Source organism: Amblyomma maculatum, unplaced genomic scaffold, assembly GCF_055883805.1.
Source record: "Amblyomma maculatum isolate TAMU_Amacu unplaced genomic scaffold, ASM5588380v1 scaffold_48, whole genome shotgun sequence".
Lineage (NCBI taxonomy): Eukaryota > Metazoa > Arthropoda > Arachnida > Ixodida > Ixodidae > Amblyomma > Amblyomma maculatum.
Genome location: NW_028146773.1, coordinates 47,140 through 182,090, shown reverse-complemented (window position 1 = coordinate 182,090; position 134,951 = coordinate 47,140). Strand labels below are relative to the sequence as shown.

The 134,951-nt window shown below is 44.9% G+C and overlaps 1 protein-coding gene across 1 annotated transcript; it reads right to left on the bottom strand.

Annotated features, from left to right (window-relative positions):
• Nucleotides 1-14,192: 14,192 nt before the first annotated feature.
• LOC146170776 (uncharacterized) lies at nucleotides 14,193-104,800 on the bottom strand. Its single transcript, XM_084586785.1, has 7 exons — nucleotides 104,654-104,800; nucleotides 64,694-64,836; nucleotides 55,402-55,416; nucleotides 44,079-44,158; nucleotides 20,078-20,188; nucleotides 15,345-15,428; nucleotides 14,193-14,471 (listed from the first exon to the last, which is right to left on the bottom strand). Exons 1-7 carry the CDS (start codon nucleotides 104,780-104,782, stop codon nucleotides 14,293-14,295), a joined length of 741 nt encoding a protein of 246 aa, XP_084442911.1. The 5' UTR covers nucleotides 104,783-104,800; the 3' UTR covers nucleotides 14,193-14,292.
• Nucleotides 104,801-134,951: the final 30,151 nt, after the last annotated feature.

The window sequence follows — 134,951 nt, the reverse complement described above, 5'->3', positions numbered from 1 at the left end:
GGATCGTAATGCCACGTAGTGCCGCGAGAAGCATAACCCAATTAATTTTAAGAACACCGTCCAATAGCTCTTGCTTCATATACCTCCTGCTGTCATGGACATTTTATTGCGTCAATTGAATTCAGCGGGATGAAACCCAACCATGGCTCTTTAAATTTCACTGGGCCTCTACCATGCTAAGAAAGCGACCACTGAGGAGGCAATTTTACAGAACAGTTTTTCTTCCGGAAAGTGTTCAAACGTCATAGTTTAGCGCAGCCGATCAGTGCGCATTTTTTACAGCATATCTAATCGCTCTCGATGTGCGTTGTACACAGTCGTGTGGTTTAACTTGAATCTACTTCAAATGGATGCGCACTGCTATTCTATTGACCCTATAAGTTATTCAGAGAGGAGACACAATTTGACTAATGCTCTCAGGCAACCCTCCAAAATTTGGTTGCTAATCACGATATTGCACTTTGAGCGATTCGGAAATTGGAATTTAAAACTCGAGGCTGTAGTCATGAAAACCGGGCTCGCCACTTAGCCTAATTCAAATTTGCTATGGGCCATCTATCAAAACTAAGTTTAAAATTCCCTAACTCTCGATGCACAGTCGAGGATTTGATCCTTTTATCATGGCACTATATTAGTTTTCGTAGTCTGATCGTCATTCTGTTTTTTAGGTGTGGATTAAAGTTGAAATACTCGTTATTGTTGGGACCTCTTTATGGCTGCCATTGACTAGCCCCTATCGGCGCAGCGGTATATTTCTTAACAGCTTTCAAGCAACTGGAAGCATTAGCGTGCAAGGGTGAAGGAACGGTCTAGTTGGAAAATCATCTTGGAAAGCAAAACAGCGCACTTCAAAACAAAGACACAGAAAGGGAACGACAACTCGAGTGTTTTGAAGTGCGCCGTTTTGCTTTCCAAGCATTAGCGTGTTGCTGGGCTTCTTGGTTCCTATTGCTTACAAATGTGAAACCATGGAAGCAGATGCTTGACAAGACAAATGAGGCAGAGCATCTGCCTGCGCACGTACAAGAGTTTTTTCTTTGAGTGGTCTTCAGAGTAGGCGAGTTGTACGGCCAGCGATATTGTGTCTATTCCTCGTCTGCTTGTCCTCTACCATCAGTGGTTCCATCTTTCCAACCCTGCTCTCACCCAGCCGAATGCTACTTCAGGTTCAGCGGCTGGCTTCAGGACGGGCGGTGATGAATGACAGAATGCCAAATGAAATGGTGAACCAGTGAGCCCATGTGCCTTTCGCCTACCTTAATTCAAGTTCATATATCTATTGGCAATATTTACTCTCAAGCCTTATGTTCATTGACGTATGACCAAATCACCACGGCTTTGCTTTATGCGCCACATGAAACATTCACTGGATTCAAATTTGTTATTTTCCCCCTCGCTTCAAGAATTTAGAAATTGCATCTGCTTCAGAGGAACACGGGGCAGTGGAATGAGTCTATGAAGCAGGGTACAAAGTTTATGTGTCAATGATGACGCCAGCAATTCCGACCTTTGTGGCCAAAGCGGTGCTGAGAAAATAACGCTCATTAAATATCAATTCTATGAACAATGAAGGGATGAAAATAAATATATGCCAACCATGACAGGGTTCATATCTCCGCGAATAACAGAGGCGTTCTTTTGCTGCTGGCTCAATAGTAAAATCTTGTTTTCGCGAAACGTGTGGCAATACCTAACGCAGCAGCTGCTAAGACGTACTTGCAGAACAGATAGCACTTTAGTATATCTGCAGTATTTATTTATTTATTTCAAAATACTGCAGGCCTTATGGTCCAAGCAGGAGGGGCATACCAGGTAACAATCACACACAGAAAAACAAAAAATACAATACACACTAAAATTCGGCAAGAAGAAAGGAATCATAATAGTTATAGTAATTATTAAAAATTTGACAGTATAACAAATGAAAATAGACAACAACACACACCATAATGCGGCATGAACAAAGGAAACAGATGTAAAGTACAAAAAACTTGAGCAGCCTAACCAAACAAATGACCTTGCAGTGCATTGTTAAAATTACTGCTTTGGAAAACAAATTCTGGAAGCAACTTCCAATCAGAGATGGTCCGGGGGAAAAAACTACTTAAATGAATTTGTTCGGGCAAAGACAGGTTGCAGTATGTGTTCCCTAGTGTGTCGTGTTCGTGTGGCAGTAGAAGGTTGGACAAAGTTAGGTAACGGAATATTAACTTCCTGTAACAGAATCTTACGAAGAAACAAAATTCTGTTCATTTTGCGGCGGACTGAAAGGAGCGGGATGTCATTTTCATCTATTAGCTGTGTGGGAGAATTAGATCTGCTGTATTTGTGGAAAATAAACCTGATTGCTTTCCTTTGTATCATTTCAAGAGCAGTTATGTTCTTTTTTGTGTGAGGCTCCCAAATGATACAGGCGTACTCGAGCTTAGTCCGGATGCATGCGTTGTAGGCCAAACGCTTTACATTAGAGGGGGCGCGATTAATTTTTCGTTTTAGGCAGCAGTGTCGAGAATGCCGCAGAACAAATTTGTGAGATATGCGGTGACCAGTCGAATTGATTGGTATGTGTCAACACTAAATACTTATGGCTTGTATGTATGTATGTATGTATGTATGTATGTATGTATGTATGTATGTATGTATGTATGTATGTATGTATGTATGTATGTATGTATGTATGTATGTATGTATGTATGTATGTATGTATGTATGTATGTATGTATGTATGTATGTATGTATGTATGTATGTATGTATGTATGTATGTATGTATGTATGTATGTATGTATGTATGTATGTATGTATGTATGTATGTATAACTTTATTAGGGAGCCGGCAAACAACGGGTTAAAGCGTCGTAACGCTGGCCAAGCGTCTACCCGGGGTTAAGCCCTACTCTGCACTACCTCATTTGGCCCGTTTGTGGTGGGTTGTAAGGCTTGTGCTTTTCGAGCGCACCCCAGGCCTGCTGGACGGCCCATAGTTGCATGTCCTTTTCTGTATTGTGCACAGCACTTTGAAGTTCCGGCGGGTATATCCTGGATGCAGCTTCGGTCGGGAACCTGGCACAGTCCCACATGATGTGCCATTGGTCCGCCGGACCCACTTGACATACACTGCATATATCACTCGTGTAGATGTCTAGGTGGCGGACGTGTAGCACTGCCGGGGCTAGGAGTGACCCGGTTTGCATTTGCCTTAGGATGGCCGCCTCCTCCGGACTAAGTGCCGGGTGAGGCGGCGGTATTGTCTGCCGAGCTAGGCGGTAAAAAGTTTCTCACTTACTCGTAACTAGTCATTCGGTCTTTTGTTTCGAACCACCATTCGGAACGGTCCCTCTCGGGGGCGCGGAAGGTAAGCGCTCGCGCCGCCGAATGGGCCGTCTCGTTGTGATGCGGTGAGGATGCACAATCTCCCGCGTGGGCCGGGAACTACTTGATGCGGATAGTATTGCCGCGGCCTTGAAGCTGGAGCTTACTGACGATGGCGGTCGCCGGCGCGCACACTCGCCCCTTGGCAAAGTTGCGCACAGCGTTCCTCGAGTCGCTAAGCACGATGCGACACTCGGCCTCCGAGATAGCCACAGCGATGGCAACCTCCTCGGTGTCTGTGGCGTCCGTGCACCGCACGCTTTCTGCCGTTGTTTTGACGCCGGAAGCTGCCGAAACGGCTGCTACTAATACCACGAATCCTTTTTGCTTGTATTCCGCAGCGTCCATCAACCGGGCGTGCGGGTCCTGGGCGTGTTGCTCGACGAGGGCTTTGGCCCGCACCTGCCGCCGTTCGTGGTTGTACTCGGGGTGCATGTTTTTCTTTTCGGGATGGGGTCCACGGAGATGTGGGCCCATGCCTCATCGCTGATCTCGCACGATTGCCGACTGGGAGCTCGGGGATTGTAACCCAGGAACGTCAGTATACTGCAGCCTGTCTTGGTGGTAGAAAGGCGCTCTATTTGTGCAGTGATCTGCGCCTCGGCTATTTCTTTTGAGGTGTTATGGACGCCGAGCTGCAGAAGCCGAGCCGTGCTCGAGGTCCCCAATAATCCCAGCGCCGTCTTGTAAACCCGTCTGATCAGCTTGTTTATCTTTGTCCGGTCAGTGGCCTGCCAGTTGAGGTAGGCCGCAACGTAGGCGATGTGACTGATCACGAACGACTGGACGAAGCGCAGAAGATTGTCTTCACGCATGCCTGCACGTCGTGTCGAGACTCAGTGTATGATCCGGATAGCGTCCATTGCCTTGGTGGTAATCTGTTGATGGTCTCGTCGTTGCGGCCGTGTTTGTTTAGTAGCAGACCTAGGAACCTGATCTTGCGAACTTCGGGGATGCGCTGCCCCGATGCAGCCACGATCTTTATGTGATTACACTCTCGAGGGGGAGCGCGTTTCCGTCCCCGTTGTAATGGTGTGTTGACGAACAGCTCGGATTTGGCGGGCGAGCACACAAGGCCTGTGCCGTTAAGGTGTTGTTCGATGGCAGTAGCAGCCTCTTGGAGCTGCTGCTCAATGCTGGCGTTGGTGCCGCCTGCCGCCCACAGGGTAATGTCATCGGCGTAGATCGTATGCCGGACGCCGGTCCCTTCTACTGTCCTCGCTACCCCGATCATGACAAGGTTGAAGAGCAACGGCGAGATGACTGAACATTGCGGGGTACCCGTGCTTCCGAGCTTGTGTTCGGGGAACTTAACGTCTGCGGCGTGCATTTCCACCGTGCGGTTGGTCAAGAAGTCTTGGATGTAATTGTAGCTCTCTACCCCCATGTTGAGTGCCGATACTTGTGCTAATATGGCTGAGTGTTTGACTTGGTCGAATGCGCTTTGTAAATCAAGTCCCAGAATTAGTTTGCTGTCTTGTGTCTTGTTGTCGATTATTTCTTGTTTGAGTTGTAGCATGGCGTCTTGTGTGCTGAGTCTGCGCCTGAAGCCGATCATCCTATCCGGATAAAAGTCTTCCTTTTCCACGTACTCCTGCCACCGGTTGGCAAGCACGTGCTCTAGCACCTGGCCCAGGCAGGACGTGAGCGAGATGGGACGCAAGTTGCCGATGTCCGTTGGCTTGCCCGGTTTCGGGATTAGGATTGTTCTTGCCGTTTTCCATTGTCGGGGGAGCTTGCCCGAACGCCAGCATTCGTTGTAGTAGCGGGTTAGGGCCTCGATCGATGCATAGTCGAGGTTGCGTAGCGTCTTGTTGTTAATAAGATCGGGGCCTGCTGCTGAGCGGGTGTTGAGCTCGTGCAGCGCTACCCGTACCTCTGACATGATAATGTCTCGGTCGAGCCACGCGTTCGGCAGCCCCCCGTATGGGGGGTGGGTTTCCGTTGGCGTGTGTGGCAGATACTTGGCTTCCAGGGCCTTGATAACGACGTCTTTTCTTTGTTGTTGTGTGGCGGTGTGTATGAGGCAGGCCAGGCGATCGCGCTGGTGTGACTTGGTCTTAGTTTTGTTTAGGAGGTGCCGAAATAGATTCCATGTGCAACCACGATGTAGTTGCCCGTCCTACTTCTTTAATATCGGAGCCTTGTAGGAAATAAGTGAGTGTGCTAAAGTGTGTTTTCCTTCTTACACATAGGAGTACACTTTTCTTGATATTAAGTTTCATGCTGCATTCCACACACAATTTGTCAATACCTGTCATAGAGGCTTGAAGAATACCATGATCAGACGTTTCCCTTATCTGCTTGAACACTATGCAATCATCTGCAAATAATCGTATGGATACAGAATTTGGAATAACATCAGGCAAATCATTTATACATATAAGAAACAGTAATGGACCCAACACGCTTCCCTTCGGTACACCCGAAGTGACACACAGTGATTTGGAAACGGCACCATTCACCTCAACAGACTCCTCGTTTCCAAGTACGCATATATCCATTTATCTATATATTGTGGAAGACATATTAGCTCCAATTTCTGAATAAGTTTATTGTGTGGGACCATATTGGAGGCCTTTGCAAAATCCAAGAACAATATGTCCACTTGGCCGGAATTGTCAAGAGCAGAGGATAATTCATGAATAATTGACACAAGTTAGATAACTGTTGACATTCCTTTTCGGAATCCATGTTAAAAAGGTGACAAAATGTTTTTGACATTGAGAAAATCCCTAACGATACCCGCCAGAATGTGTTCTATAATTTTGCAACAGTTGCTAGTTATTATTACAGGACGTTAATTGGATAGTATTGATCGATCACCTGATTTGTGAATAGGCACTACACGTGCTGCTTTCCAAGCAAAAGGTAAATCGCTTGCATGGAAGGAAACTGCAAATGTGTTGGCTAAATGCTCAGCAATCTGTGAAGCATAGCGTTTTAAAAAAGTGTTTGGAATGCCGTCCACTCCACAGCCTGTCTTTGTCTCAAGCTGGCGTAGCAAAGATAATACGCCTTCTGTTAAGCTGGAAAGAATACTACTAGGCTGTATACATTGTTTCCGCTTAGTAAGGACAGGCTTCAATGTGAAAACACTTTGAAAGTAATGATTAAAACACTCCGTTATGGCTATCAAGTAACACGGTTTCATCTGTTTTCACTCTATCTATCACTTCATTTCTCTTACTTAGATGCCACCGAAATCTGCTAGGATTAGTATTTAAATATGAAGAAAGAATAATTTTGTCGTAATGGTTCTTTGCCATCATTAACGTTCGTGCTAATGCGTGGTTTAATTCTTGAAAGGTTGCAATAGGAGCTTTAAGTTGCCTACGATGTCGTTTTATTTTGCATTTCAGGTGTACAATTTCCCGGGTGACCCAAGGGTTCCTTCGATATGGTTTTATTTTTCTCAGAGGAACAAAAGTTTCATTTGCAGAAAGTATTGATTTTTTAAACCTATTCCATAAAACGTGAATATCATCGCTCTCGTTAGTAACTAAAGAAGTTTCTAGGTAGTTTATTATGGCAGTGTCGTCTGATCGATTAAAGTCTCGAATACGCACAGCTGGTAAATTCTCGGACAACCGCTCATAGTTACAAGACCAACAAAACGATAACAAGTCATGATCTGAAATGCCACGCTCAACACTCAAAAAGCCATTGGAAAAAAGTTCACTGACAAACACAAATCAAGAAGGGCACTGTCACTGGTGGGTTCTCTAAATATTTCATCTAAATTCAAAGCTAACATGATATCCAAGATAGTATTATCCAGCTCTAAGGTCAGTCTGTGGAAGACGTCCCTGTCGCCCTTCTTTTTCTAGCCAATTTTTGCGGCAATGGAAGCGACAGTGTGGCCGATGGCATGAGATACCAGGTCTCGTGGCACTAGCAGCTGGATTCAAGACTCGCTCTGAAGAAGTGGTTGACAGTTGCTCATGAAAACAAAATGGTGGAGAAGCAGCTAGCCGAGATTCAGTTTAATGTAACACAGGCAGGCGCTCTTGACACGTGTCCGGCGAGGCGGAAAATCAGAAGCAAGCAACTATACTACATGTAATCTCTTTCCTTAAACAAGAGCCTCTCGGCATCGTCGCGTAACTCCGCAACAACTCCGCAAAGAAGTAGTGGAAAAGTTCCCCAGAGAGCCGTAGAATCTACAATGCAGACATGCGCCAGCCTGAGCGTTGCTGGAGCATACGGTGCATCAAGTTTGCTCTTTTTTTTATTACCAACTGAATAAACTGTCATTATAATTGTCAATTACATCATTGACATTACCACTACTGGCACCGTCATTGTGTTCGCTACTGTGATCCTTCCTGTAGAAAAGCAGAATTATTATGTGTTTCCGATTCCTGGCGTGGATTAGTTGATTAAAGTGCTCGGCTAGGGGAACCGAGAGATAAAGGGTCAATTCCCGTTGTAAGCAGCATTTATTTATTCATTTTTAACTATTACCCTCACGCAGACAAGGAGGATTGTGATGTGCGCTTCACGATGCCGAGAGTGGCGTAGTTGGTTATGGCGCGTGGCTGGGAATCCGAGGAATAAAGGTTCGATTCCCGGTGAAGACAGGATTTCTATTTTTCTGATAACGTTAATATTGGTTTTGGGTAATGGCGCCATTTGGTTGATAACGATAGTGCGACCGGATGAACGAACGCCGAGAGTATGAGAAATTAAAATATTTCGCATTAAAATTGCGGCTGGTGCGTTCAAAGCACTCCTGCGTCTAAATGCTGGCCCGCCAGAAACTTGTCGGGCCTTCGAAAAATAACACACTACGCTTTGGTATGCGATTTGTTCGGGAGTTGTGAAGCATCGTCAAGCAGCCAGATTTCGTCGCATTATGACCTATCTGTCAACGATTGTGTGGCCATTCCAGTGTGCTTCGAATCTCAGTACTTGATGATTAAGGTATAGATGAGTGTTAGTCAGACAGTTTTATGCAAACGGGTAATTTCTGCGCTTCTAGAGCGTCGTATTTGTGAAGACAAAGCTCTGCTTCGACAGGCGTGATAGGTAAAGGCTAAGAACATTCCTACCCGCAAGTATGAACTTGGGTAATGGTTCACAATGGACTGAATATTTTATGTTCTCCCTAAAGTGCGGTCGTGTCTCCTCGGCAGATGAGCGATCAGCCACTTCCACTTGTTACGTGCTGCTGGTTTCGTTTCTTCTCGGATATCTTCAGAGTCCTGTGGAAACTACACGACATCATGCTCCTACTAATGTGATGACCATTTGCGCTGTCACCCCTTCGTCGCGTTCATTTACCGCTCTCCGACAAGAAATGAAGAATCGCGAACAAATCAAGGAAACCGCTGTTATCACTGTGGTCATAGAACCAAGATATGATGCGTACTATTGTTGGTTATGCTGAAAGCTTCGGAAGCATTGCGAATTTTTCTGGGCTTGACAGGGTTTAACAAGTCTGTGCTTCAAGAAAGGCTCATCACTGATGTATTCGAGAACGCTTTGGAAAGGCTGGAAGAGGAAGTTTGACTTTCAAATTCATGGCAACTCTATTTGGAAGATTCAACTCAGCTAGGATAGCAAAAAATTGGCAACTTGTATAATATTATTCAGCTGACTGTTTTTAAATGTGTGCAATTTGTGTTTATCTGGGCGCCTCAACATTTTCCGCCAACCTGTGTCCAGCTTCTGCAAGAGCTGCAGTCATCTGCCATATTGATGATATTCTTATTTAGGAATCTACAAGACGACTAACGGCTGTAGGCTATTCAAGAACTCGTTAGAAAAAAGATAATTCTGAAGAAAAAAAAAGTGTCCTTTCGAATACTCTAACATATCATTCTTTGGCCGCATATTTGAAGTTGGCTGAATATAGCATGGTAAAGACAAATAACAAAAACCCTGCACAGATTTAAAATCCGAACTTCGACTTCTAATATGGACAGATGCTGATACTTTGGGTCACGTCATGCCAAACATGGCAGAATTACTACGCCAACTCTACAGTATGCTCTCCACCAAGCAGGACTTCATCTGAGAAGCTCCGCAAGAGAGTGTGTTCTCTAACTAGAATAAAATATCATTATCGGAAGCCATGTTAAACTTGTATATCGCAAACTGAGACAGGTCTGATGGCTGTCACCTCATCCTAAGAATGCTGTGCAGGGACACTGCAAGCGCAAGAAGATGACGCTTTTCAATAGCTGACTATGCTTCGAGGGTAATAACGGAGTCATAAGAAAAAGGGGGTCTCGCTCAGATCTGCGCATGACTCCAGTTTAATAGCTATTTCCGCGGGTGGTTGGTTTAGCGAGAAACATCTCGCTAGCCACCAGAAGACTCATTTTTATAAAGCCAATCCCATATCTGCGGCTACACTTAAAAGGATGCGTTTGCGCGTCATATGGTATTCATATGACAGCGCCTATATATTAAGCAAGACATGTACAGCTACAGAAGCTATCACGAGGTTTCCTCTGAGTATTACAGGATAATACGAGGTTGCTGCTAAGGTCGACGTCTACATCTGCAAAACCGAGTCAGCCCTTCCTGTCTCAAGCTTGTCGTTGCAGCTGATTTGACAAGAACAAGAGGCGAATGAATTCCTGAAACTCTGGAAACTCGCAAGTACTTCTTGATCGGCGCGTCGCGACGTCTCTTTGAGGCTGATTGAATGCTGCAAACTACGACTGCGTCATAGACACAAATGACACAATGACGCGCAGCTGGCGCTTCATCGTTCCCGCAAAACTACGTTTTTTTTATGGGACGCATTATCAACGAGGAGTACTTTGACATCGTAAAGGGCAGCTGTGGAGGAATATACTCAGTATGGTGACCATTCATTACTTCATTGATTTTAAATATAAAAAAACGTGCGAGGCATGTATAGCACAGCATCTGTTTCCTAGCTAAAAGCTGGTAGGGATTCTTGTACTCTTTCTTGTACTCTGTAGGCAGTGATATATCACTTCAGCGTTTTGCATAACGCTCTCACAAAAATGCCTAATTAGAGCAATACCTCTAGCAATTACAGTTGTGTAAAACTATATACAGAAAAGCAAACAACAGACAAATTTAATTCCCCCAATTGCCTTTGTAAGCGGGTGAAAATTAACAAAATAGAACACACCAACAGAAACGCCTTCTTTACCATCATGCTTGAAATGCTCCTTCAACGCACAAGAAAATTATTGCTTTCCTTATTGTATTTGGCTAACGCATCAAAAATTTAGTTCCAGAATAAACTATAGTCCATTCATTATAAAAACGTTTAGTCGTGTGGGAATGGAAATTTGTAGTTAATGCACTGCGATTACTTCTTGGCGGCATAATGGACAGAGGCAGTAATCTGGTTTTGAGGTATATGCGTATTCTGTCAATAGAGTGCTCTATTGAAATATAAGTGCAATTGGTAGTATACCGATCTATTTAAAAACGATACTATGTGAGCGTTATAACCGAACTCTGTAGTAAATGTAATTGCCCTTATTGCATTACCCTAAATGTCTTCCAATACAACTGCTAAGTATTGATGCATGATTGAATGCATTGTCAACTGAACTTGAGAAATTGAAAAAAGATTGTTCGAATTGTTTTATTAAAATCTGCTGATTACATTATTCGACGAAAAACAAGCTGCACGTAATGCTTTACGAAGTACTTCAACGTAGGGCTTCCAATTCAAATTCTCTTTCACAATTCTTCCGGGGTGAACAATGTCAACTACAATTCAACAGGTTTGCCAAGCCACTGCACAGGAGGCAGATATGACGGTACATTTTTCTCGGGCTCTTAAAAGGATGTATAATTTTAATATTATTTCTAGTAAGTCTGTCAGAGGAAACGTGAGAGCACAAAGTTTCTATTTCCCCTTTGGCAATACTTAAAAAACCATCTGCATTGTCATTAGCATAAAACAGGCCAGTGTCCTCAGCATTCATTAAAATGAAATAGTGGTTGGTGAAGTGCGGCAAATCATTGATATAAACAGAGATGTACAAAATCGGACCTAGAACTCAGCACCTGAGACACGCTCAAAGAGACTGTTTCAAAATGAGACCTTATAAAATTAAGTTGCACCACTTGGCGCTTATTATTGAGGAAACATGTAAAGAATTGTAAGCTAGCACCTCTTAATTTCATATTAAACTAGATTTTTGAGTAAGCTTTTGTGATCTGCGGTGTCAAACGTTTTCTTGATGTGTAAAACTATTCCAAGTACTGTTTTATTAGCATTTAGGAAAGACTTTATTGCATATTTTGCGGATACAAGAATCGTTGATGGCAACTCGTACGCTAGATAGCTCGAGACATAAATACGGACAAGGTAGATGCTTGGGCATGTTGATTAAACATTATCGGTGCAGCGCATATACGACGAAGACGAAAGCAGACAAAGACACAGCGCTGAAATTACGACTTACGTTTAGGCTCGGGCCCTTTTTAAATACAGTGGTGGACAGAGTCAAAAAAGAAAAGAAAATACACACACAAAATATAAAAAGCATGACCGGAACTTTGCACATGGTGACAGTGGCACGTGGCAAGCCATGAGCAATTCCTTATCGATGGCTAAGAAAACGCATTTTATTTTCACATAGAGCATTATTGCTTTTGGTGCTTTTTTTAAATTTCAGAGGCCTCTATGATTTCTTGAGTTATCTTAACGCGGCTATCAGTGAGGACTTCGCACAGGCTGAAAATGGGGAGCATGGTTCTTTCTTTTACTTCTTTCTTTCTTCTGAGAAGTCCTTGCAGTTAATTCCAAGATGACCGTAAATACTGTTTCCTACTTTTTTCTAGGGCTCCCGTAACCGGTCGTGTGACATCTACCTGTCTGTCCGGCATAGTGCTTACCAGAAGAAAGCGAAAGCCTGTACATGACATTGTCGGCGCACTCTACAAATCCAATGCGCTTTCTAAGTTTTGTCACTTGGTGAACTCTGGCAACACAAGCAGCGTGGGCTTTTGGATGCCTAAAAGACCCCATATAATCAGTGGCATCTGTGTTCACGACAAGTGGTGTAAAGTCAGTGTTGAGGGGATAGTGCATGCCTGGCACTAAAGCTGAGCTCGCACAGGGTCCTTTGCAGAGTGTATATTTGTGGAGTGCAGCTGTCGTACATACTAAAACACACTTATAAAAGAGACAACTACTATGAAAAGGAGTATCTCGTGATCGCAACTTCAACAGCACTTTAGGTAAAGACATGCTTTGGGTTGGAAAGTTCGAAGGCGATCACGGGTCGTTCTGGTGTAATATATCTTTTAGAGAACAAATTTTGACGTGCATTGCTTTCTGTCTTAATAATTTCTTTGTGCAAGACTGGGAAAATTCGGGAAATAATTATCACCTGAGGTTCTTTAACCTGCATATACGAATTCATATTTGCATTTATTTTATTGTACAGCCCGAGCGCCAGATTGAATATTATATGCCTAAGTAATCAATAACCGATCTAAACAATCGCTGAGCATTACAGGCGAGGTCACGAAGGCGCCACTGAGACTTGATAATCTACCCTTTGCAAAACTCCGCAAATCAGGTTTTCTGAATAGGAGAACCCTTGTTACTATGCAGCGCATACTAATCTTATATAAATTATCATGTCATCGACGAGCCTCGTGAGCAGCCTTTCTTTGCTTTTTAAAATCGAGAAGGGCTTGAATGACGCCCGCCAGGCAGTGGCGCTGTTAATGTCTAACGCGGTAACAACACACGTCATAAGGGGGCAGGAAAGCAACGTGGCGATTACTGTAACAAGAGCGGTCACTGGCGCTGCACCCTCTTTGGGCCCTAAAAACGTTTTCGCCGTTATGGTGAATGGGTTTTCAATTGTCAGAAAAGGTGACTGTTCGAGTTTTCACAATGGTTCATGAGAAGTCCATCCGGCTGAGCTAGACTAAATGGTCATAAGACCATGAACAGAGCGCGATGGTCATCAAATGAGTGTGCAGGATAATCTTGCGGATTATATCACATACACAACAAACGTTTACCGTTGACTGCGTGTTCCTTCTATAGCTGTAGCGTTGAAAAAGCAGGACGAACTGATTGCAATTGATACATTCTGGACAGGGAGAGAGACAGCATTCGCGTCTCGGGTCTAGAGCGGAGGCAGACTCAGCAATGGGGCAGCGCCGATGTGGCAGTAATTCGTTCCGCCATCGGACAACAATAAGTCCGCCTTGCGCGGCAACAGCCCATTATGTGGCCCTTTTCCCAAGCATTTCACCCCAGAAGAGCCGAGCACCAGGCCGGAGGAAAGCTTGTACCCATTTAAAAACCGGTGGGTAAGCGGCGGCACCAGGGATCGAGCCCGGTACCTCCCGAATGCGAGGCGGATGCTCTACCACATGGCCACGGCTATGGCCCACGGGGGGGCTGAAACAAACATCGTTGCAAACAAGCGCGCGGCTCCTTCAAACGGGCGACAGCGCGGAGTGCTTGAACCGTCGTTCCAGTTCGGTTTTTTTGTAGACGTTATGTGCAGCTACTTTCAAATTACCTTAAGAACGTTGCTTACGTGATCCAGAAAGGATTAGGTATTGCCTAGATGTCTGGCGTGTTTCATGCCTTTGCATTTTGGTGCATTCTTCGGTAAGTCAATGGATAATTGTGGGTACAAAGCAACGCTCAATATTGTCCCTGCCGTCAGTGTTCTGTAGTTTGAATTGCGTCAAAGTTCTTTACATGGTCACCTGCGCTGAGCGTGCAGTAATGTGTGAGAAGTGAGCAATTTACATGCACGAAATCAGCTTGAAATCCGACAAAGTACAAGAACAGCAAACACAGTTTATAAAAGAAGTTCTTTAGTTTATTGAAGTCCAAAATATTTTAAACCAAGGGCGGAAAACCTAGCATGCCAAAAGTACGAAGTCACCTCCAGTTTGGATAAACCTTGCAAAAAAGGGATTCTTGTTTTAATGAAATCTCTATACTGGTATAGGAAAGGGTACCTTTAATTGCTTTCCAAGGTCCCTGCATAGTTCCCATTCACTAGTAAAAGCGTTATAAACCACTGAACCGCACAGTAGAAGCATTGTAGCGAGGCAGGCAGGAGGAGGGTTCTTGATGCTAGATAATTTCAACCAAAGTGTGCAATCCCCGGTCCCTAGAAAGGCCAAGGAAAGGTGACACATAAAAACGGCAATAAATTATTCGGCACAATGCATCGCAACATCTGGTCGAGCTCTTAGGTATATATGCTATGTGATAAAGCTAAGTCGGCGACTGCATTTACATTCTGATGTATGCGGTCACCTCGCAAAGAATGCAAGTCAACATGACATTTTAGAGTCTTAGCAATTTTGGTCTATACCGGATTATAATCTCATCAGTCCTGTAGCCTTGAATTGCAGTCTTGAAGGAAAATGCGTACTGCAAAACCCATGCAATAGTTAAAGTAAGACACATAAAATGATAGCAAAAAACAAAATCTGCCTTAAATGATGCATTCTCGATTACCAATTTCTCCAAACAAGGGTACATTACAACAAAGATAGTTGTCTATGCTGTGCAAGAATGCAGGTAAACAGCTGTGAGCGTAGATAGCGGTCGGCAACGAAGTGCACATCAACGAATAAATAGTTGCCACTGCTTCTAGCAAGAATAGGCTTCTAGCGATATTTAGTTATGAATGAGGTAGGCTAGAGCACTACATTTTTAGGATGATTCTGTAGCCAGGGCAGTGCCATACTTTGAAGTTAGACTATTGGTAGCAGCTTATTTCAAAGGCACCTTCATGTACACAGCTAAAATTAATGAAAGACCCAATAATGTTAGTATACCTATAGTCGTGCAAGAAAAAACATATATTGGGGACATCATTCCAGCGCTATTTTTTGTCTTAGGCTTTTTTCCAAGTATTTTACTTTAGGCAAGGAGAGCCATGCGGGAAGCCGATCCGAACGTAAGTCGGGTGCAAACGTCTTTAATGTGCTTCGCCAAAAAAGGTAGCCAACACTCAAGGAAGTTGAGACTTTACCATGCGCATGTTTTCCCAGAAGGATGCAATGCTCATTAGCGTAGATCACATTCAGAATGTTGACGCCGGGCAAGTACAGCTGTCCTGTATCAGGGGGGGGGGGGGGAAGGGTGAAAGGAAATACACTCTATTGTATTAGGTGCAAGCAAATCCGCAGAAAACTACATGCGTGTACAAGGAGTGAAATCCTTTTTGTTTCGCTGTCCAAAACTCAATTTCAGGCTTGAAATCTTTAAGTGTATTGAGCGTATAATAAATTCATTGGTAGTATTAAAGGTATGCTAGCTGCCCCAACATACACAAGCTGCTACTTAAACAACAAAGTTTATCCTTGTAAACACTACAGCAAGGAGATTGAAAGCATACAGGCTATACTGACTCTCAACTAGCTCGGCACTTTTCAGTCATTTGTGGTAGTCTCAGGCAGTATAATCCAGTTTTCGCATTGTCGCACAATTAGAACTCACGGTTTTCGCAGATAAGGTTGAGAATAATCTGAAAGTAGACCCAGAAATGTGGAGTGATTTTTCGATCTTTGGGAGATGAATCTCTTGCGTTTAGTGTGTATTTGCGTTGCCAAATTAGAAACCAGGGCAGACACTATTTGCACACCATTGGAAGGTATTTATAGCAGCCCAGTGAAACATTGGCTTCCGAAGGAAAAAGGTAAAATTTGTGACGTCGAAAATGAGCACTAGCCGTGGTGACCGATTCACGGTAGGTTTTAAAATTAATAGTGCCTAATATAAAGATGATCCAATAAAGTCGCCTGTAGTGAGGAAAAGGTCATTTTCAAGCATTTTGGAGACACAGAACAACGGAGAAACAAGGACAACACCAAGAAACCCAACACCGTTCTGTTGCTCTGTTACGTGTTCACCTCATTGCGCCGCTGTTCTCTGTTTCATGCAGCAACTCGCCCCACAAGCTGTTATTTAGACACAAAGATTTTGCAACTGGCTCATTTGTACTCTAAGTAAATCTAGAAATTGTTGTCCACAAATAGAGTAAAGAAGTATGACTTATTGTTTTAAAATAAGACATGAAAAAAGAGGGGCACCTTTCACGCACAGTGCTTGGCTTCAGCTTTGTAACTGAGAGCGGGGAGAAATGGCAACAATGCAAAGCATTACTTTGTATTTCGCTGCGCAAGAGGTCTGTTGCAAAAGTTCGTTTATTATTCCATTTCTATGAGCCCGTCCTAATTATCCAAGTGTACATTTACAAACAGTTAAAGATAATTTGAAAGATTTTGATTTACAACGAGCTTTCTGACTAGCCCAATACGTTGTTGCGGCATGAGAGACAGAAATTATTTCACATTAGGAGTAATTTATAAAAGCAGACTGCAGCCTTTAATGTCGATGCGGATATTTAGGACCGTAACTGCTCATAACAGCGGATCACGGGGTTGAGAATGCTGCGCGCACTGAAAAGTGTCTGTTACGAAACTTCAAGATTATTGGAACAGAAGATTCGTTTATCATTTATTTTAACTGTGCTTTAAAAATAACAATAAAGGTAAATACTCTTGAAGTAATTTTTTTTCCTGAATTAAAACAGTTCGCTGCTCTCTGAGCAACAGGAATTGTAAGCTTCTGGTATTTGTACTTTATTGCATTACCCGATACTTGTGGATCCTTGGTGTAAAATATTTAAATTATATTTCTCAAGCATTTGGTTTTATTTTTTTGCGAGACGAAAACATAATTCCAATTTTTCATTCGTTACTTCCATGTTAATTGCTCCAAAGGAAAAGCGGAAGGACCTTCTAAAGGCAACCCGGGAACACCATATTTCTTCCAACAATCCAATGAGAGTTCAATTCAGTCGTGTCCGACTCTTCGTGGCCCTATGGCCCATGTCACGCCACGCTTTCCGTCTCTAACTATCTTCCTAACATCACATAACTTCATCTGCTGTGCCTCGAAGATGCCATCTAACCATCGCGTTCGCTGCCTACCCCTTCTCCGGCGACCTCAACCTTTCCCAACATCAAATCTTTCTCCAGCGACTCCTCTCTTCTCATCAGATGACCAAAGTAGCTGAGCTTTAACTTTAGAATTTAAACCTCCAATGAACCGTCAGGGTTTATGGTCGACAATATCGACTGATTTCATCTTTTGGCAGTCCAAGGAACTTTCAAGAGTCTTCGCCAGCACCACAATTCGAACTTGTCAATTCTTCGGCGGTAAGCCTTTTTTAAAGTCCAACTCTCGCATCCATACATCACAACTGGAAAGACCATACCACGAGTTATACGGATCTTGGTTGGCAGACTAATGTCTCTGCCCTTTACTGGGCAGCCAAGGCTAAACATTTCTCTCTTTCCCAGAAGGAGGCGTCTCCTAATTTCATGGCTGCAGTCTCCTTCCGAGGTAATCTTGGGGCCCAAGAAGTGAAAATCTGTCACAGCTTCCACTTCTTGTCCCTTGATGCTCCAGGACTTGATAGGGCAAGACGCCATGATCATTGTATTTTTAATGTTCAGTTTAAGCCCAAACTTCTCACTCTCTTCGTGTACACGCATCAGAAGTCTCTTGAGTTCCACTTCACTTTCTGCCATTAAAGTGGTATCATCCGCATATCTAAGGTTGTTGATACGTTTTCCAGCAATCTTGGCTCCAGCTGAAGACTCGTCCAGACCGGCCTTCCTCATGATGCACTCAGCATATAGGTTAAATAGGCAGGGCGACAGTAGGCAGCCATGCCTCACTCCTTTCACAATAGGAAATCAATCAGTAAAACCATGCCCAGTTCTAACTGTGGCCTCTTGCCCTTCATACAGGTTCCTGGGGAGACAGATGAGGTGAATTGGAACTCCCATTTCTTGGAAAGCTTGTCACAATCTGCTGTGATCTACGCAGTCAAACGCTTTCGCATAATCAATAAGGCAGAAGTAGATGGGTTTTTAGAACTCTCTTTCTTTTTCCATGATCCAGCGAAGGTTGGCAATTTGGCCTCTAGTTCCTCTGGACTTGCGAAACCCAGCTTGCACGTCCGGAAGCTTCCGAACCATTTACTGCTGCAGCCTACATTGGACGATTTTCAACATCACCTTGCTAGCATACGAAATAAGCGAGATCGTGTGGTAGTTGGAACAATCTTTTTTACTGCCTTTCTTTGGAATGGGGATGTAAATTGACCTCCTCCAATCCTGTGGCCACTGCAGGATTGTCCAAATCTTCTGACAACGTATGCAGAATATTAACAGCGTCATGGTTGAGGTTTTGAAGCAGCTCAGCTGGAATGCTATCAATTCCGCTAGCTTTGTTCTTAGCAAGGCTAGCTAAGGCCCATTCAACTTCACTCTTCAGGATGCCCGGTTCGAGATCAGTAATCACAACCGTCTTATGTTGGGTTTGCACATTCGGGTCCTTCTTGTATAGTTCTTCTGTGTATTCCTGCCACCTCTTCTTTATCTCTGAGGCTTCAGTGAGGTCCTTGCCTCGTTTGTCCTTTATCACGCCCAGCTTAGCACAGAAGCTTCCTTTGATATCTTTGATTGTCTTATACAGAGCTCCAGTGTTCCTTAATTGGCGGCTGTCCTCAAATGCTTGGCACTGTATGTTCAGGAAGGCATTCTTATCTCTCCTTGCTATTTTCTGAAAATCCGCATTGAGAACCTTGTATCTTTCTCTTTCCCTCATAACTTTTGCCATCCTCCTTTCCTCAGCTATTTGCAAAGCCTCTTCAGATAACCAGTTTGCTTTCTTGCATTTCTTTTGCTTTGGAACTACCTTAGTAGCAACTTCTTGTATTATATCCCGAACATCAGTCCACATCTCTTCGGGCTCTTTGTCTTCTAGATCTGATTCTTGAAATCTATTCCTCACTTCCACAGCATATTCTAATGGAATTTTATCCAGATCATACCTGAAAGGCATTCTATTTTTCTGTATTTTCCTCAATCGAAGCTTAATTTTGCCAACAAGAAGCTGATGATCGGCGCCACAATCGGCCCCAGGCCTTGTTTTTACTGCTTGTATAGCGCTTCTCCATCTCTGCCGGCAAAGAATATGATCGATCTGATTCCTGTACAGACCGTCCGGTGAAGTCCATGTGTACAGGCGCCTCTTGTGCTGTTAAAAATGAGTATTCGCTATGGTCAGGTTGTTTTCTTGACAAAACTCTACTTGCCTCTTCCCAGCTTCATTTGGCTCACCAAGACCGAACTTGCCTGTAATTCCGGATATTTCTTCCAGTCTCCTCTGAGAAAAACGCATTCCGGTCTCCTCTGAGAAAAACGACGTCTGATGATGGGGTGCGGTCTAAAAGGCATTGAGGTCCGCATAAAATCTCTCAACGTCAGCTTCTTCAGCAGCAGTGGTCGGTGCATAGACTTGGATAACTGTTTTGTTGAAAGGCTGACATTGGATCCTAAGTGAAATCATTCGGTCGTTTATGGGGTTGTACCCTAGCACTGCTTCGCCCATTCTTCTGTTTACTATGAGAGTGACCCCATTCCTTCTCTTGTATTCGTGCCCACAATAAAAGACAATGGTCGCCGGAGTTAAATTATCCCATTCCGGCCTACTTGAGCTCGCTGATACCCAAGATATCAATGTTCAATCTGTTCATTTATCGTTGGCGACATCCAGTTTACCTTGCGTCATAGATTCCATGTTGCTATGTATGGTAGTTCTAGTACATTTGCTAGTATAATAAATTGTACCCGTACTAGTAAACTTTTTCGTTCAATGGAGGAAAAATGTTACTTTCTGCATACACACCTTTGGCGCCCGAATAGCTTTGTCCTGCAAATTCATTCTGTTCCTTTGTCTTGCTTCTTATTGGTTTCTTCCTGTCATTACCATTCAGCATCGCAGGAAATACAGCGTTTTCTGCGCAAAAGATTTGTCATGCGTAATAAAATGTGAAATAAAGCATAGCATCAGAGCAAGCGAAGTGCTCTTAAGCGCTATCTTCAGTGCGCGAAAATAAATCTTCTTAATAAATATGTTGACTGGTACACGCTAATTGGGAAAAGGGAAGAAGGAAAACAATTTTGGCGCAAAAATGACGATGTACATCAAATGCGCTGAGACAGAAAAAGATCACAAACAGTTTGCCGTGAGATTATGCTCCTGAGTTGAGGGCACGCCGCTTAATGAGGCGCGCCTGCAACTTCTTTTGGATATCCTCATTGGCGTATATCTACTTTGTACCATTGTATTTAATTCGCAATCGTAATTCTTCAGATTATCAAAACCTCTGGAGCTTGGAGGTAGAAATAATTCTGCCTGACGGGCCTTGGGACGATAGGAAGACAAGACCAGTACAAGTAGACGTTATGAGGAGCAATACTCAGGCAGTGTTATAAGAAACAGGCATCAGTACAAAGCACCATGCCAATGCTTATATGGAAGCATGTTAAGGACGCATCACCTGCTTCCGATATATAATTCATCCAGCAAGTTGGGATTAATGAAATAGCATTTATTACAAACAGTTGAAAGCGGGTAGGCTAATAGCGATCTGAAATGAGTGAGCAACTTCATAATTTGCGAGATCAGATGTTGATCAATTGGAGACTGAAGAAGCATAAGAGGTCATTGGTATACCGTAATTAGTCCTAATAAGATGACCAACGTAAAAAAAAACTATATATATATATATATATATATATATATATATATATTCGAAGAAGTATGAATCATGCTTAAATATAATGTATTGAAACAATTCGGTTCATTTGATCTGTTTTTACAAATTACGGCAGGTTTAAGTCAAATTAAGCCTTCCTAACAAAGTATTTTTGATTTGACAAAATAAGGTAATGTGTGAGCTTGGGCTCTTAAGCAATATATGGCGCGAATCGCCTTTCCTCTTCTGTGAACATTAAGGTAAGGGTTTGTTTTGACTCGTTACACAGGACAGCAAACAATACTGCCGTCGAGATTGTATTAGTGAAGAGTATAGCTGTGTTTCATACCAAGATTGCTATATTTGTTAATCATGCCTTGGGCCCTAGAAAATTAAATGTTCGCTACTTCTGCTTTCTAGCATAAATGCTCATAGAAAATAACACCCAGGAATCTTTTGCGACTATTTTAATTACTAGAAAGTGCCTAAAATGTTTGCAGCTGAATCTATGCTGAATTTGATTACTTCCCAGTGGATATGAAACTACCATTTTTTTAAATACATTTAGCAGTATTTGAGTTGCGTTTACCCAATCACATATTTCGACAAGCAAAGTAATACAATTTCTTTTACGGCGTTCACTATTTTCGGCAGATATAGATACATTAGCATCGTCCACTTTATGCATAGCCTCTTGTGTAAGGCGAACTTTAACATAATCACGAATATGTAGCACAAAGGAGCAGGACCAGTATAGAACCTTGCCATACTCTGCCTTTAGTCATTCCTGAAGAGTGTAATGTACCATTAACTTTTCTAGAGTGAAGGCATTTGTGCAGGTATGTCCTAAGTTGCAGGTACATGCCTCTAATTCAGTATATTTTCACTGTTTTCAGCAGGATTTCATGCTTAATATAATTGAAATCCTTTCTGATCTGGAGAAATGGCTACGCCTAATTTTCGCTCTTCTTAGCCCACGGAGATCGCATCTCTCATCGAGAAATATGCGTCGTCGTTAGAGATTTTGTGTTTTCTTAGAACCGTACTGGATGTTATCGCCATATTATGTTTCTAATTATATTTCACCGTCTGTTGAAAATAACCTCTCCATCTACCTTAGAGAAAATCGGAATAAGTGATATTGGGCAGTAATTATTGCAGTTGTTTATTGTTACGACTATGTGCATATAGGTATCTCGTGCTTTTTCCTTGTTTTTTGGGAAAACAGCAGATACTAGAATGCGGTTACATACCAGTATATCCGCTAATGGGCTACCTATAGCTCTTGAAGCAACCATAATTGCCCTAAAACTTATGTTGTCGTAGCCAAGTGAGTGTCTAGATTTGAACTACGTCTATACCTTCAGGACATTTTAAGCAGAACAAGGTTCTGGATATTGACGATCTCAAAGGTATGTTGCGCACAGCGCTGAAATTTAGCATTGCTGCTATCTTAGGAAAAGCGCCATAATGGTGCAATTTTTAATGACATTTCGAATTTCGAAGTTTGTCCTCTGCAAACCTACCCCACATTCAATATCAACTAGTTATTGACGAGAGCGCCCCCCATATATATTTAATAACGTCATCACTACATAAGCTACTCAGACATGCCTCCACGGTCTATGAGTGCCTTATTTCATAAAGACTGGAAGTTCTGACTCCTATTTCACCCACCAATCTCATCAGTATAAGCCAGAGTTCGCTGCCCTTGCCGTGTCTTATTTCTTTAGACATCCACAGTGCACATGTCAGCAAGCAGCAGACCATGTCACCTTTGATCTACAACTTGCAAAAATGCCTGTGGTTTTTGAAGCGAAATCTTCACTACTCCGTTTAAAGCAAAGGTCGCCGTATGGAGATGGAGCCTCAACTTCGCATAAGCCGTAATCACGGCAAGTGTTCCGCTGCTACGCTTACTACAGGGAGGAGGAGGGGGACAGCTGACAGATGCGCACGCCGGCGCGGAGAGGAGAATGGTAGTTTCCGCACTTTCCATTCGCGCACCGCCACGGAGAGCTGACCGATTCGAGCAAGAACGCGTGTGCCGCATCGGATGAGCAGGCCATGAAAGTGGATTCTGCCCAGAAGGCCGGTGAACATTGATGCGTTCAATGGTCTTGTGTTCGATGCGATGCTCCGACAACCGCAGTCAGCGGTTTTGCTCGCCATTGCGTTCAACAGCGTCGAACACTAATTTTATCACCCATAATACCTGAAATGGTAATCGTGAAGCAGTTTTCCTTTAACGCCATTATGTAAATATGTCATTCCTCCACCGAGGTATATAAAACATCTACTGTGGTCTGCCTTTTAAATGCAGGCTAACTATTATGTGTCACTTAGCATAGGGTAAATTTGCGCATCGGAAATAAGCCAGGGTTTCTGACTTCAAACATTGGAATTAAAATTTCAGATAGGTTTTATTAGGCATATCTCCGTAGGAGAACGGAAAGTTGGACGAGTTGCTTGACATGCATACTGAAAAGTTCGAGCGAAATTATGGAAGCCTTTCGTATACACGATCACAGCTAAGTGCGCAAGTCAGACTTTCGTCTGCCTTTCTGACAGGGAATTTTTTTTCTTGCACAAATCACCAAGATACCATTTGTAACACGCGATTTAGTTCAATATTATTTTGTTTTTGTTGCTTCGTCCTATTCATTTGGACTTGTGTCTTGAATAAACTTCAGTTGTGAGTTAGCGCTTATCCTTGTTTTCCTCATTTGTCATTCTACGCAAACATTTCAATATGAATATCTGCGTCCTGACCTTCTAAAAAAGATGAAACGAATAATAATTCGCTATTACTGCACAGTAGAATTCGGCGTCTAAGGTCTGTCTATAAGATAGCTTTCAGCGCCATCGAAGAATTTTTAATACGAAAGCAATACTAAGCCAGGTCTAACCACTCGTCTTTGCGTGCCATGTCTGTGTCAATATTTAAGACGAAGAAGAAAAGGAGAATTATATTCGGTCACCCACAGCTAATGCTGTTGCTTCATATTCGGTTCAGCAGCGTAGAACCATTCTAAAGTTTTGGTCTAGAATACTCTCCGAGGTCTGACGGCAGTATTGAGAAACGAAAGGTAATGATTGGTGGAAAGGAAGCACTGCCCTGACCTGACCTCCGCAGGCAAATAAAAATTCCGGTTCTTGGCACAACCACTTCAATAATTCTCCATGATCGTCAATGTAAATAATGTATGCCACTATTTGTGGACACAATTAAGAGCTGATAACTGCATTAGCAATACAAAATACCTCGCAGATATAATACAGAACAAACTTGATTATGCCACTCACAGTTATTATGATGATAGATATTTTCCCGCACTAAACTGTTGTAATTGCGCTTTAATATTGTTGACAGTGCGTTCAAGGTGCGCCTCAATGCACGAATGTGAAGACGCTTCGAGAGATGTTATCTGTGATGATGCTTCATTTGCAAGACTCTCAACCTCCTGCTTAAAAAGGCCCACTTTTGAAAGACGGAGAGATCGCACCAGCCCGTGTGTCTTGAAGTACGCTGCTGCAGCGTGCTGAAATATTTCGTCTCAATGAAGGAAATTATTAAATTTCCTTAGCTACCACTGCGATTGGAGTAGACGTTTAGTACGTTGTCCTACCTGGACAGGTATCATAGAGTGGTCGCAAAAAATATCGACCTCACCCAGTATCAATGCAATGTAGGTAATATTCAAGCCGAAACGTATATCTTGTCAAGTCTGGCATTTGAGACGATTGTAAGGGCATAAAATGTATATTATCGCATTTTTAGTCGGACAATATTGTCACCCGTTAGTATTTAAAGGTTATTAACGATGCACTACTGATGGTGCGCACACTATCAGGCACACTTAGAGTGAGTGAGAGAGGATAGCTGTCCCGGTGGCGTATTGGCAAACCATATCCCGTAGGAGCGCTGGAGTAGACGATGCTTTGAGCGAGTTAAATGACGTGTCGTGGTAAGGTCTCTCTGAACGCAACCTAAGGTAACATACACTCATTGAAAACGGCCATTGTTGCTGAAAGATGTCTCTGAACGCAACCTAAAGGTAACATACACTACCTGAAGGCAGAAAATGATTACGGTGAAGGTAATTCCTTAATGTAACTATTGTTATACCGATTGTTGCTGGAAGGTATCTCTGAACGCAACCTAAAGATATCATACACTTACTCAAGGCAGGAAATGGTTACTGTGAAGGTAGTTACCTTGGGTAACCGTTGCCATACCATTACCTCGTGGCTCTGTTCATGGCTGGTGTTGGTTATATTAGCCCTTACGGAAATTTCATATCTGCTCCAGATATGGAACATATGCTGCCAGATACAAATATATAAGGCAGCAAATAGGACCTTATCTGGGCAAATCAAATCGAAAATCAGGCCAGATAAGGACATATATGTGCAAAATGCTGCCCTTATATATCTCAGATTTGTACATATCATGCACCATATAATCCATATCTGAACGGGTAACGGTACTTTATGTGGCTTGATCAGGGGCATATATGTTATCCTCGCAACCTTATGTGGCCTGATAAAGGGCATATATGGCGTCTTCATGACCTTATATAGACAGACCAGGGCCATATGCCTGCCCAAGTAGCACGCCTTCAATGGACCGCCATCAGCCCAATATTGGGGCCAATAGTGGTGTTTCATTGGGGCGCTACCCATGCCAAGATTGAATCCAATCTAGTAGATTGGCTTTTCAGCAATGGCCACCAATGGCAGACTAGGTTATTTGTTGCTATCCAGCTAGGCTCATCGGTTGCCCAACATCGCCCGCCCAAGCTTGTCCACTGGCTTTGCATAATTGGCATCCAGGCAATCCCAGTTTTGTTAATGCTGTTTTTGTGACTATTTTTTGATTTGATGGGTGTTACAGCACAGAGGCAGCTAAGGCCATCATGCACCAAACACAAGGTTGTTTGTTTTTTGCAGGTATTTTACATGCAGCTAATAATATATATACAGCATCCTGAAGTATACATGCATTCACACAGAAAAGCCAGAATTGTTCGGTTCATGGATATTTATTAGGTGCGCATGTGGTACATACTAAAACAATCTATAAGCAGAATTCTTTCAGACCTCCAGGACTTCACCTCTGGTTAGGTCCATTGACAAGGTGTCGCCAGATCCCAGGTTATAGGAAGATGCAGCATTACAGGCAGCTTCATGTGTCTGCCAAGCCAGCATCTCTAGCATGAGCCTTTTGCTTTTGGTTATCAGGACAACAGCTTTCAGCAGCCCTTCCCGATGTATGCTCCAGCAGCTTGGATGTCACTATCTTCTATTCGTACACACATCTGCCAGCGAAAGCAAAATTAAGACACAATACTGTGCAGAATTGTTTTGTTTCTGTACAGCTTGGGCAAACTTTTCATGAGCACTAAAATTTGCCACTGCTACAAAGTTAGTTTGTCCAAGTCAGTGTCATATTTTCTGTTTGGTGCAATACAGTTAAAGCAAAAGCTTTTCTTACCCTTACATAAGCAGCTGATAAGCACATTCTGATAATATTATTTATCAAGTGCCAATGACTGACAAGATGATTATTTCCAGTTAATACGCCGCACTGTATAAAAAATTGATATCTTACCAATTGTCCAGCACAGCTTGCATGCAGCGTCAACCGAAGCAGCCCAAGAGGGAACTGGCACGCATAGGTCCGTCCTAGTAATCCCGAGTCTTTCCTTCCGCAGGGAAGTGTAGCAGTATGCGAGGCAAATAAAGCAACAAAGGCTCCCAAAAACCTATTCCGTTATGAACATATATCTTAAAATAAAGGGTCAGTGGTACTCACACTTAGCTACAGACAGTTCCGTGAGACGAGACGAGGCATGTCGTGTTTCTATTCTTTATTTTCCGAACGCGAGCGGAGCTGCAGCAGACAACCCGCGATACGCGCACCTGCGCTGCGAGAGAGTAATGAAGTTCGAAGAGAGAGCGCGGCGGCACCAGTCGTGCTATCGCGGCAGCGCTGTCCGCATGGTTTCATATGACATCACAAGTTGGAATACCGCCGGGGTTCAATGGACACTGCTCAGACGTGGGAACGAAAATGCGTACACTGCTATGGCGAAGGCTGGCGCCGCTGCGTCTCAAATAGCCGTCTGTCTAACTCTGCTAAAAAGAACATACCGTCTTTGCCAAAAGAAACCAGGCTTCCCGATTTGCTCCTAAGCCCGGTAGTTAAGCGTTTTCAAGGACATGCCAAATTATTATTTACCTGTGCGGAAAAAAAGCCCATCACTCTTATATCTAAAGACCATTTTTTGCCTTTTTAAATAGATCAAGGGCTCCGAACACTGTTGGAAAGGAAACCCAGCAGCCAGGTTTCTTTGGCTGCTAAACTGTTACTAAACTGTTAGAGCGAACGTACGTAATTTCAAGATTGAAATATCCTCGGTCGGGTAGCAATTTGTTTTTATAATTTCCCTAAAAAGCATAGAGAATTTTCCCAGAATAAGAACAAGAATTTAAACGCGTGATGGTAAGCAGACATTCCAAAACTATTCGAAGGCAGGTCATGAGAGTTAAACACGCGCTTATACAGCTTTCGGACAAAAATAATTTCCTTGAAGAGCAGCATGGCTACGCACCAATAATATCTGTGACAAATGTTTCGGTGATGAGCACGCATTCATGTTTTTTTTGTTTCTGTAAAACAAAAAAATTCAGTTACACTTATTGCCAGTCTCAAATTGTGGGGATTCCATGCTTCAATCATGTTCAATATTTTCTCTTTTAAGTGTTTACCAGGAAAGGTTAAGTGCAAACTAGTAAACAGCTGACACAGCAAGTACACAGATTGTAGTAAAAAGCTGGCAGCGTGCAATGCTTTTGAATTTAAATACACTTCATTCCAGAACATATGAGAAAGCTAGGTTTATTTCTCTGCCAGGCCAAGGTAGAGAACGTATAGAAAACAATGCTTTTATTTTTTTATGGGGGGATCTACCCTTTGACTATAAGCTTACTTCATCAACAGCCTAAAGGGTTTGTTCATCATTGGACTCTTGCTGAAGCACTCAAAGCAGAGCAGGCCGGCATATAGAAATCAAGTGCAAGTTTATGGCTGATGCAAATTACAACACAAAATATGCTGCAGCTAGCCCGCTTTCTGTGCTTTCAAGACCATCTACTGCGGAATACAGTCGGTGCTGGCGCCTCGTTGAGGAGTCAGCTAGCGTACATGACTAAATGGTGAAGCATTTTCCTTCACTAGCACAATCTCTTCGACCTCTGTTTTCCAGCATTTGATATTTTCCTTCATCGCGCAAATGAAATAGTGCATAAATAAAGTATTTATGTGTCTATTTTCAGTCATGGACAAAAGGGTTTAGGATGTGTATGTAAAACCTCATCGCTATGAATTAAGCTGGCCTGGCAGCCTATAGTATATGTTGTTTTGAAGGTGCTATGTCTTACTGGCCTACTGCACAGATTGCAGAAGTGTATATGCTTGTATTCTGCGCCGTATTGTCATTCTATACATAGGCAGCGACCGTTGTCAGCTTAAAAAAATTATGCGTCTGTTTTGCTGCGATTTTGTCGAGGAAGGTGAAGAAGTATTCTTAAAATTTTGACGTATGAATGACCTCACGCATCCCGCTCAAGATGTATAGAAGCAATGGTAGGGCTTGCAACTGCTGCGCGTTCCACTTCTGTACTAAACTTCTTCACAGTTGAGAACAGCGCAACTGTCGGGCATTTCTAAGCGCTTCGTAGACGGCATAAGCTACGCGTCCGACTCGACGGCAACACTGCACAAAGCATGCCCTGCTTGCATGCGTAGTGCCACTCAATCATTCATTGCGGGCTTTGTAAATGTTTTGCCTAAGGAATCTCTACCTTTATCTCATGACATTTGTTTGTCAAGAAAATGAAGCCTGGCGCCGGCAAGGGTTAGGCCACTGCAGCAATGGGGGAGGACGCTATACCAACTGTGCCCTTATCGCCTAAGGCATGTTTCTTTAATAAGTGTTCCCTACTACTTTTACTATATCTTTGAGGATGTATAAAACATACTCGAAAGCCATCGCGAAGGACACGAAAGTATTGGTCGGGACGTTAAAAATATATCAGGATATACAGATTGAGAATGGATTGTTAATATCTGCAAGTCAATTCCGGCCAACACATGTAATGTTATGTGCAATGTTTTTCCTGCCTTGAAAACTCAGTGGACAATATCGACCGCTATAACCCAGTCATATTCATTGCTGTAAAGTATCCAAAACTGGCGGGGCCACACCGCCCACAATATGCCAAAATGTATCCAATGTAGATAAGCCAGCTATACTTACAAGATCATATCAATCAATGCATACAGTGATGCGTGGAATGTTGGCGAGCCATTGCCGCTGCCCATAAAATATCGACCATTATACTCCATGATTGATAAAATATTGGGAAACCATCTCAACTAGCAGTAAAATATTGACCATCGTATGACAGTAAATATTTCGTGTTGACAGGCCATCAATGATGGCAAGAGAATATTGATTAACTTATGTAAAGATGTATGGTATTTTGGCAAGCCATTACACTTCGTCAGGCAACATCGACCACTGTAATTGTGGATGTACAATGCTGGGAAGCCAAGACGAATGGAAGGAGGATATTGACCAATGTATGCAGAGATACATTCGATGCTGACAAGCAATCAATACTGGCATTGAAATATTCACCAATGTTTGCCATGACAGGTGCAATGCTGGCCAGTCGCCACAGCTGATTGGGCAATATTGCCCTCTAGAACCAACAAGTGTACATTGCTGGGAAGCCCCTAAGACTAATGGGATAACATTAACCAATTTATGCCAATATATATTAAATGTCAGCAAGCCATCTATACTGGCAGGACAATATTTACCAGTGTATGCCATCGTCGACCATTTTATCTGCAGATATAGACAATGTTGACAAGCGGTCACGATTGGCAGGGGGATATTGACCAATGTATGCGAAGATATATTCGATGTTAACAAGCCGCTAATACTGGCTGGACAATATTTACCAGTGCATGCCATCTTATGTTCAATTCAGGCCAGTGGCCACCATTCTTTGGACAATATTGGCCACTCGAACTGAAGATGCATACACTGTTGGCAAGCCACTAAGACTGGCGTGATGATATTGACCAATGAATGCCAAGCTATATTCAATGTCGACAAGCAATATATACTGACAACAAAATATTTACCATTGTATGCCATGATTCGCAAATTATGGGTAAGACATTGGCAAAGACTGGGTAATATTGGCCATCATATATCATTTGTGTATACAATATTGGCAAGCAATTCTATATGCAAGGTCCTTATTGCCCGTTGATAGCCTATGAATGCCAATCATGGGGGGAACATATAATTCACTGGTCAGAGTTATCGCATCGCGATGTTATCGCGATGTTATCGCGTGGCTGTACGATTATTGGTAGCGCACTGGCAACCCTGGGGCGTTGGTGGACCAGACGTCACCAATCAATTTACAATATCGGGCCGGTCGCATGTGATACCTGGGTGGCATCAACAGGACTTTATACAGCCGCATAGATGCCTTAATTATGTAGGTGCCATAGTGACTGTATATTAGCAATATATGGCATTCGTCTACCTTCTGCAAGTATCCAATATTGACATCATGTGGCCGAGCTTCAATTTTTCTACACTCAGCATGGCCTGCATGCTAAGTTTAGACATAATGGTATGAAAGTTGAAAAATAGCTACAACTTCTATATTTTAATTGTTCTGCTGATTTTGCTGCACTATAATTATTATACCCTGTGTTCCTTAATCCAGGAGTGCGCAGGGTTATGGCTACGTGCTCCTCTGTCTGCCTACTAACTCGCATTTTCATTTCAAAAGTGGCGGCAGTCCGGTGCACAAAACCTGGTCGGTTCAGTTGAGCGATTCAAAATATCAAGAAAATGATGGCAGTTCCCTATACGGCCCCCTCAGCAATGTTTAGATGGTGACTCAACCTCAGAGATAGCTGGCGGTCGCTGCATCGCTAGGCCGTGACGTGACTCAAACAGTGACTCATCCTCTCTGGCGTTCCCCTCTTCCCTTTCAGACAGTTGTGTCATGGCTCGCATTTCATCTCTCCTCGTAGCTGCAGCCATGCTCTACCTCAGAGGCTTTGAGCTCTCCGTTTTGTGTGTTTCCTTTTTTTCCCTCCCCCTTACAACTCCGTGCGCGTCAGAACTTCTTTGTGTCTCGTTCCTTTTCGGTGGCAGACATCGGAGTTCGATGCGGCGGGCGGGCGTGCTGCATGTTGTGTATACGCTGGGGTATGTGTATGTGCCAGCGCGTGTTCGCTATTAGCTGTGTGCATGTAACAAAAATGCGACAGCAAACCTACACGAGCTTCAGTCTGACCGCCGGCACAAAGGAAATTACTCTGTCCCCCTGCGGGTGTGAGCTGCCTCCCCAACCTTGGCAGCGAACCTGATGGTCGTTTCAGCTTGTCGGGGCTTCTACCCTGGGTGGCCCCGGCCAAATCTTCCCCATTGTCTAGAAACTGCCAGCGGATCGCACCATAATCATGTCGCTTCATCTTTACGCCACATCACCAAAAAAGTGAGCATGAGACTTCTTGTCGAGAACTAGCACTTTCCAGTCTCAGAATATTGTTCATTTTATTATTTTGATAGAAAATTAGTTTTCCAATCAGTGAATTGGATGGTAACTGCCAGAATGTGATATTTTTCCGTACTTCGTGTTGCTAACTTATCTTTCGCTGCAGCAATTTTGACAAATTTCTGTGGGTGGATAGGGTCCTTCGTTGTTTATTATTATTATTATTTTCACCACCTAAGATGCTTCAAGCTTGATTTGGTTTAGGGGCAGAGAGGTCCCTGTCATGACAAACGCCACCGGACATGTTTTTTTTCTTTCTTTTCTCTCTTAATTTGAAAAGCAACCACGAGTTAGGCGCGTTCGCTCATTTTGCACTGCAGTCTCTGCTTAAGGTAACACCAGTGCTTCCTGGCAGCCTATATGTACTTTGCTAATGTTTAGGTATTAGCAGCAGTCCCAGCAGTGCGTGGTTTATCGCCACACGGTTTATCGGTATCTTTTCCGGGTATCGACAAACCTTTAAATTCGATTTCAAGTCTAGTTAGATAATCAATAACCGTTCTCTAATTATTTTCTTTAGCTTCGCAAGTAAACCAGCTCGAACTAAAAGCATTTACTGGTTAAAGATCTGTGTGTAAAAGAGTAGAATAATAATGCAATATCTAATTTAAAGGGTAACGTCTTTTTCGATTTCAAGTCTAGTTAGATAATCAATAACCGTTCTCTAATTATTTTCTTTAGCTTCGCAAGTAAACCAGCTCGAACTAAAAGCATTTACTGGATAAAGATCTGTGTGTAAAAGAGTATACTGGTTAAAGATCTGTGTGTAAAAGAGTAGAGTAATAATGCAATATCTAATTTAAAGGGTAACATCTTTCACTTTAGTTTCTCGTTTAGACAGGCAGGCCCATTATTCTGTTCTCATTAGTTTTTTATAGTATCACGCGTAAATGAATAGTCTCAATATTTACTAACGGATGAGCATGTCTTTGACCCTCAGTACCCACGTAATTCAGGCCCGTCTTTGAGCGTTTCCATATAGGCAGGGAAAAAAGAAAACCTGTGGTTTCAAAGTTGCTTTCCTGTAAGGTTTAAAACAGAAGGGGATATTCAGGCTTCCCTTGGCAAACTTGATTTAGCGTGCTGGTTGTTTAGCTGGAATACTGAAATTGTCTTGTGTATGGTGTAATAAAGTATTATGTTGATATTAAGATATATAAATCTATAGTTAAAAACCTACATACCATGCGGGCTAGATCTTTAAATCAAGAATTGGGTAGATAAGGCATATCTGACCAGATATGCCTTATCTGGTACTCCAAATCAGGAATTGGGCTGATATGCCATATCTGCCCCAGATCTGATTTAATATACCATATCTGCCCGATCCCTGATATACCTGATCTGGATTTTTTTATATGTCCAGCTATGGCATTTCCGTAAGGGAGGAACCAAAAACATCACATAATACAACCTAAATCAGAACGCTCCCCAAGAAAGTTGTTGGTGGCTTACTTAATGTTGTGGGTTAAAAAAACATTAAGAAAAAAATTGCAATAAGGGAGTCGAATAGTTGTTCTTGGTGGCTTACTTAATGCTGTGGGTTAAAAAAACATTAAGAAAAAAATTGCAATAAGGGAGTCGAATAGTTGTTCCAGTGGAATCATTGCTTAGATGAGCAGTGTTAATCTACTGCGGCATTTCCTGCCGCCAAGCCGCGCGTCGTCATTGCTTAGGCGCGGCTGCGGCTTCTAGAGAAGACTGTCATTTTCCGGCCGGATCAGACTGCATCGCCGCCGAGCGATGAGAAGGCAGGTGTGACGCCGATACGTGAAAGACTACGGTCTCTCGTCGCGTAGAGAAAGATGTTTCTGGAATTTGGTGGAACGTTCGACGCAATCGCTGTGCGGGCTTCCTTTGTGTCATGCTGGTGTAACAACAATTTCCGCCGATTTCATGACAACTGTCAAGAAGTTTATGCTCACATACTTAATCAGTGAGTTCAGCAGCACTGGTGTCCTAACGTTCGCGATTTGCTGATGGATCCTCACTGTTAGACACAGAATTGATATAACCAAGCAGTTAACTTTCCCGATCTGTGGCTGGAGCTTTACCAACGAGAAAAAACATTTTCCTATCATGATGCTTAACAGCCGCATACACACAATCAATTCACCAGTGCTCACTCAAAATGCAGATGTCACAACATATGAGCCACCCCTCATCGTCAGTGCTATATGACAAGTTAGTCATATCTGGTGTATTGATCAGAAACAGCATATATCCTCCAGACAAGCCTTTGAATGCCCGACGATAATTTTTTTTCGTGACTTAAACACCTCAAGAGCAGTTTGTGTATCCTCGTTCGTAGCCAGTTTATTTTCCTGAAATGCAGTTGCGCTCTCGCGACCGCTTTCAAACTGTTTCTTTAACTGGCCCTGGCGACATTAATTCCGCAAGCCTCTAAATTAAAGGGACACTAAAGCTGTTGCATCGGTGGCGTAGCGGTAGAACATCCGCCTCGCATGCAAGAGGACCGGGGCTCAAATCCCGGTGCCGCGCAATTCTCCACCGGATGAAAAAAAATATTTGCGTGTCGATGGAATTGCATAAACAGGCTTGGGGTGCGACCTGATGCCGGTGAACACCTCCGGCAACGCACTCCCTCATCAGAACAGGAGTTGGCCACCCTATGTGCAGTAATTGGCCGCAACCTCCTATGATAAGCTCTATAAAACCCCGGCCCTCAGTCACCAGCGGCTGCGGAACAACTGACCACGGCGGCGGTCAGACTTGTGACGCAGCAGGGGGTGCTAAGAACTTCTGGCTCCGCTGGAGAGGCCACCATTGGAAACTGACCCTGGCAACGTTTAAAGTTAGAACCCTAGCTAGTGAAGCTAGTTTAGCAGTACTGTTATAGGAACTAGAAGGTACGAAATAGGATGTAATAGGGCTTAGCGAGGTTAGGAGGCCAAATGAGGCATATACTGCACTGAAGGATGGGCATGTACTGTGTTATCGAGGCTTACCGGAGAGGCGGCAACTAGGAGTAGTGTTCCTTGTCAATAAGTATATAGCGGGTAATATAGATGAATTCTATAGTATTAATGAGAGGGTGGCAGTCATCGTAATTAGGCCTAATAAGCGGTATAAACTGAAGGTTGTACGGGCCTATGGACCTACATGTAGTTATGAAGATCAGGCAGTCGAAAGCTTCTACGAAGCTGTAAAATCGGCAATGCGAAAAGTAAAGGCACAGTATATTGTAATAATGGGCGACTTCACCCAGGTAGCACAGAATATGGGACCCCAGTAGGTCCGATGTAGGCAAGTGGGGCTGGGGCAACCATCATAAAACCTACATCGGTCATCGCTGGGGCAAAAGTGGGCATGCCCCATTTGGGCTTGCCCCTGCTCCTCCCGCATGGGTCCCATAGCGGCGTTCCTTGGGCTAATGCAGAGCACATTCCTGCATCCAGACCACATGGGTCCCTTGCGGATATTTGAGGGCAATCCAACCCAAATGTGGGCTTTTTATGGGAAAGCCCTCATAGATCCGAAATGAGGCCGCCCCCATAAATCTTTGTGGTATCAACATCGGCTGTAGTGGGGCAAGAAATCGGACATACCCACATGCTGCCCCAGTCGGCCCCTTGTAGGTTACTTGAGGGTAGGTGAATTATGAATAAGGTCTCAATTTGGGCAAGCCCTCGTGAAGTCCAAATGAGGCAGCCTTAGCTAAACCGCTTTAGGTCCCACATAGGCTGTAATGGGGCTGGAAGGCGGGCGTGCCCGCATGGTACCAAAATCGGTCCTTTGTGGGGACTTTGAAGGCCCGTGCAACAGCAGGTGGGCTCTAGGTTCACAAACAACGTCCAGCCCAATTGGGGCTGCCCACATAAAACTCCTTTATATCCAACATGTGCCGTAATGGGGCTGGAAGGCGGGAGGGCCCGCATGATACCAAAATTGGTCCCTTGTGGGGAATTTGCATTCACGTGCAACAGCAAGTGGGTTTCAGGTTCAAAGCCAACATCCAGCCCAATTGGGGCTGCCCACACAAAACCGCTGTAGGTCCCACATCGGCCGTAATTGGGCTAGAAGGCGTGCGTGCAATTGCATAATCATTGTTTCCAACCTTCATTTGCATTAGATGTTGCCCTAAATTGCTATTATAGATGATTTGTATAGCAGTTGTTGTCATGTTTAGTCGATTAGAAATTTACACAACTTTAGTTCTCGCGCTCATGCAAATTGCGCTACAAATACTAAAACAAACTGATTGCTAACTGTTGCTTCTTATGTGGTTGCTTTGAACAGCCTGCAACTCGCAGCACAATATTACTGTTCAGAACACACATCTCCATATCCTGAACAAGATGTACATGAAGTCATTTCGGCTAGATGAATGTTATGAATTATTGTAAAATTTATAAGGCTGTTTAGAAACTGCAGACATGTATAAAATAATTACTTAATTATGTGCATAAATATTGATTGGGAAAACTTGGACTAGGGCTTTGCATCAATTTCCTGCATCGGACCCCTATAAGAATAATGTGCGCAAGCCCATGTACGGCTACCGCTATAGAACCCGCATTGGTACTATGTCATTATCTGAGGGGCTAACTGCAATAAAAAAAAATGTTCCTCCAAAGCGGCTGCCCAAATCGGTCCAAAGTAGGACCATCGCGGGGAGTTGGCGGGATGTGCTTTTTTAACAATGCCGGAAAAATGTTGGCAGCTCCGCAAGGGCTGCCTGCATCGGCCCCTAGTGAGGCCTATTGGGGCTTTGTCGACAGCCCCCTTCGGGCCTACGTCGGCCTCTCTTGCAGCACCACATTGAGCCCACCGGGGCTGTCCTGCATTGCCTACATCGGGCCCACGGGGGCCCACCCTTCATACCCCACCTTGTGCTACCTGGGCAGTGCCAAGGTAGGGAAAAAGCAGGCAGGAGACCAGGCAGTAGGTGACTATGGCATTGGTTCTAGGAATAGCAGGGGGGAGTTTCTAGTTGAGTTTGCAGAGCGCAATAACTTAGGAATCATGAATACCTTCTTCAGCAAACGGAAGAACCGGAAATGGACATGGAAAAGTCGTAACGTGGAGACTAAAAATGAAATTGACTTCATAATGTGTTCAACCCCCGCCATTATGCAAGATGTAGAGGTAATCGGGAAAGGGCGATGCAGTGACCACAGGATGGTGAGGTCCCGAATTAGCCTAAATCTGAAGAAGGAACGCAACAACTTAGTAAAAAAGAAACCCATCAACGAATTAGCAGTGAGGGGGAGGGCAGAAGAGTACAGGATCTTGCTTCAGAACAGGCATTGAGCTCTTACTGAGGATGGCGACATTACCCTAGAGGCAAGGAACAATAATTTCAGAGATATCATTACTGAGTGCACGGTAGAAGCAGGCGGTAGGATAGTTACAAAGGATACCGGTAAGCTGTCTAAGGAGACGAAAGATTTGGTTAAGAAACGCCAGAGTATGAATGCTTCCAATCCAACAGACCAGATCGAATTGGCCGAGACATCAAAGCTAATCAATAAGCGCAAGGTGGCCGATAAAAGGAAGCATAACATAGAGAAAATTGAGCATGTTGTAAAGAACGGAAAGAACGCCTTGTCCCTTATCTATGCGATAAGGGACAAGGCGGGCAACGCCATCACTAATATGGACAAGATAGTCAAAGTAGCCGAGGAGTTCTATACAGATCTCTACAGTAGCCAAAGTAGTCAGGACCGTAATGAGATTGGCGGTAGAAAAAAACAGCCAGACGTTCCACCAATGACGAAGGACGAAGTCAAGAAAGCACTAGAAACTATGAAAAGGGGGAAATCAGCTGGAGAGGATCAGATAACTACAGATTTGCTGAAGGACGGGGGGATATCGTGCTAGAAAAACTGGCCACCCTGTATACGCAGTGCCTGGTGTCATTGACGGTACCGGAACCATGGAAGAATGCAAACATTATCCTCATTCACAGGAAAGGGGACTCTAAGGACCTTAAAACTTACAGACCAATCAGCTTGCTGTCTGTTACGTATGAGGTATTTACTAAGGTAATCGCTAATAGAATCAGGACAACCTTAGACTGCAATCAAGCAAAAGATCAAGCAGGGTTTCGGAAACGGTACTCTACTATCGATCATATCCATACCATCAATCAGGTGATAGAAAAATGCTCGGAATATAACCAGCCCTTATACATAGCATTCTTTGATTACGAAAAAGCATTTGACTCAGTTGAAACCTAGGCGGTGTAGCAGGCATTGCGAAATAAGGGGGTAAACGAGCCGTACGTGAAAGCGCTGGAAGATATATATATATATATATAGTGACTGCGAAGCAACTATAGTTCTGCAAAAAGAAAGTAACAAAATTCCCATAAAAAAGGTGTTAGGCAAGGAGACACAATCTCCCCAGTACTATTCGCAGCTTGTCTAGAGGAAGTATTCAGAGACTTGGAATGGGAGCAGTTAGGGATAAGGTTAGATGGAGAATACCTCAGTAATCTGCGATTTGCTGATGACATTGCCTTGCTAAGCAACTCGGGGGATGAACTGCAAATAATGATTGATGACCTAGACAGGAAAAGTAGAAACGTAGGCTTGAAAATCAATATGCAGAAGACTAAGGTAATGTTCAACAGCATCGGGAAGGAACAGCAGTTTACATTAGATAGCGAAGTACTGGAAGTAGTAGGCGATTATGTCTACTTAGGACAGGTTCTAACCGCAGATCCGTACCATGAAAAGGAAATAACAAGAAGAATAAGATAGGGATGGAGCGCATTTGGCAAGTACTCGCAGATTATGATTAGCAGCTTACCGGTATCGCTCAAGAGGAAAGTATACAACAGTTGCATCTTGCCTGTACTCACCTATGGGGCTGAAACGTGGAGGCTAACCAAGAGAGTTCTACTTAAGTTGAGGACAACCCAGAGGGCTATGGAACGAAAAATGGTAGGGGCAACATTAAGAGATAGAAAGCGTACAGAGTGGGCCAGAGAAATAACTAAAGTTACCGACATTCTAGTGGAAATTAAGAAGGAGAAATGGACATGGGCAGGACATGTAGTGCGAAGAGAGGATAACCGATGGTCGCTGAGGGTAACAAACTGGATTCCAAGGGAAGGAAAGCGTAGCAGGGGGCGGCAGAAAGCTAGGTGGGCGGATGAGATTAAGAAGTTCGCAGGGGTCAAGTGGATGCAGCTACCTCAGAACCGGGTTAAGTGGAGAAATATGGGAGAGGCCTTCGGCCTGCAGTGGGTATAATCAGGATGATAATGTGGAACTTGATGTCCTAAGAATTATTTATGAACACTGCTTCATGCATTGACCGCGCTGTTGAGGTCTCCAGAAGCGTTCAAAACATCCGAAACGTCAATGATGGGCTTTGACGCTAAACCATTTTCGTGGTTGGGACCAGGAACCCTGACACAGCCTGTCGGCACAGATCAGGACATAGACGTCCACTGAGTGACCAAAACGACGACACTGTGTTCATCGAGACGTGAGGCACTGCCACCAGACGTGTCCAACTCGCTGCACCGAAGACACAGTGGAGACCTGCCCGGAATGATTACCATGTTTGAATTTCAAACATGCTCAGGGTGCGAGAAAGGCTGTAAGGTGAATCACCATCTTTCAGCGTGATATACACTTCCCGGTTTGCTGTCTCCATATGCTCCATCTCTGGGAAGCGCCAAGTTTCGGGCTGTACGGTTTGAACAGTGCCATACAGTTCCAATGCTTCCACAACTCGACGATGTTGCATGTGGTGGGGGAGCGGAAGCAGCTTCAATTTATTATTTCTTTTTTTGGAATCAAATATAATGGATTTCAGCCCCTTTAGGCGTAACTCCGCCAAAGCCATAAGTTTCTGTTTTGAAACGTTATTCTCGCAAGTCATCATCCAAGCATGACTCACTTGATATTGTCCAATGCAGACGATATCCCAAAGGCCCATGACAGGAGCAAGGGCACCACTGAAGTCAGGCGCTCGATGCGGACTGCAATTTTGGTCACCGTGGAAAAACAGTTTTGAGCACTACATCACCGGACGGCAGACGAGGCGGCACAATCTTGTATTTGTCCACGGTGTATTTGTCCACATTGGCCGAAAAACCTTGGCCAACGGCCGATGCGGTGTTTCCAGCAGATCACAATGAAATCTGGCCTTTCCGTACGACATCTTCTTAGAAAACGGCGATTTTATCGCAGGTAAACAAAAGTTACGTAGGAATAAAACCCGCCCGCCTAACTTCGGCTGCCATGAAAAATTAAAATTGCTTCGTACGAATCAGTTGTTCATATACACTTGACTAAAGATAAAGCGCACAGTAAACACACACAACAGAAGCAGACACAGGACAGCCCAATTTCAAGTTTTGTTAAAATATCATATACACTTATCCACGCACGTGGCTCAGGGAGTGCCAAGTAGGTTTCCCGCATTCAAGCCCCAATTTTGAATAAAGTTTTCACGAACGGAACGAACATGAACATCTGCATAACGCACTGCCACTGAAGTCATCCAGATACTCTAAAGGCTTAGGAGAATAGATATGTCTAAGTTCACCTTACAACGGCTCACGACAGGGAGGAACCTCACACAGTGTGACGTTATGGGCAACTGTTTCTTCTGGATACAATGTAAAATGTCCCAGTGGACTATTGCATACCAATAGCCAATAAATACATGTTCAATGAATTCAGTGTTTTACATAGTAAGCAATTAGTGCTCCAAGGTCATATATGCTTTTTTGATGAAGCTATACCTTTAGTGGAAAAGTATTATGCTATATAAAGAATGTGTAATCGGCCATTGCTAGGTTTCTCTTAACTCTCTATCACATCTTTCCCTAGGCCTTCACAGTAAACTGATCTGTACAATAGAGTTGGCAAACGTTTATCTAGGGAATTTGAGTACAATTTTCTCTTGTTCACAGAGCATAAGTAATTCATAGTGAACTATGTATCCAAGATGTGAAAGGAAACAACTTCATGCAAGTAGCCGGTTACTCGGCCATACGTTAAATCGCTAGTACCGTAAAAATTAAGAAAGCAATTTTGCGAGTTGAACGTTTATTACTGTGAGCAAAATCCTTCATTTTGGTCAGCAAGGAGAAAGAGCCTTGACAATATTTGCCTAATAAACAAATTAAAAAGCCCGACTTCTTCATCACGAACTTGTTGATAACGATTAGTGTTGCTGACCATCTCCCAAGATGATCCACATATGAATACTAAAACAATTGGTGCTGTTTCTGCACAATTGATCGGGACATAAGCAAAACATTCAGGATATACAAAACCTGGACATTCAAAAACGTTGTAGCATCCTGTAATGCTTTGTAAACAAGAAGTAACTTGTGTTCATAATGTTAGTAAGGGCCAGCGTATGAACGATCACCTTGTTTATTAAAAAACTAAACTACGGTACCGATAGTTTTCCATTCCTAGCGACAGTTTGCTGTTTCGGGCTTTGTATCTTTTTCACGAGTGCGGTCGTTCTTTAACGACTGCCCTGTAAACACGCTGAACCTTTTGTTCTGTAATTAGGGGTAGCCAATATCATCCATCATTCAAACGCGTCAGTTTTTTCACGTGCATCTCAGAATATTCGAAAATATTATATTCTAGAATTTTTCGTCCTGTTGTGGCGCGTTATTGATTCTATGACAGGGATATCTCGTGCAGCGCCGCATGTGCATTTTGCAGCTTCAAATGGTGCTATTTGAGCAGCCACAGCAGTATTTCTCTTTTGGCCACGCTTTTTGCATCTGAAAAACCTTAAATAAGCATCATTCTTGATATGCAGCTATCGATAAATAGTTCGGCAGGTGGCAACCTGTTTTGAGTTATGTTCGAGCCTACTTGCTTTGTTCCTGTGAAATTACGAATTTATTCCCTGAACTTTAGCATTGCAGGTTCGTGATCATTTGAGGTATAAAGTTCCAATATAATGCCGGAGGATGTGCAGCGATTGTTGCTTGTAATTTACGCGTACGCTTACAGGTCGACGCAGAGATCGGTAATGAAAATAACTTTCAATTAGGTTCATTTCACTCAAATTTGATAAACGCTTTGCTGTGTTCATGACTTGATCTAATTTAGCTTGGACACCACATGCGTGTATCCAGTTTGCATTTGCAACCTTTCAAAACAAATTCTGATTGCATATGAGCAAATACAACTCCTGTATCATGGCACACAGGACCTATTCATAACTCTGATAACGACTAATATATATCCTACATAGGATATACAGAAGACTGGTATGAAAAAACAGGACCTATATACATATCCTGTGCCCCCTCTACTAGTCCTTCATGCTTCGTTATAGATCTGTATGCCCCACATCGGCTCCTACCAACTCCGGTAATATTTTTAAAGGGCCTATTAAAACAGAATGTAGGTTTTTAAACAGGCTCGTTTGATGTTTTCTGCCAGTACCTGCTCTTGATTCTGTCGACGTGTATTATGTGTGCAGGAGGAAGTTGTTCTACAGTTCCGTCGATTCATGCAAAATGCACACGTCCTTCTTTTGTCACTTATTCTGTGGTAATTGATAAGCTTTTTTTACCAGGTTGACCGTCGCTTCCTAAAGTTTCTTGGATTACTAGTAAACAGTTCATACATCATTTCTTCTACATAACCTCAGATGATGTCATCTCATAAGGGGTTATCTAGAAGAAATGCTCGACACCTGACAGGCCGCAGCGGTGCGGAATTTTAATGGATGAGTGTTAAAGCTCTCGTTCATCAAAAAGCCGGATGGCGGAGTTGACACCATCACGGACGGTCTCAGTGAAATATTGGTAAAATGACACAATCAGACTGTAGATGGCTGCCGGCGTGGCTGCGCACAACCATGTCACACGGTTGCCTGACTTTACTTTTGGCAGATCTGCTATCTCGGGGCTCTGCTTTCATTTCAGAGGGTGAATTCATTATCATCCTGCAAGACCCTTTCATTGACATTACCCTGTGGCCATGCAGGCACTATTATACTGCTCCGTAAGGGGGTTTATATGTGGACAGGCAGCCTATGTCGCGTCATACCCTTAATAGCGGAGCTTTTGTACCACCATAATGTTTATCACCTATGATGTGAGTGAGTTGGAAATTAGATCTTACGGATGTATAATGAGGACAAAACAGATATATCTGTTCCTGTGAAGAAGACAGCGGTTCTCCATATCGGTGCCTTTGGCGTGCTGCTCCGATTAAGAAGGTGGGTACGAGGTCTTAGACCATACCAGTTTCGAATGTATTGGTAAGGAACAAGGCCCCTCATAACTTATAACTATCTCTAAAAAAACAATTTTCTAGCAAACTTAAGGCTGGAGGTAGTTATTTACGCAGTACATCACTAGCACTACAATTAGACGTTGCGAAAGACTGTGGTTCTTCTTTTGGCACTCATTTATGCTCCGTAAGCAATTCTTTATTCCAATGAACAATTGCTATTATCTTGGAATCGTTGTTCAAAATGCTTGAGCAGGACTCTCACTACTTCATTTTGTGCACTCGGGATAATATGGCTTTTTAGCGTTGACATTCAATGAACAGCCTCTATATTTGAAACCAAGCTGGGGTTGCAGTCAAGGAATACTATTACGTTAAATAACGAAGTCGAAGCCCAAGATCGCACGGTGGGGCGCTATTGCAGGGACACCAACCTCAGAGTGTAGGTATGCTCATCCGAGATTTCTCCTGGAGTGCATTATCCAGTTGGCGAATAATGTAGCCTCCGATTGTATTGACATTTCAGCCATATCTTCTGCATTAGCGGAATGTGGCCGGCATTTAACTAATGAAAACATAGCGGGCCCTTTTTTGGGGCATTCCAAGCGTGAATGTGTATGCCATTTTATAAATACTAGCAAGTCGGACGAGGGGTTTTATACGTTCCCAACAATTTATGAAGGGATGGCCAAACTGCCACTTGCGGGTATTCCCGGTGTCTAGTCTGGCTCAAGACTCTACAGTATGAACCACCAACCTCTTCTGTCTATCCGATATGCTTCGGTCTGCACTCACGATATTTAAACGTCTCAACAAACGCTTACTTCACAAAACATCCGCCCCGTGAGACGGAGTGTTAGCAGTTCGTGTGCATTCGATTGGCTTTCTCTCCATCTGCCACTGGGGCAGGCTGCAAAAATTAGAACGCCGTTTTCGACACTTTTGTTGATGCCCTTCCCTAAGCGCTGTTTAGGATACTTTTGACATGCCTGATTGTATACACGTGCTTAGTAGACACATGAACCCGAAGTTGCCTGGAAATATATACTGAATTTGTAATCTTTTAAAACATAACAGCTTGTTTTCAGTGCGGTTCTCTGGGGAACTTGTATAATAATTCCACACTATCTTTTGCATAAGTAAACCACTTACGTTTTCTGTGTCTGTTATAATCGCGTAAAATATCCAGTTCAAAATAGGAGATGACATCAAATATAGTGAGCAAAAATACATAATTGTTGTTCATTCTGGGCAGGTTTGTGTGATTGAAAAAGCTGTTTCTCACCAATATCATTGACTTCCAGCGCGTCAATGACCGTCTCTGTTGCTGAAGGCTTCCGCACCTTTAGATAAACAAGCTTCTCGCTGTAAAGAAAGGTTTCTGTAAATGTCATTCATATTAAGAAAATTACAACATTTAGTGCTAAGAACTATACGAATCTATACTGCAGTGCAGTCTACATATAAAATACCCTCTTCTGCTGTACCACGTACGTCCAGGTTAAATGCCATGCAGCATTCGTAATATGGTCGGGCTAAATCTGAAATGCTTCACTACAATGCCTCTAAAATATTACATTCTAGGTGTTAAACACGTCATACCTTAAAACAGTTTCAGTATTCGAGAACATTGCATTGACAAGCAGTTTGTCTACGAGGGCAAACTAATGGTAATTTCCGAAACCTCACCGGCGTCAGCGGAAATATGTATCAATAAAGGGACACACACGGGTTATAGCAATCTAATCTAAGTGGTGGGATTATTCTATAGGAAACAGTGCTACAGCTTTGAGCATTGTGCAAAGGCATCTGTTTTTTTTGGAGAACAGCATAAAACGATCTGAAATCATTGCAGGAATAAAGCGCTCTTCAAAAATAAATTAATTAAAGTGTTTTGTGAGTAATGTGCAGCAAACACAGCGACCAAATGAAATGTGCCCCTTCAAGTGCCTAGAAACTCACACATAAATGCGAACTACCCGTCCGGTGTCTTCAGGGGTCTAGGACTTCATGGAAACGGTAATAAAAAGTGTAGTCGCTTCTGCCATCTCCTTAAGCATCAACCTACCCAGAAGGTAGCTCTGTAATTTTCACCTTTAGCTATGGTGTGCGCAATTGCACACATCAAATCTCGCACCCCTCTCTGCTCCCACATTGTTGCAAAAGGGCTGAGAAGCAATGTGAGCACTCACACACATCCTTCTGAACAGACAGGCAGAATTATCACGTTAGTTCGCCTCGAAGAAAGCAGAAACAAAAACAATTATGGTTAACGCCTCCACCTGCCATGGTCCTGCACATGAATGCATTGTATTTATTTCTCTTTCTAGGTGTGTAGCATATGAGACCAGTAGTGTTCATATTGTCCCGTGTTTACCAGCAGCCTGCCTTCGAAGACGAAGAAGTCGCTGGAATCCGCTCAGCTTCCGCTATCTCTGCAATTCCTGCCGCCGCTTGACTTGCCGCTCTGCTCTGTATTTGAAGAGACCTGTGTGGATGTCCTGTGCCCTAAAGTTTTTCTGTGGTGGTGACAACTGGTGGAGGCGCTGTTTGCAGGTTTGAAGCAGAATTTTGATTCTCTCCTTGGGTGCCATGGTCGTCTTGGGTGCCTTCTTGGGTGCCAAGAAGGTTGTCTTAAACAAATCCCTAGTGGTCAACAACGCTTCCCAGTTCTTGAGCCATACTCCCGGAGTATCATATAACACGAACCATACGCAGAGAAATTTATCTTGGTCATTAGGTTTGTTAGGAGAGGTGACTCGTTTGTAGCTCTCATGCCAGTCTTCTGGATTGTCGCTCTGGAAGATGTGAAACATAGGAGGCTCCATTTGTTCTTGCAGCACACTTGGAGTGAGTTTTGCAAATCCTACATTATTGGCGTGTCTGGTAGGCTTAAAGTGTTGCCCAATTATCCACGTGGCCTAGTGGTTAGAGCGCCCGTCTCGGCTGCGGGAGGTGGTTAGATCGAAACCCACCGCCGGACACCCACCGGTAAAAATGGGTACAAGCGTCCCCCGGCCTGGCGCTCGGCTTTTCCAGGGGTGTGCCTTTGGGAGAAGCTCCGTAAACCCCGCTGCGTGCCCCTCCTCCGTAGTGGGCCCAAACCCAGTTTCGAACCTCGCACCCTGCAAAGGTGGTGCTTAGAGCCTCAGCTGCAGCAGTCCTAAAAAAAAGGGCCACATAATGGGCTGTTGCCGCGCAAGGCGGACTTATTGTTGTCCGATGTCGGCACGAATCACTGCCACATCGGCGCAACTATTTGGGCCGTGACCCCTTTTCCCAAGCATTTCACCCAAGAAGAGCCGAGCACCAGGCCGGGGGAAAGCTTGTACCCATTGAAAAACCGGTGGGTAACCGGCGGCACGAGGGATCGAACCCGGTACCTCCCGAATGCGAGGCGGATGCTCTACCACATGGATTGAGACCGAAAAGAAGGCGCCTAGCGCGGTAAACTAGATGATGTCCGCTTAACCGGCAAAGCGAGGGCTGCGCTCAATTTTGACATGGAGCTTTAGATGCATGGGTCGTATCCAGCAGAGCCACCAATTGTCACGACCCCAGCAGCGCATTAAGTGCGCAGCACGTCGACACCAGCATCTTTAAACCAAACAGGGGGACAATTCAAAACGCTTGAACGAGAGCAGAGCTCGAGCGATAGCCAGCGATATTTTCTTCAATGGCAGGCTGCTGGCTGACACGGTAAATATAAACGTTAGGCTTAAGACCTTTTATCAAATGAGAAGGCTTAGTAGGTTTTGTTAATTATGGCTTTTTATCAGAGAAATATGCATTTGCACAAATGTACACAATGCCCATTAAGTCTAGCTTCTGAAATAAAGTAGCTGTTGCGTTTCGATTCGATGTGGCAGTATACACTCTCTATATATATTTTATGCAATGTAGCTGTTAGGGAGACCTCAGCAAACGGGCAGCAGGCATCGACGTCTGCTAATGCTTATAAGGCGGAGTCTTTCATGAAAAATTGCCTGCGGAATATGTTTGGACAAACTGACGTTTAAATATAATATTCCTCCCCTGGAAATAGAACCACTATCCTTCCATCCCCAGCGCAGCGCGTAAGCCACTTCGCCGGGCTTAACGCTTTTGAAAGCATTCGTAATTCTCCCGTCTAGCATAAAGATGATAGCAACGACAACGACCATACAGTCGCAGTGATAATGATAAGAGTGAAGAACATAACAGTGTGTTTAGTTGATAATGATGACGCTGATAATGACGGCAGGGATGACGATAATGATGCATTTATTAAAAGCAAACCAGTGATTTGGATTTTGCCTATCCCACTTTTAAGCAGATTAAGGACAATCCTGTAATTGTTTGGCCAGAATAGCCGACAGGAACATCTCATATGAGGGCTTCTCAGAAAATGTATTGCACCTATCTGATTCTTTAGGTTCAGCAGGACACAAAAACATATGCAACGTTTTTGTTTTTTTTTTTTTGCTATATGCTTCTTTAGTAACTCTCAAGCTCGGACAAAAGCTATAGTTCTGGGCGCTCAGACACAGCTTCATCAACGATAATTGCAGTGAAGACGCTGAATATTTATATGTACGGACTCTACCCGCTTTTAATAGAGCTCTATAGACTAGTGACAGAAGCCTTATATAGCGCTTTCGTTCCTTTTTATTCCTTTGTTTCTCTCCTCTTGTGTACGGTAGCCGACTGGGCATCGCCTAGTTCACCTCCCTGCTTTTATATACTGCTGTTTTTCTCCCTATCTACTATCCATTTTTTTATTACACAAACTGGTCATAAGGCATATATTATAAAAGCCCGTGTAAATTATTTTCCGTAAGAAAGCGTTGAAGGCTTCTTCTCGTATTGTCGTCGGTTAGCAGTTTGGAGAAGTCCCCTTCCCTTGTTGCGGTTAGTCCCACTTCTTGCAGAATCTTTATCCTTGATACCCTTGTCCCTGCACAAGTCCACAGCAGGTGGCGAACATCCACTTCTGCAGCTAGTGTGGAACACTTCGGCCATGTGGCGGGTCTGATGTCTTCTTCTGATTCCCATCGACATGTTACCGACAGGATAAAGGCTGCCCCAGCTCTTATCCTTGGGAGGCAAACCTCCTCCAATCTCGATAAGTTATGCGGTAGGGCAAACGTGCATGGGGAGAAGACAGCGCGTGAACTTTCCCTTAAAGAGAATGATAAGATGGAAATTTGGCAGCGGGCATCAAACGGGAGCCTGGTGAGGGTGCATTAGGGTTTGGACCTTCGTGTGTGAGGTGGTAAACGTTTTTCTGCTTAGCGTTCTGAGCATTGTCCTATGTCCAGTGTATTTGGATGCGTATCTGTTTTTTTATTGAGTGCGTCGATCCTGGGTTACACATAGTGTATTTGTCACTTTCTTCAGTTGTATTACGGCGGCTAAAGAGTCTGTATAGATGTGGGCTTCTGTTATGGAATTTATTTTATTTAAGGCCTCCATAGCATCGCGCATTGCGTATAATTTCATCACAAGCGGGTCCGAGTATGCTCTTATGACCTGCAAGGGAATGCCCGTACATTCCATGTTACTAAGAATCTTCGAATGCAACACGTTGTCGTATGCCTTCGCCACGTCAGTAGCCACTACAGTGCACACAAAGTGGCTATAAGGCGACACGTGTATGACCTCTTCAGCCAGCATAGCCAGTTCGTTCTCGGTACCAAGATTTGTTTGAAACTCAATTCGTCGAGCATGGTATTTTTTATTACTTTCCAACCACCATAACAGGCCGGTGGCTATCATCGTTTTATAAAGCTTGCAAATTTTTGCGTTATCCCTCGACAATAATGGACAAATAAATGTAATAATTTTAGATTTCACCAAAGCGTTTGATAAGGTGCCGCACGACAAATCAATATTTAAACTAAGAATGATTGGCGTATACCTGACATTTTTGTACACTGGATTATTGCTTACCTCACTAAACGAACGCAGTACGTTAAAATTGGCGAATGCAGCTCGGACATTCTTCCAGTAACTTCACGGGTGCCCCAAGGTAGTGTTCTGGGTCCCCTGTTATTCCTGATATATATTAATGACATCGTGAATGTTGTGAGTCCAGGTGTTCAAATCAGACTGTTTGCTGATGATTGTATTTTGTATAAAGAAGTAACAACTCCACATGATCACATTGTCCTTCAAAATGATTTAAGCAACATATGAAATTGGTGCAGGGAATGGGGGATATTGATAAACGCTGACAAATCAGTATTCCTCCATGTTACTCGTAAGAAAGCCCCGCTTGTTTTCTCTTACTCCCTTGGTTCTTCACCACTGCGCAGTACTAACAGCTACAAATACTTGGGTGTTACCTTAACTTCTACTCTGTCATGGAGCTTACATATTAACACTATCTGCTCCTCTGCCTTCCCCAAACTCTGTTTCTTGAAACACAAACTAAAAAATGCACCCTCTTCGGTAAAGTTACTCTCTTACATCTCTTTCATTAGACCTAAGCTACAGTATGCATGCCTAGCATGGGATCCTCACACTAAGTCAGATATCAAGCACTTTAGGAAAATAAAAAGAAAACCAGTTTGGTTTATATTTAATAAATTCGCTACGTTTGACTCAACCTCTTAAACAATGATAGAAAATTCTATTCCCACACTTGAATCCCGCAGAAAACAGCTGAGGCTAGAATTGCTTTCTCTCCTGATAAATAAAAAGCTTGCAATAAACCAGTCCTCTTATATATCTCCTGCATCAACACGCTATACGAGACATCATCATCCTGACTCACTGACACCCTATTATGCTCGAACTAACACGTTTATGTTTTCCTTTTTCCCTCGCACAATATGAGATTGGAACACTAATTTACAGATGGCTATGCATTGCGAGTAATATTGTATAATTTCTTATTACTTTTGTTGTTGTTCTTTGCTATTTTTTGTACTCAACTATGCCCCTCTGCTTGGACACAAGGGTCTGCAGTATGTAATAAATAAATAAATAAAATAAATTGCGTGTGTTAACGAGACATGCCGCAAAGATTCTAGGCTTGTGGGAGGCTTACCATCTTGGCATTGGGACCACTACCGGGTGTTTCTAGCCGAGTGGAATGTCTTCTCATTGCGGTACCCCATTTACCACATACAACAAGCTGTCAACTGCGGTTCCTTCTAAATTCTTGAAGACTTCATAAGAAACATCGTCATGTCCACGCGCAGGTTTAACCTTCGCTGCTTTTATAGCAGCCAAAGCCTTAAATTTGGTAAATGGCAACGGTAATCTTGCGTTTTCAACCGCATCGGTGAAGGCCCAGGATACTGTTTCATGGTTCGGGAAGAAAAGGGCAGCATCCTGATCCGCAAACTCCTCTGTTGAGAGCTGTAATGCAAGTCTAAAAATTTCCGCAAGACCTTTGACCTGCCGCCTCTTTTCCATGGCACGGAAAGTCCTCCAGAAGGCCTTGATCGGCATTCCTGAGCCCAAATAACTAATTCTACTTCTTTAAGGCTTCATTTTATTCTAGAGAGCATCAAAATAAATTCTACACAAACAGACCACTACATTAGTAGAAGCGATGATGAAGAGAATGTGTAGCTGCTGCCAGCCAGAAGAAATAAAATCTCAATTTGAAATTGACCCAGAAGAATTTCTCGTGGCAATAAATTATGCGTACAAAGGCGCCCTTTATGGAAAAATATTTATTCTTCGTATATGTCGACCACATTATGAAGTACTTCTCAAAAAATTTTAACTAACATAGCGCGTTTGATCAATGACTATAATTGCTAAGATACGAATTGGAACGGAAAGAGAATTGGTAGAAATGAAAGCTTTCATTGTCATCATGCTGCGCACAAGTGTCTTGTAACTTCCGAATCTGTGAATATATTGACGAGGCACGATACTGAGTACTGTTGCAGCAATGAGATCCAAACAATTTTCAAGCTTCGAGCAGCATACGTAACTCACGTCGATACTCCGAAGAATCCATTCAAAAGCAGGTTTCGAAACTGGCAACAGTAATTGATGCTCTCAGAAGTAAAGGTCTCGAATTAGAACCCGTCAAAGAAAGCAGTATTTATGAAAAAATAGTGCCTAATGCAAGTAGGGTCCGTGTAAGCATATTGTGAAAAGCACACCCCAGAATAAACGAAATATTTTCCTGCTACACTAAGTTTGAGAGGAGCCCCTACTGGTCTCTTCACATGAAATTCGCTTCCCACCAAACCACCTAAACTTCACCTGCTGACTTTGGACCTCTCGACATCGCTATCGAAAATGCTCAGTTTTCCAGTAGTGCCCATCTACGAAGTCACGATGCGAGAGAATGGAAATGCATGATGACATAGATCTGCATTTTAAACTGACTGAAACTAGTTCTTCCATGTGTGCATTGTATGAAAAAAACTCGCATAAAGTTCAAAGTGTACACATCATATACATTTTTGTTGCCTGAATTAACATGTTCTTTGTGATATCATTTCAGTTTTGGTGTCAGTTGAGACAATATTTGTAGAATCAAACTTTTCCTTTGCTGTTTTCGTAATTCAGGCCTGAAGTGGGTATTTTCAGTCGCCTCGCAAAAGTATTCGCAATGTAACTTCAAAGCCCTCGGAAAAGTTTGATTGCGTGAGCGCGAAAGAAAGGACGTAAAAGTACGGTATAAACAATTTAGTAAAAAAAGTAAAAGTAAACAGTTTTTCATAATTAGGCTAGTGTACCTTACTAGCTACCGTTATATGTGCGAGACGACTGAGATGGAGTTTAATGCACACGAGCTGCAGTCGCACATAGGGTTCCCAATTTAACACCACATCTGAGTAAAAAATTCATGATTCAATTGTTTTACGAGGTAATTTTCCCTAATTATGAATTGACCCCCTATCAAAAGTGACCGTCGGCATCTGCACCGCCCTAGTATAGCACGGAAAACCTTGTCGGCCATTTCCTCAATGACCCTTTGACTTTAGGTTACGCACTAAGGCTGGTTGGAAACTTTTTTTCTCGCCGGTGAGCTTACTTTCTTTGTTGGTGCCTGCGTTTGTGCCGCCAAATGCCACTATGAGGCAAATAAAAGGTTATACTGTCTACAAGTATCAGCTCTGAGGTGGATTTCTTTCCGACTGCTTTGCTTTCCGACTGAGTAAAAATTTATAGGACCACGTGCTCGCATCTTTCGTCGTACTCTCTAAGACGTGCAAATTCATCACAGCCCCAGTCCACGCAAGGGAACACCATTCGATGTCCTGAAAAGTGAACGAATCTGGTCTACCAGTTGATTATCAAGCAGTAGAGAGTATTATTAGCGTTAAAATGTTAATAGCTGAACTTTCTCTGCATATGAGCCAGGCTGCTCCTATTCTTTCTCTCCAAATCTCTATTGAACGGTAGTGTTTATCACATTTGACATCTTTCGCCAAGGTCACCGCGCTTCTCTGATAATAATTCAACAGCCACAGCCCAAATGTGATTTCTCATATAAGAGTGCTACTACCCACTGCACAGGAAATAAAAACACGTACACTTTGACAGCAGGACTAGTTTCCGCTTCCTCTGTTAATGAAATAACATCTTGCTAATGCTTCATCCTTCAAGGTTGGGAAAAACAGTCTAGAATATGGCCAGATGACCTTGTTATTTCTCCTTCAAATATCTGTCAAGCGCTAGATTTTACCTTCGCTGCGATTGATTCATCGCAAATACAGGGCTTTGGGCATATACACAAAGGAGAAATCTGCTTCAATAAATTGAACGCAAAAGGAAATGTCTAGATTGAGGCAGAGACAGCATTTATTTTGTAAGGAAATTTATTTATTTTTTCAGCCACGCAATTTATTGAAAATAGGTCGCGTGTGGGACTCTTTCCCGGTTACCATTTTTCCTACTGACTAGCTGCTGATTTCCTGTTCTTCTTTTTTGAGAACTATAGCAGATTTACTGAATACAGACAAGTCATAAATGTAGCTTGACAGAATGTGCTTCAGAATATATGAGTTATACCGGCCGCGGGCTCAAAAAAAACATGTTGCATTTCCTGAATAATAAATACGACCAAAACGAACCCATACATATTTTCTATTTCAGCAATATCTTACTCTTAGGGTAATTTCTCACTAGGTTAATAATGAGTAGCTTCGGGTTACTGCTGATATCTATGGGCCGCAGTTTAATATAAAATCTAATACGAACGCGTTTAGCTCATCGGTTTTAAGTGTTTAATGAAGGTGCACCTGACAAGCATTAATTTATAACCCTCGTTTGCAAAACAAAATATCATATTTGTCTCAGTCGCGTCGAACATATTTGTTCAAACATTAGAAGAAACATTTTTCTTCATAAGGCTCAATCTTGCTGTATCTTTTAAAAAATACATGTGCCACATACATAGTGTACCAAGCGGCGAATGCAAAAAATGGCGACCTCTTTCAGCCCAGAGAATGTTCTGCTAGATCTGCTACGTCACTTACCTGTGCTCAATGGCACTGTGCTCAATGGCAATAAAAAATCCACTAGCTCGCTGAAATGAGCCAGCTCATCTAAACGGCTGAACTGCTCACTTATTTCTCCAGCAGCGACTGGGTGACTGGTTTGCTCAGAGGCGAGCCTGAAGTATAAATTAAATGCATCGTTTTTAATGTAGGAGGCGCTTTGTTACTTGAGTCCGCGTTACTTTTCTCTTTTCGGAAACGTGCTTCTCTGGCCCTCCTCCCCTCTATCTAGCTTTATCTATTTCGTTTTTTAAATATTCCTAAAACCAACCTTATGTTCAACTTCGCGGCACATTTTAACCATGCCCACGGCTCTGAGCCCCCGGATTCTTGGTTTGTGGGGTTAACGTCCCAAAGCGACTCAGGCTATGAGAGAAGCCGTAGTGGAGGACTCCGGAAATTTCAACCACCTGGGGTTCTTTAACGTGCACTGACATCGCACAACACACGGGCGCCTTGCTTTTCGCCTCCATCGAAAAGTGGCCACCGAGGCCGGGATTCGATCCCGCGTTCTTGGGAACAGTAGTAAAGCGCCATAACCACTTCGCCACCCAAGTGGGGCGAGCCCCCGGATTCTGATCTTGTTTACTTTCTATACGGCTTCAGGTTTCTTCCCTTTACAGAAGCTCCAAATGGTTCAAACTTTATTTTCGCCGCCGAATACACTCGCCACCAATTTTCCTGTATTTGTTCATTTTATATCTACACCAAGCCGCATCACTCGCAGTTCATGTTGTAAGGCGTGGTTTTAATTTTCCGAGGCATGTGTTTCTCGTTTAGAGCAGACGACACTGTGCAATCGGTATTGTTTGTTCGTAAAAGAGTCTTTTTTTTCTCCTGGGCTTGATGCTGAAGGTGAAAGTAATTTCATATTTACCATGTTCTAATGCACCTGTAGAAAACTACGCATAAAAATCGTGGAAAGCATCCCAGCGGCGACAAGCACACCAAGCCGCCCGTAACGGGCGGAAACCACGCGAAGCATACCGGATGCATTGCTGGGTCACCGGCGCGGAGCCATGCGACAGCGTCGAGTCAGTCGATTATGCTCCGACGTCTTGCAGCATACGAAAGCGGGGCGTTGAAACGGGCGACGGGCAGACTATGAAGTTTTTCTAGCAACCATAACAGTCCAATGCGGCTGCCTATCGTTTCTCTATCGTTTTATTTTGTTTGTATGCCTGCTCGTTCGCTCCTCCCCCTGTAGTCGTTTCTCGTTCTACAAATGAATGGCACGCAAATCGTTCGTAGCCGAAGACCCGGCTCTGAAGCAACGGTCCTTCTTTGTTTCTTGAACGATGGGTCTCCGAAAAACTTACCGCTCACGGCTCCTCGTGGCTCACTAAACGATGGTCCTCCAATAGAACTGCTGCATAGTGAGCTATGATTCACTCTCGCTCTTTTGAAAGAGCTTTTCAAAAGACAGTCCATGGCAAGGTGATAATTGCGACTCTTGCAAAAATGGGCAGGGGGGCAAATACTTTCTCGCATCAAAAATAGATGGCGCTGAAGCCGCACCGAGAAGTTGACTAGGGTGCCCCGGGTCAACCGACGGAACAGAACGAAAAAGAGCCGGCTCTCCAAAAGATTCGCCGCTCACTCTTCCTGAGGCACGGCTTACTCGCTCTTTTGAAAGAGCCGGCTCATAAGATCATGTTCACTGCTAAGCGATTTATCTCTGCCACTGCACACCATGTTTTCGGCAAGTACATAATGAATGAGTATGCCGCGCTGAATTGTCTTCAATAAAACCGCGATCTTTTTTATTGAGGAATATTACTGATCAATTTATTTATCCAAGAAAAGCTGTACGGCCCACAAAAACTCATGCAATGGCGCCGTCCTGGAGTTATGCACGTGCATACAGGATTCAAAGTATTATCACAGCGTTTAAACAGCACATTCAGGAAGAATAAATGGCAAATGTTTTAGTTTTCATTGTCAGTTGAATGGTAAAGAGGCTTATTGCCCAGCAATTCTTGAAAATGTCTGGTAAGGCACTAGGAAAATATTTTAAGATGAAACATTTTTCCCGCCCTTAAATTAGAATCCAGGTACAATATAAGGTTTTGGGTTTATCTGTGTCAGGGCGTTTTGGTTATTTTCAGAAACATGAGTACTTTTCAAAAAAGATATATTAACAATACTCACGTTATTTTCCTAGGTCTTCGGGTGTCCAAAAATGCACATAGTTATAATTCAGTATAGATATAAACATGAAAGAGAGGATAAATTTTGTAAGAGACTGCAGTGAAATGCAACATCTTTTCAGTAATACCAGATGTTTTTGCGAATAATTAAAGAAACTTCCTAGAATCGTGGATTCCAAATAGGAGAAAGCAATATTGAAAACGACCAACTCTCTCGCGCGGCGACGACAACATTCTGCCAAAAATTTCTGATTGTTCAAAGTATTACCGAACTATTAACAGCAATGTTTAGTCCTGGTGGGGAGTTTGAAGCCTTGAACAAGACAATCATAGACGTGTTTTGAAGAGCAAAATAATGTTTTCTCGAAATCACTTTATTAGTCCTGCATCCGAACTAAATGGAAGCCAAGCGCAAGAGGCGCGCCGCTAGCTCGATACGCACGCGACGCCCAGTGTTCATGCTTTGAGCGGTTACGGCGTTCAACGTAAATGCTACCGGCATTGCGCTGCTTCATGTTTTTGTGTCCATTCATCTGCCTCGGAAATAGTGCAAAAGGAAAGGCCAGTCATTGCCTACTGCGTGGGTGTATTGTGCCGGCACCGATGAGATCAATAAACTGCATTTCTATGACGTAATAAAGCAGGGAGTGCGATTTAGGTGCCTTGGGCACAGCACACGTCATCACCACGCACTCCACCTCTAAGGAGCTTCCTGCGCCTCGCTTGCATTCAGTTTGAATTTCGTACTAAAAAAAGCGTGCCTTTGTATTACGCTGCGGAGATTCAAAACGTCGATTTTTGTTTCTTTTAAAAACTAGCTAGTATGGTTAAGCACACAATTGAAAAAGTGCTGTAATGAAGCTAGTCACAATTACTGTAATGAATCTGTAAACACTGTAATAAAAGTTATTTAGTTCATTTGAACTCATTAGTTCATATTAAGAGTTTTTCGGCTTATGTCTCTGACCACACCTGAGTATTCTTTCTTATGATTCTTCTATTTTGCATTAAGAAATTGTTTTAATTCTGAATATCTTAGAAGAAACACCCGGTTTTATTCAAGCTAAGTGTAACGATCGAATGTTTAACTCTTTCACTGCTGTCAGTCATCGTGAACCAGAAACACAGCTATATACTTTATACCACTTGATACACATTAGAGTGGAAATGACCAATATGTTTTTGAGAAAAGATCTCATATTTGTTGTGTAATTAGGGACGCGCTTCGCAAAAGGGAATATTGAGCGGTATTTTCAGGCAAGATGTAGTAAGCTGCTGCCACAGAAACATTCCTTTCTGTGCAATTCTGGTTGTGATATTTATTTTAGGCAAACTTTGCATCTCATGCCACAACTGTTCCGCCACACTGTTTGAAAATCGCCAGAGATTTAAATTCATCATACAATGGACAGTATATTTCAATTTAAATTGAAGGATCATAGATTTTTTTTTAATTTCAATCACGAATCATCAGCACTTTATATTAGTTCAGCAAGCAAATGTCTGCATTCGGCGTCATATTTCGCCTCTGTTGATTTGCGATCAGACTATTCAGAAATTCCTCTCCATTCATGCAACCGTGAGAAGACTGCTTTCGTAAGACCGGACGGTTTGTACGAATTTTATTCTGATGCACTTCGGAATTTGTAACGCTCCCGTGACGCTCGAGCCATTTATCAAAATTATCCTTTGTGGCCTAAAATGGAAATACTTATGTGTTACCTGGATAATGTCATCGTTTTCAGCCAGACCTTCCAAGAGTATGAGAGACTCCATAATGTTCTGGAATGCATCGGAAAAGCGGGGCTCATTTTGAACGCAAAGAAATGCATTTCGGAGACCGACAAACTCTAGCTCATATGGTATCAGGCCGGATCCGCAGTACATCGCTGCAGGACGAGGTTTCGAAATTCCACACACCCAGAAAAGCCTTCAGAGTTTGTTCAAACTCTTATTTTCGTCACTTCATTCCTTGCTTCGCCTTAGTCCGCCTCATTTTACTAGGCGATCAGTTTGTTGAGAAGAAGCAGCCATAAAAATGAGTATTGTTCGGCTGCGGTGCCGGCCACCCTCCACGCAGCATAACGAGGCGACGGGACAGGAAATGACATTCAAGTCCTGTCAACGCCAGTCGTGCGCCACAATTATAGCAGAATATAATTAACTCAGGGTGGTTAGCCACACAAGGTTAACCCTTGCCGCCTGGAAGTAGAAAAGAACCTCGAAATTAGGAGAAGACATGACAGTTTTGAGAAAGGTGAGAAAGTGAGAGATGGAGGGGGCGATAGGAAAAGGCAACTGTCGATTTTCTCTGGTTTAGTTTGCCCAGATGTGCCATCTATGGGAAACTTGGGCCAAACTGGTGTGTAGCCTCTGCCGAGGGATCTTGAATATCCAAAAACCCGGCGCCGGTTCAACCACCAGGATCCTCGTTTCCCCAGGCACGGCGACGTCACGAAGGGTAAAAGCGTGGGTGTTTGGGGTCCATGGTGTCGCACAGTACACGCAGACATCCACTTTAACAGATGCCCCTCGCGGATTTTAGACATTTGCTGGAGCCATGCCAACTGTCAATTAATTATAATAAGAATGAATCCAGTGCCCCAGAGGTAAGTGCGAAGTTTCTTGACAGCCCACACTAAGAAAGCGCACATTCAGTCTCAGTAGTACTGTAAGCTTGGTCCCTCAAACTAAGATTCCTGCTGACGTAAATAGAATGTTCCCTCTTTTGGTTATCTTGGCTTAGCACCACGCCCATCTCTCATCCGCTAGCGTCACACTGTACCAAGAAAGGCCTCGTGTAGTATGGGATGGCTAGCATAGGCTGTTAGCAATGCCATCTTCGGGGACTCAAACACTTCACGCTTACGATCATCCCACAAAATGCTATTGGGTTACCTATTCTTGATGGCATCCGTAGGTGGACTCTCTTTTCTGAGAACCGGGGAATATCCTGGTGGTACTTTTTCACCAATCCGATGAAATACATCACACCATTCTTCGAATGCAGCAAAGGAAACTCTAACTCTTTAATAGTCTGAACTTTACGTTGTAGTGATCGTCTTACTCAGTGGCCGAAGACATGACCAAGATATTTTACTTCATTACGGGTGAATTTACATTTCGCAGCATTAAGCCTACTTCTTGGAAGTGAAAAAAAAAAAGAGAAGGAGGTGGTCCGGCCATGTGTCTAAAAATATTCCTCTATAATCCAGGTTGGAAAAATAAAAACCCTCTGTTCAGGCTAAAAGCTGATTCATTAGTCTTGAAAATGCATAGGGAAAACGTTTTAAACCGAGATTTATAACAAGTGGCTTGAAGACACCAAATGGAGTCATTAATGCTGCCAGGTTGCTTGTGCGTTGAGTAAGCGGTGCATGCCAGTATCCTCTGACAAGATCGATGACCGATATGTACTTTGCCTTGCTTACTTTCTCGATGTAGGCTTCAATATTCAGGATCGGGTAGACCTTTGTTACTGCAACGGCATTTAACTTCCGGTAGTCCACACAGGAAACAGATTGTGGTGTTTTTTATTATGGCGGTGAGATCCGCAAGCTGATCGCTTCCAAGTTTCATATCAGTAGCGGCTTCCATGGTTTCTGTGACTGTGATCCCTTTATCAGTTTTCCCCAAGTCGGGAATATAAGGCTAACTTTTCTCTGGACGGTTTAGTGCGATTCCGACGACGTGTACCCTGTCCACTTAGGGCTTATTAGATTTCAGTGATATATACGCACCTCTTTACGATGTCCAGGAAGTTTTACGACATAATTTGTCTCCTGTAGCTTTTTCTGAATCGTCGCTCGACCTTCGCGATGCACTTGTAACTTATCTGCCCTGGCAGGTCGTCAGAGGAGCAATTTGTCTCCTTTTTACACTCGGAGGCGACTGCCTTTGTCAGAGTAAACCTTACCACGAGCCAGAGCTTTTTGAAGATTTCTTCAACCAGCTGTTGAGTTCTCAGCAGGTGGTTCTGTAGTGAGAGTACATATTCTGTTACAAAGGGGTTCTCTTCTTTGTCTTCCCAGCTCTCGCTCAGTACTCCCAAAAGTGAACGAGGGTTATTACCGTAAACCAGTTCCGCAGGCGTCCGTGGAGCGAAAAGAATAGCCAGCAAAGCAAAGTCTCAATATTGTTTCTTCTCGCTGCATAAGGCCTTCACTATACGTTTCATGCCCGAATGCGTTCTCTCCACGTTATTACTTTGTGAGTGGTTTACACATCTCTAAAAACAACTGCTTGACAAAGTACCAGTGAAAACGCTGCCATGGTGACCCCAATCTCCGCTGGGAGCACGATCGGAGAGAAAATTGATGGCAGACGGTCTACTATCTCGTCAGAAATCTGCTATTTCATAGGGACGGCCTAGGGAACTTGATAGCATTGCCGGCCACAGTTAATAGATACCTAGTGACAGCCTTAGTGGTAGGTAGGGTACCTACGGCATCTATCCCAAGCCTCCTGAATGAATAAGTAATTATCTACAGCAGGGTAAGGGGAGCCCTCCATCGCTGGTTCGGCATTACCGTCTTTTGACACGTGCCACACGAACGAACAAGCTCCTCAACATACTCTGCGAAGAGATTGCACTTCGTTTTGGTGATTCCTAAGTGTCCCGATCATCTTTCCTTATATGCAATTTCTAAGACGCTACATCTGTGCTTGTGTGAAACTATCAGCCGGTCTTTTTCATTCCTGCCTGGGTCCTCAAAGTGGCTTTAAACAAGACATTCTTCCCATATAACGAAATATTTGGTGCTGCCTTTTTTTCCTAGGCTATCTCCACATGTTGCTAGCGTTGGGTCAGCGGTATGTTCATTGATGAGCGGGAATTTATCTACCTTTACCAGATCACGAAAGTTCTCGCTTTCCGGCGAAACCAGCGTGATCACGTCTGCTTGTTCAAGCACATTTTCTGGCATCGCTTCTGCCATTTCGTTATCAGACTTATCAGTGTCTGGCTTCGTCGCGAGAGTTTGTAGCTCGGACCTGTTCGCTTTTGTGATGGAGCAAGTGACTACTAGAACGAGATACATATCAAATGAGACGCCTGAGTCATTGAGCAGCCTTGCTATTTGTTTCGAAAGAATGTAAAAATTCCTATGCAAAATATACTACCCCATTCAAGCTGAAATAACGTTCACAAAGTAGGAAAATATCGGGCAGCTGAGAGATATCCAGTCGGATGTTGCAGCCTCAGTGTCTAATGCACGAAAAGACCCGTCTAGTTTTATTCTGGCTACTGGCAAGTTGACTGTACGAACTTCCACGGCCTAACGAAGCCATGCGCAGTCGAGTGTGAAATTGTCTTGCCTCACTTGTGAGGAATGAACCAGGTCTTGCGTGGCTGCGGTTTCTCTCAAAGCCTTGCAAGACTGGCCATATACTTCTATGTCGTACAAGTATAGTTTAACGAGGTCGTCTGCCTTATCCATACAAAAGTTAAATGGGGATACTTTAGACGGCGAAATGAGGAGCTGAGAACGGACAGTTGGGCGCCGGTATCAATGACAGCAGAAACGGGAACACCATCCACGAGGACGTCGATGTGATTATTTTGTAGGGCAGGGGTCAGCAGAGGGTTTTCAGTCCGGGTCACAAATGCAGCGTCACCTCCGGGAGCTGCATCGGCTAGTTTTCCGGTATGTGGCTGGAATAGGACAGGGACAAACGGCGGCGAGGAAAAGGAGAATGCGAGCGTCGGGTCTGCGGGGATGGTGACCGGTTTGCAGCACGAGCAGGGACACCGGGGTCAACAGCGGTCTGGTCGGGGCGAGGTGAGGTATAGCGAGGGACATAGTCTCCGCGGCGGTCGACGTAGGTGACTGACGAGATGGCGTGTACTAACGGCTACGACAGTGTCGGGAAATGTGGCCAACGCGGGAACAAGTAAAGCAGATGGGACGATTGTCATGGGTACGCCACTCATTCGGATTGCGGTACCGATATCGGGGCGAGAAACCGGCGGTGGGTGAGGCAGCTGCAATTACTGGAGGCGCAGGTCCTGAACCCACGGTGTCGGTGCGGCAGGTAGAAGGAAGACCCATATTGGCAACCTCTTGGCAAAGAACAGCCTGAATGAGTGATATTGTAGCCAAGGTATTGTCGAAGGTATGCGAGAGTGAAGCTGCAGGACTCATTGCCTGGAGCTTTTGGCGGACGATGCGGGTCAAAGTAGTGTCATTAGTTGGCGGTCGAGGAGGCGGAAGATCGACACAGGAAGAGCTGGTAGCCGCGTTCGGTAGACGGTAGAAACGATGAGATATGCGCCTCTGTTTCGCTTGTTCGAAACGTCGGTACACTTGTAGTACAGAGTCCACGGTGGAACAAACCCTGCATAAAAGGAGGCTGAAAGCATCGTCGGCAAAGCCTTCTACTATGTGGCCGACTTTATCCTCTTCAGGCATGGCGTGGTCGACTTTGCAGCACAGGGATAGGACGTCCTGTATATAAGTGATGTAAGACTGTAGACGTTCGCGCGCGAGGAGCGAGCGCCTTTTTGGCGGCGAGGTGACGGCGAATTGGCGTTCCGAAGAGGTCGTGGAACTTCTGCTTACAGATATCCCAAGATGGGTCTCAAACCATACGCGCGCTGTCCCAGTTAAGTAAAAGATGATATTAGCGAGCATAGGTGTGGGATGCCACCTGTTGTGCTTGCTTACTCGTTCATATAGGGCCAGCCAGTCGTCGACATCAACATCGTCGGTTCCACAGAAGGTTCCGGGGTCACGGGGATGGGCCATGGCGACAGCAGGTGCGGCGGCAGTATATGTAGCGGCGTCAGTAGTCATTGTGGTGGTAATGATGCGTCGGCCGCTGCAGAGATCCAGCTTGTGACAGGGATCGAAAGATTCACCTCCACCAAAAGACGTTACGGGAAATATTCACAGTACGGCAGTTGTCCACACCACTGAGGATGATCACAGCACAGCACTCACACAGCACAGAACTCGTCTGCGTCTTCTTCTTCTGGGAGCCTGTCGCAATTCTTTTTCGTCAGCACGGCCAGCGAATACCGCTCAGTAACAATATATAAATATTGAAAACACGGGCAGGCACTGAAAAGAGAATAAATAAAGAGGGTTCATGAGATTCTGAAAAATATTCAAACTTTCTCTTCAAATGGACGTGCACGGTAACAAGCCAAGAATGCAATCGGTGCTAACTCTATGTCAGCTGCTGGTTCACACCACACATGAATGAATCCAAGCTGACTCGAAAACTCTCTCGCAGCAGACGTGATGGCAGTTGGCAAGGTACGACTTTCATAATCACGAATGCCAAGTTTTATAGCTGCCTAATTGTTGATAGGTGTATTTGCAGACTTGGATGCTTGCAAGATGCGAACCTGCACAAAGCATGGCAAAATGTGTATAATCTGAGTCGATATTTTTTTTTTTTTCGTTAGTGGTACCTTCAGTATTTTCTCCGAGGTGAGAACTGCAGCCCTTGCGTTCCCGCCTTTGAATTGTCTTAGGCTGCTAAAAAGCGATACCACAGGCCCGATGTTGATGGCCTGCTTTAGGGCGTATCGGAAGCTGAAAGTAAGATTCGGTTAAATGCAATACACTGGTAAGGCACACAAAAGACAGTGTTGTAAGATACTATGTGATCAAAAAGGTACTTAATTTGCGCCACTGTGGATCTGGTTGTTATGATTGTTGCTTCGCACGTTTGTTTGGTTAGCTTTTCGTTCGACATGCCTCCTTGGACCTGAATGTCTTCGATATGGCAGAGTCCAACTCTAACCAAGAAAGTCGCTCGTCATCTGACAAATAGAGCGGCTCCTCTAGGTGTCTCCATGGCTTCACTTATGCGCTGTTTTGCAAGGCATACCATTTTGATATCATTGTCATAAAAGTGATCGTGGCGGAGTTAGTTTCAAACAAACATGCTTCAGGATGACGCGGACGGTTGTCCAGGAGGACATGAAGTGCAGCTATAACAAGAGGGGAAAATATATCTATTGGCCTGCGCACATTCATTTTTTCAAGGTTGTTTGGCTCAACATGAGCCAGCGTGATTAACTTAACTTGTAATGTGGATAGCTCTGTGGGCAGGAAGCAGGATCTTCAGTTTTATCTTTTTCCTTTAATCGTCATCTGTGAAGCGCAGTGAGTGTACCAGTGAATTTTCACTCGGCTCCCACCGGCTTCCTTTTCCGTTCTAGCCCTCCTGAGATATGTTTTTCAGCCATGCTGCTCGACGTTGTGAATCGCACGGGTACTCATGGTAACCGATCTTTTCTTGCTTTTGTGGTGCACAGCGGCACACAGCAGTTGTTTGGCATGGCGCTGCATACGCTTAGAACGCTGTTGACACAGGCATCGATGACACGCATGAAGAACTATCAGAACCACGCGGTCATGCTGAGTAGTCAAAACGAAAACACGCGCCAACACAGCCAGCGCGCGCCTTCCGTGTCGTCTGGTGATAGATGGGAAGCCCGCGCAGAAACGTCGCGAGTTCGTCGGGAAGGTAGGAGCCCACACCTACCGGTGTACTCAGGGACGCTGTGCACGGCCCGGTACATCCGGTGGAAACGATGGCAGCGGCAACACCTATTGTGGTGAAGCTTCTTCAATGTTTGTCACCACTGCGGATGCCTCACGACGACAGTTCCAGATAAGGGAAAAGCATCGAATACCGCGCAAGGAGAGCAAGTCAACAGCAATTAACTGGCATTGGAGAAACATTCAGGACTATCATCAAGGCCTCGGCAGAACACCCAAGTAGCAACTGCCCAAGGAGTCCCGCACAAAGAGCAACGCGCCAATCACTGAAGCAGACAATAAGCTCAGATTATCGGTGCGAATATCAACACAGCTAAGCAGGACAGCCCCCCCCCCCAAAAAAAAAAAATAAATAAATAAATAAAACGTCATGTGCAGCAGATGCGAGGTCTGCGATGTGGTGGTGCTCATTTAAAGACGAACGCAGTCGTGGCCGAGTGTGATGTACTAGGCGACGACGAAGTGAACAGTGCAGGAGCGGAGAAGCAGAAGAGGATGAAGGAAGAATAAAGCTGGGCGTTCGTAAGAACGGCCGCGTCTCTGCTTCTTCTCCGTCACAATATATATATATATATATATATATATATATATATATATATATATATATATATTGAATACACGTAACAACACTGTGAAAATTAAAAATATACTGTATAAAGAATAAGCATAAAATGCGCATTTTTAAATGCAGGCAGATGACATGTTCGCCATATAGGCACACCTTACCTGCGGACATTTCCAGAGCATACGGTTAAAACAATTCTATGTGCTACTCACCTTTCGTTATCCCAATATAAAACACGGCGCTTGACAATGTCTCGTATTTTTTTATGAAACGTTGTAAACATACACTTTGTCCAATGCCTGTTCCATCCTCGCGAGGCTCGGTACAGAAGGACTGGTTCTTTCGACTCTAGAATCTAAAATAAAATTGATGTGTGGTTGCGCCAATTCAAGCGAAACAAGTGGTGGGCTCATAAGCATAGTGTCAATTATATCATGTGATAGCCGTAATTGCTCCTTTTAGATCAATAAGATTTGTCGGGATAATTCTTTCATTATTTGAAAGAAAGAAAAATCTTCTAAGAATTCTAAGGACTAAGAAGGACTAAGAAGAGGCCAATATATATGTCCTGCTAGATCAGCTTTTCTGTATGTCGTATAGACCAACACCATGTTTACAAACAAAGGGGGCGCTCGCGGCGTCACAGCCGACTGGGGGTGAAAAATAGGGTTATCGCCCATAGGAATACATGGAACCGAATATTTCTAAGCAGTTTTCTCATTTCACGGGGCACCTGTGATGTCGTTATTCGGTACAAAGCAACTATGAACATTCTAGAACAGATGGTCAAAGTATGAAATCTCATTACAGAGGCGAAGTATTTTTAAAACACGTACCGCGAAACATCTTAGGGTGCTAGCTGGGAGGGAGACCCGTAGAAATACATGTAAACACAACTTACCGGAACATTTTTCTTATTTCGCAGAACATCAGAAGTGGTGGCTGGTCGTTAAACGTTGACCAGCGCTTTGAATAAGTGCGTGATAAAATATGGTGCGTCATTACGGAGGCAGTTTACTTATGAAACTCCCCGAATAACCTGTATTACGAATCCAGACACCGCCAAAAGGCAAGCTGGGTGTAGCGAATCGCGTAGTTTTGCTTACAGTCTGATATGCTGCCGCATGGGGTAAATAAGCTTGATAATACTGTCGCTTCAGTGATACGTGCTAGACAGAATTACATTTAAAAAACAGTTGTCAAACACCATATGACAATATGAACCGAACGAGATTCGCGCATTGCAGCAGACGACAGCGTAGCTTGCGATACCCACCACGGCCGCCTCCAGCTCCGGAGCGTCTGCTAGCGACAGTGGTTGGTGCATGGTCGTCTGCAACTATGCGCGGTCAGTGTATCGCGCTGTGAGCGGTCCCGCAAGTCGTGAGACTTGCATTAGTTGCAAGAGAATGTAGTGTGTCATGAAACATGACATCGGGAAGTCGTACAAGACGTTCACCAAAAAATGAGAAGGGTTGAAGGCTGCTGAACGGAGCAAAATGTTGCGGTGAGTTGTGTTTACATGAATTTCTATGGGTCGCCCTCTCAACTCGCACCCCCATGCATTTCGCGGTGTTTTAAAAATACTTCGCCTCGGTAATGAAATTTCATACTTTCACGATCTGTTTTAGAATGTTCATGGTTGCTCTGTGCTAAATAACGACATCGTATGTGCCCTGTGAAATGAGAAAACTGCTTTGAAATCTTTCACTTCCATGTATTTCTATGAGTGTGAACCCTACTTTTCACCCCCAGTCGGACCACGCTAGCGACAGAAGCGCCACCGCATCGTGCTCATAAACATTTTTATCCTAAATGTAAATTCCCATCCTTCAATAGGCTTAGCACGGACACAAACACATAATTCGATCTCGTACCAAAGCAAACACACGGGGCCTACATGTCCTCTAATGACCCTGCAACTTTTAAGCAATCCTATTTTTGCATCTCGTAAGACAAACAAACCTTTTTCGTTTGAATTTCTGCAACATACGGTACCTCATTGTCACTCCACAGAGGTGGGTTCTGTTAACTATGTTCACTCACAGGTAACTAATTCATTTTTATGATGCACGTAATTACGATTACTGCCAGAATGCTGATCACTGGACGGCTGTTACCCACTTAAACAACCACACTAAATATGGTCCTCAGCTAAGGAAACTATAACGTCCTGGCATCGCATTCACCAGAAATCAACGCTGCCTCATGTCCGAGAGCACCGCTGCCAGAATATCTTATACCGGGTTAAGACTCGAAACCTTCCCAACCACAGCAATCGAGAGCTGATAAAAACTGCATCAATGTTTTGTAGAGCTCTTTTGGTTCGGTGGATACATTGTGGCGACGCCACTAGCAGATACTAACGTATAATGCACGCGCTCATGATGTCTGCAATCGCGAGGTTTGTTGCACTGCTGTCTATATCTACTATAAATGCAACGTCTGTCTCCTGGAGCTTCTGTGACTTAAGTTATCTGTCCTGGCATCTACCCATAAACAATGCCACGTATATATATATATATATATATATATAGATAAATTATTTATTTATTTCAAAAATGACATACAAATACGAGCCTGCCCAAGCCAACAATGGGCTTGTGGGGCAGCGCTCGGCAGAATGGAGCAAGCCAGGGAGCGTCACAGTAAGTCAATATTTCAAAATAAAACTAAAGAAAGGCAGTAGAAATGACGGGGAAAAAATAAAAAAACAAAGAAAGAAAGAAAAGAAACAAAACTACACATACAGATCAAAGATATAAGATTTTACTTCTTTCCGTGTGCTGAAGATAAAACATTATCTGGCAGGTCGTTCAACACATCAGGTACATAGAAGGCACGCACACGTTTGCCATATCTTGTCCGTACTCTTGGTAAGGTAAAGCGGTCGCGTGGACGTAATGTTCTGGCTGGGACATACGGGAGGCAGAACTCATTGTTCCATATATACGAAAGAATTACAGTTTCTTTGAATGACAGCCTGAACGAGGGCATGTGGGAGCATGAAAAAAGACCGGGATTGTTAGTAATGTGCACACCATACATCACCGCCCGAATTATGGATTTTAGTAAAGAATCAACATTATTGCGCCAAAACACTGAACAGAAATAAAAAGAACAGATTCCATATCTCAACACACTGTACGCCAATGCATGTGCTATTGTTTTCCTTACGTAAATTGGGCATAGTGCTGTAATAGAATACAGCAGGCAGGCTATTTTGCGCAGCCTTTCTTAAACGTTAGTCAAGTGAGTGTTCCAGGACATGTTAGAATCGAAATGAACACCGAGATAATTGACACTTGAGAAGTATGGAATAGAAGAGCAAGAGCAATTGTTACACAGAGGAGAATGAAGAAACACTGCAGTGATGACAGGAATAGATTTCAGTGGATCGTGAAAACATAATAATTTAGTTTTATTTTGGTTAATAAAAATTAAGTTATTACGGTACCAACTGATCACATTTGTAGTGTCAGTTTGTAATTCAGCCACGGCTTGATGGTAATTAGTATGACGAGATACTAAATGCGTGTAATCTGCGTATTGAAACACCCGATAGTGAAAACTTGCTTGACTGAGATCATTAACGTACAAGTTCAATAAAAGGGGAGCTAAAATCGACCCCTGGGGAACACCAGCGCTCAACTGTCTAGGTTTGCTTTTAATATTTCCGAGAACTACTACTTGGATTCGACCGTGGAAATAATTATCAAGGAAAGTTAGGAAAGGCCCTCGGAAGCCATAGCTATGAAGTTTACAACTAAAATACGGCAGCAATATTGCCAGAATATTTTCGCACGAAAACTAGAAAGCCAATTGCAACAGATATTATAAGACGACACACAGTTGCACCTGCGCTCCATAGCTTTTGCTCCATCCGGGTCCCGAACTCAATCACATTCATTATGAAGATACTTACGATTACTCCGAATGCGCTGTTGACTGTACTGGTAGCCTTCTCTGAAAACGAACGACTTTGAATGTGGCCCCGAGCTACTGTGACTATGGTGGCCTGTTCTTCCATCCAGTCATAAACAACGTTGAGTCATGTCCGACAGCACCTCTTTCATAATATATTTTATCAAATGGCAACTGGCAAGCTTCATCCGCAAAGATATCAAATGCAGATATAAAAGGCCATCAGCCTTACGCATTGCTTTATGGAATTGGTAGCTACGCTCCCACGCAGGTTACTCTACCTTGCCCAATCATCATACAGGTTAGTTCTATGTATTCTTTTTCAAAGCATGTAGTGAGCATTTCTTAGTGCAACTGGCTTGCTCGCAGTGTTGCGTTTTTCTGTTACTAGGTAAAGAGAATCTAGTACAGAACCTATGGCCCCCGAAGCAGTCCTGCTTGAATCAAGAGTGTATTCCCTAACCAGACTAAGCTAATCTCAGAAACAACGTACACTAAACATAATAGCACTTCATCTGTTAATGCCATAGCTCTCTGCCTAAATGCCTCGTTCTCTTTAAACAGATTATATTTTCAACTGCGCTACGGTTGGCTCTAATGGTCACATCAAGTACACCTTCCAAAGTTCTACGCACATGTAAGCAGAACCCGCTTCTGCTATCAGCATGCATCGTATGACTAGAAATGTGAACTTCTGTTTTTTTTTCATTTACACCACTTATAGGCACATTTCTTATGAAATCGTTCAATACAACAACCTAACTATTCAACATGCCCTAACATTGCAGTACTTGGTCCTTTTGTTTAAATTATCGTACTGAACTGTAGTACTCTTTAAACGCTTTCTACAGCGGTATACTACGCCTTCTGCGTAATCGAACATGTCGCTAAAAATGCCGATATCTTTCACAACCAATTGTTCGCCTTTTTCAAATTTTTGTCCTTAGCAGACTTGCGTAATCACAACCGTGGCTACACCTTTACCTTGCAACAACTGACACCATAGGCATTCTTCTCGCGCCTGTTTGGTATAATCTCTTTGTGTTGGGCCGCATGTAGAAACTGAATATCTTGTTCAAACCGGCGTCTTCAACACCCTTGCTGAGATAGTAGATCGTATCAACTCGCATTATGTCTTTCTTTTTCGTGCCACCTCTGATTGACATATACTACAATCGATAAGTGTAAAATGAATCAAAGCACGTTTTCCTTTTCTATGCCTCGCACGTGTTCTACGCCTATGCCGCAAGCTATTGCTTCAATATTTTCTCCGCCCTTTCTTCTGCTGACTACAGCGGTTACGTTAAAGTGGTTGCCGCTATATATAAAGTCTTTTCCGCAAAGGTGGAACAGGCTGTCCTCACGCTTGCTGTGGCCTATCCCGATACTGATTCACTTGTAAAGATTCTGTATCAGCCATCCCTAATTACGGTGCGGTCAGTTATCCCATTCAGCACGATTGCTCACATAATTTATTCCATCAATTTCTCACTGCTTTTGGAACACCACACACGCATATCTAGCTGTTAGCGAGGTAGGTCATGCCAGCTCCCAGTATTTTATTTTCTTGGGGGAGGTTATAATTGATGTCTAGATCTAATCTATGGCCCCACTTGCTCCGAGGGGAAGGAATCATCTTTTCATAACACAATTAACCAATACCTCATTGGTTTCCATGTATACCTGCCTACGCACCGTTAAGCCACAGTGTCTGTAAAGACATCATGGGCTTCACAATCATCATCATCAGCATGGCTATGCCCACTAAAGGGCGCAAGGCTCTGCCATTTTCAGGTCATGCGTTAGCTGCATCCGCTTGATTCCTGCGAACGTCTTAATCTCATCCAGCCACCTTAATTTCTGCCGCCCCCTGCAACGCTTACCTTGTCTTAAAATCCAGTTGGTTACTTTTAGAGGCCATCGGATATCCTTTCTTCGAACAACATATTGTTTCGATGCCCATTTATTCTTCTTAATTTGTACTAGAATATCAGTAACTTGAGTTATTTCTCTTACTCACTCGGCACGCTGCCTATCCCTTAGCGTAATACCTACTATTTTCCGTTGCACAGACCTCTCCGTAGTCTGGAACGTAAGTAGAGCCGTTGTTGCTAACCTTCCTGTTTCAGCCCCACAATTCAGTACTGCTAGTATGCAACTCCTATGCATTCTCCTCTTCAGCGATACCGGTAAGCTGTTATTCATAATGTTTGAGTACATTTCAAATGCGCTACATCTCAACCCTATTTTACAAGTTATTTCGCTTTCCTGACCCTGATCTGCGGTCCTACCTATCTTAAGGACACACAGTCGCCTACCACTTTCAACGCTTCGCTACCTATTTTAACCGCTGTTTCTTTCCCGGGCTGTTCTCAGGAGGCCAGCTTCAGATTCCCACAATTTCTACTCGTGTCTTCTGCTGCCCCAACTACCCTGCAAGTATCCTAAATAAGCTCGTAATAGCTCCTGAGCACAGCCGACACTTGACCACACCATATTCGCAGTCCTCTACTCCTCACTTAATTCCTATATTGTTCAAATGAGTGCTGGAACACTTCGCTCTCTAGCTAAGTGCCTGAGTACTGGGAAAAAGCCTTTGACTAGACTTATATGGCACCAGAGGCCTACCCAGTATAGAAAGTCACTCAAATAAAGCTGCAGTTGAAGCAGTAGTTGCAGCAGCACAAGGAGAAGTCGCAGCAGTAGCAGTAGAGCCAGAAGCAGTACTAGTATTATCCGAACTAGCAGTATTAGCAGCAGTATTAGTAGTGGTCGAAGCAGCAATGATAACATTAGCAACACTGAAAGTAGTATAGCTGTAGCCATAGCAGTAGCACAAATAGTACCCGTAGTAGTTGTAGAGGCTGCGTAGAAATATTACCCGTGGCAAAAATACGTTTAGCAGTAATACGTGTAATAGGAGTATAGTAGTAGTGGTAGAGGTTGCAGCAACAGTTGCATCAGTACCTGCAATAACAGTTGTAGGACTTGAAATTATAGGAGCAGCAGTGCAGCTGTAGCAACCGTAGTTGTCGTAGCAGCAGCCATAGCAATGATAGGCACAGGATCAGTAATAGCAATATTAATTGCAGTAGCAGCAGCAGTAGACATATCATTAGAAGCAGTAGTAGCGCAAGTAGCAGTACCATTGGTAGGAGCAAAAAAGGTCGCAGCAGTGACAGCAGTAATAAAAGCATTAGCAGTAATTGTAACAATTGTAGTAGAAGCGGTAGTACTTGTACTAGCTGTCGTAATAGCAATACTACTTGAAGCATTAATATTAGTAGTAGTAGTAGAGTATTTGGGGCGTATTAGTAGCAGCATTAGTAGCAGCAGAAAAACTGTCCACCCTGTATACGCAGTGCCTGGTGTCATCGACGGTACCGGAACCATGGAAGAATGCAAACATTATCCTCATTCATAAGAAAGGGAACTCTAAGGACCTTAAAAATTACAGAATAATCAGCTTACTGTGTATTACGTATAAGGTATTTACTAAGGTAATCACTAATAGAATCAGGACAACCTTAGACTGCAATCAAGCAAAGGATCAAGCAGGGTTTCGGAAACGGTACTCTACTATCGATCATATCCATACCATCAACCAGGTGATAGAAAAAGGCTCGGAATATAACCAGCCCTTATACATAGCATTCATTGATTACGAAAAAGCATTTGACTCAGTTGAAACCTCGGCGGTGATGCAGGCATTGCGAAATCAGGGGTAGACGTGCCGTACGTGAAGGTGCTTGAAGATATATATAGTGGCTGCACAGCAACCATAGTTCTGCGTAAAGCAAGTAACAAAATTCCCATAAAGAAAGGTGTTAGGCAAGGAGACACAATCTCCCCAGTACTATTCACAGCTTGTTTAGAGGAAGTATTCAGAGACTTGGAATGGGAGCAGTCAGGAATAAGGGTAGATGGAGAATACGTCAGTAATCTGAGATTTGCTGATGACATTGCCTTGCTGAGCAACTCGGGGGATGAACTGCAAATAATGATTGATGACCTAGACAGGAAAAGTAGAAAGGTGGGCTTGAAAATCAATATGCCGAAGACTAAGGCAATGTTCAACAGCCTCGGGAAGGAACAGCAGTTTACATTAGGTAGCAAAATACTGGAAATAGTAGGCGAATATGTCTACTTAGGACAGGTAGTAACCGCAGATCCGGACCATGAAAAGGAAATAACAAGAAGAATAAGATTGGGATGGAGCGCATTTGGCAAGCACTCGCAGATTATGACTAGCAGCTTACCGGTATCGCTCAAGAGGAAAGTATACAACAGTTGCATCTTGCCTGTACTCACCTATGTAGCTGAAACATGGAGGCTAACCAAGAGAGTTCTACTTAAGTTGAGGACAACCCAGAGGGCTATGGAACGACAAATGGTAGGGGTAACATTAAGAGATAGAAAGCGTGCAGAGTGGGTCAGAGAAATAACTCAAGTTACCGACATTCTAGTAAAAATTAAAAAGAAGAAATGGACATGGGCAGGACATGTAGTGCGAAGAGAGGATAACCGATGATCGCTGAGGGTAACAAATTGGATTCCAAGGGAAGGAAAGCGTAGCAGGGGGCGGCAGAAAGTTAGGTGGGCGGATGAGATTAAAAAGTTCGCAGAGGTCAAGTGGATGCAGCTAGCACAGGACCGGGTTAAGTGGAGAAATATGGGAGAGGCCTTCGCCCTGCAGTGGGTATAGTTAGGCTGATGATGATGAACTAACGCCGAATGTCTCTATGCAGAAGGGAAAGCTCGTGTGACTGTTGCTTTATAAATTCATGTATCAGGACTATTGCAACAGCGAATTATAAGTTTCGCGTCTCCAGAAGCGAGCTTTGTTATATCAACAACTGCTATCCAACATCCTACACCGGTCTGTATCTCGGTTTACGATTCTCAGAAGGCTTATGGCCAACCTATACAATGAGGTGCCCCACCCGCCTTTCTCTTTCATTCCTCTATTAACAACCATTTTCCTGGCAGCTATTTTTATGCGAAATAAAATTTTGCTTGAGCGTTGCGTACGCATCATTGTCAGCGTTTGTGAATTAGATTTCGCAAGCAAGTCACTGGCAGCTTCCATGGAAGTCGTATTATAGAACGCAGGGTTGTCTGACATTACGTTTGTAGAAGCTTCCCACTGGGGGAATGTCCTCTGATATGGGAGGGTTAAACTAGCGCTAACTTGCCAGGACTCGTCATTCTCTGTCAGAGACTTAGCCATTGGTCAAACAGGCACTATACGACTCTGTTGAAGCCGGCCTCTATGTGTAAGCTGGTAGCCTACGCTCTAGCGTCTTAACCTCAAAGGCGGAGTAAAGTGTCCCCCATAATATTTGATCATGATAGTTGTCATGTTCCCACCATCTCGTAATAGTAAGGAAATTAAAAAAATGTAGGAATGCCCAGGTCAAATGGGCAACTAAAATCCCCCATCTTAATACAATCGGAAATATCTAGAACTGAATGAAGGCAAGCTTGCTCGCCCCAAATTGACTTATATTGACGCCGGAATTACAATGGCAGTCGCGGATAGGAGTGAGACAATGTCAGTTAACTCCGAAAGTTTCAGAGATTCTACTTTTTTAAAAAGATTGCAGATATCCTGCCCATGACACCAGTTGTTGCAAGATGCATGTTATCGATAAAAGGATCGTGCTGTCGATGAAAGCATCAACAGGTCCCCGTAAAAACCGAGTCATTGTAAAGAAAAGCTTATCATGTTTTTTTATCCCAAAGAGGCCAGGGAAGAGGATTAGAGGAGGAAAGTCGACATTTTCTCACATCAGGTGTATGGGCGGCGACTCATCACGGGAGCGACCACCACATTTCTACAATCCCTTATCCGAAAGAGAGGGGGGGGGGGGGTTCTCTAAACAGCGCACTGATCGTCAATGACAAGCCACTGGCTTACATGGTGGTGATCCATTGCGGTCATTCTCTTTACTATGTTTGTCTTGTGCCCGTGTCTCTAAGCGCTGTCAATGTAAATGAACGGGAAGGGTCATATCGGGCATGCTCAGGCCCACATTGACGATCCTGAATGAGATGATACCGAGAGACGTCCTCTAGCCAGCAGGGGACAGCTGTCTCCCTAGAGTTTCAAACTTACAAAAATACTTGCACGCATGCACGCACGCAAACACACGTGGCAATGTGCACGTCCAGAGAAACATTTCGTGGCGGCTTGCGAAGCAATGAATGTGCCCGAAATATGGGTTGCTCGAACGGAAGCTCTCGCGTCTGCTGCAGCCAAGTTGGCGGTCCCACGCGACTGTGGCGAAAACAAAGCACAATAGACTTCCTTCCCTCAGAACATGAAGCAATGGTTTCGTGATGTGTTCAGGTTTTTCGTTCGGGATAACAGCAGTGGATACACTACGTTACTGAACGCATTGCTAGCAATTGTTTTTTTTTCTCAGTTACAATAAATATTCCTGGATACTATTATTCGTTCCGTGAAGTAATTGTGTAGGGATGGGGAAAGATGCATCCATGCTGCATACGCCACGTGGTGACTCTGCAGATACGAGATGCTGTTTCGGAATGCCTGATCATAAATTCAACATTACCCTTGCCATACTATACCCACTGTATAGCGACATCCTCCCCCTTATTCCTCCAATTAACCCTTTCTTGATGTAGTTCCATCGACGTTACCGCAGAAAACTTCTAACCGCATCCTCCTCATACATTTCTGCAGTCACCTGCTACGCGTTCCTTCGCTTGAAATCAAATTTGCTACCATAATCGACCATCGGTTATCCTCTCTTTGCACTACATGTTCTGCCCACTTCCATTTCTTCTCGATTTCCATTAGAGCGCATTACCTCTAGTTATTTCTCTTACCCAGACTGCACGCTTCTTATGCCTTAATGTTACACCTACCATTTTTCGTACCTTAACCCACTCTATTGTCCTTGAGGTAATTAGAACCCTTTTCGTCAGCATCCGTGTTTAAGGCCCATAGGTGAGTACAGGTAGGATGCAACTGTTGCATACTTTTCTCGATAGTGATACCGTAAGCTGCCAGTGATAATTCGTGAGAACACTCCGAATGGGTTCTATCCCTATCTTGGCCTCCTAGTTATTTTTCATTTATGGTCGGGATGTGCGGGTACTATCTGTCGTAAGTAGACATATATTTCCTCTTGAAATGATTCGCTGCTATTATAAACTGCTGTAAAGCCTATTGTAAACTATTGTAAATTACACGATTACTGTGAACAAAAACTGCAAATTCTTAAACACCGCCTGAGAGTTGTAGGGCTGCGTACATGCTTCTTCCGCCGCGATATATTATGCCCCTGGTAAATATGCTTTCTGCTTCTTGCATATGTTTAGATTCGGCCATGACATGCTACAGAGCAGTGAAACGGCATACCACGGCACTGCAGTGCACAGCATATGACGCCGATGCCTTAAACGCGCCAAAAACATAGACCTGTAGCGTTAGCAATATAACTCATCATCATCATCATCATCAGCCTGATTATACCCACTGCAGGGCGAAGGCCTCTCCCATATTTCTCCACTTAACCCGGTTCTGTGCTAGCTGCATCCACTTGACCCCTGCGAACTTCTTAATCTCATCCGCCCATCTAACTTTCTGCCGCTCCCTGCTACGCTTTCCTTCCCTTGGAATCCAGTTTGTTACCCTCAGCGACCATCGGTTATCCTCTCTTCGCACTACATGTCCTGCCCATGTCCATTTCTTCTTCTTAATTTCCACTAGAATGTCGGTAACTTGAGTTATTTCTCTGACCCACTCTGCACGCTTCCTACCTCTTTATGTTAACCCTACCATTTTTCTTTCCATAGCCCTATCAGTTGTCCTCAACTAATGGAGCCCTTTTGGTTAGCCTTCACGTTTCAGCCCCGTAGGTGAGTATAGGTAAGATGCAACTGTTGTAAACTTTCCTTTTGAGCGATACCGGTAAGCTGCTAGTCATAATCTGCGAGTGCTTGCCAAATGCGGTCCATCCCAATATGATTCTTGTTATTTCCTTTCCATGGTCCTGATCTGCGGTAACTACCTGTCCTAAGTAGACATATTCGCCTACTACTTCCAGTGCTTCGCTGCCTAACGTAAACTGCTGTTCCTTCCCGAGGCTGTTGAATATTACCTTAGTCTTCTGCACATTGATTTTCAAGCATACTGTCTAGGTCACCAATCGTTATTTGCAGTTCATGCCCCGAGTGACTTAGCAAGGCAATGTCATCCGAAAATAGCAGAATACTGGGGTATTCTCCATCTACCCGAATCCCTAGACCTATCTGGAAGACATGATGCACCACGCAGCAGAATAGGCGACGAAACACAAGATAGGCACGCAGTACACACATACACATAAACTTCACTTCACTTTAATATCTTAAAGACCCTCTTCAGAGGGTATTACAAGGACAATGCTGCACTGCAAACTGATTAAATCTATTAACAGCACTCTCTTCCTTCTCCACTTCTGAGGGTGCACACACCACTTCTTCTTTGACGCCAATTCTGCTGCGTGGTGCATCATGTCGTCTGTCCAACTAGCTGGACTTTTAACGCTAGTTGAGAGAAATCTGAGAGACCTCCACTGCAGCATTTCTACCCTCTTTTCTATGCTCATGTCTTGCTTACAGCGTATGTGAGAAGGCAACCTAGAAATGAGACTCTTACAGCGTCTTTTTCCATCTCAAATAATTGCTTCTGTAGGCTCATTGTCATCGTCATCAACACATTTTGGTGATGAAAGAGCATGTAAGAGCCTGGTTACGGCGTCGAATTTTCGGTGAAACGACCGTTATACACTTTTTCTGCAATACGCAGCGCGGAGTGTTCTCGCCGCTCGTATCCTTGTTCATTAAAGAAAAAAACAATTGCAAGCACTGCAATGTTGCCGGACTTTTTTTTTTTTTTTCGAAGCGTTTGCCACAAGGCATAAGTTGAGAAAGGGGGAATGGGATGCAGGAGATAGAAAGTTAAAAGAAGGAGTGTAGTCCAGTTGTGCTTATGAATTCGAGAAGGTTGGCAGTATAGCGATTGTCCATTGTCCATTTGTCATAATCACTATCGCGATTCCACCGCAGGCCCACCTTCATGATTATCCGTTGCCTGATGTGCGTTGTTGATGGACACGTCCACAACAAGTGGCGCACATCGCAGACGTCAGGTGGAGTGTCACAGTGAGGGCACCTGTCAGTCACTGGTAGGTCTTTTTCCCGCCATCGATGTCGAACAGATGGGGTCAGAGCCGCCCCTGCCCGAATCCGGCGCACTGTCACCTCCTCCTGCCGAGTAAGACTACGGGGGAGAGGGTGCGAACACGGAGGAATGAGAGCGCGTGTTCGGTGGCGCAGAACTTGCGAATCGGAAACGTGGGACAGGAACGGATCTGGGGGAAGAGGGGAAGGTGGTGGATCGTCTGATGTGTTTATATGCGTCATAGCATCTGCTTGTATGTTATGGGGATCGCGAGCATGGCCGCGAATCCAGTGTATGCGAATAGGACATGGGTACTTTGAACATAGCAAATGTATGGACTGTGTTATTTGGAATGTGCGTCGAACGGCCTTAAGCTGTTTAAGGGCAGTGAGAGAGTCTGCGTAAAGATGAACTGCATTGAATGTAGGAACTGGTGGGAGGGAATGTATAGCATTGTAAATTGCTTGGAGTTCCAGTGCCAGAGGGGTGCACGTATCCGCGGTATATGTCACGTGAGTGTTGAGATGCGGATGAGAGGGACTATACACGGCAGTAACTCCTCGCTCTGCAGTATGTGATGCATCGGTATATAATATGCACCCTTCAGGCAGATGTGCGGATGATACCGACGGGGAAGCAGTGGGGCGATTGTCCGTGAGCTGGCAGTACGACCATGGAGGTAGTGTCTTTAAATGATGTAGTTGTAAAGACTGTTTGCGAGCTCTGTTTGCCGTCCGCTGATCAACGAGTTCAGTGAGCGTATTTAGCTGGGCATACTCCTGAAGTACTGGTATGGGTGTTAGGCGGGGGAGGTACGTTATTGCACGCATAGCCTCACGATTGATGGCCTCAAGGGAGTCCCACTGTCTGCGGGTGAGACGTTGAAACTGTGCCTGGTATATTATACGTGGCTGGAGGACACAGCGAACAAGCTGGCGGGCCGTGTGAGCACGCGCGCCGCCAGAGCGCATAGCTATGCGACGAATGAGGCCTAAAGTAGCGTGAGCGGTCTTACGGATGGCTGTCAGCCACGGTGTGCCAGTCCCAGAGGAATGTAGAAGAAGACCAAGAATGCGAACGGTTTGTACCTGAGGAATTGGGGTATTATCTATCATAAAATTTATATTGGGAGCTTTCCGTAAGCCAGCTTTATTTCCAATTCGAATGAAACAGGATTTTGTATGCGAAAGAGTTAGGCCCAAAGGAGGGAGGCGAAATGTCAATATATCCAGCGCATGCTGGAGGGCCGCCTGATGGACAGACGTATCTGGGTGACAGCACCATAAGGTTATATCATCGGCATACGCAAGCACCCGTATAGAAGGGATGGCCTCTAGGGCTCGAATAAGTGGAATGAAGGCCACAATAAATAAAGTAGGGGCGAGAACGGAGCCCTGGGGCACTCCTCTGTTTGAGGGGAAGTGACCAAAGGGCTTTCCATGGACACGCACACTGAATGTTCTATTTGTTAGAAAGGCGTGAATGGCGAGGAGAAACCTGTGAGGAATACCAAGAGTTTTTAGGGAGGCAAGAATGGCTGAGTGAAGGATGTTATCATATGCCTTTGTTATATCTGTAGCGATCACAGTTCTAACAAGATGACTGTGCGGAGAGTGGTGAAGCACGTCAGCAGCCAAAGTAGCAAGACCGTCCTCCGTTCCTATTTGCGGGCGGAAGCCAATTTGGGATTCTGGATAACAATCATGGGATTCCAACCACCACGATAAGCGAGTGGCGAGAATGTTTTCGTAAAGCTTGCGGATTGTTGGCGTCAGGGAAATTGGACGAAGGGCCGAGAGAGAAACTGGAGGATGACCTGACTTGGGTATTGGAACAACAATAGAATGCTTCCACTCGTCCGGCATGACACCAGAATGCCACACGTCATTGAATGCATCAAGCAGGGCCTGCAAAGCAGTCCCTTCCAAGTTGCGGAATAAGGAGTTAGGTATGCCGTCGTGGCCGGGAGCAGAGTTAGATTTGAGGCGTTCAATGGAGGCCAGTAGCTCTGCCATGGTTAGGTCAGAAGTAATCTCATCAGGGGGTTCGGTAACCGGTAAGCAAGGTGGAGAAGTTGAGGTGGAATCATAGTGGGGAAAAAACTGTCTGGCCGCCTGTTTTGCAAATGTGTCCTCATCTACATTCATAGCAAGGCGAATGCTCTCTGTGTAATCAGAAACTTGAGAAGAGCGCTCCATGGCGTGAAACACTCTCCAAAGTTGTCGATTACTCTGCTTGGAGGACAGGCGCTCACACCATGAAGCCCAACGTTGCCTTGCTAGACGCTTTTCATACCGCCTCGCACGCGCGGTAGCCCGGTGAAGAGCGGGGATAGCCGATGGGTCATCGGGGTTACGAGCAGCATAATGATCTGCCTGGCGACGCAGAGCCCAAAGATTTAGGAGGTGGATGTCCGGGTTTGGCTCGTCTTCATTTACAGTGGTGGTGATCGTGTGGGACGCAAGAACAGCAGAGAGAGTAGACAATGCTGATGATGGGGTGAAATCAGATAAGCGATTGTCTGCGCGTACAGAGTCCCAAGATGTTATTCGTACGCTACGGCGTATTTTACGTATCCGCGAAGGAGTGAGAGAGATAAAGATAGGACTGTGATCACTACCCCAGGTATCTGGTTCAACAGCCCAACGAGGGCTACCAGGGCCTAACCACCAAGTCAAATCAGATGAATAAGGCCCACCTCGTGGACGGGTAGATGTATGCGGGTTGTTTAAAAGGTGAAAAGAATTATCTGAAAAGCTTCCCTGGATGTGTGCACCCCTGGGAGAATCCAATGGGTAACCCCACGAGGTGTGTGCGCCATTGAAGTCTCCACCGACTAGAATAGAGATACCCGAGTAGGTAGAACGCAGAAAACGAACCCATCCAAGATTAAGAGATGCGGAACCAGGACGGCCATAAAAGGAAACTAGTATAAGTGGCGTGCGCACAGGCTTAACTAGGAGTGCTACCACCTCTTGGCGTGTGTTACACCAGCGTGAAAGGTCGATCGGTGTGTGGGGAACTGAAGTGTGAATATAAATTGCAGATTTACCTGGGCTGTGGGAAGAGGTGATGCAACGGCGATCAGGAATTGAAGGTGAATGGTAAGCGCAGAATCCTGAAAGGCGAGGAAGTGAGTTATGCTCTTGAAGTAAGAAGGCCCACGCCTTTAGCTTTTTGTCGCGAAGACGGATGTTCACTTCAGAGGCCTTATTCGCAAAGCCTCGACAATTCCACTGCACCACCAGAGACAGTGCATTATCCATTGCGAGGCCGAAGAGCTTCTACGATGAGGGAGGTCACCTGCTCCATAAGGGCTAATATTTTATCCACTGTCGGGGTATTCGGGGTTAACGTGTTGTCTGCACGTGATTGTGGTTTGTAGCTTATTCGAGGGGATTCATTTGAAATCTTATCACGAGGTATTATAGTTCTTCGAGAGGGGTGAGAGCGACGCTGTTCTCGGAGCTGGGTGAGTTCGTCTAGACGTTGGCGAGCCTCTGCAATGGCATTGTCTAAAACAGCGTCTTCATCTGCGGCATCCACATGTGATTGGTGCACTGGCCGTTTTGGTGTACCATTTGATCCACGAGGGTGGGTCGCTTGTGCGTATGAACCATGCTGAGAAGACGTATGATGAGCAGGTGGGTCAAGTAAAGGAAGTGCAGGGAAGTCGGTTTCTTCACATGTAAGAGCAGCGAAGCGATTACTTGTAGGAATATCTTCTTTTCCAGGCGGCTTGCGCGACGGCCTCGTTCTCTTCTTCTTTGGACAAGCGGGGGAGCGCATGTCATGGTCCGCCGATTTGCATAGGGCACAAAGCGCTATTGGTTCATTCATGTCGGCCACAGCTGCCGGATTAGGGCAGGTATTTTGCATGTGCCCTTCTTTATGGCAGTGATAACAAAATATACGACGAGGTCGGAAGGGCTGTGGTTTGATAATCGCACCATAATAGGTTAGGTACTCAGGCAAAGTCAGCGGGCCTTGTAGAGTGAGTAGGTATGAACCTCTGCGCCCCAGAGGCCGTGCTTGCAACACTGAGTGAGTTGAACAGCGAATGTTTGCTCGCACCTCCTCAGAAGGACTTCTGCTGTCAACATGGTAAACGACGCAGCGGAGGGTGTCAGGGCCAGAGGCAAAATATATTTGCACTGGGACATGCTCATTCGCATCCAGGGGAATTTGAGTAACTGCACACATTTTCTTTGCATCCACCAAGGATGGCAAGTTCACCGTAATGGTGTTCGATGGGCGATGGACGACAAATCCACAGTAGTTAGTAGAACCTAGAACTTGGTCAATTGTGGCTTGGACACACCGGGGAGGGATAGTCGTTATATCAAAGCGCAATGTAGGCTTGATGGTGACGCGGAACGAGTTAGCAGCAAGTGGAAGCGAGGCTCGACTCACTGGCGGCATCTGTGGTGGTGTCAGGGGCTGACACGCTGTAGTTGGCCTTGGAAGGGAAGACTGAATCGGTGCGACGGGCACAGTTCCTTGAGGGAGGGCTACAGGCACCGAGGCGGCGGTGCAATCCATGGGACAAGCCGAAGTCGTTCCATCCGAAGACGAAGCAGACTGGGGGCATGTAAGCGTTGATGATTGCGTGGACGTGGATGTTGCGCCAGGTTGTAACACAGCGGAAATCCGCACACCTGTCGTCGGCGGAGCAGAATCCATGCAGGCGCGTAGCCCAGCCTCGCTCGGCAACGCCGAGCTAAGCCTAGCCTGCGCCTGAGGGATCCGGTTGGACTTTCTTACTTGAGAAAGGGCCCACCGAGTCGGAAATCGCTCCACAGGGGCGTCTTCGTCATTCGTTCTTACGGAGGGCACTGTCCTACCCACACAAAACGACAGTTAATAGGCGAAACAAGATAAAAACACAGAGCTCTAAGCGGACACGTATCAGCTCAGGCGCTTCTTCTTCTTCTTCTGCCGGACTTGAGTGTCCAGCACTACACGGGACACCAGAACGAGGACCCGCGTTTAGCTAATATTTCAATGTAAATGTAGCGTTCTGACTTTCTTCTTTATTCATTAGTTATTTGTTATTTTTGAATTATTTTGCTCCTGCTATTTTGGCATTTTTATTATTTGTGCAATTTTGTAACTACATGATGCTGTGGTAAGCATGTGGTCACGTTAAAGGCACATAGTCTCAAAACTGAGGCGAACATTTTTGTATTATTAAGTGTGGATTAGGCATGACCACAAGCTCACTGAAAGTGCTCAGCAAAATTAACGGGCTAAAATTCTTGACTTTATGAGAAGGAAGCGACCATGGCTTTAGGGACAACAAAGAGATTAATGAAAGTAGGCTTAATAACTACCTCACAGCCGTAAAGACGCTGCGGAATGGGGCTAGCTTTTGCTTCTCTTGGTAAACGCTCGTGCGAAACCTTAGACATCGCGGTGAAGTGCACCTAAACGTGCATCAAATACCAACCTGTAGCAGCTTAAGAGGGAATAAATGGTTGTTTATAATCGTAAATTCGTGACGAATAAATGATAGTCGAAATGGGGCAAGCAGAATTTTAATAACATCATGCTTGTCTTCCTGAGCCAACGAGCATTTCGCAGCTTGGATGCTCCTTGATATTAAAAATATTTGAGTCAGAAGCACATTAATAACACGTGGTCACTTTTATTCATATCGCGTGGGTGCTCTTTCAACAGTAATCCGTACCTGAACGCGCATACGCTTACCTTCCCATCCAGTCGGGTGAATGCTGTACTTATTAATGCGTTCCTCGTCCCCGCCCAGAGTTAGTATGAGCTTCCTTCTGTGTTGCACAACAATGTTAGCACATCTGTGATTTGCAACTTTCTGTCGTCACTTCCAGTGCTTCCGCTGTGGTTTTGGTTAGTATATCAGGCAAATATACTCTGTTGATTGTTCTGATCTAAACTGGAAACAGGTGTAAACAGCCATTCAAAACGAAGATGTTCACATTTTACGATCCTTTTGGCTGTCCATTTTAGGGCGATAGACTGTCGTCTGATTACATGCTAAGCTTTTGAGATGTAAAGACTAGATTTAAAGATTCGAACAACCATCCTCCAATGCACCATCCCCGCAGACTAACCGCTCCTCTAAGCCAACTTATTGAGAACGCGTTCGTAGTGCTCCTTCTTCCCGCCACTGCGGCTCAGTGGGTAGGACGCTTGACTCATGAATCAGCCGAAGCGTGTTTGATCCCTGGAGCGTCGGCGACAATTCGATATAGTCGAAAATCAGTACTGCCATATACAGTTCACGTTGATTTACTCCAGATTGTCGAAATTTACGGACTCTCCACGCGGCGTTTCCCGCAGCCCAAGTCGCTTTGGTGCATCATAGCCTCATAAAAAGAAGAAACGTGGCTCTTTTATTTAGCGTAAATGCGCTATTTATGAGACCGTATTGCTTACGATATACTAAGTATGCCTTATCATTATTATTTCAAGGTCGACATATTACGCTGTCACACAATTTACGCATATTTATATTAAGTATGCTAAGCGTAAGCACTGTGCCCTCGGAACAGCAAATATCGAGTCTGTGAAGAAAAAAAAACTATCAATCGTGCGGAGCACGTAGCTTAGCAAGCAAAAATCATCATCCTCTCCACATCATTCTGAAGCGGCCGGGACCATGCAGGGCAACCGGAAATCTCCAGAAGCTCTTTTCAGGTTAGCCGCCAACAACCCTTCTCTCCCCGTGGAGGCGAGAGAGGGTGATTTTGTTGACAGTGCTACGTATATGTTTCCACCTTCCTTTGCACAATGTCAAGAACAAACTCAGCCCGCCCTATAAACCGGGGCCGCGTCACGTCGGTAATCAGCTCGTGTTTATATGGATCAAGAGATGAACGAGCTTCTCGAGGAGCTATGGATATACGAGAGGGCGGAGTCACTTTCAGCGAGGGCCACCGAGTGACATCCAGGCAAAGCATGACACAGTGCCCAGGAAAACGCTTCCTGTTAGTTTTTGCCTATTTCGAACATTATCTATTTTACTTGCGAACGTTAACTCCTTTGTGTTAACATTAGTGCATCTTTTTGTTACATTTTGAAAAGCGTTTTCGGAACACTTGGTACTATTTCAAATTATTAATGTGAATTCTGAATCATTTCTTGGTGTATAAAGTGTCTTTTTGAGAACGACTTAAAGCAATGTCTGAATTACAACAGACAAAAGCTGGCGACCAAACGAAGACATTTATTGATGTACTGTTTAAGGTTTAATGCAGCGGTGAAGTACATCTCGCGCAGGCCAAGAGTGTAGACTCGTGTCTTGAAGGGAACTTCGTCACCGGGGAAAAGGAGATGATGCGATGTTTTTTGTCATACTGAGCTTTGCATTTTTACTCAAGTATTTCAGCATTGTAACATCGATGTGTGCGAGAGTAGGTCAAACGAGTAAAACACCTTCTCGCTAGAGATGTAGCTAGAGAGGCTGGAGCAAAAAACAAGATAACATCAATACTGTGGATGGTTACCTGCCTGCAAGATAGAAAGGAACGGCTATGGCGTGTGGTACTCTGAACGGTGCAACTGCAGGTGTAGACCACAAATAGCAACATGTTGTCCTAGTTTCAGTGTTCAGAGGCTATATTATGGATGCCATGTATTACCTTGTGCCGTGAAACCACTCGATGAGTCCGTTAATGTTATAATGATAGGTTGAGGATGTCTTATGAAAGACGTTGGAAGCGCGAACAATTCTCTCAAGAAATTGAGGTATAGAATTATCTTCATAATGACACCAAGGAAGAGACGGGAAGCTCTATGCAGCAAAACTTTCGCCAGCAGGAAATGTCGGTGACTTCATGAGAGGTGTCGGAGCGAAAAGGGTCGTTTTAACGTACCGCGTCACATGGTCAATGGCGGCTGCAATCAAATTGTGGCCAGCTGGCATGCGAGACTGACAGTCAAACAAATCAATGACTGCAGTATCAAAGAGGTCTCAGATACGCAGGATATATGATGTAGGAGGCCAGAAAAAGACCTGTTGAATGCTTACAAAGCTGGAGAGACGGACAGGGTGAAATGTATTTGGTAACACTGGAAGAAATCCCAGGCTAGAAGTAGCGGCTCTTGATGCGGTCATAAGTCTTAGGGTGGTTTAAATGACAAGCAGGGGAGTTATGGGAAATCTTTAAAATTGTATGCCAAAGCAAGTGAGGTGCTACAAAAACTCAGAATAAGAATCCAAGGATGCTGTGAAGATAGTTATGATGCTGGGGGCAAGTGAAATTAACAAAATTCGAGTGCAATGGGGTTATATTCCTTCCTTACTGATGCTATATAAGAGGACTGATGATTTTACAGGCGAATGGACACTTTTTACTGATTTCGGCACTGAGCGCAGAGGAAAACATTGAAACTGGTTGGGTTTTGTGCCAACTCCCGGTAGTAACAGTGGCTGGCTAGTTGTGTCCAATGCAGCAAACATAGCCAAACCGTGGTAAAAGCGGTTAGAAAATAATTAGGCTATCGATGGCCAAAGTAGAGTGGGCTTAGATAACGTATCGTAATTGACAGCATAGGACAAGGCCATATAGATCAACTTCTATGTTTACGGGGCAGAACGAAATCAACTTAGTGGTGAACACTCAGAAGGGAGTAAGTACTGTGTCGGATTGAGAGATATGACTGATGCTCTAGACGACGTCATGAGGGCAGCTGCATAACACACGAAGTTTCAGTTATGATGAGATGCACGCATGTAGTGAAGAAAATAAATCGAAACGATGCCGTTGGCTATTCATTAGGACGCTTGATGTGCATTACGTAGTTGGTTCGATAAGGGTTCCAATGACTCCACGAAGTGCCCAATGAATATACGAAGTAGTAAATGCGCGTTGTCGACAAAAGTGTACGAAATGAATGACAGAATAAAGAGCTACCGTGTCGATGAGGGCTTCAACGTGCTGTTATTGGATCATTACTATTAGCATATTCAACTGTAGCCCGAGAGGCGTCTCACAGTTCGTACTCGAAGCGGGTTTCCCTCCCAAAACTGCTTCGTTTAGTTTTCCGTACTAGGAGTGAAGGGGTGTGACGCAGGACGAAGCGGTGGCGTGTGGCGTAACGTCGAAGGCGAGAGGCGTCGAGCAGGACACGAGGGACCGGAAATATCATAAGATACCGAAGACAGGGAAGAAATTTGGAAAGCCTGCGTAAGGCATGATAGAATCATCTAGTTGCCACAAACAAGTGCGCTTTAAGGGAGTACAACGCCGTTGCTCATTTTACTGGCGGCAACAAACACGGGCAACATGCCCACGCATCTCACAGTATTAGTGCACAGGGAGGATATGACATCTAACCGATGCTGAACAAGTCAGACTTTTAGGAACGGGTGGGGGACAAAGCAATATCGGATCAGCTGGGCTAGCGACTGATTGTAATGCGTAACAGGTAACTCAGCGCTGGTAAATGTAGCAAGTTCATCTTTGATAATCATCATCATAATCATCAGCCTGATTACACCCCCTGTAGTGCGAAGGCCTCTCCCATATTTCCCCAATCAACCCAGTTCTGTGCTAGCTGCATCCACCTCTTAACTTCATCCGCCCACCTAGCATTCTGCCGTCCATTGCTACGCTTTCCTTCCATCGGAACACAGTCTGTTAACCTAAGCGACTATCGGCTATCCTCTTTTCGCACTATATTTGTTGACCATGCCCATTTCTTCTTGATTTCCAGTAGAATATCAGTAACATGACTTATTTCTCCTACCGACTCAACATGTTTCCTGTCAAATAATGCTACCTCCACCAATTTTCGTTCCATGGCCCTCTGCGTTGTCCTCAACTTAAGCAGAACCCTTTGTGTTAGCCTCCACGTTTCGACATCATAGGCGGGTACAGGTAAGATGCAACTGTTGTATACTTTACTCTTGATTGATTACTCTTGATTGATATCGTTAAGCTGCTAGTCATAATGTGGGAGTGTTCGAAAAATGTGCTCCATCCTGCAAAATGGCCTCCATTCTAATCGTTTCTCCTTGTTATTTATCTTTCATGGCCCGGATCTGCAGTTACTTCCTGCCTAAGTAAACACATTTATGATAAAGATGACGCTGCCAAATTCCGCGGTATCTGGCCGAAGAATCGGCACATAAAAGCAGGGGTGCGCTATTTTGTTTTTAATTTTAGCTTAATTACTATATTTTCAGCTCCTAATTTCCACCTGAATCCCGTCCACGAAGGCTGATAACCACACAATGTCGACCAGTTACCATCAAATAATTTTTAGAAACTGTCGTTTGTTGTGAGTGCTGCCTCAAAATAATGTCTGGTGAATGGGTATCAAATTTGAATTGCTCTCTTAGGTTACTACGCCCAGTAATGACGACGGGAAAGCACAAGATATAAGGAGCGGTGGTTCAGATGACCGGCAATTAAGCCAGTGTACCCGGTTTGGAACCCGGCCGTTGGCGGCTGAATTTCGATGGAGGGTGTGTGTGCCATGTGATGTCAGTGCAATGCACTTTAAAGATACTCAAGTGGTCAAATTAACGTCCTCAGCCATCCACTACAGCTCCTCCTTTTCCGCTTTCAACACCACCTGTAGTGTCCACCGAAAAAGAAGTGTGACAGATGCTGCTGCTTTCCTTTCCTGTAAGCCATTTATTTAAAATTCTTGGCGGTGACTAGTGGAGCCCTCTAGCTTAGTTTCAGGTTTCAAGTTTTCTAATGTCAAAAATGTATTACACAAATTAGTTTTGTATATTCGGTACAGAAGGAGGTCCCAAAGCGAAGCTGTCAAGAGGACCTCCTATAACAAAATATTCGAATAAATTCACAAATATGGCCGAAATATAACATTAATATATGTTATAGCTTCGTCTCGTCCGCATATTTATTGTAAAGGCTCACTGATTCTACAGCTGTGATCATCTTAGAAAAAAAACAGCGCGAAAAACACTGACAAAAGGGAATCATCATCATCATCAGCCTGATTATACCCACTGCAGGGCGAAGGCCTCTCCCATATTTCTCCACTTAACCCGGTTCTGTGCTCGCTGCATCCACTTGACCCCTGCGAACTTCTTAATCTCATCCGCCCACCTAACTTTCTGCCGCCCCCTGCTACACTTTCCTTCCCTTGGAATCCAGTTTGTTACCCTCAGCGACCATCGGTTATCCTCTCTTCGCACTACATGTCCTGCCCATGTCCATTTCTTCTTCTTAATTTTCACTAGAATGTCGGTAACTTGAGTTATTTCTCTGACCCACTCTGCACGCTTTCTATCTCTTAATGTTACCCCTACCATTTTTCGTTCCATAGCCCTCTGGGTTGTCCTCAACTTAAGTAGAACTCTTTTGGTTAGTCTCCCCGTTTCTGCCCCATAGGTGAGTACAGGCAAGATGCAACTGTTGTATACTTTCCTCTTGAGCGATACCGGTAAGCTGCTAGTCATAATCTGCGAGTGCTTGCCAAATGCGCTCCATCCCAATCTTATTCTTCTTGTTATATCCTTTTCATGGTCCGGATCTACGGTTACTATCTGTCCTAAGTAGACATATTCGCCTACTACTTCCAGTATTTCGCTACCTAATGTAAACTGCTGTTCCTTCCCGAGGCTGTTGAACATTACCTTAGTCTTCTGCATATTGATTTTCAAGCCTATCTTTCTACTTTTTCTGTCTAGGTCATCAATCAGTTTTTGCAGTTCATCCCCCGAGTTGCTTAGCAAGGCAATCTCATCAGCAAATCGCAGATTACTCAGGTATTCTCCATCTACCCTCATCCCTAACTGCTCCCATTCCAAGTCTCTGAATACTTCCTCTAAACAAGCTGTGAATAGTACTGGGGAGATTGCGTCTCCCTGTCTAACACCTTTCTTAATGGGAATTTTGTTACTTTCTTTATGCTGAACTATGGTTGCTGTAAAGCCACTATATATATCTTCCAGCACTTTCACGTACGGCTTGTCTACCCCCTGATTTCGCAATGCCTGCATCACCGCCGAGGTTTCAACTGAGTCAAATGCTTTTTCGTAATTAATGATTGCTATGTATAAGGGCTGGTTATATTCCGAGCATTTTTCTATCACCTGATTGATGGTATGGATATGATCGATAGTAGAGTACCGTTTCCGAAACCCTGCTTGATCCTTTGCTTGATTGCAGTCTAAGGTTGTCCTGATTCTATTAGTGATTACCTTAGTAAATACCTTATACGTAACAGACAGTAAGCTGATTGGTCTGTAATTTTTAAGGTCCTTAGAGTCCCCTTTCTTGTGAATGAGGATAATGTTTGCGTTCTTCCATGGTTCCGGTACCGTCGATGACACCAGGCACTGCGTATACAGGGTGGCCAGTTTTTCTAGCACGATATCCCCCCCGTCCTTCAGCAAATCTGTAGTTATCTGATCCTCTCCGGCTGATTTCCCCCTTTTCATAGTTTCTAGTGCTTTCTTGACCTCGTCCTTCGTCACTGGTGGAACGTCGGACTGTTTTTCCCTACTGCCAATCTCATTACGGTCCTGACTACTTTGGCTACTGTAGAGATCTGTATGAACTCCTCGGCTACTTTGACTATCTTGTCCATATTAGTGATGACGTTGCCCGCCTTATCCCTTATCGCATACATCTGGTTTTTGCCTATGCCCAATTTCTTCTTTACCGCTTTAAGGGAATAAATGACAAATATATCGCTGTGTTTGTCAGTTATTCTCTGCTGTCCCTGTCTTTGCGCCGGCGTTCTCCGAATGTAAGCGCGCTCCAATTAACCTAGTTTGTCGTGCTCAAGTAGTATGAACCAATCTTAGCGTCATGCTAGCCGTCCACTATTAATGTAGCTGGGATATGCTGGCGAAGGGAGCTGGCACAAATGACATTCGGACCCGCTTTCAAGGGTTGGTGGTGAACATCCTTGGGCAACGTAAATATTGGCAGAGTGCCGCTGGAGAGCTCCAAGACTGTTCTTATTTCCCGGTTGTCTCACTATATGTGACATTGGGGACTATTCAGATGTACTGTATCCGCAGGAGCAGCGGCCAAAATATTCCGTGGACATCGGGTCGTATCCACACAGCGAATACAATGCCGCTCAAAGCGAACAATGCTAAAAACAAACAATAAATTATTACAGATCACGCGAATTTCCTATAAGAAGCAACATGTTCATGGCGGTTTGTTGGGTGAATGTACTGTTGCAGTGGCAGTGATCTGTTTCGCCATTGGACAGCAATAAGTGCGCCTTGTGCGGAAAAAGCACACATGTGGCCCTTTTTTCTGTTTTTTCTCTCAACCCGTCCTTTGCAGGCCGTTAGTTTGTTCGAAACTTTAAGCCCTCGAAAGAGCCCAGCAGGGTTAGCAGAGCCTCTTTCAAACGCACACCCTTGAGAGAGACGGGCGCCGGGCCGGGGGACGCTTGTATCCATTTTACCGGTGGGTGTCCGGCGGCGGGTTTCGAACCGACCACCTCCCGCCCTACCCACTCGGCCACGAATGCGGCCACTTTCAGTGATTAGAACAAACGTAGACCGGAAAAAGAAGGTGATAGACTTGTGGCGCAGGTCTGTCAAAAATGGGCCTGCTCAACATCCCAGCTGTAACTGTAACTCCACCTGTCGTATCACTCCACCGCTAATAAACTCAATAGTGGAGAAGGCCTTTCGACTTCCATATACGGCTCATCCTTTGCTATGCCGCTACACAAAAATGCCTGCAATTTGTTTTCTTTTTTCTTTTAAAAATGACCACTGCAGAATCTGCATTGGAGTAATGCGAAAGCATGGATGCTTGTCTGAATGTTTTTCTCGTAACTGTTTCGTTTCGCCCCAGTCTTTCATATGCTCTGTTTCAGCTCAGTTTCCTGTTGTGGGACGACACATCTTTGACGTCACCTTATGGTAAGTTGCCGGGCCGTTGTGGAGGAGGGGAGCACTCCAAAACAGCCGGCTCACTTCTTCTGTTTGTCTTTTCTTTCTAATGGTTAGCTTTGTTGTTAGGGTTTTTTTTATGAGGACGCGTCCGGGCGCCAGTTGAACTTGAAATACGCGAGGAAACGTTATTTGACCGGGAGTTCGCGGCTGAGAGCTTGTGAGGTGGTGGTGGGACCGCGAGACAGAATAGGCATCACGGCACCAGACGCGGAAATTTTGACTTTCGGGGAAAACAACCTACACCGCATCTGCCGCTCGTACCCCTTAAGGGGCCTGAAAATGTGCACGCTGCAGTGACCTTTGGCCTGTGCGACCGGAGGAGTGTGCTGGTTGCTGTTGCAACCGCGTGGGAAACCCAGGGTCGTCTTACGGGTAGCACACGTTGTTTCAGTTTCAAAGATAGATCCATACAATTCAGGCGTGCCGGCGACGCGGCGACTGCGGAGAGCGAACCATCTCCGCGTCGTCGTTTAACCAATAACGGGCGAAGGTTTATGGCTTCCCTTCTCAGCGCATTACCGATGGGACGGCACCGACGCAACCGTAAGCTGGCAAAACAAACCACGAAAACGGACGTCGCTCGGGAAGCGCGACGTTCACACACAAGCGGTCTCGTGTTTCTGGCTGCGCTCGCGCGAGCCGGGGGGGCCGTTTCTAATGCGATGTCTTTGTAGTATTCGAGCGGAAAGGCGCGTACCGCGCCGTCGACTCTCGCGTGAACATAAATATCCCCGCGTCGCTTTCGCCGAACCGGCCCAGACGCGGGAGAATACTAAGGCACATCCGGTGCTCTTGGTTCTAAAGTTCACAGAAACATCGCCGCAGCACGGCGCTCGTGTTGATGAGCGTGGTAGCAATAAATTCTCTTCTTTTTCACCCTCTGCTTATGGCCAGCGGGGTCGGGACAGTACCCTCGTATTTCTTGCTGCCCTGTGTGCCCTTGCCACGTGTATGCATTGCTGGTGAAAGTGAAAGGGGCGATCATGTGTCTTTGCTAATCTGTTTTGTCTCACCCCTGATTTTCAGAAAGTATCTGTGCGCCGTCTCCTCAGGGGGAAAGAGCGAACGATTGGTGGGAGGCACGCGGTGCTCGCAAGCGACCAATCTCGGAGGTGCCGATGTTGCATTGGCTATTTAAAACGTGGCTTTGTCATTCTGATTGGCTCGAAGTAGCCCTTTTCCTCCGATTGGCCACGAGGTTGGTCCCCAGGATGTTGAAAATCTGTACTTAAGATGTGTGTTTGGGCGCGAAAAGGGAAAGACGGGGAGACTGACTGCTGACTTGCGACTGGGGGCAGGAAGCCGCGAACCATGTTCGCGAAAGAAAAATGTGTTTTTGGCCCGTTCAATAAAGTGCCCGTAGCGCTCCAAAAGTTCTCCCGTCCGTTTCCTGCAACGTGTCCCCGGATGAACGGACCACCTGGAACACCACATCATCCATATATATAAGAAAGTTAACGCCCTAAATGACCGACTTAAATAATTAATTTAGTTTTTGGAACTTTCAAATTCTGCGCCAATCCCTTCCTATGCCCTTTTTTTGGCTCGACTTCAAGCTGAGTGACATTACATCCCTGACGTCAACCTAATTGACTTATTTATTTCCTATTTAGTAGTTCATACATATTGACAAAACACTAATTGACCGACCTAATTAACTATTTTGGTTTTGATAGATTCATATGTGGCATCAGGCCATAGGCCGAGCCATTGGCTAATGAGTCCGTTTTCGCATTTACTTTAGCATTTCTGCTTCAAAATATTTACGTAATTAACTTACTGGCCTAAATTATTTTGCGGACACAACATTACGTTACCCCCTATTGATTGACACCACTCATTAACCTCTGCCACTTCTCAATTACAACTGCTGCGGACACGGTTTTGGGGACACGTTCTGCGGACGCGGTCTGCAGACAGAAATCTGTAAACATAGCGAAGTAATAATTTCGCATTAATTACAGTGCCGTCCTAGTTCTATTTTTAAAAGCGTCGTAGGTAACTTTTTGGAAGAGGAATGGCTCGAATATCTAAAATATAAATATAAGCGCAGTATGAGTTCAAGGCATAATCTCGTGGCAAAATCCGTCCGTAGTGGGAGTTGATATTCTTGGAGAATTACCTGGCGTATTCATCTATATAAACAAAAATTGACCATCCTCTGTATGCTTCTGCTCGTACTTTTTCATAAACTGGTGACAACATTGTGATATAGCTGATTATTGCGCAGCGTTTCAGGAAATGTTACAGAATTTCTGGTGTCATATAGAATGCATCTCCGTACTACCTGGGACTCTATAGGTGACGACTGGAATTCGAACCGCCGGTATATGTACCCTAGTGGGTGCTTCTCAAATTCTGCATTAACATTGCTTTTTAGAAGAGTGGTACGGATATTTACATAGATCTAGTTCTCAAGTTACACAAACATTATCAATAACTCCAATGGCAGATATGTCTACATTTAAATATATGCGCTCAAGTCAAACGTTCGATAACTACCTCTGCCAGTCGCCGCGAGGAGCACGATAATGTCTGTTCATTAAGCAAATGCATATTAGTAAAATATCGGCTACAATATTGTCGCATTGCCAGCTACGTCGATTTCGCGCGCCGAATTTCGTGACTCACAGCCGAGGAGTGGCCTCTTTGTTTGCCCGCGCGGCGAGGCTGTGCTTTCTCCGTGTTTTTGAGCTAAGGGTGCGCGCCATGGTAGCCTTGCTGACATAACGGGGGGCGGTACGGCATACTTTGACTTCTCTTGAGGCAATCCACGCCGTTCGAAAAGCGGTTAATTGGCTGCGGAGGAGGCGAGCTCATGGAGGCTCGCGTCCCAGCCATCAAACGAATTCGGTTGACATGAAGACCCCTGGGGGTATGAGGCCGTTGAAATATATTGCTCCAGATCATATTCTCTGAAAAGCGCACCGCGTACGGACCCGATGCCCTCGCATCGGTGTGGACGGCTGAGAGCGCGGACGGAGCGTTGTGTTCTGCACCGATTGCGACTTCGCTTTCCTTGTGTTTTGGTTTACGGCTTGTGGATTTGTGTTCCAAGCGGGAAATGCGTTCTGGCTTCCTGAAATTCACGCGGTGCTCGGGAGGAAACAGCCTCGTTGGCACCGGCGCTCTATTTGTTCCTCACTTCTAAAGAAAGTCTTTCCATTGGCTCCGATAAGCGCATTTCCGCTTGGAAACCAAAAGTGCGTCCAGAAACCTGGGCAAACGGTTTGCACAGGCGTTTTGGCGCCAAGTGAAAGAGGATAGTGGCCATCCGAGGTGCTGCTTGGGGCCCCTGCTCAGAAGATGTCGCGTATGTCTGACTGATCTGTTGTTTAACCTAAGTTTCCTATTTAATTTGTATCACCTGATTCGATTTATATATATTTGACCTCAGCTTTAATAAATTAGGCTAACTAATGCCGTCAATCTACACCTGCTGGTCCCTTTCTTGAATGCGGCAGAGCCGCCGTGGCGATACGGAAGTTAAAGTTACGAGCGCTTCGTTACAAGTGGTGGAGGTTGCGTGGTGTCGATGACACCGCTCTACTAGAGATGCGCCCCCATCTCATAAGTGACTCGTACCAGACGGCAGCTGACTTCGCTGCAATGACGCGCTCCCAACCGAGTCTGACCATTCCCCGTCTTGTATTCAAGGGAACCCCGAAAGCGTCCGTGACGAAATGGCTAACCTACTACGTAGACGTCTCATCTTTACACGCTTGGGACCAAGGGTAAATTCCTGTATCTGGCTCTTGACGGCGACGCGGAGAAGTGGTACACCACACGGCTGCTTATCAGTTCACCAATTTGGGATCGATTGGGCAGCAAAGCTCAATAATTGTTTCTGAAGTCACCGCACTGCAGAAATCAGACACCTTAGGCCGCAGAATCGTGTGCAGCTGCCCTCCGAGTCTCCTGAGCAGTACTTTTACGACGTGATGCAGCGGTGTTCCCGGGTCGACCCCAGGATGTCATAAGAAGACCGACTACATCATTTTCTGCGGGGCCTGCAACCGGCAACTATAGAGAAATAATACTTTCCAACCCAACTATCTGAGCCGACTTCTTGCAGACACGGCAACGCCTCAGTCAGGCCGCGTTGATAGGTATACCTTCCCGGGTGCTGCCGGCCGCCCCAGCAAACACTAGCTACCTGACAGTGGGACCCTGTGCTTGCAATTCCAACATCGTGCAAACAGCTTGGAGCGCTACCAACGAGCCTCATCTCTCGACTGTGCTAGGATCTGAGCAGCCCCAACCACTTTCCACCCACACTGCTACAGCCCACTATAGTCAGAAACAAACGATCTCAGGTGAAGAGTAATTTAAGGTGATTGCCGCATCCTAGGAGACGTAACGAAGTGTTTAAAGACACTAAAAATTGAATTATCTCGTACCCGGGCGCCATTGCCACCGAGAATGGCACGAGACTACGACGGAATACCACGTTGCAGGCATTAGCGTCAAGAGGCTCACTTAGCTCGAAACTGTTGCCAGCGATGGAGAAACGAGGATAGCGAGCAGCGAATTACGCGCGGCGATCAGGCTTTTAATTCGGGAAACGGGGAGGGCTGGGCCTAGGTGGTCAGTACGGGCGACCGTTGTGCGCGCCGCACGTGAAACAGCCCCTGGCAGTTGCGATCTTTAAAAATAACTCGACCACCCCGACAAAGCTAACTGGCGACAAAAAAAAAATGGCCGAGACCGAAAAGCTTCGTGGTCCAAAGAACAAGGAAAGAAATGTCAACCCGCCTTTCCGCAGGCCACGTGAGCCCCCACCAGTTAGGGAAGAAAATTGTGCATCGCTGCCTGGGATGGGTCACGGGGATGTAGCACGGGGATGTAGCACGTAGAAAGCAGATGGTAGACCCTTGGATGAAGAATGTTATGCAGCCCCTTGATAACCCTGAGGCACCCGTTGTCAGAAAATTAAAAAGAGCGGTACGATGCTTTCGGGGGATTAACGATGTATTGCACAGGTGGAAAAAGGGGTTCGAAGAGGACTACAGTGCAGTGGTAGTTCCATAATGTATGCGACCCATGGCATTGAAAACTTGCTATGATGATATAACAGCGGGCTACCTCGGAGCTAGGGATACATGAAAGAAAGTACGCAGGAGCTACTTTTGGCCCAAGATGTTCCAAAATGTCACAAAATATGTGCTCTCTTGCCTTGATTGTCAGACGCCAGAGGCCTCACTTGGGAGACCAAGCGAGTTTGAAGCTGATGAGAGCGAGGTGATTGCTCACAAAATTATACAGCTACTTCGTCAGGAGCGCGATAGGCCTCAACCCGAGTGCTAGCAGCAGCAGCAGCAGAACAAAAAAGGATAAGACACCAAGTGAGGTGATGCTGTTTTCTGCCCGCGAGTACTTTTTTACCTGTAAACGCCTTCTTGATCGAAAGGAAACACCACCAGACTTCTCCACAGGTTCCGCGGGCCGTTTTTCGATCCGTCTACTCCGGGAAGTATCAGAGAACTAGGAGGTTGTCGATCGCATCGGCCTAAACCAGAATGCCGTCAACACTGAGCGTCTGAAGCACTGCCACACTTGGCTTGCTTTGATAAGGACGCTGACGACGAGTCAGCAAACATTGATCGAAGTGATGATGGTGTGCATGATGGTGTGCGCAACACCGAGCCTAAAAAAGTGGGAACCGACTAAGACAGCGAGACCGTGATGCACTACAGTGGGGACGAAAGTGTGACCAAATGACCCGTGACTTCTCTCCCTACCCCCAATGTTTTGTTTTCTGTGAATATGTACCTGTGAGCATTTCGAGTGTGCTATTTAACATTTTGAATGAGATGCCGATCTTTGTATGCTTCTGACTGCTCTTCTCTATATTTCTGCCTGTAATCTGTATTGCTGGATTAAGTTGTATTTTCTCGCTTTTTTGGGCATTGCGCGAATATTGTATTCATTTTGGTAATGTTTCGCGGTCCTGTCCAGCCAACCAAATTTCATTTTTGAAACTTTATACTGAGTTATTCATTGCGTTTCCTAGCGTTTAAATGGTATGGGCGTGATTGAGATCGAGTGGTACACTTTTTTGTAAGGGGGAGGTGTCGCATAAAGAGCTACATCGATTTTGCGCGCCGATTTTTCTGACCCACAGCCGAGGAGCGGTCTGTTTTCTTTACCCGTTCGGCGTGACTGTGCTTTCTTGCGTCTGCTGGGCTTAAGGTGTACGCCATTCTACGGATGGCCTTGCTCACACAAGGGGTCGCTGTGCGGCCTCCTTTGGTGTTTCTTGAGAGGGTATTATTTACAAAAAGCAAGGCGCCCATGTGCTGTGCGATGTCAGTGCACGTTGAAAAGACCCCAGGTGTTCGAAATTTCCTGAGTCCTCCACTATGGCGTCTCTCATAGCCTGAGTTGCTTTGGGACGTTAATTAATCCCTACAAACGAACCAAACGGAGTCGGTTGAGAGGCAGACACGGGGGGGGGGGGAGAGGGGGCGTAATATATGGCTCTGGATCGTTTTCTCTGGACAGCGCACCACGTAAGGACCCAATGCCCTCGCATCGGCTGTCGACGGCTGAGAGCCGGAACGGAGACTTTTGTTCTGTACCGATTGTGTCTTAGCTATCCTTGTGTATTGATTAACGTTTTGTATATTTAAGTGCCAAGCGGAAATGCGTCGCGTCCTCCTGAATTTCACGCGGCGCTCGCGAGGAAGCAACCTCGTGGGCAGCGACGTCCTATTGGTTCCTAAGTTCTAAAGAAAGTCTACCCATTGGCTCCGATAAGCGCATTTCCGCTTGGTAACGAACAGTGCGTTCAGAATCCCGGGCAAGCATTTCGCACAGGCGTTTTTGCGCTAAATGAAAGAGTACGGCGACCATCCGAGCGGCTGCTCGGGATTTGTGCTGAGAAGATGTCGCGTATCTCTAAGTAATATATTGTTTAACCTAAGTTTCCTATTTGATTTGTATCACTCGAATCCATTTCTTTAATGTTTGGCCTCATCTTTACCAATTAATTAACTAATGCGGTCAATCTTCAACAGCTGGTCCCTTCGTGCCGTCATTGAATGTCAAAGTACGAGCGCTTCGTTACAATATCTTGACTGCATGTAGAAAACTTTAGACGAAATTTCACCAGCGGCTTTCTCCAATCTTATAGATTATCAGTCGTCTCTGGTGAATTTATTTTTTCTTGTGGTCAAAAGTGTACTTCAAAAAAAGAGCTTGCTGAGCATTGACTTTTATAGCGCTTGCTTCCACGCTGAAAATGAAAACATAGTAGTACACAGTATTCCGCCTACCACCTTTCGAAAAACGTGCTATCAAAGAATGTTGAATTCGAATATTTTTACATCACTCAATAGTTATAAAGCATAGCTTGGTGAGACGAGAAACGATTTGCCTTGGGTGAGTAAGGGTGGTGTCTGCCACACGCTGGAGATCTTTTTATCCTACCAGATACTACTTTCTTCCCCCACCAGGTCTAACTAGATTAGACAGCAAGTTTTACCACAACTGGGAAAATTAGTCTGGTATCAGTTTCACTTTTGAAACGATAACAAATGAAAATCAATAGCAAAGCCGCAGAACAAACTTAACGACCTCTGGTCCATATGATTGGTTTTATGAGTAAGTTATTGTTTCGAAGAGTATATATTTCTATACTGGTGCATACAACACTACATACACAGGCGGCTACCGCCTGATAGTCTAATATTTGTTTTGTGCGACGCTTTGTACTGAGCTGTTTCATCTTATGGGCGATTAATATCACACCAGATTAATGCTACTGTGCAGTTGTTTCGAATTCATCGATTTGAATATATTGTCACGGTGTTGGCAATTGCAGCGAGCTTAACAGAGCCGCTACAGGTGTAATTCCACGGTCCGAGTTTTAGGTACGTCCTGCGAATGCGAAGTCTATTCACTTCAACGTCTTTTTCGCTCCGACCACCCCCTGGCATTCCTCCCTACTTAAGCGTAACGCAGACAGGCACACGTTCACACAAGCGGACAAAACCTCAACCTTTCCCAACATCAAATCTTTCTCCAGCGACTCCTCTCTTCTCATCAGATGACCAAAGTAGCTGAGCTTTAACTTTAGAATTTGACCCTCCAATGTGCAGTCAGGCTTTATGGTCGACAATATCGACTGAGTTGATCTACTGGCAGTCCAAGGAACTCTCAAGAGTCTTCGCCAGAACCACAATTCAAACGTGTCAATTCTTCGGCGGTCAGCCTTTTGCACAGTCCAACTCTCGCATCCATACATCACAACTGGAAAGACCATAGCACGAGTTATACGGATCTCGGTTGGTAGACTAATGTCTCTGCTCTTTACTAGACGGTCAAGGCTAATCATTGCTCTCTTTCCCAGAAGCAAGCGTCTCCTAATTTCATGGCTGCAGTCTCCTTCCGAGGTAATCTTAAAGCCCAAGAAGAGAAAATCTGTCACAGCTTCCACTTCTTGTCCTTTGATGCTCCAGGACTTGATAGGGCAAGACGCCATGATCTTTGACTTTTTAGTGTTCAGTTTAGCCCAAACTTCTCACTCTGCTCTTAAACGCGCATCAGAAGTCTCTTGTGTTCCACTTCACTTTCTGCCATTAAAGTGGTATCATCCGGATATCTAAGGTTGTTGATACGTTTTCCAGCAATCTTCACTCCAGCTGAAGACTCGTCCAGACCGGCCTTCCTCATGATGCACTCTGCATGTAGGTTAAATAGGCAGGGCGACAGTATGCAGCCTTGTCTCAATCCTTTCTCAATCGGAAACCAATTAGTAAGACCATGCCCAGTTCTGACTGTGGCCTCTTGTCCTTCATACAGGTTCCTGAGGAGACAGATGAGGTGAATTGGAACTCCTATGTCTTGGAGAGCTTGCCACAATCTGCTGTGATCTACGCAGTCAAACACTTTCGCATAATCAATAAAGCAGAAGTAGATGGGTTTCTGAAACTCTTGCTTTTTCCATGATCCAGCGAAGGTTGGCAATTTGGTCTCTAGTTCCTCTGCCCTTCCGAAACCCAGCTTGCACGTCCGGAAGCACCCGATCCACATACTGCTGCAGCCTACCTTGGAGGATTTTTAACATCACCTTGCTAGCATGCGAAATAAACGCGATCGTGCGGTAGTTGGAACAATCTTTGGCACTGTCTTTGATTGGAATGGGGATGTAAACTGACCTCCTCCTATCCTGTGGCCACTGCAGGGTTGTCCAAATCTTCTGACATAATGTATGCAGAATGTTAACAGCGTCATGGTTGAGGTTTTGAAGCAACTCAGCTGGAATGCCATCAATTCCGCTAGCTTTGTTCTTAGCAAGGCTGGCTAAGGCCCATTCAACTTCACTCTTCAGGATGCCCGCATCGAGATCAGTAATCACAACCGTCTTATGTTGGGTTTGCACATTCGGGTCCTTCTTGTACAGTTATTCTGTGTATTCCTGCCACCTCTTCTGTATCTCTGAGGCTTCAGTGAGGCCCTTGCTTCGCTTGTCCTTTATCACGCCCAGCTTAGCACGGAAGCTTCCTTTGATATCGTTGATTGTCTTATACAGAGCTCTTGTGTTCCTTAATTTGATGTTGTCCTCAACTGCTTGGCACTGCATGTTCAGGAAGGCATTCTTATCTCTCCTTGCTATTTTCTGCAAATCCGCATTGAGAACACTGTATCTTTCTCTTTCCCCCATAACTCTTGCCATCCTCCTTTCCTCAGCTATTTGCAAAGCCTCTTCAGACAACCAGTTTGCTTTCTTGTATTTCTTTTGCTTTGGAACTACCTTTGTAGCAACTTCTTGTATTATATCACGAACATCAGTCCAGTTCTCTTCGGGCTCTCTGTCTTCTAGATCTAATTTTTGAAATCGATTCCTCACTTCCACAGCATATTCTAATGGAATTTGATCCAGATCATACCTGAAAGGCCTTCTAGTTTTCTGTGGCCAGTAGAGATATGACGCAGCGATTGTATACATTCCTCATGACCGATACCTCTAATCTGCTTGCCATAACCTTCGAGTACTTGTCAAATGCGCTCCACCCTATTCTTATTCTCCTTGTTGTTTGCCTTCCATGGTCCTAATCTGCGGCTACTACCTGTCCTAAGCAGACATATTCGCCTACTACTTCCAGTGCTTCGCTGCCTAACGTAAACTGCGGTTTCTTCCCTAGGCTGTTGAACACTATCCTAGTCTTCTGCATATTGACTTTCAAGCCTACTTCTGCTTTTACTGTCTAGGTCATTATTCATTATTCGCAGTTGATGCATTGAGTCAGCAAGTCACTGGCATTTGCGAATCGCAGATTACGGAGGCATTATTCATCCACCCTTATCTCTAACTGCTCCCATTCTCAGTCTCTGAGTAATTCCTCTTAACAAGATTTGAATTGTACTGTGGAGATTGTGTCTCCTTGCCTAACGCTTTTCTGTACTGGATTTTGTTTTACTTTCATTATGCGGAACTGTGGTTGCGGTGCAGCCCCTCTCTCTCTCTCTCTCTCCGTATGTATACATCTCAGTAATTTCACATAAGGCTCGTTTAAACCCATATTTTGCAATGCCTGCATGACCGCCGAGGTTTCTACAGAGTCAAACGCTTTTTCGTATTCAACGAATGTTATCTACAAGGGATATTTATATTCAGAGCCTTCTTCAATCACCTTGTTGTAGATATGGATACATTTTATATTAGAATACTGTTTCTTAATACTGCTTGATATTTTGCTTGATTCAGGTTAAATGTTTTCCTGATTCTATCAGCGATTACCTTAGTATATATTTTATACGTAACAGATATAAGCTGATTGGTTGGTACTTTTTGAAGTCCTTATACTATCCACTTTCGTCTGTGGCGCTTACAGGAAGCTCAAAAGCACTTTTAGCGCCAATTTGTTTCATTATTCTAACAAAATGTTTTTAAAAATCTACAGTATCTTCAGAAAAGAAAGGAGTGGACATTGCCTTAGGCAGCTTAATAAAACTTACTGAAGTAAGTAGGTGCTGTTCTGTATAAAATTATTTCTTTATTACTGCATGTTCTGATTAATACCTTTTCGCCCGGCTAACTGGAGAATATTGAAAACGATAAAACACTTTTGCACACACACACAGCTCTAGGATGCGCAAAAAGGCGTTCCGTCCCTCTCAAACCAAAATTTTACCCAGGCCACAATATACAGCTTCACTGAATCTTTTATAAAAACTTTCATTTGCAGAAATCACTTGATCTGACTTCTGCTTTCATAACCATGCCCGCTGTCAATAAAGAAAAAAAAAAGCAGCGCAACATTGTTTTTGCATATCTACGTTTTGTGGACTTGATTCCGTAAATATCAGTGTGATATCGTTCTGTTTCCAACAATGTAGCATACCGCTTAAGTGCTTAGGAAAAGTTGCAGTTAGTTCTTCTAGAAGTTTTGAGCCCCGGACCGGTCCAGACCCGATGCTACGAGGCCTAGCCCAACCCGGCCCGACTCCGAAAGGAACTGAGCCCGGCCCGGCACAGCCCGGCGCTAATATTTAAGGCCCAGACCCAGCCCGGCCCGTCAGGCTACAGTTTCTGTGGTAAGCTATATAAAAATATTAATTTCCGGATACGTTTTCAGTTCTCACGCTTGAAATGAAAACTTTGCAGAATATGTAGAGGCTCAGCACTTACTTAGTATTAACGTATTATGCAAAAACAATATATTATGCATTGAATTGGCATTTGCGGCGCTCCTTGATAATGAACCCGATGGTAGCGCTGAAGTTTCGTTTGGTGCTACAACTTGTGGCTGGATTAACTAACACATTCTTTGATAGGAAAGCATGTTTTCTTTAAGCAGCTTGTTTTCTTCTCCAAAAGTGTGCTAGCTCAGAGCTTGAACATGGGGCTGGAATTGTGGTCAATTACTTGGTGAGCTCCCCTGGCTCACCGTGAGCCTTTCACGTGAACTCTTCGCAACAAAAGAAACAAGGAGAAACTCTTGCGCCGCAGGTGCTTTTAACTGTGTCCCGCTTTAAACTAGGTAATTTCGAGATAAATGTAAGCCAAAACAAAGACGTTTGATAAGCAACTGAATGGCGCGAGTCTTGAAACGGATACCTAAACATCAGCGCGGATATGTTACCTAAGCGGAGTTACGAAACTCGGAACTAAACGGTCCACAAGCAGCCCCTTTGCTCGCTCACTGACGGCTACGAAATATCAGCTCGCGGCGCGGAGATGGGAAGGAAGAGCGGGTCGACGCCGGGAAAGAACTCGGAAGCTATCGCGTGTTGAAAACACGGGAAAAAGGCTGTGCATTCTAGACGCTTATCGCACTATGTCCGTATTGGAGCTTTCGCAAAAGTTTCATGCGTTCGTGATCGCGGTGTATCCCCCGGCCCGAGCCGCCCGAGACGACCGTGTGCGGGCTTTTGGGTTTGCCCGAGTCGGTACACAGCTCTAGGCTCTTCTACAGTTACATGAGCGCACTTCTTGTGCCTAGTAATACTCTTGTTTGGGTGAGTTGGTTCATCTTTGAAAGGTTATGTATACTTGCGCAAAAAACGGGACACAAAAAGGCACATAAACGACATGTACGGAGCGCAACTTCCAACTGGTTTTAATTTTGTTATATGTTCATTGTTCACTTCATGATTCATCTTCCCTTTTATCCGTGTCGTGGCTTGTCTTGTATTTGATTACTGTATATCGAAGGATATCAGGTTTTATACGTTTGCTATCTGGCGGAACACTTGGCGGAGGGATGCTACGTGGGCAGTGCGTCTATTTTTATTTTTATTTTTATTTTTCTTGTGTTTGCTCAGTGCCGGTATAAATCTATCGACTTTTTCAAAATTAAAACCAGTTGGAAGTTGCGCTCCGTACATGTCGTTTATGTGCCTTTTTGTGTCCCGTTTTTTGCGCAACTATACATAACCTTTCTTGTGCCTGTAAGGTTGGATACATCTAAAGAAACTTAAAACAGCACTTATTTTTGTCCCTCATATTAGGCGCATTAGGGTTATTACACCCGTATGCTAATTTTTGGCCACAATTGTTTTATATTTGGTTGTAAGCTTTACTAATGCACACTTAAAGCCCATCCACCCTCACAGACAAATTGAAGTTACCCAATGCTTATACAGTTTGCCCATTTCTGCAATAATTTTACGCAACTAAAATATTTGACTGAAACATACGGAAGTTGTGTCTCATACCTTAGTGGGATCTTGGTACCTTTGAATTTCAGACGGGTCTGAGAAAATATTAGCAGACTCATCCTTCGCAGCCGCAAGGTCACTGAAGAGAACAAAACTACAAACCATGAGCGACCGAATGAACATCATTTTCAATGAGTTTCATCATCTACTTTCATCCACCGTTTATATGCATAGAAGTGACCTTTCATTCTACATGCAGCTTTATAAAACACAGCTGCATGCTGGCTCACCATACAGATAAAGTGCGCCTTCTGACCTTACAAAAATGCTAGCGGATTTAAAGGTCGCACTCTACATGCATATATAGAAAGATACATGAACCTAACTGGGGGCACAGAAAGAGTGCAAAATCGGGACAGATTGCATTTTGAATAGGATTCAAATATTTCCTTGAATATTTTGCTTTTCGCTTTGGCAATTACTGCGTGTATTTGTTGCCTTAAATCAAGCTTTGGTAACGCAATGCAGTCAAAGATTATGCTGTGCGGAAAATATGACATCATATTCTCTGTCAGCGAGAAATTATGATTGCAGTTATGGAGGGTCTTGGAGGCAGGTAATATAGCTGGCCAAAGCCTGGTCATTGATTTATTGATTACGAAAAAGCATTTGACTCAGTAGAAACCTCGGTGGTGATGCAGGCATTGCGAAATCAGGGGGGTAGACGAGCCATACATGAAAGTGCTGGAAGATATATATAGTGGCTGCACAGCAACCATAGTTCTGCTTAAAAAAAGTAACAAAATTCCCACAAAGAAAGGTGTTAGGCAAGGAGACACGATCTCCCCAGTACTATTCATAGATTGCTAAGAGGAAATATTTAGAGACTTGGAATGGGAGCAGTTAGTGATAAGGGTAGATGGAGAATACATCAGTAATCTGCGATTTGCTGATTACATTGCCTTGCTAAGTAACTCGGGGGATGAACTGCAAATAATGATTGATGACCCAGACAGAAAACGTAGACAGGTAGGCTTAAAAATCAATATGCAGAAGACTAAGGTAATGTTCAACAGCCTCGGGAAGGAACAGCAGTTTACGTTAGGTAGCGAAGCACTGGAAGTAGTAGGCGAATATGTCTACTTAGGACAGGTAGTAACCGCAGATCCGGACCATGAAAGGGAAATACAAGAAGAATAAGAATGGGATGGAGCGAATTTGGCAAGCACTCGCAGATTATGACTAGCAGCTCACCGGTATCGCTAAAGAGGAAAGTGTAAAACAATTGCATACCTGTGCTCACCTATGGGGCTGAAACGTGGAGGCTAACCAAGAGAGTTCTACTTAAGTTGAGGACAACTCAGAGGGTTATGAAACAAAAAATGGTAGGGATAACATTAAGAGAGGAAGCATGCATAGTGAGTCAAAGAAATAACGCAAGTTAGTGACATTTTAGTAAGTATTAATAAGAAGAAATGGGCATGGGCAAGGACATGTAGTGCGAACTGAGGATAACCGGTGGTCGCTCAGGGTAACTAACTGGATTCCATAGGAAGGAAAGCGTAGCAGGGGGCGACAGAAAGTTAGATGGGCGGATGAGGTTAAGAAGTTCGCAGGGGCCTAGTGAATGCAGCTAGCACAGACCCGGGTTAATTGGAGAAATATGGGAGAGGCCTTCGCCCTGCAGTGGGTATAGTCAGGCTGATGATGATTATTATGGAAGCCTGTTCAGTAGGAGTTTTGATGGAAGAAAAAATTACTGATAGAAAAAAGGGGCAGTCTCAGGCACGCACTTTGATATGACTAGGGAGTTGGAGCCGAAATCATGATCTTTTCTTTCAAGCCATGTAGCCTACCTGAAGGTCATGACTTATTGAAAGTCCTCAGTCACTCTCCACTTTTGCTTCTGGCATCTGTGCGGGCATCTGGCCCCGCCAGTCACGGCGACCGAGGCGTGTGCTGGTTCGTTTGTGTTTGACAGCTGGAGTAAGGCTTGGCTCTGGGGCCGAAGTAAAACTCTCCGTACTTTGGCCAGAACGTAGGTAGGGCCGGGTTTTCGAGAGCCATGCGAAGGACACAGTCGACGTAGCAGGCTCGACCGATGGCAGTGGGGATCTCAGCGAGAGCCCTGACTCGAATCTCAGAACAGTCTTCACAGCCCAATACTATACGAGCAGCGGTCGCTGGACTTCGGAAGTGACTGCACATTTCTTCTTAGGGATAGTTGTGAAATACTTTGTGTCCCAAAGACGGTGTTAAAGAAATGTTAGTTGCGAGGCGGTGGACTACTGTATGCGTGGCACTCGAAAACTCGACCACCATAAGGGGAATGGGGCGCGCCTGTTCTTCTGCACCTTCCTCTCTTCCATTGCGTAGGTGCTCAAGGGAATTTACGACTTTATGATAGTGATTGTGCTTGTGCAGATAATAGAAAATCTGATCAAGGTTAATAAATATGAGGGTAGCAGTGTGAATGCACACTGACTATAATTAGCGATATATTTGCGATCTGCGATTTATTTGCGATCGATAGCTTATTAAATATGGCGTTCGCCTGATGGACCGAATGACGCGAGATCGAATCCCGGCCGCAAAATAGGTAAACGCGTTTATCGAGGGGCAAAATGCAAGGCACCTGTGCATTTCGCGATGTTAACACATGTTAAAGAACCCAATGTCACTCAAATTATCCGAAACTTTTCACATGACATGCATTATACCTTAACGCAATTTGGTACATTAAACGCTAAAAATCACAAAATAATGACAACAAAATATTCAACACCACTGAAGTTGCCTCTATAATTGTCAAGTTTATATGACAGTTCAAGGGCCAATTACACTCTTCAGGCTCTGATGAATAATTTTTATGTAAAGACAACAATAGGTAAGGCATAAAAGTATCTACAAGTCGCATAAAGACCCGCCACTGTGCCTGAGGGATGAAAGTTTTCGACAGCTGAAAACAAGGATACGGGATCAAACCATAGCAGTGGAGGTCGCTTTTTGATGGATACAAAAATCACGGCGCCTGCGTGCTGTGCGATGGCAGGACATATATTAACCGCCCGCAAAAGGTAAATATTTGCGGTGTCATCATTTACGTTATGCCTCCTAACTTAGCCTCGTTGGATGTTATATCCTATAACCTAAACTAACCAAACAAACAAAATAGCTTGTTCGACTTTATTTCTTCTGTAAAACTGGTTTGTCATTATTTGAAATACGCTCTTGCCCAAATACTCGTTATCTAGCTGGCAGACGTCGTAATAGGAGTCTATCTCTTGGCGGGATTTCGAACATGTTTTATTACATTACTGCATGAATAAAAATTCACGCATTGTCGTAATATGTGTAGAGCTAACTGTATTCTTGCATTAAATATTTGAAATATAAACGCCGTTCCAAACGCTCACCTCATTTCAAATCTTCTACACATACCATAACGTTTTGCTCAGCATTATCACTTCATTTTACGAAGGATCTAACGCCCAGTGCCATTGAGCAGTCGTCTATAAGTAGCCGTTCACAAGGCAGCGGAGGACCTATGAAATTCTATATACACATTTCAAACGAATGTTTCTTACTGTTATTCCTAATTTAACAAAAATATAAAAAGCTCCAACTCGCCGCGCCAGATTATTGCTACAAATCGAAGCTACAGCACTCTAAGAGGCAGTTTCTTTGCAAATTGGTGTTCTTGCAAGTTAGCTGAAATCTTAGTCACAGAACTCTTAATCAAAGCCTAAATATCTACCCATAAAGCGTTTTATGAGAATAAAATCAAAACTGCCCGACTTCAATTCATTCGCACAATTTGTCCACAACACTTCAAAAGGAACAACATCCGATATCATTACAGCAGTTCTTTTCATGAAGCAGGTGTCCTGAAACCACTTCAAAGCAGTGGATGCATGATCCGGCAGTTGCTCGTGCCGTGACCTAAGCGATTTTCTATACAAAATACTCCATATAAGAATTCTAATGATAATTTATTTTTGCTATCAATCTTAATTATGGTAGTTGAAAGCCATTTTAATACATCAAACTAAATTGCAAAAACCTACAGCAGGTTTAAGAGAACCATAGCTTGGATTATGGCCTAGACGCCACAGCAATAAATGCAACGTAGCTGCTTATTCTCGCAGGCTCTAGTGTTTATATTTTAAACTCCTGAGAGAAAGCATTATTTCGCTGATTTCCAGCATAATCATGTTGCTCAAAATATATATTAGAAATAGACGGCTTGACTTTAGGTTTAAAACATACATGCCAGGCTCCTTGATGTGTCTATACCTGCAACAAAGTGAGCTGTCAACTGTCATCAGCAATAAATTCTGGAGGGTCGCGCGGCCAGGGATGGGCCATCTGTAAGCGTTCCTACAAATTAATGGTCGTCCCATGATTCACAATGTTGCCAACTCTGGCTACCAACAGAATTCGTCCATTTTACCTGACTGTCTCCTGAAAGAACTCTGTCAATGCAGACGTTTGATGTAGTATAATGGCTTTTACGCTCCGGTCAAATATAAGCGTTTTCTTTCAGTTATATCACGTTTAATGGCTCATAGGCTGCTGTGGTTAGATGGTAATTCATGTTAGGCGCCAAGGCATTATGACACGTTTATTTCACATCAAATATTGGTTTTCTTCAGAATTGTAGAAGCAAAAGAAATTCGCGATTCTTTTACGCCCAAAAGCAATGCTAGGCGAAAAGGAATGTGTTCTTTGTAAAATACATTCAAATATTTCTTCAATGTTCTTCGACCTTTAAGCAGCAGATTAAAATGTGAGTATCTATAAGTTCATCGCCAAACATTTCATACAATGTGTTTGTGTCTATTATAAGCTGGAAACTGAGTGATATGTGTGTGTGTGTTCTTTGCATAGAAAAATATTATAGTAACTTCAATAAAACTTTCCTCATGTCTGCATGATTTGCATTCTCATAAAATGTGTTTTACTGATAGCAGCTCGTTGTCTGGCTTCATTTTCCAAAGTAGCCTGCCAGCTAGCTTAGTTGAGCCTGCTGAGCGCGCATTGTATGCAATATCTGTGTGGTATCTGCGCATGTTTTATTTTTGTGGTTCTGGTTTGTGCTGCGCATTTGTATCCTCTATCATATTACCCCTAAATCCAAAATGACTGGAGACCCAACTAAATTATACATTAGGTTTTTATGTGACCTTTAGTCATTTGGATATTACGCTTCCTATCAGTTCAACTGCACTTTCAGAGTTTATTTGATTAGCACACTTAAGGAATCTCTTTAAATTGTTTAAACTAAACTTTAAACTAACAGTTTAACATTGTGCAGCAGATAGTAATGCACAATGAGTCAGTCGTATACTTATTGTGCTTCATTTTGTTTATTTGTATTTGCAGCATAGTCGTTAGTGTTCGAAATATCCACTTAAAATTCAGTATTCTTATAATTTTATTTAGTGCCAGATATTCATGCAATATTTGCTCAAGTGTACAAGGCAGTTTTTAAAAGTATCTTAGCTTTTAAAACTGTAGTAGCAAAGTATATCAGCACCGAGGTGCGATTGTACCATGGAGGGAGTGGCTTATGACTTCTGGCCATACTGGGAATAGAATTCATTCTGTGCAAGTCTCCCACTGGTCTTCAACACGGAAGAAGGTTTGTTTTGTGGGGTTTAACGTCCCAAAGTGACTCAGGCTAGGGGAGGACTCCGTTAATTTAGACCAGCTGAGGTTCTTTAACGTGAACTGACATCGCACAGCACACAGGTGCCTTGCTTTTCGCCTCGATCGAAAAGCGGCCGCCGAGGTCGGGGTTCAATCCCGCGTCCTTGGGAACAGCGGTCGAGCGTCGTAACCACTGCGCCGCCCCGGCGGGTCTTCAAAAATGAAGAGAAATCTCTTTACTGGCGCCCCTTCTTGTTGAAGACTGCTCTGAATGTGCATTTCGTGATAATGGAATACAAAGGTTTCCTGCCTTAGCACACATTTTGAGGACAGAATGCATGCTAAGGCCGTTCTTTGATCTTCAGTTAAACTAGGCTCATTTGTTTAAACTCGAAGGCTATTTAGAACTCCTGTTAACTCCGAATGACTATCGCAGACCATGATTATGGGCTGACTTAGTCGTTTCAAGTAGGATGGTTTTGCTGAGCCGTACAATATACACCCATATCATAGAAGTTACAGCGTGTGACAGAACAATAAATATCTAGTAGACATGCCCCATCAGATCATAAATGTTTTCGTTACAAATGTTTCTGGACATTTAGCTACTAGAAAACTTTGTTTATTTAGGTTGCCTATATGTGGTAAATTTTTCGCTTTTAACAAACGTAATGACAACAAATTTATGCTTTTGTTTGAGCGGTAGTACACTTTCTTTGAGATAATGAATTCAAGGATGCGGGATCACATCGCGGCCACGGTGGCCTCTTTTTAGTGGACCGTGTGATGGAAATATCTTCGTACATTAAAAAACCTTAGGTAGTCTACATATCCGGCGCCCCACACTGCGGCGTCTCTCATAGCCTGATTCACTTCGGGACGTTAAACCACAGAAACTAAGCCAAATGTGGTAGAGACAGTGCGGGTTCGGCCTGTATGCCACAGAGAGAACACCACCGCTCCGGTTTTCTCAGGCAAAAAATCTAATCCCGTTTTTATCTAACCATACTGCCAGTTTATTGATTCTACTTTGTATCTGTCGCTCATAAGTGATATATTGAAAGACATACATGCTATTACAGATAATGTATGTAAACTGACTATATTGATACGTGGCGAAGAACACAACAGTTGAAGACGCATGAATGTCCCGTCGATAACCAAACTTCTTACCACTGACCATTGCTATCACTTCGCCTTCTTCTGTGTTACTGCCGCTGACATTGTCTTGTTCAACGTCCAGCGACGCAGGACATATAAGTCACATTACGCCCCACCGAAAAGCACAGTCCGGGTGCGCACTAGGTCGAAATATTGCAGGTGTTGTACTGCTTCATTAGGGCAACATGAACAACCTCGGATTGTGGCATAACGGACTGTTGCGAAGGATGCACAGGGGTGATCTCGTATGTCAAAGGAGCGACTGCCGTAAGACACGGTAGGGCCCTGCGTTGCGTGTCAAGAGCTTCTCACACAGCCCAAATGTACGAGCGGGAGTCCAGAGCAAGACGAGAAAGCCCGGAGAGTAGTGGACATCCCGGTGACGAGAATCATAGCGCTGTTTTTGAGAACTTTGGGAGGAAGCCAGTCGGCGGCGAGCAATAACACGGGCGTCGTCAGCTCGGCAGATGGTGTAACGAATGTACGAACTGGCGTTAGCTGTGGGAGGTAGTACTCAGTCAAACGGAAAGGGAGGGTTGCGCCCGTATATGAGATAAAAGGGTGAGTAGACCATTGTGTCCTCACGGGAGGAGTTATACGCGAACGTTGCAAACGGCAAAGTAATGTCCCAGTCACGGTGATCATCCGAGACATACAATGACAGCATGTCCGGGAGCGTGCGGTTGAGGCGTTCGGTGAGGCCGTTCGTTTGCGGATGGTAAGCGGTGGTGGAATTGGGCTTAATGGAGCAGTACCGAATAATATCGTCGACTACTCGATGTCACGAAATCGGCGCACATTTTCATCAAGCCGGTACGGCGCGAGGCCCGCACGGCGTCGCGTGGAAGGCATGGAGAGGAAAGCCCCTTCCCCGCGCGGGAGAGCGCGTAGCTTTGTACGCGTTGCCGTCACCCTCTTTCCCATTGCCCGGGGAGGACGCTGGTTCATCGGACTGGAATCAGCCAGAAATTTCCAGCATGTTCTATGGGACCTGGCCAATGGCGACGCGCAGCTCGACGGGAGGAAGAGAGAGCGCTATAACCAGCGAAGCTAAGTGTCTGTGCGCGCTAGCTTTGACGCGTGCTAACAAACAGACGCGGTGCGCCCTATTTAAAGAGACCGCGCCGTCTGATGAGTCAGTCAGTCAGTCAGTTCGTTAGTGTTTGCGACGTGTTCGCTTGTGCTTCGGCTGGACTCCCGGGGATCACCCGTTGCTGGCAAGCCCACGGACTTTCAAGGGAGGGGCGCTCGTCTCGTATGGCGGCCACATCGTGACTCTTGAGGCGTCGGACTGCAACAGTGCCCGGTGAACGATTTGGTGTTTGCTTATGTAACTCTCTCGTGTTTCATCTGTTGAAAAGCCTCTATGTTATTGGATACCTGTGTAATTGCATGCTTAGCGTTTGTTATTCTGTGAACCTCTCGTCTGTGCATTTCAAGTGATCTTGTGTGTTCCTTGGTATCGTCTCTTGCTGTGCATAAATTGTGTTTTGTTTGTTACTTCTGACTCCGATCCTTTCTCTTGTTTGAACCGGCGACCGCTGGACACCAAACGACCACCCCCTTCTGTCACTACGAGGTAGTTGAATTCCGGCTGAGCTTGCCACGCAAGTCGATGGCATCTCCTTTGCGACCGGAACAGCTACCCCCACCCACTCAAAGGGTGTCTGGGAGTGTGCGCACCGTTAAGGGCGCATCGTTAATAATAATACCCCCATAATTATTAACGGGTGACACTCGAGCAAGAAAGCAACGACCACGGTCAGTAAGCAGCTGGCGTGGAGAACCATGCAGCAGGATGACATGACAGCTCCGAGACGTTTTCTAAACGTCTCGGAGCTGTGCACCAAATTTTGGTTCTTGTAGGTACACGGCTTTAGATCAAAATGTTTTCAGTATATCGGTTATCTTTGTTGTTTTTGTGTGAAGCTTTGCAGATCCATTGCAGATCTTTGTAATAAGCTGGTTATGGGCTAAAGTAGCTTACTTTCAAGCAGCGAATAAATTTTTCTAGTCTTATCCAGAGAGTTTGCGGCCGCACCTACGCTTGTGGAGCTGGATGTCCGTAGAAAGTTTGCGAGTTTCGGATGTCAGCACGCTCTTACTGACATGCATCTACTCCGTGGTGGTGGACATGGATAATGAGTCTGTCTCGATGGTCAGCAGCTTTCGCCGGCGTTTTTTTTTTTTTTGCCTCGGTGATACCACTGTACCAGACTCTGCTTTAGGGTCTGGTGCCAGGTCCATTTCAGCAGTGTGGTTCTTGTGTGTGCAGCCGAAGATATTGTTGCGAAGAAGATCGGCAGTGGTGCGAGAGGAGCCCTCGCGCTAGGCCAGACATAAAATTATGGTTCATCCTGTCACCATGTTATGCCGTTTCTTTGCTTGTCACCACGTAACATTTTAGCGGTAGTGCTGGCTACGCGATGTCCATCATTGCTTTGGAGCATCGACGCCATCTGTAAGCCGGGACCATCGACCCCGGTCCCTGGGGCATCGCGGAGAGGCTTCGCCACAGGCCTTCCTGCGCAATCCCGACCAACTACCACCACCCAGCCCCCAGTTCGAACCTGCAGATAAGGAGAACGGAAAGACCAACCAGAATCGAAACGAAGGACGCGAAAGACCTGAAGTACCCAAAGGAACTGGACATGTGCACGCAACCCCCGCCCAGCCGCCCGTTGCAACCTCGAGCCGTCGGTCTATGGGCTCTGGTGGCGGATGGTTGAACAGCTCCAGGGGAGGGGGATCACCCAAGCATCATCGTGTTTGTAAGGCCGCAGTGAATAGCGCGTCGCACGTGGAGTCGAGCTGGCTGTCGAATCCCGCACGCGCCGAGGCCAAAGAGCGAGCGCTGTTTTTTTTTCCTCCTTTTTTCCCCCTTCTTGGGCGCTGAATGCGCCCCGCGGGGCGCGCGGGAGGCTTGGTTTGTTTCGTCCCTTCTCCCCGAGGCGTCGCCAAGAAGTGAACGGCAGACGCATCCTTGCATCCTTATCAGCCGGGAACAACAGCGGCACGCTTCTGCGAACCACTTTACGGCCAGCTCGTCCAGCGATGTCCCACCGTGACGCCAAGCATGGGTGCAGGGAGACGCCGTTGATGAAGCTTTTTGCACTGCCACAAGCGCTCACTAAATGTCCTGCAGAAGGCGACAATAGGCGCGACCCATGGCCCTCCCAAGTAGGGAATCAGCCCAGCGGCCTCCCGCTGTGTCGCCAGACATCGGATGTGAGCAACGGGGACTGTACACTGCTTTGGGACAGTGCCGCCCCCCCCCCCTTTTTCCTCGAACGGGACGGCTGGGTAGCCTAGTCTCCAGATCCCCCGTGGCGTTTCTTTCAGAAAGGCGTCAGCTGCAATGTCGCGTCGCAAACACGCTGAGAATGGGAGGGAAAGACAGCCGCCGTATGAGAGGGTTTGGGGACCGGCGTGTGGAGAGAGTGTGTTTTGAATGTTGTATTTTTATCTGGCGTAATTAAGGATCTGGGTCCAAGGTTACTGCCAGCCCACGGGGTTGTGGCACGTTTTTCAATAATTTGATTGGCTGCTTTATTTTCGGGGCGGATCACCTAAGGTGACCGCCCTCGGATCTTTGTTGATGTTTGTCATCAAAAAGCGGTCCTCGGACCATGCTGGGCACTCAAGATTGAGGCTCCGTGCTTAGCACGTATTTACAGTCCCTAGGCTTTAACCGAAATGTTCGGTAGAAAAGTAAGGGCTTGTAGAGTGACTTCTCTGTGTGAGAGTCTATTTTGTTTTAAGTTACAGTTGTCTGTGTGACTCTTGTTACTGTAATTTACATTTTGCCAGTGTATACTATTTTTCTTCTGCAAATGTAATTTTCCTTTTTGACCATCACCTGATCATCGTCTACTGCTTCTTCATTGCCGAATGACCGCGTTTGGAGAGGCTTCAGCCGCTCCGAAGATTGGCAACGAACGAGCATAAAATTACTGTGTTCGTCGTCATCATGGTGGCAAGAACACCATTCTCTTATATCGTTTCTTGAACATCTACACCATCACTTCGCCATCGACTTCAACGAAACGATAGGGACGATCGCTCGGTGGCCGCGGGAAGTGTTGCGAAGAAGAAGATCGGCAGTGGCGCGAGAGGAGCCCTCGCGGTAGGCCAGACATAAAATCATCGTTGATCCTGTCACCATGTTGTGCCGCCTCTTTGTTTGTCACCACGTAACAATATCTTTGTCAAAGGTGAAGATTGAAGGTGTTCTCTAATTTCCTTGCCATCGCACTAGAATTTCTTTCCACGGACTTGCCATAAGCTCGTGTGGGGGGTACCTGGGGGTTGAGACCAGGCGCACCAGATCGACCTGTGTGCTGATTGAAATTAAAGGTGGTCGCTTTACTCCCTTCACCACTTCAAATTTATTTATTTTTGTTGAAAACGTTATCGATAATGTTAGTGCAAGATGTCTGTAGTCTTCAAGCTCATATTCCTTTTTCTGTTTCCCATATAGGGTACGAACATGACTGCGCGCCACATACAGCACTGCACTTGATACATTTCCGTATGCGCTCACGTCTGTCATCGGTATGTTTCTTTTCGCATATGGGTTAGTTAACACGGACAAGCCAAACATTGTGTGTCTAACGCGCTGTCATTTAAAACACAGTCTTGGGTTACGTATCTACTGGCGTCAATTGCAATGATGGTATGCGGAGGAAATGAATTCAACCACAGTTGTTACATTGAAAGTTAGAGCTATATGTTTTGGCTTGATTTCTGTATTCTTTCTTCGGATGGTTATTCGCTGGGCTGCAATTACTCAACTTTTTATTGTTCAGCTTCCTAATGCTTTAAATAGCTATTTCTCTGAAATGATTCGCTTTTATTGATGGTGCCGAGTGGAATGATTCCGGTACTTTACTCAACGGGATTTTCCAAAAACTGTAGTTGGTCAGTTTCATCTCTTGTATCGATTTTGACAAGGACGCGTCTCCTTTTCTTTCCTTCTTGACTGTTTTTCTTATTTAAGTAGTTGTTGATAGTTCCTGATTTGACGAAAGTGGACATGATGGCTACTGTTCCGTCCGCTAACGAGTGAACAATAGATAATTTGAAATGTCTTCTATTACCTGCCAATACCTTTTTATTTGGTCGCCGATCAGGTTCTTCGCATTTCTCACGCGGCACGTATATTTTACATGCAATACTTCTAGCTCCTAAAGGAAAAGTTGCAGTATGGAAAATACATTACTGCAAAACAAGCAAAGAAAATCGGGATGAGGGAAATGAAAGCTAATATGTCAATAAGAGACAGTAGCCCAAAAGCTCAGGCAATAGGTCATCATCATCATCATCATCATCATCATCATAAGCCTAACTATACCCACTGCAGGGCGAAGGCCTCTCCCATATCTCTCCAATTATCCCGGTTCTGTGCTAGCTGCCTCCACTTGACCCCTGCGAACTTCTTAACCTCATCCGCCCATCTAACTTTTTGCCGCCCCCTGCTACGCTTTCCTTCCCTTGGAATCCAGTTTGTTACCCTAAGCAACTATTGGTTATCCTCTCTTTCCACTAGAATGTCGGTAATTTGAGTTATTTCTCTGACCCACTCTGCACGCTTCCTATTTCTTAAAGTTGCCCCTACAATTTATCGTTCCTTAACCCTCTGAGTTGTCCTCAACGTAAGTAGATCCCTCTTGGTTAGCCTCAACGTTTCAGCTCCATAGGTGAGTACAGGTAAGATGCAACTGTTGTATACTTTCCTCTTGAGCGATACCGGTAAGCTGCTAGTCATAATCTGCGAGTGCTTGCTAAATGCGCTCCATCCAAATCTTATTCTTCTTGTTATTTCCCTTTCATGGTCCGGATCTGCGGTTACTACCTGTCTAAAGTAGACACATTCGCCTACTACTTCCACCACTTCGCTATCCAATGTAAACTGCTGTTCCCTCCCGAGGCTGTTGAACATTACCTTAGTCTTCTGCATATTAGCGCGGTAGCGTTAAGGAGCTCGAGTCGCAGAAAAGTCGGTGTCGTCGGCGTCGGCGGCGTTGGCCGTGAGCCATAAATCCCGGCATGCACTTCATAAATAAAAGGCAACTTCCAAGATCTAAGATGGGCTGGGTGGGAATCGAACCAGGGTCTCTGGAGTGTGAGATGGAGACGCTACCACTCAGCCACGCTACATTTCTTCTTCGCTCTGCGCACATGCAGAGCCATCTTGCGGCAAACACAAAAGAACCCCTCCTCACAATGTGCGGCATTGCCCCGACACGTGGCGCGCCACTCGCCCCTGACGTTTCGCCGTGTAACCTCACGGGTTGCAGAATCAAGCGTCTTTCCTTTCTTTAGATCAGTATCTTCGCTCACCCGCTTCTCCTCTTCGGGCCGTGCGGGTACCGGTGCGAGAATGCCCCATTACACTTGCGCTTAATAAGTTTTCTCGACGAGGTGCAATAACGCTATCGCGTTCCACTCTTGAAGGCGAAGCTTAAGCGATCTCCAAAGTTTTTATTTTTACGCCTACCTTTCTACTCTTTGTGTAGGTAATCAATCATTATTTGCAGTTCATACCCCGAGTTGCTTAGCAAGGCAATGTCATCAGCAAATCGCAAATTACTGAGATAATCTTCATCTACCCTTATCCCTAACTGCTCCCATTCCAAGTCTCTAAATAGCCGGCTGTGAAGCAGGCTGTGAATAGTACTGAAGAGATTGTGTCCCTTTTCCTAACACCTTTCTTTATGGGAATTTTTTTACTTTTTTTCTGCAGAACCATGGTTGCTGTGCAGCCACTATATATATATCTTCCAGCACTGTCACGTAGGGCTCGTTTACCCTCTGAGTTCGTAATGCCTGCATCACCGCCGAGGTTTCAACCCGAGGACTCCCCTAGCACAGAACATCTCGGTGTATATAGAGAGCCACCCAGTACAGAAACCCACGGAGGTCAAGATCCTAGGGCAGTATATCCCGCAGGGGCGACAGAACACCACCACAATGAAGAAGCTTACAACATCCACCGAGCAAATCCCCCGGATGATACATCGTATCCGAAATAAACACCATGGCATGAAGGAAAGGGACACCATCCGCTCAGCGCAAGCTTTCGTGATCTCGCGGATAATGTACGGGACGGCATTCCTTAACCTCTCCAGGTCGGAAATTGAAAAGTTGGAGACACTCATCAGGAAAGCCTACAAGACGGCCCTGGGGCTACCGAACTCCACGCCAACGGCCAAGCTCATGGCTCTAGGAGTACATAATACCCTCGAAGAGATGTTGGAAGCACAATGGCTCTCACAACTCAATAGGCTCGCACTTACAACACCCGGCAGAGAACTGCTCGAGAAGATAAATGTTAATCAGCCCTATACAATTGACCAAAGGGAACAGGTCCCACGCGATGTGAGAAGACGCATCAACGTGTACCCCATTCCGCGGAATATGCATCCCGCATATAACATCGAGAGGAGGATAGCAAGAGGGGAAGCCCTGCAGAAGAAATGGGACAAGCAGACTAACACCCTTTACGTGGACGCAGCAGGACCACACAATGGAGTCATGACTATCGTAGTCTCAACGCCTGCGGGGTCGATGGTGAACTGCGCCTCGGTGAAAACATCTAACCCCACTCACGCAGAGGAGGCAGCCATTGCATTAGCTGTAGCATCTAACCCCAACGCCGTTGTGCTCACTGATTCCCAAAACGCCTGTCGCAACTTCACTTACGGATTAATTCATAAGTCAGGGTTGTCATTGCTAACTAAGCACCCACCCAACCAAGCATCAATCATCTGGTTTCCCGGTCACCTGGAACTACCAGGAGGAAACGAAGCCGCTCACAGGCATGCCCGAGCTCTTCTATACCGGGCGTCTCCCCCTGGTGACCATAAAGGGTGCCGTGACCTGACAGGTTTAGCAGTGTATGCTGACAATCTCGCGCCATACAGAACAGCCAGAAAGGAGTACACAACACCACACAAATCCCTCAATAAGTTAGAAGAGAACATCCTTAGGAGACTACAAACCAACACATACTCAACAGCAGCTAAATTACACCTGTGGTACCCTACACTATACTCTCCGCAGTTCCCACACTGTGGAGAGGTAGCTAACCTCTACCATATGGTGTGGGCATGCCAATTTATTCCCTTAGTTGACCCCGTTCCCAACCCCTCGGAGGAGCAGTGGGAGGCTATTCTGCTCAGGGATGATCCTGACCGTCAGCACTGGCTGGTGGGGAGGGCCAGCGCAGCAGCAGCAGCCAATGGACTACCGGACTAGGCGGCCCACCCACATGTTCTGAGAATACTGAATAAATAAAGATGTTTTCAATCAAATGCTTTTTCGTAATCAATGAATGCTATGTATAAGGGCTGGTTATATCCCGAGCATTTTTCTATCACCTGGCTGATGGTATGGATATGATCGATAGTACAGTACCGTTTCCGAAAACATGCTTGATCCTCTGCTTGATTGCAGTCTAAGGTTGTCCTGGTTCTATTACCGATTATCTTAGTATATACCTTATACGTAACAGACAGTAAGCTGATTGGTCCGTTATTTTTAAGGTTCTTAGAGTCCCCTTTCTTATGAATGAGGATAATGTTTGCATTCTTCCATGGTTCCGGTACTGTCGATGACATCAGGCACTGCGTATACAGGATGGCCATTTTTTTTAGCACAATATTCTCCCGTCCTTCAGCAAATCCCTAGTTATCTGATCCTCTCCAGCTTATTCCCCCCTTTTCATAGCTTCTAATTCTTTCTTGACATCGCCCTTCATCGATGGTGGAACGTCTGACTGTTTTTCCCGACCACAAATCTCATTAAGGTCCTGACTACTTTGGCTACTGTAGAGATCTGTACAGAACTCCTCGGCTACTTTGACTATCTTGTCCATATTCGTGATGACGTTGCCCGCCTTGTCCCTTCTAGCATACATCTGGTTTTTGTCTATGCTCAATTTCTTTTTTACCGATTTAAGGCTTACCCCGTTCTCTACAGCATGCTCAATCTTCTCCATGTTATACTTCCTTATGTCGGCCACCTTACGCGTATTGAATAGCTTTGATATCTCGGCCAATTCGATCTGGTCTGCTGGATTGGAAGCTTTCATACTCTGGCGTTTCTTAACAAAATATTTCGTCTCCTTAGACAGCTTACTGGTACCCTTTAACTTTCTACTGCTTACTTCCACCGCACACTCTGTAATGATATCTCTGAAATTATTGTTCATTGCTTGTAGGGTAATGTCGCCATCGTCTCTTAGAGCTGAATATCTTTCTGTAGCGAGATCCTGAACTCTTCTGCCCTCCCCCTCACCGCTGATCCGTTGATGGGTTTTTTTTCTTACTAATCTGGTGCGTTCCTTCTTGAGATTTAGGCTAATTCGGGACCTCACCATCCTGTGGTCACTGCATCGCACTTTCCTGATTACGTCTACATCTTGTGTAATGGCGGGGGTTGAACACAGTATGAAGTCAATTTCATTTTCCTCTCCCCGTTGGGACTTTTCCATGCCCATTTCCGGTTTTTCCGCTTGCTGAAGAAGGTATTCATGATTCTTAAGTTGTTGCGTTCTGCAAACTCAACTAGTAACTCCCCCCTGCTATTCCTAGAACCAATGCCATAGTCACCTACTGCCTGGTCTCCTGCCTGCGTTTTTCCTACCTTGGCATTAAAGTAGCCTAATAGTACTGTATACTGAGTCTTTACTTTTCGCATTGCCGATTCTACATCTTCGTAGAAGCTCTCATCTGCCTGGTCATCATAACTACATGTAGGTGCATAGGCCTGTACAACCTTCAGTTTATACCGCTTATTAAGCCTACTTACGATGCCTGCCACCCTATCATTAATTCTATAGAATTTATCTATATTACCCACTATATACTTATTGACAAGGAAACCTGCTAGTTGTCGCCTCTCCGGTAAACCTCGATAACACAGTACATGCCCATCCTACAGTACAGTATATCCCAATAAGTACTGCAATAAATATGCAGTTTTAACCGGTGAGGACAAAGTATTGTGCATTGTCTACAGGATTCCGTATGACCTTAAAAACCCAATAATGGTAGAATTGCAGGAACGAATTTGCCAGCTTATTCAGAACGCCAGCAGACTCATCAAATTAATTACAACCTACAACACTGCGCGTGAACAACGAAATTTATTTTTCAATATTCTGGCAATGAAATGAAAGGAAAATTTGTCCTACTTCTAGTTGCGTAACTCGAGGAAATCGAAATATATTTTTGGAAGTGTTGCTTGATATATGAGGCTTTACTAGTTTCTCCAATGGATACGACGCCTGCGCCTGAACCAGATTAGAAACTCACATTACATAGGGCTGAGTGAAAATAAAAATTATCAGCTTGTTTTCTACCCTTTATAGTTTATACTCGTTAATTCGGGTAAAGAAATTGCAAATATTATTACAATATTGAAAGACGAGGTATATAAAGCATTGTGCTACAGAAGGCGTGTTAAAGCGAATGTTTAGAAATGTAATGTACGCATCGCACTATTTCTATCAAAGGTGATATGGCAGTCGCAGTGCACTTTGCTTGAAAGCATTGTAACGGGCCGGCAAGCCATTGAACAAAGAACGGAACATGACCGGTGGCGATGGTAGATGAATTTTAATTGAAAGATGGCGGACCTAGCGCGAGCGCGCCTAACCACGTCAACATCTTCTTCATTCCCCGTAACGATATAATCCAAGATACTTGGCTTCGTAAAACGTTCATTAACACTCCTATTGGCATAGTACTGTAAGAAGAACAGCTCAACTTTGTTCGTCTCTGGAAGTATAACAGGCTCTACCTCCTTGTCAAGTTCGCCCTAGTCAACCTGGTAGTTAATTACACTGTATTATGTACAATCACTCACATAGAGTACAACGCTGTATGTTAGTTCATCAAAGATATCAGTTATAGATAGTAAAAGGAGCAGGAGAGCAAGTACACGAACTTGTGTAACACTGGATAGAACTGAAAATATTTGGGAGGCAACTTCGTTTAAGACTACGTACTCATTACGAGGTGATGCGTATGTCTTCATACCATCGCAGATTAGGGTATTTTTTAAGTTTATTTTTTATTATGACCTTAATTTTTATAATATATTTACAATACGAGATTATATTGAACGCTTTAGCAAAGTAGAGTAATATCGCAAACATTTACTGCAATCGCTAATGCTAGAAGCGATATCATGATCAGTTTAAACTAATTTTGATTTAGTAGAGAATCCATATCTGAAGCCTTATTGTGCGGAGCACAGGTTTGAGTAGATGTCCAGGCTAAAACAAAGTACAATATATTTAAGAATGATGGGTTCTACGAGCTTAGAAAATGGGCTTTTTAGAGTTATGGGGCGGTAGTTTTGAAGAAGTTTGTTTAGTAATTTCCCTCTAAATAGTTTTTTTTTCAATATCGTACAATTCACTGGCAGTTAACAGTGCTACAATAAATCTACATAATTCACCCTATTATGCACAGAAATATGCCGGAGCCCCCATCTCGCTGACAGGCGAGTAGATCATCAGCCAATTGGTGTCATCAAGGTCTCGGCTGCAATATTCATATTTTCTTATCTCCCCCTCTGAATCTATCACCACGACGTGGATGACTGCTTCCGTTAGGGACAAGGAGGTCTATGGTGGCTCCAGGGATCTACGCCTCGTTACTTTATGTGTCATTGTGGATTATTGATCGGAGACGAAATCGCATGACGCATGACGTCATCGAACCTTTGAAATGAGGGAGAGCATAACAGTATAAACCTATCACAGAATTTTACTCCCAACACCGAAGTGTAATGCGACGGCGTTACGGGCCATGCTCTGCTTTGCAGAGTTCTTTGCCAGAGTTGTCAGCAACTCCTAATTTCTAGTCAAAATATAACCAGTATGCCTCCGTTATGTGACGTCACCTCACTACAAGATTAGTCAGCTCTTGTAAGCTTGGGTAGGTTTTTACGCGGCAGCGTTATTTGCACATTTTCTGGAAAATCCGGCTTCGGTTTCATTGTTGGAGTTGATAAATATGAGCTCAGCGCTGGTAGGCAGTACCGCTAGGGCCCGCCGTTACGTTTATGCTGTTTGGCCAAAGCGGAGCTTTATATGTAGGCTGATAGGCGTGCTATCGCATAATATCCTTAAAAGCGTAGCTTTCATACCGCCCATAGTTCTTGTGATGGAAGGCGTACGTAAGAATTTACCTGCTTCATGGTTGTTCTGGAGTTTAAAACGATAACCACAGGTCACATAGGCATACTTATATGGTTTCGTTACATCCAAGGTTTGTCTATGGCATGGAGTATATTAAATAATGTGGTGGCTTACAAACCGTGCTAATATGCAGAAAAACATAACACTGTTATAGTTCAACATATCAGTGGAAAGGCGTGTGTTCGTTTATTTCACTTCTCATTTACGCAAACAAGTATTCACAAGGGGCACCGCTTGTGGAACCCGTTATTGGCTCCGTTTTGTACACTAAATTCTCCACTGTACTAAATAAATATCCTCATAATTTACGTAAGAACATTCCCAATCTGCACACAATCAGTAATGGTCGGCACTGTGGCATTATGTGTGAAAAATTACGAATAATGCTCTGGCTTGTGAACGCTGACAGAGAGCGTGCCTTAGTATCATAAAACTCGGGGGAGTTGTCATCTAGGTATTGTCACTGGAGACAAGAGGCAAACATGAAATGGCCTCCTGGGTCTCTTGGATGCCAAATACAGAGGTCTAACCCTATGCCAGGCAGACAAGTTTAATTTCGTTCCTAACTATGGGGTTGAAGTCTACTTCTGTTGTTAATAAAAAAAAGCGCGAACAAAACAGCGCCCAACAAATTACCTTGCTCTACTTTCGTTGTTTGCCGCCGAAGGGTGGCTGTTCATTCAGTTATCTCAAGAAAATATGATAATGAGGGAAAGCTTTTGGAGTGTAAAAAAAGAAATTGTTAACTAAGCGACCAGAGACACATGCGTACAGGAAGCACAAGAAAAGCCATTGATGGAGCCAGTGATGCTTTTGTGTCATACTTTTAAAAGGCAATCACAAGTGAGTGGCCTCTTAAATGTTTTTCACCCATGCGGGCGTCAACAGTACCTCACAAAACGACGCGTAAAGGATCATGTTTTGAATCAGTCATTAAACCAAAAGTATTTTGCATGAGCAAAAAAAGCTCGCGAGAGAATAATCGGCACTGTTTGCAACTGGATGAGGCTCCAGTCACCCTGAAAAGTGAAAACAATTATTTCAAAATATGGCGAGTGCAAATGAATTGAGATAAGACTACGTGAGTAGAGACAATCGGCAGATAATTACGGTACGCGGTAATACGAAACACGAGCACAGTTCTGCAGGGTTTACGGGTTTGTCATATAAGTAAGTAAATAGTTTAGAGGGATAAAATATAAAACACTTGCACACAACTCCTAAACTTTCCCAACACACTCATGTCTCTTTTTACGGTAACACGTCTTCTTCTTCTACTCCAAGCATCACCATGTAATTGCTCTCCATTCGGAACTCGTCATAGCCTCCTAGTTCACCCTTAGCCAACCTCAGGTTTTTTTTGAATGACAAAAATATTCCGGTAGCGCATACATCAGTTTTCGACATATCCACAAGCACAAGTGGATGCGCACTTCTGTATTTCCAAAATCTGTCCCTCTGTTTCCGCATTTAGTGAGCTGCTAGTTGTGGCCGCTGGTAGACAGTCGATTGCGCACCATTGCCAGTTTCAATACATTCGGCAGCTACGCTACCAAGTAGCTGCCCCACCCTGATGCCGATATTGATGGCATAACCGATCACATCAGGAACGGATGCAGAAGAGGTGCGCAAAATGTTTAACTATAAATATGTCGACTGAGAGTTACTTCTACACAGTATTTTCTCATTTGAGTTAACTTAGAGAATATATATGAAGCAAGCAAGATGCCATATGAGTGTTTTTCATCGGACTAAACCATCTCTGAGCGCTCCCCATGTAATTCTAAACCAAGGGACAGCAACAGAAATACGGCGACATTGCAACTACCATAACTGTCTTTCGTGAGTTAAAAGAGGATCACGGCCGATTCCCTATAAAAATTTCCCTATAAGATATTTCTTTCAAATGGACTCCTGAATGTGATTCTGCGTTTAGCCAGCTCACGTTTCTTCTTCGTCTTCGTAATGTCAGCCCTACAGCTCCCACTGAACTCCATACTGACGCAAGTGGCATCGGCGTGGGTGCTGTGCTCCTAGGACGGCATGACGGAAACCAGCACGTTGTCGCTTACGGAAGTCGCACCCTTAGCAAGTCTGAACGCAACTATACAGTGACGGAGAAAGAGCGACGCCGTCGTATTTCACATACAGCGGTTTCATTCGTACCTTTATGGACGTGCCTTTACAGTCTTCACCGATCATCATTCGCTTTGCTGGCTGGTGGATCTACGCGAGCCATGCGGTCGGTTGGCCCATTGAGATTTACGCCTTCAGGAGTTCAACTTTACATAGTCGTACAATAGTGGCTGCCAACACGCTGACGCAGACTGCCTATCGCGGCTGCCTCTCGCAACTACCCTCTGCGATGAAAACTTTTACGACTATCTGGCCGTCGTTTCCGTACAACTTCCGGATCTTGTCACTTTCCAGCGAGAACAGCGAAAAGATCAAGACTTGGTGCCAGTTTTCGAAAAAGCTCATGATCCGGCATCTGCAACCCTTTCTGCATTCGTAATGGTTTGCTGTATCAAAAAAAGTTACTGTCTGGCGGTGCGCGCTTTCTGCTAGTCGTTCCAACTAGTCTCTAATCCTCTGTTCTACACGCTATGCACGATGACGTTACAGCTGGGCACTTGGGGTTTGCCAGGACTCTTCCCCGCATTAAGGAACGTTTCTACTTGCCAAATATGCGTAGAACGACTCAGCGTTACGTGAACTCCTGCGTACAGTGCCAGCGGTTCAAGCTCCCCACGACTTTTCCGCCGGGCCACTTACATGCGGTGACACCACCGACCACACCAGATGAACAAGTGGGTGTTGACCTCATAGGCCCCTTTCACCGCTCGTCCAAAGGCAATCGTTGGGTTATCGTGTGCGTTGATCACCTCACGCGTTACTGTGAAACTGCCGCCATCCCTTCCGCCACCGCCTCTGACGTCTCTTGTTCACGCTGTCGTCCTCCGTCATGGGCCTCCTCGTGTTATTATCAGTGACCGAGGCTGTCAGTTTATGGCAGATGTTGTGGAACAGCTGCGCTATTGTACTTGCCAGTTGCGTCACTCTGCTCCGTACCATCCCCACACAAATGGCCTCGTTGAACGTAAAAACCGGACACTGACGAACATGCTTGCGATGTACGTTGACTTGACTTACAGCACAAGAACTGAGATGACATGCTTCCATTCATTACTTGCGCCTAAAACACCTCGAAGCATGAGACAACTGCTTATAGTCCATTTTTCCTCCTCTACGCCCATCCGCCTCAATGTTCTCTCGACACCATTTTGCCATTCTCTCTCGACACCGAGCCTTCTGTTTCGAGCACCCTCTACTGCGCTGAGGATTCTCGTCGGGTCGTCCGGTTACGCACTCTGGCCTCGCAGGACCGCTCTACGCAGCGTTACGATTGTCGGCATCAGGATGCTTTTTACCTTCCTGGCGACGTAGTGTGGCACTGTACATCTCTCCGCAAGCGTGGTTTGTCCCAGAAGCTGTTGTCGCACTACACAGGCCCATTTATTGTGCTAACACGCATCAATGCGTTCAATTACGTCGTGTCTCGCCAATGTTCCCAACGCCGCCCCTCTCGGAAAGCACAACTAGTCCATGTCACAAGAATGAAGCGCTGCCACTCTCGTGACTATGACTGACAGCCCAGGGGCTTCGTCGGCGAAGGGGCAGTCATGGGCAATATCGCTGATACATGTATCTTCGATGCTATCTTTCTATACATTTTGTGTATCGGCATCAGGTATCGAGTGCTGAAAAAGAAAGTATCGGAGTATCGGTATCGAAAATAAATTTTGGTGTATCGTGTATTTTAATGATACTCGATACTCTGCATAATATTGAAGCCACCCTGCGTCACACATTTGGTTGACAGCGCTCGCGCAGGCACTAGAAATAACCGAAAGGCATCTTTGCTTGCATTGGATCCTGATTTCTCTCCTGCTCGATGTTTCCTTAACCTCCTGAAACCCGGCTATGGGGATTTGTCCAATATATTGGACACTAAGTAATCAGACAGTACTCCTATGCCAAGGCATTCATCCTCATAAAACCCTGCAGTCCAATATATTGGACACCTGCTAGCGCCATCTATGCAACATAGATGAAAACGCATTGTTCAAATTTCCGCCAAAACTTTTCAAAAGGGCGTTATTCAGCGGCGCGGCGTTTTATGGCACCTGCCGGCGAAGTAAGTCCTTTTTCTCGTATTTCTACCTGCTTTCAAAGCATATCTTTGATTTTATATTAAAGGTAATACAACAGCGAATGTGCAGAATAAGAAACTTAAACTGTTCAAGCGCTTACTTTTATTCATGCGTTTTTTGATTTCGCGTGTCCACTGTGTTGGACGCTGGGACTCAACCCGGTCATTTTGACCGCGCTTTTGCCACGGCCTTGTTATGAATAGCAGACGAGTATTGTTGCTATTTAGCGGCTTGCGGACAAAATCGCCTCTATTTGTTATGTAGCAGACCGGCCTCGCATGTCTGATGAGACAGCTGACGCAAGTTTATAATTTTACAATTTATAATTTTAATTAAAAATAAAATTTATAAATTAAAACATCATAAATTATAAATTTCAAATTTTACAATTTTATAATATAAAACAATGTTCTTTTGCACCAAATGCCGGCTCTTCTTCTGCATCACAAAGGATAGAAGATGTTTTGAAATTGCCCACAGAAAGTGAAGAAGCAAGCGAAAGTGTTTTTTTTTTGAGCAGACGAAGGCTCGCTTTTACGTTCTTTTTCACCATTCTTGCCTTAGACGTTAATAAAAAAATTGCACACGCGTTTGAGAGCATTACCTGCGGCATGTAAATACATACGCGTTTAGTGAAAAAAGAACAGGTAGAATCCCAGTGTCCAATATATTGGACATCGGACTGAGCCGATACTATCAGGGATAATAATAATAATTAATATTATTATTATTAGCATGCCTTTTTGGCCGCAGTTTTTACATTTAGAATCTTCTTTCTCCCCCTTCCGTGTCAAGAAAATCTAAACCGGGCAGATGTAGTTACCGGCTTGTGCGTGCTTCATTGTTAGTGAGAGACCGATCTGGGGAAGGGTAGACTTTTCAATCTAGTTTGTAAGACTAAGTGATCTCATTGTATGTGATAGCGCATTGTAAGGCCGCAGTGAAAAGCGACTCGCACGTGGAGTCGCGCTGGCGGTCGATCCCCCCCACGCGCCGAGGCCAAGGAGTGAGCGCTGTTTTTTTTTCTCCTTTTCCCCCCTTTTCTTGGGCGCGGGCTCGCGGGGCGCACGAGAGGCCTGGTTTGTTTCGTCCTTTCGCCCCGAGGTGTCGCCAAGACGCGAACGCAGCCGGGATCAACAGTGGCACGCTTCTGCGAACCAACTTACGGCCAGCAGAGGGCGACAATAGGCGCGACACTTGCCCCCCCCCCCCCCCCCCCCCCAAGTAGGCAATCAGCCCAGCGTTCTCCCGCTGTGCCCGAGATATTCCGAGCGACGGCGACTGTACGGTGCTCTGGGACAGTACCCCCCGCTCCCTTTTCCTCGAACCGGACGGCTGAGTGATCTCGTCTCGAGATCCCCCGCGGCGTTTCTTTCACACAGGCACCAGCTGCAAGGTCGCGTCGCAAACACGCTGAGGGGAGGCAAAGACAGGCGCCTTGTGAGAGGGTTTGGGGACCGGCGAGTGGAAAGAGTGTGTGTTTTAAATGTTGTATTTTTATGTGAAGTAATTAAGGACCTGGGTCCGAGATTATTCCCAACCCACGGGGGTTGTGGCATGTTTTTCAATAATTTGATTGGCTGCTTTATTTTCCGGGCGGATCACCGAAGGTGACCGCCCTCGGGCCTTTGTTGATGTTTGTCATCAAAAAGCGGTCCTCGGACCATGTTTGTCAGTCAAGATTGAGGCTCCGTGCTTAGCACGTATTTACAGTCCCTAGGCATACATTATGTCAGAAGATTTGGACAACCCTGCAGTGGCCACAGGATTGGAGGAGGTCAGTTTACATCCCCGTTACAAAGAAAGGCAGTGCCAAAGATTGTTCCAACTACCGCACGATCGCGCTGATTTCGCATGCTAGCAAGGTGATGTTGAAATTCCTCCAAGGAAGGCTGAAGCAGTATGTGGATCGGGAGCTTCCGGACGTGCAAGCTGGGTTTTGCAAGAGCAGAGGAAATAGAGGCCAAATTGCCAACCTTCGCTGGATCATGGAAAAGCAAGAGAGTTCCAGAAACCCTTCTTCTTCTTCTCTATTGATTATGCGAAAGCGTTTGACTGCGTAGATCACAGCAGATTGTTGCAAGCTCTCCAAGAGATGGGAGTTCCAATTCACCTCATCTGTCTCCTCAGGAACCTGTATGAAGGACAAGAGGCCACAGTCAGAACTGGGCATGGTCTTACTGATTGGTTTCCGATTGAGAAAGGAGTGAGGCAAGGCTGCATACTGTCGCCCTGCCTATTTAACCTATATGCAGAGTGCATCATGAGGAAGGCCGGTCTGGACGAGTCTTCAGCTGGAGTGAAATTGCTGGAAAACGTATCAACAACCTTAGATATGCGTATGATACCACTTTAATGGCAGAACGTGAAGTGGAACTCAAGAGACTTCTGATGCTCGTACAGGAAGAGAGTGAGTAGTTTGGGCTTAAACTGAACATTAAAAAGACAAAGATCATAGCGTCTTGCCCTATCAAGTCCTGGAGCATCAATGGACAAGAAGTGGAAACTGTGACAGATTTTCTCTTCAAGGGCTCCAAGATTACCTCGGAAGGAGACTGCAGCCATGAAATTAGGAGACGCCTGCTTCTGGGAAAGAGAGCAATGGTTAGCCTTGACCGCCTAGTAAAGAGCAGAGACATTAGTCTGCCAACCAAGATCCGTATAACTCGTGCTATGGTCTTTCCAGTTGTAATGTATGGATGTGAGAGTTGGACTGTGAAAAAGACTGACCGCCGAAGAATTGACGCGTTTGAATTGTGGTGATGGCGAAGACACTTAAGAGTTCCTTGGACTGCCAGAAGATCAAATCAGTCGATACTGTCGACCATAAACCCTGACTGCCTATTGGAGGGTCAAATTCTAAAGTTAAAGCTCAGCTACTTTGGTCATCTGATGAGAAGAGAGGAGTCGCTGGAGAAAGATTTGATGTTGGGAAAGGTTGAGGGTCGGCGGAGAAGGGGTAGGCAGCGAACGCGATGGTTGATGGCATCCTCGAGGCACTGCAAATGAAGTTATGTGGTGTTAGGAAGATAGTGAGAGACCGGAAAGCGTGGCGTGACATGGTCCATGGGGTCACGAAGAGTCGGACACGACTGAACGACTGAACTGAACTGAGGCTTTAACCGAAATGCTCGTTAGAAAAGTAAGGGCTTGTAGAATGACTTCTCTGTGTGAGAGTCTATTTTCTTTTAAGTTGCAGTTGTCTGTGTGACTCTTGTTACTGTAACTTACAGTGTGCCAATGTAACTATTTTTGCTTCTGTAAATATATATCTCCTCCTGACCATCATCAGATAATCGTCGTCTGCTTCTGTACCTGCCGAACACAAACTTAACATCACTGGCGCAGTACGACAGGGTTCGGCAACCAGCGACCACGAGCATCACCCAGAGCACCCAGGCCCTGGGAACCCACTAGACAACAAGCGTCCGCACGTCCAGCCAGAAGCAGCAAGGTGATCCAGGCCCCGAACCAGAGGCAGCGTTCTGGGGAAGGACTCCGACGAGGCTGCGGCACCAAGGGACGGAGGCCCCAACTGGCGACACCAGCACGGGTAAGCGGGATTTCTTGCGCTTTGTTGAAGTGGCTATGGCTCAAGTGTAAAGTGGCGTATGGTTTTAACACGGAGCATTATGGCGAGCGTAGGCGAGAGAGAGACAGGGGGAAATATAACAGATGACAGCGAGCAGTCGTAGCATGCGACAACTCAGCCGGTAGCAGGAGCGCTACGTGAAGTAGCGGAGATGTCGGTATCCGATGCGGTTGCAATTCGCCGCATGCAACTAATTTTTGAGCTGGAAAAATTGAAAATCTTGCACAGGAACGCCTAGAGTTACAGAAACTTGGGCTAGATCCAGCGGTTGCAATGGCGATAACGGGAAGCGGGCAGACGTCTGTAAGGTCAGACATTGACGATCAGCGTCGAATGGGGCCCGATCCAGTCTCCCAATGCGCTAAAGTCCTTAAGGGACGGAAGCTGCCATGTGACGCGGACGTGCCGTTATGGTTCGAGGAAGTTGAGAGAATTTTCATGACGTACAAGGTGCCAAACGAAAGCCGCGTTCACTTAATAATGCCAGCACTAGCTGAGCGTGTCAGGTACCTTCTCCGTAACCTCGGGGACAATGAGTGTGGCAGCTACGAGTCGGTAAAAACAGCCGTTTTGAAGGAGCTGAAGCTTAACCCCTCAGAATACCTCGAACGCTTTGAGCGCGCGACGAAACGCCGCGATGAAACTTGGGCGCAGTTCACCTCGCGCACTAAGACGTACTTTTAGTACTACCTTCGGTCACGGGACGTAGAAACCAAAGACGACCTGGTATCATTGATCATCGCAGATCGCATAAAAGGTAGCTTGAGCCCTGAGGGTTTAGAGTATGTGCGTCTTCGTGATAAGGAGAGGTGGCTAAAACCGGATGAAATATCTGACGTTCTCCAAACGTTCGAACAGGCTAAGGGCAAGGGGCGCGCAGCGAAAAAAATTGTTGCGTATGCGGAAAAACCGAAGGGACCCCCGCAAGCGGCGAACAATGATAGCAAACGGCCAATTCAGGGTTATGAGTGCCGCGCATCTGGCCACCGAGCCAAGGAATGCCCTCGTGCTTCACAAAACGTGCAGAAGGAGAAACGCGCTCGAGCTCCAAACGTAGCTGTAGCCAACGTAGAGTCATGCGAAACACCGGCGTCAGTAACCTCCCAGACAACCCTAGTGGCAGAGATGCAAACGCCCCAGTCATTCGACGAGGTACGCAAATCGAAGCTACAGCAGGTGGAGATTGAGTGCGCAGGGATACCGGCGACAGCTATAATTGATACCGGTAGCGAGATAACCGTGGTTAGGGAAGGCCTCGTGCCAAGTATATGTCGGGAGCCATCCGGCTCGATAAAGCTAGTTTCGGCTTTTGGGGAGACGGTTAACGCAAAACTGGTCACTCTTGCAGTAAGCATCAGGCGGCCCACCGCACACACAGCAGGGCCCGAGGCAGTAGACATTGTATGCGCGCTTTCTGATAAGCTGGCGGAGGGAGTGGATTGTTTGCTCTCCAGGCAGGATTGGGAACTGCTTTCGGAGATAGAAAGTCGTTGCGAGGCACTTGTTATGAATAAGGCCTGCCCTCTGTCTGAAGCAGTTAACGCGTCTGTCACCATGGCGGAGCAGAGCGCAAAGCTGAGCTCTACATCACACGAGGAGCAAGCGCCGGTGCCTGAGGCAGACAAACTAATAAGTGGCGAGCAGGGTGTGGCGACGGAACAGCCCTGTGAAGTAGATCTGGAAGAAAGCGAGAAGGAAGATGTAATCTTGATCCAGGATGACGCGGACGCAGCCCTAAAACAGCGCCAGGTATTCAGATCCGACCAAGTATCAGACGAAACCTTAAAGAAAGCGTGGGCTGACGCAAAGGCAGGGAAGGCAGGCATGTTTGTTTCAGACGGCTTGTTGTATCACCGGGACTCGATCTCCGGCAGCAAAGTGAAGCAGCTTGTGCTCCCCCTTGGCAGGCGTGAAGAGGTACTCTGCCTTGCGCATGAGTCCCTTTGGGGAGGCCATTTGGGGCCACGGAAGACAAAGACCAGAATTAAGTACAGCTTTTTCTGGCCAGGCTTAGAAGGTGACGTAACGCGACACTGCAGGACATGTCACGGCTGTCAAGTCCGCTCAGACAGGCAAATTAAAGATGGGGTTCCCATCACACCTCTCACCAGACCCGACCATCCGTTTCAGGTCGTAAATGTCGATATAATTGTGCCGCTCGATGTTCCGTCGACCAGGGGTCATAGGTACGCTCTCTGCTTCGTTGACTTGTGCACGCGGTGGCCGGAGGTAGTCTGTTTGCGATCCCTAACCGCTAGGGCAACATGCGACGCCTTGCCTGCGATTTTCAGCCGCACAAGCATACCTGAGGTAGTCTGTTCAGATCAGGGAACGAACTTCACGGCGAAGCTGACGCGTGAGATGTTAGCAAGACTGGGATGCGCACCGCGTTTTTCGACTCCTGAGCATCCGGAGAGCAGCGGGACAGTGGAAAGGTGGAACCGCGTTTTGAAGAACATGTTGTTCCATATTATTGAGAAAGATCCCAAGAACTGGGACAGACTGGCCCCGTTCGTTCTCTGGGCGTACAGGGAAGTCCCCCATGACACTACAGGCGTGCCGCCGTTCCGGCTCTTATTCGGCAGAAACCCTATCGGACCGCTAGCAATTCTGCAGCGGACATGGACAGGCCAGCAACCCCTCCCGAACACACTGAGGGAATAACCCGCGAAGTATTTGCGACAGCTACGCGAGCAGCTAGAAGTAGCAGCAGAAGCAGCGGGTTTGACGGCGAGCGCACGTCAGGGAAGTTACGCGCAGGCGTATAACAGGCGCGCACGGAGCAAGACGTTCGTCGTCGGAGACCAGGTATTGCTCTTTGACACAGACCCTGGCAGTAAAATGGCCCCCAAATGGCTCGGTTCATTCGTCGTAACCGCTCAAGAGAGGCAGAACTCGTACAGAATCGACAAGGGAAAAATGGCTACAGCGATAGTGCATGCGAACAGGCTGCGACCCTACTACGCACGTGTCAGCCATGTCGGAGTAGTTTTCGAGGAAGACGAGGAGTTTGGTGAAATCGAGTACGCCCCTCGGTCTGTGCTTGAGAGATGTGGTGGTTGTCTGATAGATGCGGAGAAACTCGCACACCTACCTACTCAGGACCACCTCGAGATCTCGGAGGTGTTTGCCGCTTACGCTGATTTGTTCAGCGAAACGCCAGGAGTCGCACGAGTTGGGGCACATAAGATAGAGCTGCACGAAGGCCACTAGCTCAAACGCACTTTCCCATATCGCGTGCCGGAGTTATTAAGGAGTGAGGTGAGCCGCCAGGTAAACGAGTTGCTAGACCTCGGGCTGGTGTATCTGGTGGAAAGCGAGTGCGCCCATCCCGTTGTATGCGTGGGTAAGAAGGATGGATCGGTGCGCATGTGTGTTGACTATCGCGCTTTAAACGCAGCGACGCGCACGGACGCCTTTCCAATGTCACCCCCTAAGGAGCTCATCATAAAGGTGGGCCGCGCTAGGTATATCACTCTTATCGACTTGCGACGCGGATACTGGCAGGTGCCGGTAGCTCCG

Bases quoted from the DNA above. Each gene is read 5' to 3' on its own strand.
- LOC146170776 (XM_084586785.1), bottom strand. From the start codon at position 104,782: ATGATGTTCATTCGGTCGCTCATGGTTTGTAGTTTTGTTCTCTTCAGT. The intron at 64,837-104,653 runs GTATGAGACACA...ATTTTATTTTAG, and splicing joins GGTACCAAGATCCCACTAAG to ATTCTAGAGTCGAAAGAACC. The intron at 20,189-44,078 runs GTGAGAAACAGC...TCTTTTGCGCAG, and splicing joins GCTGGAAGTCAATGATATTG to AAAACGCTGTATTTCCTGCG.